Source organism: Colletotrichum fioriniae (assembly GCF_027942845.1).
Source record: "Colletotrichum fioriniae strain IMI 355084 chromosome Unknown scaffold_13, whole genome shotgun sequence".
In the NCBI taxonomy this organism is placed as follows: Eukaryota; Fungi; Ascomycota; class Sordariomycetes; order Glomerellales; family Glomerellaceae; genus Colletotrichum; species Colletotrichum fioriniae.
Window position 1 is genome coordinate 1,121,062 of NW_027076849.1, and position 137,984 is coordinate 1,259,045.

Here is a 137,984-nt window from a genome sequence, read left to right on the forward strand (position 1 = left end):
TGTGTTTCTGCATATAACGGAAGCCTTGAGTCGGAGAGATCAGGCAGCATTGTTCCAATTAGAGGCGACATAGAATCTCGGTGAGGCGCAGTGCCTTCCAGCTGAGGTGATTTGGGGGTTATCACTGGATGCCTGGCTTTTAGCGCTTATTTCGGTTTCAGAATCAGAGCTTTGCATACGCAAATGGCTTGAAAAGAGTGCAGGCTTGGCAGTGTAGCGGGCTGGGGCTATTTCCATTCCTTGATTTTCAGCCCGTCTTCAGATTTCCTGAGTTGGCATTTTCCAAGAAACATCCACACGAATTCACCGCCAAGAAAAGATGGCTGTTCAAATAGTTTCAATATCCCTAGAGCACGCCCTCGAAAAGCGCTTCAAGGGAGATACGAATGCAAGATCGTTTGAATTTTTTGACGTACTCGGAACAACAGGATGCTTGCTACAATGCGCCATTTTCAACTCCCAGAGCACACTATCCCGAGCAGACGCTGAAAAGTTGAGAGCAGAAAAAGACAAACTCTCCAAGAACCAGAAGAAAAAAGCTGCCCGAGGAAAGTCTTTCACGTACGATGACTTGAATCTCTCAGCCCGGAATGGTTGTGGGAGCTGTAAGACTCTGGAGACTGTCTTGAACAGCGCGCTTACCAACAATATCGGAGCCATTGCTTCATCTACAACATTCCGGTGGATTGGAAAATTCACTGGCATTCTAGAAATGGATGTTTCCGATGGCAAAGTGTATTATGTCAGACTCTTCAACGTGGCAGGGACCAACAGTTTGTTCCGCCGAATACAAACCACCAACGGCGTGGCTGGGGATACTTCTTCTGATTTAAGTTTCCAGAGAATCCGGACTTGGATCAATGAGTGCGAGCTACACGACAAATGTGGCACAGGAAAAGAACTGAAATTGCCCACCAGACTCGTCGATGTTACTCGGCCTGGAGACAGGCTTGGAGTCCGTCTAGTAGATACGTCTGGAAAAACAGGGACATACATGTGTCTGAGTCACTGCTGGGGAAAGATCAAGATCGAGTGCAAAACGGAAACCGAAAATCTGAAAGAGCAATTCAAGTTAATATCTTGGGATTCACTTCCGCCCAGCTTCCAACAAGCAGTCGAGATCACGAGAAAACTTGGGGTCCGCTATCTCTGGATCGACTCGCTTTGTATCATACAAAATGACAAGAAAGATTGGGATAAGGAGGCAGCTCAGATGGTTAACGTGTACCGCAACTCATACGCGACTATTGCCGTAAGCTGGTCTCACGACTCTAAAGGAGGCTGCTACTCGAAGACAATTCCAAGTCAGTTCTTTCAGATCACGACTGAAGGTGGTAACGAATTCAGACTGGCCTTGATAATAGGCGAGAAGCGGGACGAGATGTCAGAATACGCTAGGATACAAGAGTATTTTCCCCTTCTCAATAGGGCTTGGTGTCTCCAAGAACGTCTCCTATCGCGGCGGATTATCCATTGCAATTATGGAGAAATGGCATTCGACTGTGGTATCGGGTACTTCTGCGAATGCGGAGGCAGGCAACACTACAACTGGCACAATTTGATACGGGATTCTGGCACATACATACCACTGCGATCTCGATCGAAGTATCTTGCACTGCGGAACAACCCGAGGACAACATCAAGTACCACCATCCCCACAAAATATGGGAACCCCGATCACTACGAGAGATGGCATCGCGTTATCAGCGAGTACACCTGCCTCAACCTAACGTTCGCCGGGGACATGCTCCCGGCACTGTCAGGTCTTGCTCACGAAACTAATGAAGTGATAGAGGACACATATTTAGCTGGTATGTGGAAGAACAATCTTGAAGAAGACCTCATGTGGCGTGTTGTTACCGTAGCGGATTGGAAGGAGCAACGCCCAAAAATACTGAAAAGAGGATGGATCGCACCGACTTGGTCTTGGGCTTCCACAGGAAGTGGCTGCAAAGTAGAGTATCGTACACTTCTAGATGCCGAGTTGTTGGATGATGAGACTCCCGGGATCAAGGATACAGTCCAGATAAGCTGTTCACCAGCTGGAGCTGATCTCTATGGATCGGTGTCCTTTGGCTTCCTAACGGTGTTAGCAGCGCGTCTGCCTATCATGATACAGAGACCGTGCACGCAATGGGATTGGAAGCGACGTGGGACAGATTGGATATACGGCAGGTATTTACTTTATGCCCGGGAAGACGAGCGAGAGTTTCGGGAAGAGTGTGCGCCAGTGACTGGCGAGACACCGCTGGAGTTTGGGTCCGCGGAATCGGAGGTATGGGTTGACCCTTCAGTGGAACGAATGAACCGCTGCTTCATACGCAATAGTCGGCCTGAGAAATTCCCGGAATTGTGTAGGCATTGCACTTTTCTTCCTGCTGAGTTGATCTACATCAAAGGATATGGGTTCATGTTGGGTAGCAGAAAAGCGCGAACAAAAGGCACACGGGATTCTTTTCTGATTGTTGCCCAAGATGCGACGAGTTCTTACATTAGAGTAGGGCTGTTGGAGGTTATTTGCAATGATTGGTCTGAAAGGCAGGTCTGGTATCGAAACGTATGGGCAGCTGCAAAGCCCAAGACATCGATCACAATCTACTGATTGAGTATTGAAAAATATTACCTGCTTGTCATTTAATTACAAGTTCAAAATGCGGATGATATTACAAACCAGATGAGATCATAAAACAAGATGAAGTACCAGCAATGTTCCTTTTTCAGTAATACCTTGGGCACTGCTTGGCCCAGATCTCTTCGCGAAGTATTGAGTGCCAGCATGAGAGGAGAGCGTTTAGATAGCTACACAATTTTGAAAATCTTACGCCCTGACTCTTCGAAACAATCTTTGAGACGCCGCAGATTTGATACCTTCGATTCCCGCGTATAATTTCCTTTGATGTACTCCCGGTAACTTATCAACCAATCTTCAACGCTGGGTTCTAGAGTTGGATACTTATTCGCGATGACCGGCGTTTGTGAGAATCCTTGTTCTACAAATCGGACGTAACCTAGACGTTCATACTCAATTTGCACACCTGTAATTGCGGTTTGTTTCGATCGGATAACCAGACAGGCCATTTCAGGAGGGTTGCCTGTGTTGATACCGAAATCCGTTATGCGAATAATGCGAACGGGAATCGACCACCCGTCATTCGCACCAATGATCGGGGCGTCCAACTGCAAGCCCCTGGTATGGCTGTCGCCCTGGCTGATCCACAAGTCCCCGACAACGAGCCAGACGGGGCTGACCCCGTATTCAACGAGCACACCAGGCCACTTCACTAGGGTTCCGGAGATCGCAAAAGTTGAGAGCAGGAGATGGGCAGAACTGAGTTCTCCGGTCGGATCAATGCCAGCTGGAACGCAGACTGCCTCAATGATATCTGCAACAGGGGCGTAATCGTCGCTTCCCGTCTTGCCCAACGAGAACCAACTGCCTTTACCTGAGTTCCTACAATCTGAGTCAGAGTCGAAGCGTATGAACTCATCGTTGTGGTACTCGAGAGACGCCCAAGACCACGTCGGGGCCCTCCATGCATCGGGGCGCTTTTCGGGCTTGTAGACGAGCCACAAGAGGTCCAGATGCAACGAGTCCGTCCAAAGTCCTGCTCGATAGACCTTCTCGTACTGTGGGTTCCAAACTTTTGCAATGCCAGCCAGAGCCGGAAATATATCCTTTGAAAATGTCAAGTTGAGAGCACAGTAGGACTGTACTGTCTGTCGCCACGTTTTGACGCTTTTGGTCCACCTGGGCGAATGGAGTAGTGCCGGGGTAAACTTGCTGTAGTCTAGATTTTCGTCTTGACCATTTGATTGAGTCGAAGGCGGCTGTTCTGCTGTCATCGAACTGTACTGCCCGCTTAACTCGGCCAAACTACCTGAGAACTGGATCTTCTCAGGCAAAGAGGTGGAGGTCGAGATCTCACCACACTCGCACGTCCTCGTTGAGCGACATTCCCAATTCAATTCGGAACCCGCAAAGTGCACAACTCTACCGGATAGCAGACGTTCCTGAAAAACCCATGCCCGCTTCGTGATAGGGAAGTAGGACCAGAAACTATCAATATGTAGCAGTTCCGAATACGCGTGTAGTTTGAGATCCGAATCATCTACATCATTCATGAGCGATAGCTGGTGCGCTCGATGTCTAGGATCCAAGGAAGAAGTATAAAGCCCACGGCTGGAGTCAACTGCTTTGGAAGCAGCGAGTGTAATGTAGGCATTCTGATAAATGTCGGCCATTTTTGCGGCCTCCGTCTGCCAGTCGAGAGGATCATCCTGAATAATGCACAGGGAGTCGATCCAGATATATTTGAGACCAAGTCGGTGGGTAAAGTCGATGGCATCTCTGAAAGTTGAAGGCAGATCTGACCACTGAATATGGTTGGCGAACTGGGAGAAATTCTCCTTCAGTGTTCGCAGCAACGGCCGCTTGCCCCAGGGGTGACTCAAGCAGGCGTATCTGCCAATGGAACCGTTCGTGCTTAGCAAACGTACTTCAGACTCCTTTGTGCCAATACAGATAACTCTACTTGGCAGCTTGACTTTATCATCCTTACTGCATAGCGGGTGGTCTGTTGTACAGTCAAGAAGCCATTCCTTCACTATCTGTAGAGTCGCTTCGGAGGCGGTATTGCGGGAAATAGGCCTATACTCAGACAGATGTCGGGTGCCGAAACCCAAAGTCGGGAATGGGCGTAGACGCTCAGTCAACTCAGTATCTAGCTCAAATAATTAGCCGTGCAATCTCCCAGGTATTTAGTTTCAATCTGTTCCTGGCAAGTCCCTGCGATGATGTCAACGGCTGGAGTTGCTTACGTTCAGATACACAGAATCGAAGTGGGTTTCCCCCATCATCACGTATAGCCTCCAGAGCACGCGGGAATGAAGTCCATCCGAGTGACCTGCCAGCAGAAAGGTAGTCGCCATACAACTTTGAGACTGCTTCGTCGAGAAGTGTACAGAATGGGCACCCGTCCTTCATCTCCTGTCTCCGCAGGCTCGCATCTTCGAGGCTTCTCTTGCACCTTTGCAGAGCTTCGCGGTCACTCCTCACCCGATCACACCACTCAAGAAGCGCACTCAGAAGAACAGGCGTAGATTCAGGCTCAGACTCCATGATATTGTGATGATTTTGGGACTGCAGTACGAAGTTCATCGCACGCTCGGTTTTGTCCTTTGGCTGAAGCTCGAGGCTGTCTTGTTGATGTTTGAGCTAGGTAGTCACGGTTGAGGCAATAAATATGCAGAATTGAGGGGAGAATCACGTGCTGACTTGGCTTCTACGGCTGAGTGAGACTTAGCTGCTCCCTTACAGCCGGAAGGTCTCTAAGTGACACGACCTCTCTACAAAAAGCTGTGTAGAGCCCAACATGCGACCGGACTAATAGGCTCAACAATGGCCTTCTATGACTTATTTCCCTTTTTTGGTCCCTTCCTATGCTTCACCCTGCGCTCTCTCGACGTTTCGCTCGTAATCATGTGGGTAAAGGCATGCCACCTAATGCCTCTGAGGCTGTATTGATCATACTTATGTCGTACAGCTCTTGCGTTGCTCTTCCGGTGCAATCTGAGCTTCTAGTGCTGCTGAGTTGATTCGAATCCGGGCTCTTGTAGTAGGTCCATCATCGCCGTATTAGTGTAAAAGAAATCTTCTAATTGAGCGGCGTTGGTCATCCACATCATCGGGTTCCCAGGCCTCAAGCTCTCGTCCATGGCGTCCACTCCGACACCCGCGATTCCAGACGTGGGGACTACGTCCGGAGCGGTGCTTGTGATTTGAGCGAACGCGGTCGGTTGCTGTTGCTGCGGATGTTGACCTCCCTCAGCCCCCTTTGGTGGGAATCCCAAGGCCGCTAGGTAAGCGTCCATCTCGGCGCTAGCTTGCGTCTGTCGCGATTGAGGAGTTGACGCGCGGAATTCAACGAAGCGGAGAGCGACGCTGTATAAGACTTGGAAAAGGCGGCACATCTTGGCTGCTGCGTCAGACATTTTTGATGTCTCTTGCAAGAACACAACGAAAGAATGCAGTCGTGCCAAGTCTTCCTTGTCTTGGGTCTCGATTACTTGACAGAAAAGAACGATGAAGGGAATGAATGGTGCAAAAAGCACGGTCCTGCGCGGGGAAAAGTTCATGTTAAAACGTGGTACATCATGTAAGTGTTCGTTTGACTAACCAGTGAATGTAGGTTGCGAAGTAAACATCGTGGGACTTGCGCATGATAGCAACGCATTCTTGATGCTTTTCCAGTGCTGCTCGTGCAGCCTTGATGCATTCAGGGCTGAATGTTGTTGGCGAACCTTCAACTCTCGGGGCAGCCCGGTACACCAGGGTAAGAAGTGAAAGCCGAAGAACGTAGTCTGAAGACAGGTAAAACTCGGCAAAGTGCTCTTCCACTCCGTCTTTGGCAAATGCCTGATAATTGGCCTGTCTTCCGTAAGTCCAACTATCCAGGTTTGAAGCTACTATTGGACTTACAGTGGTTTCTTGCGTTTTCTGATCGATGTCGTGGAGAAGGGAGACTAGTTCATGAACCCGGGTCTGACGAACATGGTACGGTTGAATCATCGAGTCGGGGCTGTACAGCAGCTCATAGATCTGACCCTGACACTTCGCTGTTCGAATCCACAATACCAAGTATGGTAGTATCGGACTTGCGACCGGCTCTTTCAGTGATGGGAGAGGCATGGTAATGTGCCAGTCTGGAATAGTTGATGCTCTGCCCAGGCGAAGTGACAGACTCTTGTCGATGTAATAAACATTCCAGAAGAGGAACTGATGCCAGTGCATCCCATGGACTGTGGGCTTGCCATCATCTTTAGTGTTCTTCAGAGACTCTGCTCGATGGTATCCAAGAGTCTGACATAGTTCTGATGCTTTAGAGGACAGTGTCCAAGCAAGCGTAGGTTTTGAGATTTCAACGGCATGGAAAGTCTGCCAGAGTTAGCTCCCAGCAATTGCTCGCTGATGTAGAAAACGAGACTTACTCCGAATAGAAGCGCGACAATCACATCAGAAGATGCCGGTAGATGGAGCGGAAGATTCGCTAAACACGTTTCCAGATTCACACGACAAATCCTGCAAATAGTTAGATGTCCAAATTCAGACATAGTTCTCATCAGGTGTACTTACTTGGCATAATCAAAGTACTCTTTTTGTTCATCAACTGATACTTGCGCAGCGTAGTCTGTGAACAGCGAATAGAGGCCTCCGTTCACAGTGATGTAATCATATTCCGAGTAGTTGTCCGAAAAGTAGACATTGAGACAGAGATCCGGGAACCGACGGGATGGCAAAAAGTCGTATATCCAAGCCATGCCCGTGAGACGTTGACCTGAGAGATCAACCCGCGGTTAGTGCGGGAAGCCCATATTTAAAAGGTATTTTCCACCGTGCTTACTTTTTGCGATTCTGATAGTGTGCACCGCCTTTTCTATAGGCGGTAACTCAATGCCCTGGGCACGAACCCGAGTAAACGGCTTCGCGTGAGGATATGTCATCTCCCCCGCGGCAGTCGGTTGCTTCAAGGCATTGACGATTTGTGACAACGCATCAAGCGTCTCGCCGAGATCTAGACTTGAGTCCTGCAGCGACTCTGTGCTCACAACCTTTTGCAAAAACTCGGTAGCAAATACAGAATGCGCTGCAAGAGAAGAGTCCCCCTCGACAATGCCGCCTTCACCTTCGTCTGATTGCATGGTCTGACTTGCCGTGGTGGCAGGAGTTGAAGTAGATGAGACGCGTTGAGCTGAGCATGGCGGGCCTTCGACCTGAGGTGTGGCAGCTGTGGTCAATGCGAAATTGAGTAGCTCGGCTCGACTTGTATTACTCTTAGAAGATGGATTGACTTTCATGTCTTGCAGGAGGCGGATGACCGTCTCGAGTCGACGGTCAATCTGATCAATTTTGCGTTCACTAAGGTAAGTCAAACATGTTAGCTGAGACTGCACAACAACCTATTTGGAACTTCGGCCTAGTGTAACGACAATACATCGTGATGGGCTGATACAAAGGCGAACACTGTGTTCGGTGCTATGCCTGCTTACTATTGTGGGGTGATGAGAATTCTGGTCCGTTTCTCCTTGGGCTTATTGTCGGCATGTGTACACTCTATTTTGGCGTGCGTGCAATATGAACAAGGTGATTCTCTATTGCAGCGGATCTATATCCAGGTCAGTGTCTGCTTTGTTCCAAAAACAAACGTTGTGCCAAGGTTGAATAGTTGCGAAGCCCCATCGTTGTCAACCCTTGGCGGTGGGTACAAGTAAATGGTCGGTGTAAATGGCTCTCAACAAGCAAACTCACTCACCTTGCGAGCACGACAAGCGTCACACTAATTATTCAGTCAGTTGGAATCTTCAGAGCTCATCTGAGTCACTTACAGCCCTGCGAATAGCAATCTGAGGATTCGCCGAGGACGGCTCAGGCGCTTCTTCTGGCGCATCGTCAGGCCCATCCTCATGGCCGCTGGCGTCCAGCTGGCTGTCGTCCATGTCTCTCCCTCTGCTAAGCGATAGGCCTGTAGCAAGGGTCCTTTGGGGGCTACTGCTCGTCGATCTCGTAGGCGAGTTCTCGGTGTGCAAGCGGACGACGCGGGAGCCGATGAGTGTACAACAAAGATTGTAAGAACTTGAACGGCAGAGGCGAGGTCGGGTCCCGAAATATGAGAAACTTGCTGACAATGCGCCTTCACCCAACTAGGAAGCATTTGCACATGTTTCGTTTTTTATCGTTATTTCTTTTCTCGCGCGCTGTTTCGGGGGCCGCGCGACCCGGCCAAGTCCGCTGATGTCGGCTGGATACAATACCCCAAAGTGGTAAGTAATGGGTCCGAAGTCTATTTATACGCTGTCAATAGCCACTCTGAACCTTACGTCCAAGCAACTAGTTCAAATTCTTCAGTTCTTTAGTCAAAGCTCCGCTACATAGGCTTTCGCTGCCTAGTGCGCTGTATTTCGCGGCCGGTCAATGATGGGCGGTTACACCCGGGCAATGCGATCTTAGTACCGTGCTGTCGAGTAAATCCAGAATCGGACTTTGCGTGAGGGCATTGTGGTCAATCGTAGGAGCAAGATGTTCAGCGGGCGTTGACTCGACCTGAAGGCAATTCACTTATCGAATCTTATAGTATACCAACATGAAAGCACTGCTTTGGTATCCCGGTCGAACAAGTTTCTTCCCCAATACCTCGGGAAATGACTCACTGAGTAACGCATTATTACGTTGCTCGCCGACTGATTGATTTCAAGCCTGCGTTCGATTAATTCTTTAAGCATTCAACGTCTAAAAGTAATTTCTTAAAGTAGTGGAGCTGTCCTAAGGATTGAGCGGTGGATCTATCCTACAGTAATGTCGATCTCCCGACGGACCTAATAGTCTTTATAAATCGGTAGTGACTGGAACCCATATTCTTCCACCGGGATGTTGTTCGCCGGTGGTCCAGCGAATCTCGCGAAAAAGGAAAATAGCCCTGACCAGTAGAGAACAAACATGATCGCGTTCAACAGCCAAACTCCCCAGACCGTCTCGGGATGGAGCGAGTGAGGCATACCAGGTGCCAGCTTTTGCGCGCGAACAACAGTAGGACGCATCTTCTCTTCATAGTCGCTGAAAGCAGCCTCAAGATTATTTGGGTGCCGTAAAATCGCGCCCGCTAGGTTATAAGCGCCGCTCATTGCCAAAGTCGTTCCCATCCCAGATAGAGGAGAAGCGCAATACCCGGCATCACCCAGGAGAACAACCCTTCCTTTGCTCCATTTGTCCATCTTGATCTGACAGACAGTGTCGTAGTAGAAGTCGTCTGTGGCGATCATCTCCTTGATGACACGATCAGTTTCCCAGCCGAGCCCCTGGAAATACTCTTGAAGAATGGCTTTTTGAGCATCCGTATTTCCGCCTTTTCGCTCCCCAGCAGCCCGTAATCGGCTATCTTTTTCGTTGACAACAGCCATGAAGACCGTTGTTCTATCTTCCACGCCAGATGGACGGATCATGATGCCACGTCGACCGGGCGCGTGGAACCAGCGACGCCATGTCGAGTCAGTCGGACCACGAGGCATACTGAAGAAGCCTCCGTACATCCCGAGCCTTCTTCTCCTGTCTTCCTCGCCAGCCTCACCCCAAGTCAGAATGCGTGTTCGACTTTGCACACCATCTGCTCCAACTACCAGATCGAAGGTTCGTCTTTCGCCGCTCTTGGCGAAGTGGACGTGTACCTTGTCTCCATCCTGCTCTAGGTCATCAAGAGAATCGCCAAAGATGTACTCGATTCCGGCGCCGTCATCAGCCTGAACTTCATCATTGACTTTCTGGCTCTGTTCTAGTAGCAACTGTGCCAACCGTCCTCTCAGGATCTCGATATCACTTGTCGGTGTTTGCGTCTTTCCGCTCTTGTCCGCTCCAAAAGCTGCCCAAACTCGATTCTCCTTGTCGACCAACTGCACTCCTTCTTCGCCAGTGGTAGCTGACCGAATAGCTGATTCGAGTCCAAGCTTGCGGATGATGGTTACCCCAGCGCCTCGAACGTCGATGTTTTGGCCTTGAGGGCGAAAGATAGACGCTCTCTCCAAAATGGTGATGCACGGCTTCTCAGATGCAGGCACCGGCGACATCAGCAAGAATGTGGCTAGTGTTGGCCCGGCAATACTGCAGCCTACGATCAAGATATTTAGAGGCGCCATAATGAGATGATTAATGAGAATCCGACTACTACTCCTACAATCCCTGATGCCAAGCCTGGGGTTGCCAAGGCCTTTAAAGGGATGATAGGTGATGGCGTCTTAGATCTGTCTAAGTGACAGAGGGGATACGTTGTAAATATACTACGTCATTTGGCTGTTATCGAGATCCTACCGGCATTCTTCTTCCGTGGGCTGACACTGAGTGCATTCCAGACATGACCTTTGTACGGTGGCTGGCCTAAGCACTAGCTGCATGTGGCAGGGCTCGTGAGAGGTGAACAAAGTTTAAGCAAACCACTACGGGCACCTCAATATTCGTTGACACGCCTGAACAAGTTCGTGTTCGGTATCTGCTTCCCTAAAGTACGTTCAATCTGACGTCTTCCGGTATATCCGGCAGCCTTCTATCTGCTTAGATACATAGGAAAATGAAGTAGAGACTCAAGCAAGTAGACGTGACCTGTCGTAAAGTAAATGTGAATACTATTACTCGACCTTGATCACAATCTTCCCAACAAATCCTTGGGCAAGCATGGCTTTATAAGCCAGTTTGGCATCTTTCCACTCATAAGCCTCTGCAATGATTGGTCTGATCTTGTGTTTCTCAATAAAGGCACTGAGATCCTGAAGCATGCCTAGGCTGCCGTACATCAAGCCTCGGACTGAAAAAGAATGTCAGACACGAAAGCTAGGGGTTAGAGATTATCTTACTTGTCTTGGCACCAAAAATGAGCTCTGGAATTAGATCGTGCTTCTCAGAGGCAGACATGAACCCAATGGCCGTTACCAGACCATCCTGTCGTACCGCACGTACCGACTCTGCCACGGTCGAAGCACCAACAACGTCAAGGACTTGGTCAGCACCACGGCCACCAGTCAAGTCGAGAACCTCTCGGCTCCAGTTGGTCGTGTTTTTGTAACCGATGGCATGCTTAGCACCAAGTTTTCGAAGGAGATCGAGTTTCTCCTCTGATGTTGAGAAGGCGATAACATCAGCCCCGGCAGCGACGGCGATCTAATGATCGTAAGCCCAAGTTGAAATTCTGTTGCATAGCACATCTTACCTGTAGCCCGGCAACACTCACCCCACCAGTACCCTGAATTACCACAGTGTCTCCCTTCTTCAGTTGTTGAGGGCCTCCGAACAGCGCATTCCAAGCCGACACATACGGGCCGCTTAGAGCTGCAGCTTCCTCAAAGGACAAGTGAGAGGGCAGAGGAGCCAGTGCATCATCGTCGAAGACAGCATATTGCTGCAAAACTCCGTTGATGTTCTTTCCACCCAGACCGAGTTTAATGTCAAAGGCGGCCTGAGTTTGGCCGGCTTTCCAAGATGAGTTGGTAGCATTGATGACCCTGTCGCCGATTTTCCATCTCGATGTTGTCGAATTGACTTCGACGACAACACCAGCGCCATCGCCGAGTGGAATTATGCCATCATCAGGATCTCCGCCGAGGTATACGGGGTCCGAAGTCAAAACCAGGAGGTCTCGGTAGTTAAGAGAGGTAGCGTGGATTCGGACAAGAACCTGGCCTTCCTTCGGGCTGGGTTTAGGCACTTCCTCGAGCGAGAGGTTTTGGTCGATGCCCTCATTGGTGCAAACTCCTTGGGCGTGATTCCTGATTCGCCAGGCTTGGGACTGATCTTGCAACATTCTTTTGAGATAGGTGTTTGTCTTTCCAATTTTCGTGTCGTTGTTAAGTTTAATGGAGAGAAGATGTTGGGGTTTAGTAATGGAACATGAAATCGTGCTCGAAGTGACGGTTATTGGTAACTGATTGCTATGCTTCTGTTTTATATATGTTCTGTTTCCATTGATCTTGCTTCAAGCTCAGTTCAAGTTCTTAGCCGTTGTTTGTAGCTCTACCGACTTATACCGTGGTGTGTTTTCTACGACTATGAGAAAGGGAGGTTCTCATAATCCGGAGTTCCACGGGATAGTAAGCAGCACGTAGCTTTTCTGCCATGCACAAGTACTTGATGTCAGCAGTCACACCATCATGGCCATCCGTGGCGTTTGCAGTCGGTTTTAATTGTGATGCTTTCTGGAATGGAAGACGTACCTTGGTAATCAATCAGCTAGGTACCAATCCACGGGGAAATTATCAAGCCAGCGTCAACAGCGTCGTCATCCCAATAACGTTATAGTCCCGGGCCCCGCTAAGAGACTTTGAATGATTCAAGGTAACTGCAGGCATCCATTCACGACTCGCAATTTCATGAGCTCGAGATCATAAGGCCATTTGTAGTAAGTGTATGTTCGTGCTAGGCACATATGGCGAAGCAGTGGCGAAGGTGTCAACCACATCATTTTGCTGATGCGCGTTAGTACCAGCAACTCATTCAAAAAAAAATGCACTGACCTCGACATGCAAACTATCTGAGAAGTGAGAGTCTATGTACACTCACAAATAACGTCCAGCCATGGTCGCTGGCTGGTACGACGGGCCCTCAGTAGATCGAGTTCATGGAAGTCCAATCCGAACCGCGATTCAACTAGTTGCTAAGGTTATCCCGAGAGTTGCGAACATAACGAATCTCAACTGAGCAGCAGAGGGCCAAAGATCCCACTTTCTCACGTAGCCCAATAGGATAGGTCAAATCTCTGCGCCGCCAGACTCGCATACATTCCAAAATACCCCTGCTATACGGATACCTGCAGATAGGCTTGCTTCGAGTTGACCCACGAGCAAAGGCATTGGCCAATAATCTGGGTTTTATGAGAGTAAATTGCAAAGACTCGGCTGCCTAAGTACATGCTGTTCGCGGCAATGTTTTTGCAGGATTTCCTGCTGCTTCAGCGGACGAACAAGGAGCCGTGGATGGTACAGATCAGCCACGTAGAGAATCTGTTGTGGTCAGCTTCATTCAAATGGCAGTGCTTTATCACTTACTCTGTGAAATACAGAAAGAATCCTCCATAATGGTATGGTGTTCGCCTAGACGAAAATTCAAATACGGTCACAGGAGTCAGGCAGCAGGCTACGATCTCAACACAAGCAAGGGACTCAGGTCAGTCCTCTGATGTTCTTCCCCTTTCTTCCGATCAAGCAGTATGTACACTCGGAAAACGATGGTCTCATGGCTCAGGACAGTAGTTTCTACTTCACGGATCATGACTACCATGGCATGCTCGCTTACTATGATGGACTAACGTTGATTTTTGTGCATCCGGTGACCCCGAGATAATCCTGTGCGATCAGGCTGCAGCTGAATGAAACATTAGTATTTCGTAGGGATTTGTAGGTTCTTGATTTATGGCCTGCATTTCGCCTACGGACATAAGTCCATCTTGGGCCATTGCCGCTGCGGCTGACCTCGTGTCGTAGCACCTTGACCGGGGTGGGAACATTACTTCTCAACTACAATCCCTTGCGCGCCTGCACCACACATGCAGGCAGATAAGTAGCTCATAGGGGTTTTCTGAAGGTATGCATGGCAGAGTACCAATTTGTTCCTTCCCTCTGACCAAGTTTACAGAAAGACCAAATTCTGGACACAGGTCAGTTATAGTCGACATTATCGTTGTTAGGAACTAAGGTAGCTAATGAATTCCGGCACCGTTTTATCGGGGGTACTTTTGGTCGAACGGTTGCCTTTTGCATGGTGTACCATTAATACTGGACTTACAGGTTCTACTGGGTTCGAAAGCGATCCCCTTGCCTTGTTCCAACGCTGGTCATCATCAACATGCAGCCACCGATACACTCTTTCGACTGATTCGGGTGGGAGCTAAGCAGGTAAACAGCTCCTTAATTGGTACATGCTGCAGGCGACCGACCTCCATGTCTTCGATCTGACCACCCCATTGACCAATGCGGATAGGTGATTGAAATGGCTGCGACATAACCGCGAGCCTCGTTTTGGCCCCCATCTCCGTTGAGCCCCTTAGACCAACAGTGCTTGCACTGGCCGTGAAGCGAGGGGGCATCGATAAATTAGCTGCAGTGCTTGGCTACCTATAAACCACCTTCATCCCAAGAAAACCGCTTGAGTGAAACCATTTTTGAGGCTCATTCCGTTCTACAACCTCTCTTCCCCTACCTAGAAAAGCTAGTATGGGAGATCATGCCAGCTCTCCAACATGCCTATCAGCAGAGCCTCACGGCCCAGCTGAAGGGAGCCACGGAACTATTCGAGATCACGCTGCTCACTATTTTGGTTGCATCGAAATCGCCGATCGAGTCAACTATCTGAGCCGAGAGAAAAACTGGGAGCTCTGGGACCACGAGATCCAAATCGAGGCTGAGAGGCTGCAGCAACGAAAGCCTACCACCAGTGAAGAAGAACGGCTAAAGACTGCGACAGAAAAGGTGGAAGCTAGAATCAAGAGTCTCGCTGTGAGCATCGAAGCACAATACAAACGAACAGACATCCTTCGAAAAGCACTATCGGAAGTGAAATGTCCCCATTGCAAAGATCAACCTCGAAACAAGCACGCAGAGGATCAAGCGAATAAACACCCTCCCTGCGACTTGGTTAATCTTGTATCTCACAGTCACGAGGAATGGAAGAATTCAAACAGCTACAAGAAGGGAATCGAGATTATTCGAGACTGGAAACGACGCAAAACATCATCGGCACAGAGTAGCGATGTTGAGGACGAGCATCTCACAAATAGTCCGAGCTTATCAAGCAACGGCCGGCGCAGAATGGTACCTGAGAGGGAAGAGGCTCGCAAGATCATCCGGGACGGCCACGCCGATGTCGATTATGCTTTTGGAGAAGATGAAGACACACCTTCATACGAGCTAGAACGAGATATGAACGGCTACCTCATTCAGTGGAAGATTTTGAGACCGGGAGAGTCGCGCAAGAAGCTCGATCCGACCACACCAATCAATATCTCGCCAACGTCTATCAATCCACCACAGCTTCCGTCTCTTCCCCCTTCACCTCTTCAGGCTCTTCGAACTCGGCCAGCTAGAGCGCCGAGCGAAGCTACAGTTCAATTCGAAGCTACAGACCATAAACAAAAGAGACGTCCGACCGGACCCAGTCGCATGCGCTCTGGGACAACGCAATCCACATCCTACTTCGAGCCTTACACAGAACAGGAGAAATATCTGGAGCCGTTGAGCGAAGATATAGACGATTACCGTTTCAAAGGAAAGTTTCCTGATCAGAGACTGACATTACAAAACCTTCTCTACCCTGCACCGGAGAGGCCAGAGTCTCGGGACGTAATCCTATCTCGAGATCGTCCGAATAAGGATGGAAGTCCGAATAAGGATGAAAGAGTGCGGTACTTCCATATACCGCATAACAATATGCAGGTGAGGGGAATCATCTTGTTGACATGAAGTTCCATGCTGATGTGATTTTGTAGTGGCTAGAGGTACATTGTGATCCAAGCTCCCCATCTTGCTCACTGGGCTCACTCCGTTGCAGGAGGCCATCGCACATTACTTCAATGAAGAATGTCCACTGTACGACGGAATCTACCGAAACCCGTTGAAAACGCACAGCCGTATGGTCTTACGTCCTGAATACTGGAGAGGTCAACAGCATGGCGGCAGACGCACATTGGTACATGCTAGACATATGCGTGCTATTTGCGAGCGTATTTCGTCGAGTAAGCCACTTGCTTTTGCGATCTCAGACTACTACATCGCGTTTAATTGCCTTTAGAATCATACTGATGATTTGAAATAGGGATCTGGGAGGTGGAAGACAACCCTGATAACCTTGTGCTGTTTGTGAGTTACATGCTCGTGAAGTCAAGAGACATTCAATGGAGGATCTATTTCCTGGACTAATCGACGTCACATTCTGATAGATGCCCTACTTGCACTGGGAGGAAGATCGTAAGCGCGACAAGATGGCTAAAATTATCGACAAGGATTCGGAGAGAAACCGAGAGGAACTTGAGAAGCAGCGCAATGCAGCCCGGGCCCGGAGAGTAAGCGAACGTACTTTCAAGCCAACCCCTACCAACAACAAGCAAGTACGAAACCTGCTCGAGCCCGACCTTTGCCGTATCAGGCACCACGACAAAGTTTCTCCGATTCATAAGGAAAGCATCATCAAAGCTTGGAAGAAGAACGCAGGCGGAAAACCGAACGGCAAGCAAGAGAAGACTATGGTCGACGTTGCTAGTGGACTAGCAACAGGGGGTGCGGTTGAACATGAGCACGGCAGTGATGGCGACAACCTGTGGTCTGTCCCCAAGCTGGAATGCTCCGATCATGGGAGGCTGCGGATTGAGAACAAGCTAGGGCAGTTTCTTTTGGATTCCGCAAGGCTGTATGAGGCAATGTCCATGTATAGAGATCAGTGTCTGGTTGAGAAGTACCTTCACCACGATCCACCTCTACATCCCCGACGCACCCTCGACCAGTCTTACTACTGGACTCTAAAGACAACAAAAGCGAGAGACAGAGACCAAGTTGTCTATCGTGGCACAACTATGGATGAGAGAAACATCCATAGATTTCGAGAACGCCGTGGAGACCCTGCACAGTCTTGTAAAGAGAAGAAACCGTTTCGGCGCTTCTCTTCTCCCTCAACCACTGAGCAAAACACTGGCTGTGATGTTCAGGCCTCATCCGAAAGCAATTTCGGCCGCTATAAATGGGATGGCCACTGGACGAAGACCGACGAGGACGGCTGCGACCACTGTAGAGACGAGATACGCAAAGTGTCCAGGATTGTCATGGTTGACCAGCTGTGGATGTGGATCTTGGACAAGCGGACGATCATCACCAGTTTCCCGAAAAGATACGGCGCCAACAAGTCAGATCCCTCGGGAGTTCACAAGTCGATACGCACCCGTATCAAGCACGCTCGCAAGAACCAAATTCGATCTGTCTTTGATGTAGCGCTCATCATTCTCGATGAGTGCTCGAACACATTCTTCGACAGGACCAAAACACCAGTGAGTAATGCAATGACCTCTTGTATCTCTTGCAGAGTCCTCTAAAAACGGTTCAGGATCGACATCCGCAGGTCATGGACATATTCGCCGAGTCCATCGGCACTCTGGTAGGCTAACTCGCTGGCTGAAATATCGTCACCTGGAACTGACTGCTACATAGCAAAACAAACAAACGGTCTCTTTCCAGCATCTATGGCACTGGACTGAGCAAGCCTCCAAGGTGTACCATTCCAAGTCAGCGTTTGAGGACACATCCCATCTTCACGTCCCGCTTCTTAATATCAACCCCGAGGGCAAGCTGCAGCGAGAGATAAAAGATATTATCGATGAGCTAGACATCATGATACATGTCAATGGGAAACAGAGGGAGGTCATCAAACGGTTTGTAAAGCACGTTGAAAACATCTACGACCCGAGTGGTAAGTGGCGGGACGAGACACTCAGCCCGGATGGCAACCGGGACTACTTTCGTTCCCGGTCAATGTCGCGAAGTGGCGAAGAGGTCAGATCTACGGAAGAGGCTAGGAAACAAGAGGAACGCGAGAAGGATGAGTTTACTTCGTTCCGCAAACAGGCATACGATCTCATATCGGATGTGGACGACCGAATGAACGAGCTCGAAAGCCTGCGCAAAAGCGCCGAAACTACATCGCAAGGCGTGGGTTCTTTTACCAATACCTGGGTTGACCCACCCGCTAACTGACAATATCCAGATCAAAGACCTTCTCGACCTGAAACAGCAGCAGGCTAGCATTCTGCAGGCATGGCAGTCAGTCAGACAGGCAGACGAGAGCGTTCGCCAAGGAAGATCTGTCATGATCTTTACGATTGTTACCATCATATTTGTACGTTAAATCTCTTGATTGCCTTCCATTGCCCCCTAATTTCTCCATCTCCCCTTTCTGCGCTGGGATTCCGCAGGCTAACATTGATGCCAAGCTACCACTGTCGTTCATGTCTAGTGTGTTCGGCATGAACAATAGAGATATCGGCGACACCAACATGTCTTTTGGAGACCAGGCGAGTTGGATGTGTAAGTAGTCGAAATCCCGGCCACTTCTGTCCACTCCTTGCAGTGCACTGACAGACATCTCTAGTCCCAATATCCGCCAGTGTGATTTTCATTTCCATTGTATTCGCCTTTTGGACTTACCCGCGCACGCTTTTCTGGTCTGCATACAAGCTGTCAGAGACATGGGTTCTTGTTACTTTCGGCTTCTATACACTCTATCTTAAGATTGGAGAGTGGAAGAAAGACTGGACGACGAGCGATAAGATGCTGAAAAGACTTGAAAAGAAGGTGGAGGGCATGAGGAGCCAAGTCAAAGACCAACGCCGTACCGAGCGCGAAAGGGCAGATGCCGAAGTATTGGAAAAAAGCGTAGGAGACGCCAAAGTCTGAGTATTGCTTAACTATCGGGAAAGGAAGTTTATGTTTGAACCTTCTCTGTACTTCGGAAGTCACGATGTCATGGCAGAGCTGTACTGATCATGTGGACAAGGCTCTTGGAACACCGTCCTGACTCATTGAGAAGTAATTCCATAGAAATGAACTCCCGTTTCTGGAATCTTCCTCACAGCATTCGTCGCTCGAACGCGCATAATGTAAATAGCTATTCATGTAGTATACTAGACAGGACTGGGCTAGTTTCGAAGAGTTCCTAGACATAGCCCGTACACTAAAAGACCTGGCCCTTGGTTTGGTGCACCTTTGCCACATTGACATTCTTCCACAAAAACACACAAGCAAGCGCCAAAGGCATGAAAGCCGCACCGCAAATGACCATATGCCGCTGAACATCGCCGTAGGCGTGCACAATACCAGCGCGAGCGGGAGTTCCCCAAGCATACGAAAGTTGCACCTTGATGTCCCCGTAAATCGTAGCAGCATCACCCTTGTTGTCCTCGGGGAGGTACTTGATGAGGAAGTCGAGAAATTCATTGGTCCAGATGGCGCCCGAGATGGCGCGGCCGATGGAGCGACCGACCGAGGTGGCCAAGCCGATGAGGGCCAGCATCACGCTGACTTCGTTGTGCTTGACGACGGACATGACGGCGAGTTGCTCGCAGATGATGATCGTGCCGGCGGACACAGCCTTGAGGATCTGGCACATGATGATATAGCCGATGTAGGTGTCGGGGGTGCGGAAGTGGATGAGGAGGCCGGTGGAGAGGCAGGCGACGGGGATGGCGGCGCAGGCGATCCACTTGTAGTGGTTGGTCTGACGGATGAGACTAGGTATTTATGTTAGCATTGAAGCCAACCAGGGGCAGTCTGTCATGGTATGGCTTACAGTCCTACGATAGGTCCCCAAGTGCAGGAGGCAATCGTATAGATGTTGCCGATGAAACCAGCTTGGCTGATGCTCTGGCGGTGAACGACTTGCAGGTACGATGAGAAGAAGGAGTCCCACGAGCTAGTTGTAGATGTCAGTGATTGTTCGTGACCTTCGACGGGAAGATATTTACCTGAAGCTCAAACCGATGACACCAGCCACGGCAGCCGATCCAAGGATAGTCCGGTCCTTGAGGTTGATCCATGGCACAAGAGGCGTAGTTGCGTACTTCTTTTCCCAGAAGCCGAAAAGGACGAGACAAAAGATACCCAGGATAATCATAGCAATGATGTGGCCGGCAGCCCACTTCTTGGCGGTGTAGGAGACCAAGCTGAACGGTAGCAGGAAGAGAGAGAATCCGAACATGATGAGAAACATGCCGACAACTGGGTTTCCCTTAGCTTTCGTCGCCCATTGATATTCGTTGGTTGTTAAACTCACCATCAAACTCCGTGCAGTAAAAGAAGAAGGACTCCTTCAGAGACCGACCACTCTCCTTTAGCTCCGGTCCTTGACCCAGCTTGTACGCCTTCCGGAGGTTCCACCACAACATGATCGTAATCATGGAACCAAAGGCGGGGAAGATGATAGCAAAGGATCCAAACGCCCATCGGAAGCTACTGTGGTCGTTGAACAGCTGCGCAACAATAGGTCCGGCGAACGCATTGGCAATGTACGCCGTCGAGTTGAGCGTGTAGATAATCATTCGGTTCCGGATAGACGTGGTGTCAGAGATGAGGACGGTGTGAATGTAACCAATACCACCACTTCCAACAGCCCAGAATACCTAGTTTGACTAAGTAAGTATCAACAAGCTGGGTAACGAGGAAGCTTTTCACGAACCTGTGCAGCGGCGTAGGTCTCGACGTTGCGGCAGACGGCCATCAAAATTAGACCGAAGCAGCAGAGGAGATGGGCCAGCATGTAACCTTCCATGCGACCAAAGATATTGAGGATCTTGGCGAGGGGCAACTGCGAGACACCGCTAGCCAGGCCTGAGACGATACCAGTCGTAGCAGTGAGGCCATGACGACGGAACGATGAAGTAACGTAGGGTCCGAGATTGCTGTTCATCTGCTGTTGCATTGAATGGGTGTAAGACGTCACCCAGATCCTAAAAAGATCATCTGTGTCAGTGAGGGGACCATTTGAGCCCTGCCGTCTTGGATCACACTTACAAGATGTAGGTAAAGATGAGGGCTCTCCAGGTCCAAGCCGTGGTAATGGCCTGGATCTTCTTGACACCATTCTGGGCCTCCTCCTTCTCGCCCTCGACATCGTTATCGGTGCTGATCTCCGTCGTTGTCTTGCCTGGTGTCTTTTCGTCGAGGCTCTGAGTCTGACTCTCGGCTGCGGCCTGCTGGACGAAAGGGGAGCTCATGATGGGCAACTCTTGTCACGGGACGCCTGACTTGGGATTGGGGGTGTGCCTTGAGACGAAAGTAACGCAGACTCAACAACGAGGGTGTCAGTGAGGACCCCAGGGTTATGTAGTCGACTTGTCATGCGGAACAAAGTACGGAATAGGAAACGATTTTCCATGAAAAGAAGCTTAACACGAAAGGACGAGCAGAAATGTTACGTAAATCCACTCTGTCCAAACCACGGTTACCACCTGCAGCGGAACTGACAGACCGGACAAGACCATCTTTCCAGGGGTCCTTTCGTTCGACATGACTGTCATGTCCGACAACATCCCGGCATCGGATGAGATCGTACGGCACAGCGAGTGCAAAAATTTCATATTGACCATGGCCGGGCGTCTTGGTGTCCCTCTCGAAGAGCGTGTCCAGTCCCCGAGTTTGCACGAACTCGATCCACACGTCACGACTTGGCACTGGGCAGTATCTTTTCGTTGGCTGGTCGTTGGTTCACCGGGCGAATATCTCGCCGCGAATGGGTGTCCTAAAGCGGTAGTTACGAGCCTGCTTCTTCAGTTGTGGTCCGCCAAGTGGGACACAAGACGTCGTATTAAAGACTTTTTGCGCTGCCATCTGCACTAGAAGCGACATCGCGTAGCTTAGAGGCCCCGGACTCCTAGAGCGGTTCCCGCGCTGGCCAACGAGCGGGCGGGATATTGGGTCCCTCCAAGGTCGTATCGCGCCGGCTTGGCGCGTGTACGGTTGGCAACGGATCAGATAAAAAAAACTTTGATGCTTGGCCCGCATGCAAGAGCGGATCTGATAAGATGAAAACGGGTCACCATCGGTGGCATCCCGGGATCTGGGTGGCCCCAAATTCTAACCGAGGGCATCCTTGGGATCCATTCTTGAAAGGCTCATGGGGCGACGATGTGACATTTCCTGCAACGTTGTTCTGCGGTTGGCTTCATCATCTATTGGTCATGGAAGTAAGCTTATACCATGGTGGGTTTAGGCGAAAAAGTTTCGAAGTGCTAAGACAACCTGACTCTACCTTCACACATCCCTCGATGATGCGACAGAGTATTTCATAAGTTGCCTTGGCATGAAACTCAGGAGAGAGTCCCTCTGGCAGGCGGTCGAACTTGACCAAAGCTCTGCCATGATTCTGGGGATACGCCCTTGTGGGTATTCCATGAAGATATGTAGCTCACGAACCAGGCACTTCGGACCCCTCGATGTTGGTATGGGGCAGAAAGGCATTGACTCCACTCTATTCCGTAGACTGATAGGCAGCGATAGCGTAAGGCGAGGTTACGGGCAGACTATTCCATATGGCATACCTTCGTCTTTTCGGAATTATAATCGAAGCGCCCCCCAAACTCGGCCGAGTTGAGTCTGGATCTCATAACAACGTGTGTGGGTTGGTTGGTTTATTGCCACAAATATGAGAGTTGAGGAAGGTATTTCCGTGAAGCTGGTCCTCGAGGCTGCGGCGTCGGAATCCCAATCCCGGAAACGGTCTCTCCGAGTCTTGTCTGCTCGTCGTGTCCGCTACTTTTCGCGATATCTGTTGCGGGAGTGAAAGCATTCAAATCCATTCATGAGTTCCTCTCACTCTTTCTCATCATGACTCTGTCCGCAAAAGCTCACCATACTAAGTATGGATGAGGCCAGTGTCACGCAGGTAATTCCGGGCACATACGACTGCAAAGACATCAGAAAGTCAATATTTGAGCTCGGCCATCAATATACACCTGGTTTTCTAGATTTGGCTTCGCAAAAGTATTATCGATTACCACGGTGGAGGCTTCACATAGCTTGAAGGATCGTTGTCCAAGGGACTTGGGTGGCGGTGGTCGCAACAAAGTTCACTTTGCCGATGGATGCGCTAAGCCACTTTCGGGACCCTGAAAATCCCAGGCAACGACGAGTGGAGCCCCTTTTTGTTACTTTCAACCTTTCGTCTTACCTCTCACCCATCCCCGTCTGATCAAGCTCGATAGTCAAAGTCAGAGGCCAAGGTGAGCAAGCGAGCGAATTTCTAATCAACATGAACGTATCAATACTGACAATCAGATAGAAATCTTGGCGCGAATTGAGCTGAGGCGCTGAGCCTGTCGTTGGACCCCAGCAACCCATCAGTACCCTCGCGTAGATCCGCAACGCTCACAGCACCAAAGTGGTGCAACCAGCCATGGCCAACATCTTCCGCCAAGCCATCTCATGGCTCTACACCACCCTCGCCGTCTCCATCCTCGGATCATGGACCCTCCTCATCCTCGGCGGCGTCGGCCTCACAGCCGTAGACTCGAACCCAGGCCTCCTCCAGCTCATCGCCTTTCCCTCCCTCCTCACCTTTCTCGTCGCAAAGCTCATCGTCGCCGCCTCGCCCTCAACAGCACTCCAGCAGTCACAAGCAAACGCCCGAAATGCCATCGCCGCGGCGCCGGCCGGCGGTGGTAACTTAGCAACCTGGCTCGCAACAGCAGACTACGGCTCCCCGCACGGCGCCCTCGTCCTCTTCCTCTTCTCCGTAACCTGGCTCCTGCACCTCGCGCGCGTAGTCTTTGCCCTCTTTCTGGTGGTTCTAATGGGTGCTTTCTTCGTCTTTGCGTCCTCGCTCGACGCAGCCGATAAAGAAGACAAAGAAGCCGGCGGCGAGGGTCTCTTCTCCGACGACGACGGCGCGCGCAAGAATTTCACCACCGCGCTCGCCGAGTTTGAGGAGCAGGCGGGGATCGGGCTGGGCGATTACCTTGTTGATAACCCTTGGGTTGTCTTCCAGGTGTTTGTGGCGCTTTGGGGCATGATGAATCTGTTGCTCATGTATCTTACCGTGTATGCTTTTGGGGCGTTGAAGAAGGTTCTGACGACACCTCTCGAGGCTTGGGCGAGGGGCGGTCAGGAGGCGGCGGCAGCGCCTGCTCTTGCGGCTGGGGGATCTCCGGCAGCAGAGACAAGGGCCCCGGTTGTCGTCGTTGAGAAGGAGAGGGTGGTTGTGCCGGCAGAGGCGCAACCTGCAAATTAAGTGTTTGGCGGAGGCAAGGAAGAGGAAGGGGTATCGGTTACATGAGCAAGGAAAAGAGGCAAACGGAGGGCCAATTCATTACTGGATCTGTAGCCTCCCGTCGCCAAGCCGGGGCGGTGAACAAGCTCGGGCCGGGACTGGGTGCGTGGAGACTTCGGACTCAGCTCCGGGTGGGTCTCTCCGGCACCTGCCCGGGCGTTCAACTTCCTCCGCCCCCGGGTGAGGCAAACGGGACAGGACAGGGAAGGAAGTAAACCACACGTACCTGCCAGGCTACCATCAATGGAATACAATGGAACACTACGCCCCGTGACCCCCCCAAACAGACCCGCGTCCGTCCAAGAGCTGCCTGCCCTCTGCCCTCAGTATCTCTCAATCAACCAAGGCAACCGTGGTGCAGTGGTTTAGCATTCCAGCCTCCCATTCAGGGAATCCAGCTGGGGACCTGGGTTCGAACCCCGGCGGTTGCAATCATTCCTTTTTGAATCGTCGTGATAGTTCTGATATGATACCTTGGCTTCTTTCTTTTGCTCCGGGACCGCAAGACCGCGGCTGCTCACTCACTCCTTGCTATAACGAGCCACGTCCTACTTATTCCTTGCGAGCACTTATGAAATGAAAGAAGAAAATGGGAAGGAAAAAAAATAGTTTACCACCGGTGTGGCTACATCTCTGGCGCTCATGCTGGGATTACAACTCGGGTACTCGCTAAGTCTGTCGTCGAGTAGGCTGGTTGGCGCATAGAATGTTAGCCTTGAACCACTCCACCACCCAGCCAGTTTGACCTGACCCGTCGAACTAGATTGGCGCCTGCTGGCTGGTGACAGAGATGGGATTGATGGGGGTTACATACCCTTTGCGCTGGAATATGAGTCGCCTGGCAAGATAGCTTCCCTCAAAGCCTTCCACACTATCCCGAGAATTTCTACCAGTGTCGGCATTCGTAGACTTGAGCAAGGTCTTGAGCAGTGTATTCAGATCAACCAAGAGATGTTCTCGTTGCCCAGCCGCATAAAGATGCCGAGATATCCCATCCAGTCATGCTTTCCGGTCATCGTCAGTGCTCAGGCATCACTCGACCAAGGTAGGTAAACGGAGTGGCCTTGCCGTATGACGGTCCTACGGACAAGCTTCATTCGGTCATGTGCGTCAGCCTCAGTCTTTGGCCGAATGTTATGAAAACGTTCAACCTTGATTAACATTAGATCAACATGCTCTATCTACCTCTACTTCTTCCCCTTGCTCTATTTGTTCCATGTGCCAAAGGCCCTTCCAGGCAAGTCAACCCAATCCACGCCATGCATCGCAAAGCACACACACCAATCATTCTACTTCCCACCTCATATAGTGACTCCCTCCAGAATCCGACAAGCCTCGTTCATCTTCTCCGTGATCCCATCACAATTCGTCCAAGCAAACATATCAAAATGGCTTCCCTCTGTCAGCAGCACTTCCTCCACAAACCCAGGACAATACCCATCCCACCCAAGCTTCTCATCCCCACGATACACGTCCACAGAACTGATCCCCTCGACCGGCATAGGAACATGTTCCTTGGCCTTGACAAGCACAGCCCTGGGCGGCCTCTCCCACATGACCTCGGCCGTCTCCTTCTCCTCTTTAGAGACGTAAAAGTCCTTCTCTACCTCGTCGCCGCCGCCGGCGCTCTCACTCTCCACCGTGGTCCTCTCGTCGACATCACCGTACCCGGCAGCCTTGGGCACCTCCACATCCGTCTCACTCGCAGCCCCGCACCGAGGCATCTTCCACACCCTCACCACCTGCCCGGCCATCTTCATCGCCCTCTTCGCCAGCCTCACATTCTTCGGCTCCTCCGTTTCCAGCTTCTCATCTTCCACAAACCTCCCAATCTTGACCTCCGAACCTTTAGGCCAGACGGGGTACACGCTATCCACCAAGAGCAACCCCACAATCTCGATATCACGATCCTCCTCCCCGACCAACCTTGCAATCTCCAACGAAAGCAACCCGCCCAGGCTCCACCCTCCCAACAAGATCCTCCTCCTCTTCAATCTCCCTCCATCAGCGGTGGTAACATATGAATACGGCGCCTGGGCGGGATACTCCCTTCCCTTGGTAACGGTATTCCGAATCATTTGCAGGTACGCCGCCGCCATCTCGGGGACGCCGCCTTCCCAGGGCACACCGGAGTGGAAGCGCGGGTTCGCGATGCCGAAGACGGCACGGCCTGCGAGCTGGGAGAGACAGTGGTAGGCGAACGTTGTGCCGCCGCCGTCGTGGATAAGGATTAGGGGCGTGAGGCTTTGGCCGCGCGGGGTGGCCGGTTGGATGACTTCGCATTCTGTTGGGGCTGGGTGGGTGCGCATTTTTAGGGGGTTTGTGAGGGTTTTGATCCCTCGGGTGTGTTTGTGTGTGTTGAGTTTGTGAGTGAGGGATTTGCAGACAGTGATGGTTGAGTGGAAAATGGCTGGGTGAGTGAGATTACGGTATCGCGGGCCGATCTTGAAGTCGCGATCGGAGAAGTGCTGACAATGATGCGGGGATTCCAGATCCGAACTACCTCGCTCACTCTCTCTTTCGGTTCACTTGGCAGAAGACGTTTTGGAGGAGGTTGAAAATATGAGAGGGTGAGAGATATTTGAAAAGAGAAGAAGAATGTCCGCAGTGTAATATGAACGGGGAGAGACAACGTTCAGTGAGATTGGAGGATGACTGAGGCGATGATGAGAAAAGGAAAGAAAAAAAAGATGAGATGAGATTTGCGCACGTCGCAGAGTCACTACTGCGCCCACCTTTGCAGTTACAGCTTTCCAACAGGTTCTCGAGCACATGCAAGACGGACTTCGAAGGATACAGCTGCGCCCAATCGCAAGTAGCAGCTCACTCATCACCCCCCCCAGTTCCTCCAGTTCTTCCAGTTCTAGGCCACAGAGCAGTCTGCAGCGGGGCGCGGGGGGTTCTGTTCCCTTCCGCATCGGCGTTCGGCGGTCCTGTCTTCGGAGGGGGGGGATGGGACCCACCGGTTCGGGGGTTTTTTCAATTCATGTGCTGCATTTATGTCGCCGAGTCGGGGGCCGAACATTACTCTTTGTCACTTTTGATCAAGAGACATTATTCTGGCGTTCCACTTCATAAAAGACTGATCTTATCACCATCCAAAGGAACCATTGATTTCACATATCTTCACTCACAGCAATAAACCCGAATCATAACTGTCTGAAGATGGACCCAACGCACAAGTCAAACCCCCCTGTACTTGGAACAAGACACTGATTAGATTGTCACTGCAAAGTAAATTCCCAATATACCTCTTTTCCATCATTTCTCCATGAACGTGATTCCATTCGATGCAATCTAGTGTAGATCTACTCACATCATACACTCAAGGAACCTCCTCTCCTACGCCCTGAGTGAATACTTCAAAAACATCTTCTCCCTTGGCTTGGACGCAGAGTGCTTGTTCCGATCCACCGAGTCCTCGGGCACCCTCGCCATCTTGTTCCCCTTGGCGTCCACTAGGTGGTAGTCGAACCTTGCGACGAAGAGCGCCGTCGTGACAGCCATTTCCATTTTCGCAAACTGTAGCAAGAATATTAGCATGTGTGACTATACGGAGGGGCCGAATCACCAAAAACACCAAAACTATTCAACTTGAAGGACCCCAGAGGAGCAAGTCAAGTAGGTCAGGGGATGCAACACCAAAAAGAAAAAAGACTCACCCTCATCCCAAGACACGGATGCCTCCCAGCACCCCACCCAATAAACGCATGCGGATCCTTCTTATCCTCCTCCCGCCCAGGCAAATACCTTGCCGGATCCCACCGCAACGGCTCCGGGAAGAAGCCCGGATCCATGTGCGTGGTATCAAAATGATACACCACATACGAATCGTTCGGCACAACCTCACCGCTCCCACCAATAGCAACATCCTTCCCGCTCCCGTTATACCGGAACCCGCACCCCGTAATCGTATGCCGAATCGTCTCCTTCAACCCCAAATCAATCATCGGAAACTCGGCCTCCCACGTCTCCATATCAAGCCTCCCCAGGATCTGTTCCGCCGTCTCCTCCTCGGACCGTCTGTGTCGCGCAATCACACCGTCCACCTCCTTCTGCACCTCCCCATACCACCTCGCCTCCGTCGCCATGAAACACAAGAGATACGCGGCGTTGATCCCGCTGTTGATCAACCCCGCAAACAGCGCGCCCACGATAAACGCAACCATCTCGACCGTGCTGTCCCCGTTCTCCATGAGATACTGCAGCGCATCGCTCCCGGGCACCCCGCGATCGTTCCGCTCCTTGATGATCTTTTCCAGAATCATGTACATCTGCGCACCGCTATACACCCGCCTCAGGTGCCCCACCGTCGGCATCCAGGGGAACATGACTTTCGTCGCCGTGCTCGCGCCGTCGATCCCCTCGAATATCCGCAGCACGCGCTGCAAGAGGTCCTCGTCCTCGGCGATCTCGTCGCAGCCGACCATGCGCATCGTGAGCTTGAAGACGAGGCGGTACATATCCTCGAACGGATCGCTGATGCCCTCCGTCTTTGAACTGGCGATGTTCGTGATGGTCGAAGTCTTGCCGATGCGGGCGGCGAGTTCGTCCATCGTGTCGCGCGTGTCCTTGATCAGCAGCGGGAGGCGCGTGTCGAGGAGCTCTTTGCGGAGGAGCTTGACGAGGTTGCGGTTGAATTTGGCGCCGAAGCTGTCTTCTTCGGCCTGCGTACCGTTTTTAGCAACGTCGATGCGCGGGGTCGCGTTGAAGAGGGCGCCGTATCTGGTGATGAAACGGTGTTAGTTGAATCCCAATAACCCCCAAATCCATCGCATCGCCAACGCCAACCACATCCCAGTCCCACTCCTCCCCAGCGCCCACGACACAAAGAGACAAAAATGTGAACTCACCCCTTTGTAAAATCCAAATCGCGACTCTCAAAAAACACATGCCGCCCGGCGTCCCCAGACAACCCCACAATCCTCATTTTCCCGAAATAAAAACTCCAGTTCCCGAACCGCCCGGACCGCGCCCCTTCGGCCAGGAAATTCCCCCGGTCCGTGAAGAAGCGCGGCGTGCCGAGGACGGGCCACCCGCGCACCACCTTGGGCGCATTGCGCGGGAACGAAGGGCGGTAGGCGAGGAAGCCGACGGCGTAGGCGAGTCCCGTGAGGAGGAGGACCCAGATGGACGTCGGCCAGCGTTGGGGGTGGAGGAGGGTTTGGGTTGCTGCTGTTGCGAGGGACATTGCGGCGACGTTTGCCCCTTTTTTGCAAATTGTTGATCCTGCGCGTTGGCCTAGTTCTTGGTCGTGGGGAGACCCTTTTCTTGAAGATCGTCCTTCTTATCTGGCAATGTCTCCTTTTCCAAAAGGGAGCCCGACGAGCTCACGAGCAAGATGAGATGAAAGCTCCGAGAGAACAACTTCAACAAAAGAGAGTTGCAGACGCGGGAGAACAGAGAAAGTAAGAAGAAAAAAAAAAAGGTAGGAACGATATCAGTCTGCGTAATAAGAGAGCAGATGGAAGTTGGGTGTGGCTCCAGCTGAGACGAGTCCGTTCGAAACGCTCGGGTAAAGAGGAGCGAGGGGAAGGAAGATGGGACTAACAAACCAAATGACCACCACAATTAAAGTATCGACTAGCTGATACCTATATCCTTGTCATTGAAAACTCACAAGACATCAGCACCTTTTCCCTAGTACGGATACTGACTTGGGGGGGCCCGCGCTAAGGTAAAGCCAGAGCAAGCGTGGCAAAGCTGCCGGAGGAACTTTGGAACTTTGGGAACCTTTGTTCCTCTTTCTTTCCTTGCCGTCACTTGGAACCCCCTCATCTCAGTCTCAAGCAAAATAATCGGGTAGATCCCTACTACGTCGACGCACCAACCTAGAATGGGGTACACGCGCAACCTTCTTGAATTCCCGCCTGGCCGCACCAGGTCCCTAGATTCCCTGAGGAATCCCTGAGAAGCCAGAGAGTTTCTCCAAGAAAGATGTCGTGCGGCGTGGCAAAAAAAAAAGCCAAACCATTTCGTCAAGGGTAAGAGCTCCGGCGGCGGGAGAATAGAACGATACCCGCGCCCCCGCCCTCTTCCTCCTCTTGACGGGTTCTTCTGGCTGGTGGGGTGTACGTGATGGTAAATGATGCTCTCGAGGACTTGGGGATCCATAGAAATGCTCACGAATACGGAGCTCTCAATTGGGTAAACGTCCCGCCCCAAGGGTTCACAGGTCCGCGATCTGCTTTCCCCCTTCCTCGACGACCTACATTGCACTTGCAGGGCCCCTAGCTCGAGTAGCTGCATTCCCTTGCCATTCAACAGTGTAAGTGAATAGACACCTAGCTGCAGAAGCATGCAGAGCAAGCAGCGGGGAGGCATATACCTCTTCGCCTCGGCGGTTGACTCTTGACTCTTTGAGTGCTGTACCAACCCAAAGGCCGGGAAATACCAAGACATCTCTCAAAAGACCCCCGGCCAGATCAGCCGCTAGTGGCAGACGGCGCACGGCAGATGCCTTAGCCGAAGGCGAAACTTTCCAAACGTCGAGAGGGGCAGGCAGGGGGACCGGGGTTGTCATTGGGAGTTGGTGCTGTAGACGTGCATATCCGTTGCCGTTTGGAGATGCGCCATCCCTGGGCACAGCTAAAGCATTTCCCTGCGTATTCGCACTTTGTAAACGAGTTTGGCGAGGCGAGACGAGGCGGGGCGCGTATACCGTACCTACGGATACATCCTCCACGAGTCGGTTCACCGCCCTTGACATAGGGTACCTAGAAGCATTGTTGATGCATCGGTTGGAAATACTCGGACATGGAGCTTCTTGGGATCAGGCTTTCCACTCTATCATCTGATCTACGGAAGACTCTTCACTCGTACGGATACACGGGTCAATGGACAAGTTGACCAAACAACAATTCAATAAAACGAACGCCTCGCTCGTAGACCACGGTTGTCTCGCACAACTCATCTCTGGGGGGGCTTCATTCTCCGCGTTCTGGAAACTTTGGAATTCCCTTTCCTTAGTTCCTTACATCCCACCCGTCCCTACCGGTACTATAGAAAAAGAGACTTTACACCTGCGCCGGGATTTGAACCAACAACCCAAACGGTTTCCCTCTCATATCTTCTTCATCTCCTCTCCTGAAATAGACTTCAACTTGCATTTACCCAGACAGCCGCAATACCACCCGTTCATACAAAGTCACCAACCCACCAACCCATCAAACCAATGAACCATCTCTTCTCGTTCATCTACTGCGTCGGTATGCTCCCGCGCGTCGCGTGGCTAAAGTTCCCGATTGGCAGAACCACAATCATTCATCACCAGTCACCAGTCACTAGTTTCCTTGAGCCTTACTGCCAGTCTCCAAGTTAATCTTGCTCAGAGTAGTGGCTCGTCATCAAATGCGAGATACCAAAGTCATCATCATCATCATAGACTTGTGCCCGAGGAGAGAGAAAAAAAAAGAGACCAAGTCAAGGATTCAAGCTCTTGAAATCGTATACTTCTAATAAACCTAATGGAAAAGGGGTATCGTCTAACAATGCATGCTATGCCACCACTCGGATCCTCACAAGACCCTCAACAATCCGGTCCAATGTCTCCCGTCAAACCTATGATCTAACAAAGTCGAGGAGCAGCACGTTTCCTCTCCATCACGAGACCAACACCAACATCCACAACATCGCGTCCAACAAGAACCATGCGACCCAAGAACCGTCAGCTCACTAAACAGCCTCCCAATCCATAGCCTCAACCATGAAATCAAACTCATCCTCCTCCATCTCCACAACCCCTCCACCTACGCCACCACCGCCAGCACCACCACCACCACCGGCCCCCATCTCCGCCTGCACCCACTGCTCCGCAACCGCATACCCAGCATCGAACCCAGCAAAGATGTACCTAAAAATCCTGTCCAGGTCATAGCTCTCCAACGGCGCCGTCCCAGCCCTCTCCCTCGCCGCCATGCTGCTCCTCGCACCCCTCACAGCACCTCTCCCCGCATTCCCGTTCCCGTTGCCGCTGTCGTCCGGGTCGGCCGGGTCCTCGGCATACTTCCACCGATTCCGCAGCTCCTTGGCCCTCAACAGCTGAAACACAACCTCTCCGCTCCCCAACGCCTCGTGGAGCGGATTATCCTCCTTCTCCAGCGCAGCAATCACGTTCTGATGATACGTATGCGTCGCCTGTTGCGTCCCGCTCCCCTGCCTCATCGTCGTCGTCGTCGTTGTAGTAACCCACCCGTCCCGCGAAATGGTAATCCCAAACACCCCCATCAAATGCACCAACGCCCGCTCCAGCAACATGTAGTACTCGTAAAAGTCGAGCTTGAACATGAGCTCCGCCTCCTCGGCGTCCGTCTCGCCCCCGTACAGCTGGGATCCAGGCCGTGCTATGGCGTGGTGGTATCCGTGGCTCAGGTACGGCAGCTTCCACTTCAGTCTACGGACGATTTGGATGTACCGCTTGAACTCCTGCTGCGCCGAGGGCCCTCCGCTCGGTCGAGGTGTGTGAGAGGGGGTTGTATTTGTGTTTGTGTCCCCGTTGCCGTTGCCGTTGCCGTTGGGCGTAGCTGTCCCAGGCGTAGGAGCAGTCGTGGCGGGTCGGTAGGCGCCGCTCTTGATCGGGGAAGGCGGTCTCGGTGCGGCGGGCGTGATGACAGAGGAATGGTACTGGTTTGACTGGTATTTGTACGAGGGTTGGGCTTTGCCTCGGGCGGCCCAGATGGAGTCGCCCAGGCCCTTCTTGGTTTTCGAGATGCCGTTCATTTCGAATCTGGAGGTATCGGCCGGCTGGGCGTGGACAGAAGCGTTCCGTTTCGTTGCTTCTCTCTCTGTCTCTCGTCTTCGGGATCGCTTGCAGTCGCTTATGTTGTGGACGGGCTTTCTTCACAGATAGTCGATAGTCGATCTTGCGTATGAACAGACAACGTAGGCAATTGTGTTCGAATCCCAAGAAATCGGACGATGGCTCACGACGAAAGCTGGATCTTTGGATGGCTGGCAGGTTACTTTGGTGGCTTTGGACGGATGAAGACAAATAATAGATTGTAGAGACTGATGGTTGGAAAGAATGTCTGCGAGAAACAACATTGCCTGCAACAGGCGACAAAGTAATCGAACAATGGACAACGGGCGTCGGCAGCCCCTTTCGTGTCTCACGTCGTTGTTGGTTCGGCCGGCGTCTATCGACCTTTGGAAAAGGGAATGGAAGCCGGGAAGTTATCGGGTCAGCCTTTGGGGTAATGGATGGTGGGGTTGGAGCATGAGGGTGGGCACAGGCAGTGGTAGTTCCAGGCAGGTGCAGCGGGGAGACGCGCCTGACGCGTGCCAAGGGAAGCTCCCAATCCCTGGAAGGAGGGGGAACCCTCAGGTCATGATGCCTTACCTCAGCGCCCAAGTTCCCTACGACTGACAATTAATTAGGTTCCATCACAATCCATCCAGGATGCCATCTCCAATTTCCTCACATCATCAATCTCATACTCCGACTTGAGTGTGTACAAAGTGCCCTCAGGCTTGTATTGTATGTCGAAATCGTACTCGCACGTATTTCTAGGATATACAGCTTCAACAATGCCCCGTCAACCACGCAATAAATCCTCCAACGCCGGGCCCGGTTACCGTGACTCTGATCCAAGAACGCCTTCATCAGCCATCCGGCCGGTCTACTACGCCTTCTTCGTAGCCTTGGCTGTGCCAATATGGGTATTATGAACCTGCTTCGCATTAGCATCGGGTTTGTTACACTAGATCCTTGATGAGAACTCACTTTGGTAGCAAAACGCAAACTCGTCACCGTCTCCTTCAGATGCGCCTCCAACGGGCTGACCATCACAAACATGAGCGTCTTGCTGTTACCCCCAAGAGAGTACTGAAGCAAATGCGTCAACTTGGAGTTGCGATATGGAATGTGCCCGCTCTTCTTGCCGAGCGCCTCAATCACATCGCCGAGACACGACAGAGACTTGTTGATGTTCTGTGTCTCCCTCATCCTGGCGCCCTCGGCCTGCGAGTGTTTGAGCCGCTCAGAGCCCGCGAGGTCCACCAGGTTCAGTGTACCCTCGCACCGCTCTCCCGTTGCCGAATTGTAGCCAGACAGCTTGAGGATGAAGACGCTGTGCGAACGCGACGACCGCTCGTTGGCCTTGGTAGCCGCCACCGATCGGTTGTTCTGCGCCTCAGCGAGCATCACCTCCACCGTATCGGCCGAATCAAGTGACACGGTCTTGCAGTTGAGCACTGCCGTCTGCTTGCGAGCATCGTCGTGCCGGATCTCGAGTTTGCGCACCTTGCCGTCTGATTCGCGGCTGTTGGGCGTCAACAAGTCGTTGAGCTCCTCATTGTACACCTCAATAAAGGAGCCCTCCATCTTGTAGGTCCACTGCTTCTCCTTCAACTTGGTAACCGTGTCGTAAATCATGTGAGTCGCGCGAGGAATCATGCCGTCTGCAGAAGACATGGTGTGTGTCTTGCCAGACCCCGTCTGGCCGTAGCAAAAGATGCACACGTTGTAGCCGTCGAGTGCGCTTTGCACGAGCTGTGAAATCTCGTCAAAAACATCTTGATTCTGGGCTGATGGGTCAAACACCCTGTCAAATTCAAAGTTGATGTTCTTGTTCGAGACATCGCCAAAGCTGTTGACTTCCTGCGTCTGCAATGCGATCTCGGCGGATGTCTTCTCGTCGGGAAAGGTGACCTTGGCCGGCGCACCCTCTGACGAACTCAGTACAGGACGGACTCTGCACATGACACGAATATTGCCCTTGAGCTCTTGGTACTTGTTGAAGAGGACGCGGCGTTCCGTCTCCTCCTTGATGAGCTTCTCCTCGGCCACTTGGGCCGCCTTGAGCGCTTCTTGCAGTCTGGCTTCCATGTTGGAGAAGGAGTCCGATTGAGCCTTACTGTCTGACTCGAGAAACTCGACATGAGACTTGAGCGAGTTGATCTTGGCCTCGAGGGTGACGTTGGAGGCAGAGAGTTCCGAAATGCTGGCCTCAAGACCCTTCTTGAGACTTTGCTCGCGGTCCAAATCTCCCTTGAGTGTCTCTACCACGCCTCTCATTTCCGATACCTCTCTGTCCTTCTTCTGAAGGATGGCGTTGAGATCTTGCTGCTCATGACCAAGCCGTGTTCGTAAATCTTGCACCTCCCTCGACTTCTGGCGACGCTCTTCCTCAATTTCGGCCTTGAAATGTCGCTCAAGAGCATCCAAAGCCTCGCGGTGACTCGCCTCCGCTCGCTGCGTCTCATCCTTGAGCTCGCGCCGAAGTTCGTCGAGCTCATGACGATGTTTGCGAGCCTCGTCCTCGAGCTCATACTTGTGACTGCGTTTTTCCGTCTCCGACTCAATTGTCAGTTTTTGCATCTGGTCGCGCATGTTGTTGATTTCATTTTGGAAATTCCCATTGCGGTCTTCGAGTTTGTCTCGTTCCGCCTCGAGTTCAGATACTGCCAGCCGATTAGTTCAGTCCGCGCTAAGGTAGCTAGCTCATCGTCCGAACTACTACTACTCACTTCTCTTCTTGTACATCTCCACTCGCTCGTCCATCAACTCCTTGTCAGAGAGCATGACAGTCATTGACTCCTTCACCTGTTTAAACTGCGAGTCAAGCTCGGCAACCCTGCCCTCGACATCCCAGCCTACGAATTGAGTCAAGTTAGAATCTTTTGTGAGAAAGTGAAGTCTAGAAGGAGAAGGGGATCTAGCTGGGGATCTCGAGTCCTTGATGGCTATGATTGTTTCTTCGAGTCTTTCCATCATGGCCCTCGATCGCTTAGAATCTGGCGAAGGCGTGACAGGATCGGTCATGCGACTGGCCTGCCTCTTCTTGGGCGACAGATCTGGCGGTTTCATGAGGGCCCTGCGTGATGACGCGCGCATGGTGACATTGTCCACTTGCGCGATACTCGCCATAGTCGAGATGGAACTGACGCTGGTGTCTCCTCCATGTTGGCTGAAAACCACTTGATCTTCATCTTGTGCTGAGCTTGTCGTACTGGCGTCGTCCTTGATGGATAGTGCGCCAAACCGACTGCTAAGAGAAACTTCTCTGTGCGAATGCATTTGTGACGTGTGACTGGCATGTCTAGCCTTGCTAGGCTGAAATTCAAGGGGTCGCAGAAAGTTCAGTCGCTGGGAATGCAGAGCCGTACCATGCTGTTGTTCTATTGGTCCATCAAACTCTTCCTCTGATCGATGACCGTATGCCGTGCGCGGTCTCGTATGCGGATTGGCGTTTCGGGTCCGGGGCTGTCCGTGTACCGACTTTGAGTGAGCAAGGGAGGATTTTGCACGTTCATGGCCTCGGGGGCCGACGCTCGCGCTCGCGGAGAAGCTGCTGCTCTGATTGTATCGTGATGTCGTCGTTCCATTTCGAGGTCTGATATTATCTGGGTTTTTGAGCTGCTACGAGTCAGCAAGCAAACTACATGTGGTTGTAGTGAGCGAGCATTGGGCGGTACACAACGCAGCTCATCCCTGTCGTCCGTTTCGTCGTCGCATTCCATGGCCCGGTAGCATTCGGGGGTTTGGACCTCGGCGTCTAGTAGGGAGTCGAATGCCGCTACGTGTGGTGTCACCGTCGCTTTGTGATCCCAGCCACAATTGGAGTCTCCCGGAGATGCTGCGCATATACGTTGGCGTAGGTACTGAAGAACCGTTTCGAGGACGAGAGCGTGGTCGACTGAGGGTATTCTGATCCCAGGGAAATGGAAAGGACGCAAGCAGCTTTTGCCAGAGGAACAGTCGAGGAATGGACTGGAAGACAGCCCGCCAGATATGCCGTATAGAGTGGAACAGGTGCACCGCTATCCAAAGGATCATCCGAAGACCGTCAAGCCGGAGAACGATGCTGGAGGTCGTAGTCGACTCGGGGGCCATGTCCAAGGAGATGATGCTTCGACGTCGGTGATTCGGGATGAGGATGCGAGGTGGAGGGATTCACGGACACAACGCAAGACAACGAAACTGGAGGGGGGGGGGGGCCTACCTCTGCCAATGTCGACCCGGGCACCCGCCTGACAGAAGGGGCCCTGGCGATACCAGAAGCACCCGCGCCTGCCGCCGCCGAGGATGGCTTCGCCGGGTATTCGCCTGCCCTCTCGGCGAGGGTCTTGTGGTGCTTGGTAGCCGAATGCTCAGCTGTAGAAGGCACGGTCAGCAGCCGCAACCAGTCATGCCAGCGCAAGCCGGGAGGGTAGTAAGACCAACCTGGCTTGGGGACCTCCCTCTTCAGGTTCATGGCGCTGTTGAGGGAGCCAATCTTGGATGCGCCCGGCGGCGGTATCATGGACGGGTGCGCGCGCGCGCGTTGCTTTGCGCTTCGTTCATTTCGGAGAGGCCAGAGGCGAAGGCGCCTGGTCGTGGGAGGTTGCTGTGAGGGCGCATGACGGAGGATCGGAAGTGGTGCTGCTGCGAAGGGAGATGTTTGTTAGCTGCGTATGGTTCGTCGTGGCTTTGCTATATGTTGCTTCCACTTTGCGACATTCCCAAAGCTTTCCTGTCCCGCATGTGAAAGAGAAACATACCGTATTCTCCGCAGTGTCCATGTTGAGGATGCTGTCTACGCGACGAGCGACAACGGGTATGATGATGTGGGACACGAGGAGCAGCGCTCCAGTTCTGGACGCGGTAGGAGAAGACGTTGTGAAGTTGGAGCAGGCATGCGGCAAGGAGCAGCAACGGCGGGAATGGCTCAAAAGAAGAGAGAGCCCACAGCTATGATTGCAGTATGGGGAGGGGTGTGGGTTGTCAATCGTGACTGGTGGAGAGGTGCATCACCAGGGTCTGAGTGTTTACTGTGAATTGTGTACACAGTGGAGGCGCTGCCACAATCGCACACAACTGCAGCGGCCGGGGGGTGGGGATGGCTGCCCGGGGCAACGGGATTTGTGCAACGCTGACATAAGACAGACAAGAGACGCTGACATAAGGCACAGTGCCTTAGGTAATCATCCTCGCTGCATCTGGACTGTCACTGTCCGCCTTCCTGCCTGAGGCAAAGAAACCATACATATCTTCCGAGGTCTTGCCGGGAAACTACTTACCTCAGCAGAAACAGATGCAGCTGTCCTGATATGGTAAGCGGTCGCGCTGCAGCTCCTCTTCTTATCACTGCGTGCCACTGCATCCCCGTCCCGCAGCCACCTCTGGCGCAACGCAACGTGGTGGTTCCTTTTTTTATTTTATTTCTTTTTTTTTTTTTACCTACTCTTTAGATTTCACATGTCACTGCTGGCCGTCCGCCGCACCATGACGTTGGGAAGCTCATTCGCCAGCTCACGTCGCATCTGAGATTTTCGTTGTCTCGTTGTTCCTTCCCAACGGACCAGGAATTCGGTGCTGGGGGAAGAACCACAGCGACCACGAAAGTTGCGTGACACGAGAGCAGTAGCAGCAATTGCCGAGTCTCACTCCATTTTCTGTTTCTCCAGCCTTGCCCCTCCTTCTCTGGTCTGTCTGTTCTTCTCAACGTCCTTGCGTCGATCCGCCCTTGGTACGCCAAGTTCTCGACTAAACAAAAACACCACGACCGTTGCGATCCGGAGCCTCATGTCGCGGTGATTCGCCCGCCTCTGCCTTACTTCTCCGCCGTCCCCGTCAGCTTGGACTTATACGACCATTCCATCTCACTGTCACACCTCCCACACCACCTCGCCCACAATGGAGAAGTTTAGCCAGTTCCGCGACAAAGGTAAAGACAAACCAACCCAACCCACCCATCACGATACCCTCAAGACGCCAAACTAACACCCAACAGGATCGGGCATCTCGCCCTTCATCCCCGTCAAAACAGCCCTCTCCCCCCTCTCCTCAATCTTCCACACCTTCCTCTTCTTCATCCGCCTCCCCTCTTCCTAACCTACGCAGCAACCTACTTCCTCTTCCTCCAACACCTATGCCCCTTCCTCCCCGTCGCCGTCCGCAAAGTCCTCCTCTGGGGCATGATGGGCATCCCCGGCATCTGGTGGGTCGACCTCCAGCTCGACGGCGTCCGCCGCGGCACCCTCGCCGACCAACCCCCGCAGCGCTTCCCCACCCGGGCTCCGTCATCGCCGCAAACTTCACATCCCCCATCGACGCCGTCTACCTCGCCGCAATCTTTGACCCCATCTTTACCATATCCTACCCAAACACCAGATCCGTCGAGCAAATCTCCCTCCTCCGCGCCGTCTTCTACGCCCTCGCCCCCGTCCGCTTCGCCCCTCCGCCTTCCTCGTCTCGAAAACTCACCGACCTCGCCGCCCTCGTCGCCCGCTACCCGGACCGCGTCGTCGTCGTCTTCCCCGAAGGAGGCACCACAAACAGCAAAGGCGTCCTCCCCTTCACACCCTCCCTCCTGGCCGTCAGCCCCGAAGTCCGCATCTTCCCCGTCAGCATCCGCTACACCCCCGCCGACGTAACGACCCCGATCCCGGGCCGCTGGGCCAAATTTCTCTGGGACCTGCTCTCCCGCCCGACCACCTGCATCCGCGTCCGCGTCGCTGAGAGTATCCTCAACTCCTCCGCCGCCCAGACCAACGGCGTATCGTCTTCGGTGGCCGGCGATACCGCGCAACGAAGAATCGGGGCTGGGGGCGGCGATGCGCCGGCGCTCTCGATCGAGGAACAACGCGTGCTGGATAAAGTTGGGGAGGCGCTGGCCAGGCTGTGTCGGAATAAGCGCGTCGGGTTGACGTTGCGTGATAAATCTGCCTTTATCGAGGCGTGGAACGGACGGAAGTGAGCAGCAACCCAACCCGGAGCCTCTCACTATCAACCCCCCAACAAAAGCGGAGGAGGGGGAAAGGGAACGGTAGTTTGGCAAGCTTGGCGGTCCGTCGTGCTTTTACGTTTGTTGTTCTTTATGCCGCGAGGTATGATGTGTTATTGCATAGCTAGGAGCTTCGGAGGCGCTTGTCGTGCCAATGCTTTTCCCGGAATCGTTTGGAAAGGTGAAGAGAAGCAAGGGAAGAACGAACAAAAAGCAGTATGGGCGAGCTTCCGTTAAAGAAAGCCGTTGTGTAAACGTAATCCAGGTGTGGACGTTTTGTAGTGTGTTTTCTGGAAACTACGCAGTATACCACGAGTATTGACATTCACATTCAACAATCTTTTGCCTCCTTCTTTTTCATATCAACACGTGTTTGTCAAATCTATTGGTACGAAACCACCTCTTCATACGATTTGGTGAACCACGTAAACAAAACTCCGATTTTGGGGACTACCTTTTCCGAAGCCGTACAAGAAGATGGTATAACAGTGTAGAAAGAAACCTCTAGTAGAAAGAAAAAAAATTGAGGAAACAAACCCCGCCGCTCCCTTTTTTGAATTCCGCCAAAAAGAAAATTGACCAAATTAAGGGGGACCCCGACTCCCCTTCTCTCCCTCTCTCCTTTTCCTCGCTGCTCTCTATCCCACAGACAAAAGGCCTTAGATCTTGCCGTCCGTGACACATCCAGAGCTGGCATCGCTCACAAGAGCAGAGTACTTCTTGAGCGTACCCTTGGTATACTTGGGCGGCGGCGCCGTCCACTTGGCCTTCCGCTCCGCCATCACAGCGTCCGACACGTTGGTATCGATCACCCTCTTCTCCGCGTCAATCGTAATCTCGTCGCCGTCCTGCACCAACCCAATCGGTCCGCCCTCCATCGCCTCCGGCACAATATGTCCAATCAGGAACCCGTGGGAGCCGCCAGAGAACCGTCCGTCCGTCAACAGCGCCACATCCTTACCCAGACCGGCGCCCATGATGGCGGAACTGGGCTTCAGCATCTCCGGCATACCGGGGCCGCCCTTGGGGCCCTCGTAGCGGATGATGACGACCGTCTTCTCGCCCTGCTTGATCTCGCCTCGTTCCAGTGCGGCGATGAAGCCGTCCTCCTCGTCAAAGACGCGCGCCTTACCCGTGAAGACGAGGCCCTCCTTGCCGGTGATCTTACCCACGGAGCCACCCGGCGCGAGCTGGCCGCGCAGGATCTGGATGTGGCCCGTCGGCTTGATGGGGTTGCTAAAGGGGCGGATGATGGGCTGGTCCTCGGGGAAGTCGGGCGTGCTGGCGACGTTCTCCTTCATCGTCTTACCGGTGACGGTGATGCCGGAGCCGTCGATGAGACCCTCCTTCAAAAGGAACTTGAGCAGGCCGGGGGTGCCGCCGATGCGGTGCATGTCGGCCATGACGTACTTTCCAGAGGGCTTCAGGTCAGCCAGGAAGGGCGTGCGGTCCGAGACGGCCTGGAAGTCGTCGACGGTCAGCTTGATGCCGACGGAGTCGGCGATGGCGAGCAGGTGAAGGACGGCGTTGGTGCTGCCTCCGAGGATGTTGACGACGACCATGGCGTTCTCAAAGGCCTGGCGGGTCATGATGTCGCGCGGGCGGATGTCCTCCTTCAGGAGGTTCTTGATGGCGGAGCCAATGTTTTCGCACTCTGCCTTCTTGGCGGGATCCTCGGCGGGGCTGCTGGAGCTGTGCGGCATCGTCAGGCCGAGCGTCTCGATGGCGGTGGCCATTGTGTTGGCTGTGTACATGCCGCCGCAGGCGCCGGAGCCGGGGCACGCGTTGCGGATGATGTCGAAGCGTTCTTCCTCTGTGATCTCGCCGGTGATGTACTGGCCGTAGGCCTGGAAAGCCGAAACGATGTCAATGGACTCGCCGCTCTTGCTGCAGCCGGGCTTGATGGTGCCGCCGTAGACCATGATACTGGGGCGGTTGACACGGCCCATGGCGATGGCGACGCCGGGCATGTTCTTGTCGCAGCCGGGCAGGGAGATGTTTCCGTCGTACCACTGGCCGTTCATGACGGTCTCGATGGAGTCGGCGATGATCTCGCGGGACTGGAGGGAGTAGCGCATGCCCTTTGTGCCCATGGAGATGCCGTCCGAGACACCAATGGTGTTGAACTGGTAGGGGATGAGGCCGGCGTCCTTGACGGACTTGCGGACGAGGTTGGAGAGGTCGAGCAGGTGCATGTTGCAAGGGTTGCCCTCGTACCAGACGGACGAGATGCCGACCTGGGCCTTGTTCATGTCGTCCTCGGAGAGGCCGGTGGCGTACAGCATGGCCTGGGAGGCGCCCTGGGATTTGGGCTGGGTGATGTTGGCCGAGACCTTGTTCAGCTTCTCGTCGGCGCGTCGGGGCGCAGTGGAGGAGAGGAGACGTCTGTAGAGGAATTGAGGTTTAGCTAATTGCCATTGATGGTCCATGGGGGCTCAATTGGGGGTTTCTTACGCATGGTTGGCAAAGGTAGGACGCCTCGTCGCAGCTCTAAGAGCTTGTGACTGACGGGCGATGGACCGGGAGAGCATTTCGTCGAGGGTATCACCGGGAAGCCCCAGGAGACGACACAGCGGAAGGGGGAGGAAAAGGGAAGGTGAGGTGTGTAAGAAGAGTGTTGTTGAATAGTTCAATTGAGTTCCCAATTGACCTCCTTTTTCGAATCCGTTTTCTCGATTCTTTTCCCCTTTTATATTGATGCCAGGTGAGTCACGAAGAACAGGAAAAAAGAGGTGCGGTGGAAGAAAGACCCGAGATCACAGGGACAGTCACAGGGACACGGCGAGCAAGAGACGTTGCGAGCGATGGTTTTTTTGGAGCAGCCGCTAGCAGCAGAGCGCCAGAGCCACAGGGGGGGGAAACAATTTAGGGCGATGTCGGCTCCTAAAAATTCTGGAGCTCCCCGCCGAGTGCTCCCCGCATTGAAATACCTTGTCGCTCATTGGCTGTAGCTGTGGTTCCGACTCTCCGTTCCCCCCCAGGTTTGGTGCCATTTGGCTGCGTTTTGCTGCGTAGCTTCGAGGTGAGCCACCGGCGTCGGGTGCAAGGTCAGCAAGGTCAGCCACGGTGTGCGACTGTAACCACACCACCACCAAAAGGTCGAGTGTAGCACATATTGGTGCATGGCATCTTCAATTGAGCTTTCGTAGAGTCTCTTCTCTATTTTCTGCTAATAAAGATATTCCAAGCTCTGAGAAGCAACAAGGTGTTGTGACATTGTTTCCAGCTTTACCTCATCAGATTACCTCACACTTATTTCCGATAAGCCCGGAATGCTTCCGGTCCCGGAAGAGCCCCGTTTTTCTACACCGATCCCGCCGGAAGTGGGTCGCGGCTACCCGGCAACGCGTGTGCTGCCTCCATATTCCTCTCCTACAATCGCAGCTCAGCTCCGTTACCTTAGTACCTTAGCTTCACTACGGAGACCGAGTAGCAATGGTGTTACAAATCAACACTCCTGGATATCAATTGACCACAATCGTCATAGACTCAGGGCTTCGTCTTATGCTCCTCGGTCGAATCCTTCTCCTTGAGGTCCTTCTCCTCCCTCCGCGTCAAAATCTCGTCAATCACGCCCATGCTCTTGGCCTCCTCCGCCGACAGGTAGTTATCACGCTCCATCAAGTCGTGGATCTCCTCCAAGCTGTACTTGTCGTGCCCAAACGACTTGTTGATGTGGCGCTTCATGATCTCGTTGATCTGCTTGCGGATGCGCTGGATCTGGTTCGCGTAGATGAGAATGTCCGACGCCTGGCCCTGCGTCCCGCCCAGCGGCTGGTGGATCATGACGGAGCTGTGCGGCAGCGCGTACCTCTTGCCGGCCTCGCCTCCCGTCAGGAGCAGCGCTGCCATGGAGGAGGCGGCGCCGAGGCAGACTGTTGATACTGGTGACTTGATGTATGTCATTGTGTCGTAGATGGCCAGCCCTTTCATGTATTTCGTCAGTGATTTATTTTCCATATTGCGCCATCCGTCTGCGAATGGAGTTGTCTGTCGAACCTGATGATACGGAGCCTCCTGGAGAGTTGATGTACATCGTAATCGCCTTGTCGGGGCTATCGGACTCGAGCCACAAGAGCTGTGCCACTATCGATGCGGAAACGGTATCGTCGATCGCGCCATTAAGGCAGACAATGCGCTCCTATATGTGCGTCAGCTTGATGCGCGCGACAACCTTTTTAAGTGTCTATGGGATCGTACTTGGAGCAGCTTGGAAAAGATGTCGTCTATCTGCGTGGTCAGCGAGGAGGGAAACGCCAAATTGCAGAAGCGGTCGCGGTGTACTAACATGTTCTCCAACCATTGGACTAATCAATTAGCTTTTCGCGACCTAGGTATATTCAAGTGGTCATGGGTGGACGAACCGAAACCTCGGTGATGTAGGGTAGAGGGATGTTTCCGACGGGTGGGCTGCTGCTACCGCCTCCTGCGAAGGGAGGGAAGCCTGGCACTGGGAAGTTTGAAAAGGCCCTGATGTGCTGCCGCCGCGGGACGGCTCTCAGGGCTCGGAATAACGTCCTTTGACAGTTCATGGCTGCGGGTCGCGTAGAAAAGTCGCGTGTGTGGTGTTGCAGTGTCAAGTCAAAGTAGAGAAGAATGCGAAAAAGCGGCAATCGACGGCAACAAGCGCTGGTGGGAGAGGTGTGACGTCCTTTGGGAAAGCTCTTTGGCGCTGCAACCCCCGAAATGCCCCCCTGTGCGCTCCCCGAGCTCCGAGCTTCCCCCACGCGTCCTCGTCTAAAAATTGCCCCGAGGCGCGTAAAGCTCTTTTTTGTCCGCGCCGTGTTCCAGAGCTGGGCCGCCACTCTGGGGAATCCCCTCCGAATCTTGAAATTTCCCAGCCGTTATTCGACGTGCTCTCCAATCGCATACCTATTGTGTTCCAGTAGAAACTCCCTCTTTTTCGAGACCGATCGAGCAATCGACTATACTGGCGACACTTTGCACGTATTGCTTCCTCCTTCGGGGGGCTCCCCCCTCGACCGCGATGAAGCCATTCCCAGGCATTCGCCGAGTGCCCAGAACGTCAGCTAGGAGCTATGGCACAATCTCCGATGCCAGAGGAGCGGGGCCCGAATTCCTCTCAAAGAAGTCAATAAGGGAGAAAGAGGCCAAGGCAGCGAAAAGGGCGCCGCCACTATCGAGAAAAGAGGCAAAAGCACAAGAGATACAAGATGCGCCAAAGCGCAAGGCAGAGGAAAGGCAGGCGCAATTCACCAGGAGGATTCAGGAGGTCTTGGGCCACGACGGAATCGCAAAAGATGTACGAATCGACAAGGAGAACAAGAAGGTCAGGACGTCGGCGGGCGACCTGCCCATCTCGCCCGTCATGGACCCGGGGTGGATGGATGTGCGTACGAGGTACCGGATGCCGAAGCCCAGACCGAAATCCAAGAGGCCACCTTCATTATCTTCGTCAGGGGAGGCACCGGCAAAACACAAGTACAAGATTAGAATGGGCTGGGACGAGAGGACGCAGAGCAAATCAAAGTTCATTGTCAAGAATAAGTTGCCCAACGGGGGCAGGTTCCGCGTCAAATTGGAACAGAACCCGTACGGTCAGTAGCGGGACACTCCCCGCCCATTTGTACGAGGATACTGGGGAGCACAATGCTGATATGACGGACCTCTTGCAGTACATGCTCTCGCCTCGCCTATCCGATTCTGCCCCGTCACGGGGACGTCTCTGCCGAAATACTTTCTTCAAAACTTCAAGGCCGTTACGAACCCGGACACCAAGGGGCACTGGTTCATACCGGGCGACGTTGAAGTATCGTGGACACATAAAGAGGCCATGGAAGAGGAGCTCAGACAGCTTGATAATCTGGGGAATAGGTCAGAAGAGCTTGATGATGTGGAAAACGCGCCTATGAAACCGGAGGGAGATGGATCTAAAGAGCTCGACGGTGTCAAGGACGAACCCGGGAAACCTTTCAAAGAGGAGGGCGAGCTCGAGAAGTCTGACGGTGCGGAGGACGAGTTCAACAAAAGTGTCAAAGAGACGACCGGGTCCACGAAACCCGAAGAAAAAATAGTCGAACCCAAAAAGCAAAACGAAAATAAGCCTCACAATCACAATTCCGACACAGCAGCAGACGACTTTGAGAAGCATTTCGAAAACGTACTCGGATCCGAGAAGAACGGCAAAAAGGAGAAGAGCCACCGTGTCACAGCCGCATCAAATCGGACGACCCCCCCAAAAGAACTCCCCGAGGACCCCCTCGCAAAACAAAAAGAAACAGACCAGCTCCTCATCAAATCCCCCTCCGCCTACGTCGTCTCCCGGAAACCCATCATCGACTCCATGGCAGGCAAGCGCGGCAAGACGCCCTTTGGCGACGGGTGGAGGATGCTCCTCGGCAGGAACCAAAAAGTCATGAACTCGGATATCCCCAAACGCCTCGTCTGGCGCGAGGACATGGGCGATTTCGTCCTCGAGAACCTGCGCAAGAATATCATGAAGTATATCGACTACTACGTCGAGACGGACGAAGGGCACAGGTTGTCCATCCAGCCTCTCGAGACCTGGGAAGATGTCCACGACGCGGAGAAGCGGAGCTGTCTGCTGTGGTATGACGATGCCAACATCACCGCGGGGGAGAGTCGGTGGGATGAGTGGATGAAGGAGGGGAAAGTGAAGCCGTTTGCGACCTACGACGTCCCGGACGCAAAGTACGAAAAGAGTCTGCCCATCTACGATATCGGACGGCTCATGGGGCCAAAATACCTCGCGAAGCTGCGGGCGATACCCATGTTCCGCGAACACTCGCTCTTCGTCGTCAGGAGGAAGCGGTCGATCCCGCTGCACCTCTACCTGTGGAAGCTGCAGGCGTACATGGCCGAGTATCCCTCTGCAGAAAAGATCGCCGAGCAATCTGCGGAGAAGCGAATGCTCGATAAGAAGAAGAGGGAGGAGGAGCGCCAGGAGGAGCGCCAGGAGGAGCTCGTTCAGGAGCAATACAGGCTGGAAGAAGAAGCGAGGGAGGAATATATACGGGCCAAGGCCGAGCGGGCGAGGATCATCCAGGAGAGAATCGAGCGGGAGATGCGCGGGTTCGATGAGCGCAAGGATATGACGCCAGAGGTTGCGGCAGAGCGCGGAGTCGGATTTGAGGCCGGCAGCACAGCTATATCGAGGGGTACAGCCGCCGCGCCCATGACCTCAGCCGACCTCGCCGCCCAGCTCACGGCGACACCTCGAGCCGCGTCTTCACCCAGTGCTTGGAGCAGCGCCGCCATTAAACCCGTACCTACCATCAAAGGCGACAGGAAGGCTGAAGTCCCTCAGCGGCCCACGCCCAAAACCAGAGCGGAATCTACGGCGAAGCGCTCGGCCAAAGCTCCTACGGCCGCTCCCATGACCGCGGCTGACTTCACTGCCCAGCTCATGGCGACACCTGAAGTCGGTTCCAGATCTGACTCTTGGGCCAGTTCCGCCGTCAAGTCGGTAGCCCCCGCCAAGGCCATCAACAAGGCCGGTTTGACTTCACATCCCTCGACCAAAGTTGATGGTGAATCTACACCTCAGCGTGCCGGTACCACAGCCGAGACTACAGCCAAGGCCGATGTCAAAGGAACATCGGAACCTAAAGCAGGAGCTACGAAGCCAAAGGTGAAGCCAGTCAAGCCACGCTGGTAGACCTGAACAGAGCAATTTTCTGTCCCCATCCAGGCAAAGGGTAAGTTACCTTGGGTAAAGAAGGAAGGAGCGATGGTTATTTCAGCATAGATGTATACTGCAGGAGCGAGGAGAAAGGATGCGTCGTTTCCATGTAAGAAGGTGCGACGAGAGTTGAAGAACTGGAGATGGAGCCATATACCCACGAAGGGAGACGCTTCGATATCGTCTCGAAGGAAAGGCAATACCCCAATCAGCATTATAATCAAACATATTCATCAGTCAGGTGATGACATACCGATATCCGAGTCCTTGAAGCGGGTTCCTTGGAACGAGTGACCTTGAGGACAGTCTGATATCAAGTCAACCTGACATAGAAGCAATCTTAGTAGCTGCTAGGTTCAAATACTACCAGGTTTAGACTCTTTCCCACTCATCCTCATGCCTCCAGCGAAAGCTCACCTTTCATCAGCAAACATTTCCCACCATCACCTTCTCCAAGAAATCCAAAAGCAAAGGGGAGCTGCCTCTCCGGCCCTCCTGCCTCAACATCAATCAATTCGGTCTTGCCTTCCCACTCTGTCTTGTGCCAGATCCTCACGAATGCCTCCTTCCTGCCTTCTTTCCGTCCTCCTTCTCACTGATGCCAACCCCATCTTGGCCCTATAAAAACCTCTCTTCTTCCTCCCACGACTTCAACCTTACATCTCCAACCTTTCCTTCTTCCACAATTTCCATATGTCAACACCTTGAATTCCTTCCAAACTTCATTGCTTCCGATCTTTCTTGATTCTAACCTTCATTACTTTTAGCTTTCATTGCTTCTAGTCTTCGAAGCTTCTGGCCTCCTTCCCATCTGGCCTTCATCACATCCAGCCTTACAGCCATTACCTCTTGCCCTCATTGCCTTCAACCCTTTCTTCTTCTTCAAACTTTCATGACAATCTGCTTCCAACCTTTTTCACAACTTCAAACGCAATCAACATCAAACCTGTTTCCCAAATTCGTTGACTGCTTCCTCTTGCCACAGATTTCTCACTGAAGCTTTCTAGTCCCTCTCCAAATCAGCTTTCTTAGCTGGAGTATTTCACTGCAAGGTCGACAGGCATCTTGCTTGAAAAGCCAGAATGGCTGATGCGTCAATTCTCACTAACATTGGGGACCGAGTTAGGGTGAAGGAGAAGGCTCGTGAGTTCGGTCTTGGTATATTGCAGGAAATACCCAAGATTCTCCGACACATCTCCAACAGCAGTCACAAGCAAGATGTGAGAGACTGGGAAATCAACCTTCGTAAGTCTGTATTTTATCATCTTTTGGGGTTTGCTAACTTTCTCCTTAGTAAATTTGAAGCGTACATCTCTGTCTCGGGAAATTCTTGTCGGCGTCCAAGGCGAAACAGGTCTAGGGAAAAGCTCCCTACTCAATGAGCTTCTCCGAAGCGAAATTGTTCCAACGTCACAGGTGGAGGCGTGCACAGCAGCCGTTTGTATCTACGGATACAACCACGAGGTTGGAGAAAACAAGCCCTACAGGGCCAAGATCACGTTAAGAGCTGGGCGACTGTCGAAGCTGAGCTCACTGGCCTCAAGGAAGAGATTGCTGAATCAGACAATCAACATGAAGCTCAAGATGACGACGATGCAGACCACAGCGAAAGTTGTAGCTACTACAGTAAACGGAACATCGACATGGTTTGCGCTTGGTCTGGTCTGAAGGAGGAAGACATCCGAAATCTATCGCCGATTGAGATCATGCAAAGGGGCAATTTCAATAATATTCGCAATCGAGGACTCCGGCTACCTACCGACGAGAAAACTTGCAGCAGAATCTATTCAGCCCCCAATGCGAACAAGTTCAAGAAAATTCTCAGGCCTTTCGCGGAGAGCATGGACCTGAACTCACACCGAACTCAGTACTGGCCGTTAGTCGAGCAGATCGAGGTATACCTGAAGGCTCCGATTCTCCGTCATGGAATCAAACTCGTTGATCTTCCCGGCACGCAAGATGCTCTGTCATTCCGGGCAGAGATTGCTGAGACGTTCCAAGATCGACTGGCGAAACAGATTGTCGTTTCTCCGGCGTCCCGAGCAGGAGACAACAAGGCAGCCGCAGACCTCATCTTCACGGAGAACGATTTAATGAAGTTCCATTTAGACAACAAGTTCAAAGATGATTCTCTCTGCGTCGCGATCACAAAGATCGACGACATCCAGACTGCGAATGCCGCGGAGGAGTTCCCGACCAGAGAGATCATAGAGCTACATCATCGTCTGAGAGGTGCACCGTCAGAAGAGTCTGAAGATGACGAGTTCAACTCTGAGGCCGAAGACTATACACGAGTGTCTGTGAAGAAGAAGGGCGGCAGCAACAAACGCAGACATGCCTCTGGTGCTTCGAGAGATGGCAAGAGACAGAAAGTTGACTCCTATGAAGACGACGAGTCCATGACGACGCAGCTAGTTGAGGCCCAATTAGAAGAGGACCAGGCGATGGAAGAGGGCGAGTCTCGATTGAAGTATCTCTGCATTCAAGAACGGAACCGCAAAATGGTACGGAACGTCGTCGAAAGCCTGCTGAAAGCAGCAAAAAGCCACGCGTCATCGCAAGCAATTGCATCGTCCTTACCCGCGGTCGTTCCTCTAAGCAGTCACGCTTACAACGAGATGAAGAAAGGCAAGAATGCGACAGGTTTCCCGACCCTCGAGTCGACTGGCATCCCGGCCTTGGGCAATTGGCTTACCGATACGTCTCTTCCCATCAGGGAAGCATGGGTTGACAGCGACCTGCACCATATTCAGGTGCTCTTCGACGCAGTTCATGGATGGACCCAGGATGAGTTCAATACTTTGCCCTTTCTCACCAAAGATGAGAAGAAGAAAGTTCGACAAGCAGTCCGCGAGGTCAATGATGACTTAAAGGTACTTAGGTTGACATCTATCACGAGAAGGGAACGGCCATGCTGATCTGTCATAGGAAATCATAAAGAAGGTGAGGATCAAGATCCAGCGCCAGTTAATCACCATGAAACCATTGCGGAAGAAGAATCTGGTAAAAACCTACGTCAAGATCCACGAGAACGGGGAAAATCAATTGGAAAGATCATTCAACAATCTCAAGCTTGCCGTCAAGGCGTGGGAAAGAAAAAACCCAAGAGGCCATGCGTCTTCTGCAGGTAAACATGAGAAGGTGCATTGGGGTACCTACAAGGCTTCTATTAGGAGACACGGCGGTCTTTATAGAACTGTTCCCAAAAAGGGCGCAGCCCGACGCACTTTCAACTGGATGGCCGACGTGTAAGTGCCACCCAAACATTCCCACCGACTTCCTTTGAGAGCTCAACTTACTAGGAAACAGGCACACATCATTCTGGCGAGGCCACCACGAGAAGTGGCAAACTGCATTCTCGCGGAACTTCCCCACACTCAAAGACAAGGTCAGGGGAACTGTCCACCTCGCGTTCGATCAATGGATCAGAATCTTACTAGGCAATGAGGAGCTTCCGACCTTATTCCGGGACATGGTCAGGAAGAACTCTTACAAAATGGAGAACGTCTTCCTGTTCTTCATAGACAAGATTGTGGCTAGCATGGACAACCTTCGCGGGAAGGCTTTGCGGATGTCAAAGGTTGACGTTCTCAATACTCTGACCAAGGAGATGAAGCCGGGTTTCGAGGCCGCGCTCAGCAAGAAGGGTATGTTATGTGGTCCAATGAACCTCGCACGGAAACACAATGACTAACTTTCAAGCAGGCCCAAGTATCATGAAGAAGCAGTCCGCGGAGATATCTGAGCACGTGGAGAACATTGGTTTCGGCATGTTCGAAATGGTCCGCGATGACCTCGAGGTAAAACTCCGAGACGAGGTTCATCAGTTAATGCTTGCAACCCGGCGTTACTGGCAAGATTCCAAGGAGGGTTGTGGAGTGATGATGCACAAGGAATTTAAGCGCATTTCTACCCGTCTTTGCGCCAACGGAGCCAAGAAGAATGATGAAGGGACGGGCATCGACGAAGCGACGGAGAAGACACTCGTCGATATCATTGACGTGTGGCGAAAGGAGTGGCAGCAAGTTGAAGCGCAGCTTCCTCAGGCTGCGCCCTTGGTCGCATTCGATGACAACGACGATGACGATGATGCGGGCAATGAGTTTGCCAAGGAGGACGAGATTGCTCTTAAGATGGAGCCTGGTGTTGGCGAGGATTAATTTGCGACGGGGGCATTTGGAGGAGATGTTTCCATGGCAGACATGGCTTGCTTTCGTTTTCTTCTTCTATTTCGCGGGTTGATTTTGCTTTGCTTTGCTTTACCTTACATTTACGGGATGGTAGGGGCAAGTTTGGAAGAGAGGCAGGTCGATTTCTTATCTGGAGGCCAAAGCCGCTCATCAGGTTCTTGCCCCGCCTCTCCAAGGGCATGATTTTCGTTTGCATTGGGCTTTAGATAGGCATAGATTTCCTCAAAGTCGAGGCAGCATTGCAATTTACATAATTGAAGATAAGGTCCCAGCTCCTTGCAGTCAGTGAGCTTACGAGTATATAAGTTGAAAGTGCCTACTTACATAGGAACAGGACTTTGTGGGCGCTTGGCCACGCACACCAGAACATCTCCCGATGATACAGCTAGTTCTTCCCGATAGACATTATGCACGGAAGACTCAGACATTATAAAGACATCGAATTCGTGCAAGTGGCCCTGAGGAAGCTTAACTCTCTTACTCCCATCATATCCCCCCACTTGCATAACCTCTCGAAGCCAGCACCAAACCACCACAAGAACTTCCCAAAGCAACCAGCGAAACACATTTCCAAGACCTAAGAACTGACAATCTCAATACCACATTTTCCCAACCCTTGCCATTCCCAAATCCCTAGCCCCACCACAGACCCCATTTCTGCCCCTCCACCCAACTGTACCTGCCCCGCGCCCCGCACCTCAAAAAATCCATCACGAAAACCCTCATCCTCCACAACAGCTCCCCCCACGCAGCAATCAAACAAGAGTCCTCTCCTTCGCTCTCGTCCCCAACCAGAGCTGCTTCAAGCAATTCTCAATCATCCAGCGTCGATGGTTTAGTGGTAAAATTCTCCGTTGCCATCCAAGCAGCGTCGGGGAGCCGGGGGTTCGATTCCCCCTCGACGCAATTCTTTTGTTTTTTTGGGGGTTGTGAGTGCTGCTATGTGATGAGTGAGTTGTTTTTGATGAAGATAAATATTGGAACCTTGATTTGACCCAATTTGAGTAGTTGAGACAAGCTTGTGGGATTGTGGTTTACGTCTTGAGAGATATGCTGTATGTCGATCCATATGAGCAAGAGCTTGGTTTGCCGAGGGTTTGCTGGCCCGTCTTTGAGGGCTCTGGCATCAGCTTGTGAGACAACCTGTAGAATCAGATATTTGAGATTTCATCAGCTGTGTCCGAATGTTCAGAGTCTGTGTCGGCATTTCAGGGGGGCGGAAATGCGCAGTTCTAGGATTCGCGTTCCGATGTTAGACGCAGCAGTCCTCAAAAGCGCAACGTTCATAGAAGACGAGGGATGCGATTAGCACGGGATTACACTTCCTTTAGTCTTCCTTTCTTAATACGAATAAGGCAGCTGTATTAAAGTTATTTATTGTATGAATTAACCGACACCGTGTGCGTTTGCCTGCCGTCTCTCCAGTATGAATAGTGCCTTGACCTGCGGGCGAGGAGGGGATGTTGATTCCGGTCTGCAGACTCCGGAAGGCCTGAGAGGCTTGATGGAATGTATATATAAAGACAATGCTTGCTACTTGGATGAAAGAATAGCAGATAGAAAAAAAGAGAAAAAAAAAAGTAAGCGCAGTATAGCGCGCCTGACAAACCATCAAGCGCGACAAATATCGCATCTTTGACGTAACGAAATGCCACCGATACGAGCAGCCAGTAAGTCAATATCACAAAGTTACAACCCACCAACATCCCGCTGGGTCCAAAACCCCCCTCGATGGGACTACATTTTGTAACATCACTCGAAAATTCCGGGCTAGAACTCTTCGTCAATCCAAACAAGCATCAGGTACAGAGCTCTATGCCCCGAAGCCCCGCGCGTCGCGCGCAACCCGTCGTAAAACCCATAGACGTGATCAACAATGTAGATCACCAAAACCCAAACCACCCCCATGGGTCCCTCACGCGAGGATGTATCTCAAGCCCTCCCCGCCGATCTCACAACCCAAGATGATCAACCCAGCCCGACTTAAGAACCGAGCTCGACCTTACCGGTAGGTACTCCTCTCAGCCCTAGCAGACGCCAAGCTCAACACAAGCTCAGCCTCAAGTCCTCCCATCCCATCTTCATCCTCACTCCGCCAATGATAGCTTCTATGATGACACCAATCTACAAGCCGCGCCCACTAATAACGGAAAGATCCGAGAGAAAGACAAGCCGGTTCCCGATCCAAGGGCATCTCGCGCGACCACATGCAGAAACGGGGTGGGAATGCTGAGTGCTAGTTGCTGACGTAGTGACCTAGGAACGACCAGTCCAGTCTAGGTACTCTACTCCCCAGTACCACCATCATGACTCTATGAAACCACAAGAGGGAATCACGCGGATGCTGCTCGACGACCTTAACGCAAACCACGTGCGGCTCCGCATCCCAGCCCACTCCGCCAGCTTCCATCTCAGGATGAGGTCTCGAGAGCCGTATCCGGAAAACTCGACTTCCCCGCCGGACCGAAACGAGAAAACTATCCCAAAGTACGGATACTTTATCGGAACCCCCCGTCTATACTCTCGTGGCCCCGAAAGATAAGCACGGCGGTGTAAAGTTCCATAGCTTTGAAGGCTATCGCGCGACAGGGCAGAAAAAGCATGGCTAACACAATAATCAAAAGAGACTTCATAGATATCATGATAAATAAATAAATAAATAAAATCATACTCCATAAGAGCCGCCGAAAAAGCTTCATCAAGCGCACCAACCATCCCGCAAGCTCGTCATCCCACGCGCGCATAACGCCCAACCCTGAACCCGCCCTGACGGGTATCCATACCTCCAAACACACACCTTCGCGCAGACGCCAAAAGATGAGATGAAATAAGGTCACTATCCGCCAAACGGGATGGCCCCTGCATCCTTCCAGCACGTAATCCGCAAGTCTTGGCTTCGAAATCAAGCAATTCATTCCGTATCCCAAACGTAAAATTCAAGCCTATCCAACGATTAACACCATGGCTGTCAGAGTCAGGTGCGAATTGGTGTGGTCCGTGACCTGTCTGTCTGTCTGTTTGTCTGTCTAGCAAGCACTCAAGCATGCAAGCAAACATGGGAACCAATTCTCGTCCTCGGAGAACCCAACAAACAAACCACCTTCATCACTCCAAATCCAACAAAGGAAAAAGAAATTTCCTAAGAAAATAACAGCGGGAAAACAAGGAAACAACTCAAGCTCCGTAATCGACAAACAAAATCTAATCCGCGAAAAAGGCAAAGAGACATGCGACGACCACCCCAAAAAAAAGCGATGGACAAGCACATGTCAAGCCAACCATCGCGGCAATCCCTCCAAAATCTCCAAAGCCCGAATCGCACTGCCTAGCACCTAGCACCTGCATCAACGAACCCCCGGGTCCTGGTCGGGATCTGGGGCCGGACCACGGCCTTTCCTTCGTCGGTCGCTCTTTTCTCCCTCCCATGCGGATACTTATTGAATAACCCATTCTGCGGATTGCGGATTTTTAGTGTACCAGGACTCGCACACACACTCTTTACACACGCACTGTCAGATTTGAACAGGTCTAGTTTCCATTATTTGTTTGTTTAGTGGAGGCTATCTACCCAAATCTGGGCCCCTCTCTCCCCCTCCTCCTCCACCCTCGTCCCGACTCCCAGCCCTCGACACGGACGAAGCTCTGGTGGGTGTGGGACAGTGGACAGTGTGGGTTCGAGGAAACGGACCTGAAGGCGTCCCCTGTTCTGGGCCCTATTGATTAGGTACTACTACACTATGCAGATGCTGACAGCTGGGAGAGATCCGTCCAGGGCAAGGGGGCAGTACTCCGTAGACATTGGACGGAAATCCCGGCTTGGCAAAGAAACAAACGGAAAAAGAGCCATTTGGTCCCCGCAGGATCACAGCACCGGCAATGTCGGTCTTTATGACTATGCTTCGCCGATAACTATCATGACTCTCGTCACTCTCGTGAAAGGCTGACCGACGACAAGCTTGCCTAGTATTCCAATGAACCTCTCGAATGCGTGGCACCATCGTTCCGGGTCAAAGTGGCTTTGATACGGGAGAACCAGTGCCGAAAGCCCATCAACCCTCCCGACCGAAGCGGCTCCTTGTGTCCTCAGTCCTCCCGCCGTCCGGAGGATACCGAAACCGACCTGACAGCCAAGCGGCCAAGAGCCAGGCGAAAGAAGCACGTATTGCTGGGCATGCGACTCTCGATTCAGGTTCAATAGGAAACTACTCCATCCATCTGCAGAGCCCATGGCCATGCAGCTGCATGTCCTCCGGGAGTGGGAACTCTCTTACAGCTGAAATGATGAGGGTGTCGGTGATGGGAATCCGCAAATGGGCGAAAGTGGGAATTCTCTTATCGCGTCATGCCCGCTTGCCCCAGGGCCTCGGAAACGTTCGCGGCTGCCCCTCCTCCTCTTCGAACTCGGCTCCGTACCCGTGCCTGAAAGTTCGTGTAGATCAGCCCGTTCAGGGCACTCGGTTCGGCTGGATGGTTTCTCATCCCCTCCGTTTCGGTTTGGCGCGCCGCTCATCTCCCCACACTTGCTCCGTCCCTTCATCTCACAGCTTCAACCACGTCCACAACACCTCCGGGCCATCCTATTCGGGGGAATCATCATCAATCGTCGTCGTCTTTCTCGGGGAAAATATCCCTCTTGCTTTTGAAATCGTTTCATCTTTCGTCTTTCCATTCGTCTCTGGACTACTAATCTCCGCTTCTTCTCGCGTCTCATTGGTATCGGGATTCATCCTCTGCGCCTTTCTCCGTGCGTCAAATGCTATTGTACAATTGTGTCATTCCGTAAAAACGTCTGCTCGCTGTGTGTTGGAATCGGAAAGCCCCCTCCCAGACGCCGGCCATGACATATCATCCATGGCGTTATGCCCTGACCCAAAAATACTCCGAATAATTATTCAAAAATCCCTGCTCTGTGTTTGGCCTCTGAGGTATCATTGATCCCAATCCTGACAACCCGGGGTAAATCGCCTTCGTTTGCCTGCTCGAAGGGGCTTTTTTTCTGCGGCCGTCGCATCGTAGCGTCCTCTTCTCGAATCACTAAATAAGGAAAATATTAAGAAAAGTAAGGAATGCCACTTGTCCGTGGCTCGTCTGATGGTGAAGGTCGATACAACATTACGACCATGGTGTTGGGTTTCGCCAAAGAAGTTGACAGGTCGATCAAAGTCTCTGCCACGCAGTACGTTGTAGTCCCGCTCGTTTAGATGAGCGAGAACTTGGATTGGGGCATGTGGCCCAAGGCTGCTGCCAAGGCCGAATGCGAGTCGGGGGCATGCTCGGTGTAATGCATGTCTTCTTCGAAATAGGGCAGCACTTTGATGCCGCAGTGTTGCTGGAAGAATTGGGTCCCAATATCATATCGCTCCCTGCATCGCCTTTCCCACGGATCGATCTTGAGGGGGCTGTGGTAGCAAAAGGTGTTGTGCTCTGCGCCCCGCACTGGGAAGACGAGGCCGCCATCCTTCATCGCAGTCCACAGTTCCAGAGCCTCCATCCTTGTATTATCGGCGTTGGGCCAGGCTGCTTGCATCAGCTGAACAACGGCGTATCGCAAGGCTAGATCCTCTGCACTGCCCTGTCCATGACGACCTGCAATCTGCCTTCGTAGCGGCTGGAGTTCGGAGAGCAGTTTCTCGAGTCTCTCGGGGTTGGCGTGGTTGTAAAAGATGGCCAGGTCGATCCACGTCCTGGCTACGTAAGGGTGACGCCGCCCGTAAATAGCTTCGAGTTCTTCGGCGATGGTGGGAATGCAGCCCCACACGAGCTCCGATAGTGTGATCGGCCCATGCTTCTGTTGCACCTCGTATAGTGTGGAAAACGTCTGTCGTAGGGGATGAGAGCGTTCAAAGTTCGTCGAAGAATATGCCGCCAGGTACTTGCACAGGGCAGTCATCATGCCCGCGTCGCGATGCACCATTCCCAGCAAAAGTTCCTTGATGCCTTGCGGTGACAGTTGTTTGAGATCCATCTCCAGTCGTTTGAATGCCTTCATTAGCTGATGACCACCCGCGTCGTGTTCACCCATTTCGAATTTCTTGTTCGCATCAGCAAACATGTCGCTTGACCCCGCACCCCATAACATAATCGATGTCCATCCGACCTGCTTGTCAATTTCGACCTCGAATTGGCGGCAATGCAAGAATGCTTTCCGCATATTCCCAACAATCGTCTCCTGCGCTCGGAGCAGGTCTGGTGATCGCAGATAGCCCGGAGCGGGCGGCGGTGTCGGGGTACGACATCGCACGTATGACGGGAGCTGAGCTGGCGTTTCAAAGTCGACAAGATCGTACTCCGTCACTCCCTTCCTCTTGAGATACGTGCCCAGATTGACAACTCTGCCGTTGCGAACGAATTCAGACACTTTACCCTCGGCATCGCGTTGGAACTTCATAGAGAGAAGTCTCTTCACTTCGTCCTCGGTGTTGTTCTTCACGAAACCCCACTGAGAGAACCTGGTCTTGTACATCTTCGGCCTACGACAGTGAGATGAGATGAAGGAGAGTGCATCTGGAATGGAAACTTACGTTGCTTGGAAGCCATACTGGTCCGCCATGATCTGCATGACCTCTTTCAGGGGACGGCGTTCTTCCAGATACAGATGCTTGATGGTCCCCTTGAAAGACTCCCATGCCTCGGCAGGGACCTGCTCCCGCGATGGCCGACTACCTGTCGCAGGCTTTGGCGTGGGTGCAATACTAGGTGCTCGAGCATGACCCTGCAACATGATTAGATGGAATACTTTATTACGACAAGAAGAGAACGTACTGGGAATGAAGTGGTAGGCGGAGGGCCAAAAGGCGTTTGCATCACACCCGGGGTGCCGGGCATGAGGCTCGGGGCCGGTGTCGGTGCTGGGCTGAACGTTGACGTTGCCGGGCTGAAGGGTGTGGGAGCAGGACTAAAGGCGGTAGTAGGTGGCGGACTGAAGGCGTTGGCATTCGGCGGCGGGCTGAAGGTGTTCGAGGTAGGTAGAGAGCTGAAGGCATTTGCAGGGGAGCTGAAAGCGTTGGCAGCACTGAATGTTGTTGCTGACTGACCAAAGGCATTAGGTTGGGAAGCGAAGGGTTTGGACACTGCGCTGAATGCGTTTGGTTGAGGACTGAAGTTGCTTGCTTGGTTTGCAAAGTGCTTAGTCGTAGTATTGTTGAAGTCATTCGTCGTCGGAAAGTTGAAGGCGTTGGCTTGTGACTGGAAACCCTTGTTCGACGTGTTGAGGAAAGGATCCAGCTGACTGAAGTCGGCAGTTTGATGTTGTTGCTGATGTTGCTGCTGCTGATGTTGCTGCTGATGTTGCTGCTGTGGCTGTTGGTGGTGCTGGTGTTGCTGTTGCTGTGATTGTTGTTGGTGTTGTTGCGGTTGATACTGCTGAGGCTGATGGTGGTGCACTTGAGGAGGAGGCGCGGGGTTCGAGGGACCAGCAGCAGTAGTCATACGACTGTTTCCATCTCCAAATCGTGAGTCCGGCGTGAACATGGGAATGTTAGAGGGTGCGCGATCCAATACTGGCTTCGTATGTCTGGGCACTGGGGGACGATATGATTCCGGAGCACGGAAGAAAGTGGGCGTGGCCGGGCTGTGAGTGACTGGACTTGTGATTCTACTCATTCCTGAAGAGCTCATGTTTGCTGTGCTGCCGTGCATGCTGCCAAAATGTGCCGACGACGGACTCGCTATTGATGGACTTGCGACTGAACTGGCTGGGCTCATGATCCTATTACTGCTTGGTGGTGCGGCGCGAATCCCCTCAAAGCGCGCAATCAGGTTGGACACTCCGGCAGGGGGACTGAACTCATCGAGTTCCATTCCTTCGTCTTGCTGTGGCGCGTTGTTCATCGAAGACCCAACGTCGAAGCGCGCATTCTGCTGCGCGACTGGTGAAGTCCAGTCCATAGATGAGTCGAAGTCCCTCCGGACGGAATCTTGTTGCGGCGGCGGACATGTCGAGGGACCGCCAAAGTTGAGCGGAACACCGAACCTAGAATACGGTTGACCAGATGTGTTGAGAGCGAGGCGGCCATGTTGACTGCCTCCATATTCTGATCCAGAGGGAACACCGCGGGGTGGTTTGTCCCCAGAATGATTGAACATCTCGGCCGCGTCCCGCGTCCCCCGTGGAGCAGAGGTTCGGACCGCTGGCTAGAAAGATGTCAAGACTCGGGACGAGTCAAAGCTCCTCGGTAGGACAGGTGCCTCGTGTCGTCGTCGAATGCGATTCATCCAAGAAGCCCAGCGCGCTGCCCTGGTGGCAAGCATCAATTGCCCGTCAAAATGGAGGGGGTGCCACTGGGCCTTCAAATGAAAGACGAGAGCGTGGGAGGAGACCAGACAAAAGTGCCCATGATCGTCGCCACATAAAAGAGAAGGTCTCGGTCACTCTGGCTGCCAAGTTAAAAATAGAGCGGCAGAGGAGAAAGCGTCATGGCCCAGTATGGGTAACGAGAGGGTTCGAAAAGATTAAAGACTGACTGAAGGGCCCCCCGACAGTTGACACAGGTCGAGATCAGGACGGGTCAGGAACAGACAGGTCGGATTAGGATAGGACGGGAAGCCAGAGCTGGAACTGAACGGGCGGAACGACAAGCAATGTTGTCTTGTGCACCAGAGAGAGATATGGGGGTGAGATGGGGGGGACAATGGACGGGGGAGCCGTTGCTCCAGGCCAGTTCGTCCGTTCAATTTGGGCTGGTAATGGTGAAGTGAGTGGTAGGGCTCCCACTCGCTCTCAGTCTGTCTCTCTCTCTCTCTGTCTCTCTGTCTCTCGTTTCTTTCGCGGCCTGTCTGTCTCTCTCTCTTGGTCGAGAAAGACGAAGACCACTTTCCGGTGTTGAACTGGCATTGGTCGGCGGTCGCCAAGTTCCTCCGTGTGGTGAAAGCTGCAGGCAAAAGTTCCTTCGCGTAATTTCCTCAACAAGGAAAGCGAGCGTGGCACATGGGTAGAACAAGCCCGTATCCCGTCCCTTCGGGGCTCTCTTTTTCAGTGATAAGAGGGCCTCCCAGCAGCCAGAACCATAGCTGGGTCCGTGGAGCTGCGCGAAGGGAGGGGCTAAAGAAGCGTTACATGGCCAATGGCTGTTCAGACGGTCTGGCAGTCCGGGCGTTTGCTAAACGAATGGGGAACCATTCACAACGCCTTTTGCTGGTCGGAGCGGGCGCTGGCTACCAATTCGACCGAGAGAAGCAAGACGAGTTGGGGGGAACCCTCGACGGCGGATGGGGGGCCTGCCTTTGCTATCGAAGCTGGGGGCAAGGCGGTTCGTCCTTTGGTTGACTGTGGGTACATGCGCACTCCCTCCCTCACGCTCGCCCTACTGCGTGTGTATGTATATGTGTGTGTGCCTCTCTCCAGCCTCCGCGTCCAGGAGAGCCCTGGGATTTCGTCCAATGTGCCCGACATGTCGACATTGCTACCATGGGCCTGTGCGAAAGTGCTCGATGGGTAGGCGACCAATTCCAATTTCCAGGGTGGCCAGGAGGCGGGGAATAGGTACAATGGTGCCACCACTGTTCTAGATTAAGAAGGTGAAAGAGCGTCCTGGTCGGCCTAAAAGACGCCAACGACCGAGTCCTGACTCAGACCACCAATCATCGTGCCTGTCTGTAAGTATCCTATCAACTAGGCCCTCCCCCTTTTCGGAAAGGCCGTGGTGTGAGAGGCAGAAAGACTGAGAGACAGCGGCGCGAACTGTCACCAACCAAGCATCAGGTTCCAACCGGGCAGCCTTCCGACATCTCCCTCGGTCTAGGTCCACATCGCTGATGATATTCAAAGAGCGCCGCTGTCCGCCGTCAATCATCATGGAGGATGGATGGGTTGCTGCTCGCTTTTGGCCCTCCCCTCGTTAGCCAAGCAACCAAGCCATCGGCCTGGGAGGGAAAAGCTGGGGGAGCTGCCGCGGGCGGTGGACTAACGCCGTAGAAGCATGGTGCATGTTCCAACGGCCTTCCACCAAGCCAACCTGGCACTCCTGGTTCCATCCGATAAGCCATTTGGTGAGCACGGCCAATGGTCAAGGTGCTGTCAGAGACACATCCGAACAGCGCCGCTCCAAACTAACCCGTCTGGTCTTTGGAAGGCCGCAATCGCGGGGTTTCCATTTCAGCTACCTTCAATGGGCCGGCGGCGGGACTGGACCAAGAAACGGACTGGGGGCGAGTTTCCGCGGAATGGCCGCAAGACAAAGCAGATCTCTGTCTAAGGACGCCACGATTCATACTCGAGTACCATCTTTTAGTTGGAAATTGGCATGGCATTGGGCGGCTCCTGTGGGCACTGCCGAGCGACGGTCAACATGCTTTCGGCCGGTTGCACCGCAGGCTCGTCCGTGCTGTCCTGTCAAAGCCGAGGCGTGGCCAATGGCTGACTTTGATGGCTGTTCTCGTTCTCGTCCATCATGGGGCAGAGCGTTAGGCGTCTTCAGCCTCTTTGCAGGCCACAGGAAATCCGCCGAAAGCAGCGGGAGAAGTGCAGCGTACCAGATGGTAAGTGAACGGTGAGTGGCTGACAGCCCCCGAGATATGAACCGCAAGTTGCGAGATGCCGAAAAACATTTTCCAACGGAACATGAGATAATAGGTACCGGCTAATGTTCTCGAATTTTCGACCCCAATATCCGCGGAGCCAAGGAGATCCCTGCAGTGCGTCTCACTAGCAGGAACAGCCGGCGACGGGCTCCTTGCTGACCTAAAATGAAGGTGACCTGACATGAAATGTCAGTCAATACACACTAAGTAGCAGTTTGCTGTCCGAGCTGCGGCTTTGGCTACAGCGAAATGTGCTTGGTCTCGGACCTGGGCTAGCCAAAGGTGGTGTTTAGCATAACGCTCATCGGGCAGCTCATGAGAGAGAAAGTCGTCAAGAGCTGACGCTAAGCGGCATGCTCCCTCTTTACGTGGGTCCCGACGGCAAGGCGAACAGACGCCGACGGGTCCACGCATGGGAATACTCCATCAAGTAGGCCCGAGGAGTCGGCAATGTTAATGTAAAGTGACGCGAGCCAAAGCACGACTTCTGGAGTCCAAAGTCGTGCTTCAAGTCGTGCTCCAGCAAAGATCTACCCTGGAATCGTTGATGGCTGGGTCCATGGCCCGGGGCACGCGAGCCGAGTGGCTCTGAGGATTCGTGATCGCCATCGGAGTCATCCACTCCTCGGAAGAGACCGATTGTTTTTTCGAAAAGCATAAACATCAGATTGGGACGCAATTGTAGTATCTGGATGGGACAATGAAGATGTTCCCTGAGATGTCGATGACGCGCTTCGGATCGATTCGAATGCGCAAGTTGGGATGTGGGCGACAGGTGTGGCAGCCATCAGGTGACAAAGCAACTTCTTGGGTTATCTTTCGATGCCATCGAATCAGCTCAGCTCACACTGCGGACTGGCGGGCTGCTGAGTGACAGACTTGCTGTGCCATGATAAGTCGGGGTATTTGGAAATGCGAACCTTTTTTTCCAAATACTTGGGTCCTGGTCGTTTGGTCGATAAGGAACTACAAAGTTCCACCATGTTTACTTTGGGAAGGTCGAACAGGGTACTTCGGTCAGGTATCCGTAACTGTTGGTTCTCAAGACCTATGCTAACCGATCGGGCGGTCTTTTTCTGCTGTGCACTTCTCACTCACCGAGATTGCCGGCAATATCGACGTAAGTTGATGCGGCATTTCATCTAGCTCGAGAACGGTTGTTCGTAGCAGCGAAGAGCCTGGAGATAACTCTAAACTTGTCGTCTAGGTCGGTAGGAGGAAAACAGGCTTTCTTGGACGAGTAAGCCGAGCCGCAGGGCGGATGTAAGCAGTCAATAGAAGGACGCGAGACGGCACGATGCAAAGCAACCCCAGGCTTACTCCGCGCCAACGAACCACGAGAGCATCCGTATTCGCATGGACCTGAACGGCGCTGTAGACGAAGACTTTACGTGGATTACGTTGCGATTGTCGATGTTCTCCGTCTGCTGCAGCTGAAGTATAGGATCTGGGTTCTTGGTCAGCTCATAGCTTGGTGATACTTTCTAGCCGACGCAGACGCCTAATGCATGGTATTGCTCATAGTCCAATGTGTCAAAAAGAGGAGCAACATGATGTTGGTGTCAGTTGACACAGATAAGAACAGGGCAACGCACTTGACCTTACCTGATATCCCAGAGATGCCAAGATGTTCAGCGAGACAGCGGTGTATTCTAGGTCGAGACTTCCAGATTCGCAAAGTGGAACTTCTTCTGTTGCTATTCAGGCTTGGTCAAGCCAAGCTTGTTACAGCCGAGATCATCGTCTACTCCTGACAATGCTGGATGAAATGGACAAGAATCTTGCATCGTCTGCAAATCTCTATACCAAAGGAGAATGGCTGGTGTCTGGGGACAAACGATATGCCTGGTGTAGTCAATATTGGCAAACAGTCATTGGTTCGGGAGAGCCTCGATGACTCCAGATTGGGTTCATTGCTCCGCGATGGCGTGGCACGCGTGGCTACTGACGAACGAGAGGCCGTGAGAGGCGTTCGAAACGTCGTCTGGCGGCACATGGTAAGCGCAGGGCCAAAAGTTCCGGGGATAGGCGTTTGGAGTCTCGTTATGGCACAAATGGTCAGCCCATCAGTCCCTTTGCAAGCCAAGGCCAGGCATGTCAGGCGGAAGGACGCCGGGAAGAGGCGAGGGAAACGAGGCGTGGGGGTCGGCGTGTGGTTGACAAAGTGACTGATATTGGATGAAGCTCAACAAGGTAAGGTAGGGGATAAGATGTTGGAGGGTTGACGATGGATGGAGCCTGAATGGCGACGAGGACGTTGAGCAGAATGATACCTGAGGTAACAACTGAAAAGAACGTGAGGCAGGTAGCCTTCGATGGCGTCCCATGATTGTTCTTGGGATGGAAGGAGCGACGAGGGAAAATGTTCCGGGGAAGGTACCTTGCCTCCACAATGAAATGGCGGAAAGAGGAAGGAAGTAATGGCAAGTGGATATAGGTAGCTCCCTCAATTATGCTCTTGCCCATGAATACGTGATAGATCAGCCCTTGGCATGTACTTTGCTTCACTTCGTGTCTTCGGTAGTTCATCTTCGCTCTGAAATATCATCTATTATCATTTGTGAACGTGGAATACTCATGCCCAGCCAAGAGGCCAGGGCTTTCTATCATCTCAGAGTGTACAGTCTACAGAGCAAACGTCTCGTCAAGGTAGACACCTAGGCCGAACTCTACCTAGGACTACCGTCTGCACTCGTCCCCATGCCATCCAAAGGCATCTTTTTGGTCACTATTTTTCCTTATTTGGAAAAGCCGTCACGGATATCAACAAATCGCAAGTATCTATCCTTGGCCCACCGGCGCGACCTCTTGCCGAACATAATCATCGGCAGGCTCAACCCCATGATGACAAAACTGAGGACGCCAAGGGCAATGAAGCAGTTCTCCATGCCCGAGTCCAGCCAGTAGCTCGCCACAAAGGTGAAGAGCATAGCAATCGTGTTGTTGATGACGGCCACGCCCACCATACCTTCCAATACCATTTCACTGCCATGTCGTGTTAGCTTATACTCTTCCCATCATACTGCCAACTCTAAGAAGAGATCAAAACTTACGGGAAGGAATCGGCAAGATAAGCCAAGCTCAAGTCTCCGGCACAACCGTACCCGAAACCGATGAAGCCCAACCCAACATACGGAACAGGCCAGTCCCAGCCTCGCGCGCTCCCGATGCCGAAAAGCCACATGCCCGTCGGGAAGATCACCGTGCAGAGGGCCATCAGATACAGCCGGAACTCGGACTCCATGACGCCCTTGTTCCGCTTGATCATCCACAACATGAACTGGTCACTTCCGTAACCGCCATAGATACATCCGATCAAACTTCCAATCAGCGTCGGCAGGTTCATGTTGCCCACGGCAGCCGCAGAGTAGTTCCACGGCGGGCCGTACCACCAGTCCTCCTGGACCGTCAGGTAGAACGTCAAACAGATGTTTTGCAGACCCCACTGGAGTCCTGCGTACCATACCGCCGGGAAAGTGAAGACTCGGAGGGTGTGCCATAGGCGGAAGAGATACTGCTTGAATCCCGTGCCCTGGAGATTCGGCGCCGGCGTGATGATGCGGATGCGGTCCCAGTACGTCTTGCGGCGGGAGTAAGAAAAGGCCATGCGGTCACGCGCGGTGGTCGAGACCATGGATCCGTGGTCGGTGCCCGTAGTCGTCTCGGCGAGGTGTGGCGTCTGCTGCTTCTCGGTGACGGAAGCGTCCTGGCCCGCAGCCGGGTCTCTTTCAATGCTGACGGAATTCCTGGCTGATGCCTGTGCCGAGGTCTTCTCTGGCACCACGGCGGCGGTGGTTCGGTTACCGTCGTCTACGGGGTAGCGTTCGCCGTTGCCGGTAAGATAGCGATCCCGGTTGAATTCCGTCTCTTCGAGGCCAAAGTAGATGACGATCAGACTGATGCCGCAGATGATGGTGCCCACGTAGCCGATCCATCGCCAGCCGAGGCCACTGGACACGTATGCGCCGATGAGAGGCCTACTTGCGTTTAGCAATCACATGTCCTGGTATTATACTCGCCAGTTAGAGGACAAACTCACCCAAGGTAGGTTCCAATGGCAGTTGCAAAGGTGTAAATACCAAGCACACTGCCCGTCTGGTGTTCAAACCAGATATCGAGAAGCGACAACTGCACAGTCGCCTCACCGACAGACTCAGCAGCACCAACAAACAATTGCGACCAGACCACGCCGCCAACATTGGTGATGCGAGCATACCAGATGAGACCACCGATGTTGACAACCATGGATATCAGATATCCCAGCCGACGGCCGTACAAGTGAACCAGCGGCGAACTCAACAGGGTCCAGTACCCAATCGCAATGAACAACACCCCGGCGCCAGTGTTGAAGGCGTCGTAACTGATTCCGTACTCCTCGTTCACGCCATCGGCGCCGGAGCCCGCATTGTTGGAAGTGGCGGCTGTGAGGCCGACAATATAGAGCACAAGGCACGAGTGCCAGATCTTGCGGGCCAGTGACCATCGCAGGGGATCATTGGGGCTCTCAGTGGGTTGAGGCACGAGGACGATATCGCCGTGCTTCAGGAGCGAGGCGTCGCCCGGTAAATTGTTGCCGTTCTCATCGTAAAGGCGTCGCGTGCCCGGAATAACTTCGGGTGCTGACGTTGGTGTTGTAGTTTGTGGAGCGGCCATCGGGCAGTTGAGAATAAACACAACTGACGTTGCTTATCGCCTATAGTGTAAGTTTTTTGGTCGTGTGCGGTGCGGTTTGGGTCGCGTGTGCGGCGGGGACTTCAGCCCTTGGGATAACTGGGTATTCGGTATGTGTGTAAAATCACTTCTTCTTGTGAAGTTCGACGCCTCCAGCGTCGTTATTGCTAGCAGGGAAGCATTCCGTCTATGAACAGTTGTAAAAGGGGGAAGAGGAGAAAGATCTCTGAGCGCGTCGCATTGAAAAGAGATGGAGAGAGACCGAATCAATAACAGATAAAACTCTTATCTCTAGCAGCAAAAAAAGATCGCCTGAGTGCAAGTTTTGACCTGAGATGGGGCGGGCCGACGGGACGTCATAATCCTTGGAACCAATTGAAATTGGTGCCCGATCATCAAATGGGGGGCCATCGAGATGTTCGCGTACTCCGTAAGGCAAGGTACCCGTAACGTTGTAATGTAGTAGCGGCATCCGCGACTGTCTTGTTGCCGTCCCATTTCCGATGTATCATATCAGCGCGGTCTATTCCTTGTCCTGGCAGTCCTGCTAGTAATGGCTTCGGCGGTTGACGCAGTTTTGGTGACTTTACATTACATGGCTCCAGACTTGGGGTGTAGAACGCTTGTGGTCAAAGACCGTTTTGAGGCTCTTTTAGGCTCGAGAGTCAATGTTGCTGAAAATTCTGACATGCCAAGCCCAGAAGACGGGGCCTATACCGCTTTGTTCACATCCCGCCGGTTTGTGGTGTAAAGAGGTTCGGCCTCTTCTCGGTTTGTGTGGCACTAAGCACATAGGTAGCTAACATCAGAGTAAGGTAACTTGTAAGCTTTCAAACAGCAGACAGCAGAGCACCAGACTCAACGTCAAGCAAAACGACTGTTTGTGGGTGAAACTAGACTGCTTTGCTCATCCAAACCTAACATTGCCAATTCGGTTCATTGGCAAGACGGCAAGCGCAAAAGTCATGCTTAGCTCAGCCAGCTACTTTCTAGTGCATATATTAGGTCTAGCCTGTGACGCTGTCAATAGTTGGTAGTTGAATGACGGGAGACGGCACATAGCAAACGTTCCATCAGCCAGAAGTGCCAGAATGCCGTGATAAGGTGACGGTAGAAGTGTGGTGGTGCTAGAAGGTGGCTGTGGTGGCGTAAGCTGCAGCCACACTTGGGCATACCATAAGGTACACAGTAAGATAGGTGGTGATCTGCAATGGCTTTCGTCTTCTTGAGCGAATGGAAGTGACACGACAAGGCAACGAGATACCTAAGTCGAGGTAATATGATTTACGCGGAGACACATTGCATTGCATCTTCTCGGCTGTGCAGGTCCAAGCCTCGTAAGGCGTTGATTTGCAAGCCGGGATGCCAATCGAGCTTCCTCAGTCACTGGCTAGTTGCGCCAGCGATCGGCCACCGGAGCCGGGGCTTCTCCAGATCCCAACGGGGCCAAGTGATCTTGGGAGGCCAGCCGATGTAACAATGGTTCGCGGCCTCGGCCACGTCTGTTGTCTGTCTGGGCTTTTGGAGGTTGCATGGAGTGACGTTGGCATCCGTCTTGGGGAGGGCTATCGAAAGCAAACCGCGGGGCAATCGCAAAGAAGCGGCGGACGGGCGGGAACTCGGACGTTCCACCCCCTTGCCAAGATCCGCCCGGGGGAGCTCTTTCTCCGGGAAATTTTGGAGGAGCTCAGACAGAATGGAGCAATCACGAGCTGTAATTGGGTTAATCAGAGCTTGCCCCCACCTCGGCCCGTGACCCCCATTCGTCACGTGGGAGTTGACGTAAGTCACAGCCCCCAATTCCTGAGGTGAGTGTCCTCTTTCTGTCACTACACTAAGGTACCTTATGTCACTCTCGGGCACTTGGGGAAAGTGTTGACTGAGGTGCAGTTGCCTGCAGAGAAACAGTCTGGAAAGAACAGGGTGACGCAGACCCAGTGAGGCAGGAGTGGCAGGTCGGCGCCGCATTGAACTGTGTTGGTGGGTACGTACCTCTTAAAGTGGCCGAGGTGCCCCATGCCCCATGCCCCAACGGCCACCCGCGTCAACCTTGGAATGCCGTAAGTGCACTTTACTGTGTACGGAGTACCTTACGCAGTATTTTGGAGTGGAGGAAGTGGCACTGGCACTCGCACTCGTGGACTCGTAGGACCATCTAGAGCTCCTTGCTCATCGCTTCAAAACGCGGCCCCGTCGCCTCTCACCCCATAAACCAACCCATTCGTCTCCGGAGCTGCTTACTTCGTACCAAGTCCCGAATTCGCATCCCAAATACGCGGACACTACCCGAAATTCGAGAAATGGCGACCCCTGATCTGCGACCCTGAATACCACTTCCTTATCCCACTTCGAGGCGTTCTTTAAAATAAACTTCCCGCTGCCCCGTCTGATCCGGATGCGATCCCGTTGAACACAGTCGCCGCTTGCATCCCGCAGCTACATCCTATCCGCATCGCGCGGCGATTGCTCCTGCGAAGACCACCGCTCACCACCGAATGCGCACCACTGAACCCACAGATTGATATCTCATCTGGCAATCAGCAAGATCGACACATACTCCTTCCATCTCTACGAACCCCCCGAGATCATGGCATCTACAGCTGCCTCCCCCAACGGCGGGGCTCACGACCACGTCCTGCGGCCGAGGCCGAGGAAGCCACAACATTCCCAGTTGACGAGAACACAGAGCAACACTTCTGTTGGCGAGATGAATGGCTTGACACCTCTATCAGAGACTGGCCAGACGAGCGGCACTACTAGGTAGATACACCTCTTCCCCACACAAGCTCATCACTTTCGTCACGCACCAGCGCTAACGTCAATGTCGCTACAGTGGCCGCTCAACACCAGTCCCTCACGATGCCCTCCCCTCCGTCAAGAGCATGTCCTCGGCGAAAAAGCAAGCCCGTGCTGAACAACGACGCCGTATCTTCCCCACAATCGAGTTCGCGAGCCGCGTTTCCCACTTCGATCCCAACTCCGACTACCGCGACTTCCATGGCTTCTTCAACCTCTTTTGGATCGGCCTCGCCATCATGGCCATCACCACCATGCTGCGCAACATCAAGGATACCGGATACCCCATGAGAGTCCAGATCTGGACCCTCTTTACCATCAAAATTTGGCATTTGGCCATTGCAGACTTCCTCATGGTGGCGAGCACCCTGGTGTCACTACCCCTCCATCGCCTGTGGCGCTCTGCCCCCGCCAACGGAGCTCTGACATGGAAGAATGGGGGCATGGCTGTTCAGAGCATCTATCAAGTCGTATGGCTTGCCTTCTGGATTGCCATTCCCTTCGTGCTCGACTGGACATGGACCGCGCAGGTCTTCCTGCTGCTACACACCATGGTTCTGCTGATGAAGACGCATAGCTGGGCCTTTTACAATGGTCACCTCAGTGAGACGGAGAAACGGCTCTACGCTCTCGACAACCCCTCGACCGCGTCGAAAGACCCAGTCTACCTATACCCAACACCCGACAACCCGATGGGTACCGTCAGCAGCCCCAAGACACGCGATTTTAAGGCCAAGTCAGAGGCCACAGGCACATCAGACACGGATTCGACCTCGGACGAGATCGAGCAGCTCCGCGAGGATCTGGCCCAGGAGCTCACCTCACCTATGGGAAATCTTGCATATCCTCGCAATTTGACATGGTCCAACTATTTCGACTACCTCCTGTGCCCCACTCTATGCTACGAGCTCGAGTATCCTCGAACAGCCCGCATCGACTGGCAGAACCTCATCTCCAAGATCATCGCTGTCTTTGGCTGCATTTCCCTCCTCACAGTTATCTCTGAGGAATTTATCCTGCCCATTCTCAGCGACGCCTCCGTCCGCTTGAGCACAGTTCCGAAGCCGCCCGTCTCCGAGGCCCTCCTCATCCTAGCAGAGAGCGTCTCCTGGCTCCTCTTCCCTTTCATGCTGACCTTCCTTCTTGTCTTCCTTGTCATCTTCGAGTACGCCCTCGGCGCCTTTGCCGAAATCACGCACTTTGCGGATCGCCACTTCTACTCCGACTGGTGGAACTCAACCGATTGGATGGAGTTCTCTCGCGAGTGGAACATTCCCGTGTACAGCTTCCTGCGCCGTCACGTGTACAGCGCCAGTCGTCCGTACGTCGGTCGCCTTCCGGCCACCGTCATCACTTTCTTGATCTCCGCCATTGGTCACGAGATTGTTATGGCATGTATCACCAAGAAACTTCGCGGCTACGGCTTCATCTGCCAAATGCTGCAGCTGCCCATCGTCGTGCTGCAACGCACAAAGTGGGTGCGCGGCAAGGAGACGCTAAATAACGTGTGCTTTTGGTGTTCTATGGTCATGGGCTTGAGCATGGTAAGTCATCCGACTTCCTTTCGATATGGGGTGATAGCTAATCATCGGCAGATTTGTGCTCTCTACGTCTTGGTCTAAGACTTTGACAAAGCAATTCGCACCACATTTTTCATTTGCGTCACGTGTGGCCACCTCATCTCCCAAACATCGCATTGCCGAAAAGATGGTTTAGATGAGCTTGACTGAAACTCACTGTATTATTATCGAGGCAACTCTGTATCATTATTCTGGATCATACACGGGGACGGCGTCCTCCAACACAGACACACAATCATTTCCCTGGCGTTTTACTAGATAGGTCTTATACCCCCTTATTTACATGCCCAACGGGCAAAGATTACACCATACCTCGTGTTGCAAATGTGCCAGCAAAGTATCAACTCATTGGAATCAACAAGATGGCAAAGCCGGTGTGGTTTATGGTCTTGAAGCTATCGATCTGTTTGTTCTGCTCGTAGGAGCCTGCCCTCCCTTCTTCCGCGGTAGAAACCCACCATCCATCCATCAAATCTCAACCAGAGGCCTTCCAAACAGCGTTTCAATCTAATCCCACATCATAACATTTCACGTTCCGAAGACCGTCCTCCCAAAAGTCCCATCCATCCTCTCTACCAAACACACGACCGAATCAATAATCCCATCTCTCTCGCTGAAAAGCCAATACGTCTCATTCAGGAGGATGTCTCAACAACGCATCCTCCCTAGCAATCTCATCCTTGTTACCCAGAAATTCAAAGTTCTCGTCGTCCAAGACGCCAATGGTGTAGTGCCGCGTCTGCGTACTCTCCCGCCAAAACCAACCCATTCGGAAGCGGAGGCCGGAGAGCTTTTCGTGGAGTTCCTTCTTGGACATGTGCTCGGCGCCTTCGGGGAGGTGGTCCATTGCGTTTGAGTCTTTGAGGAGGGCGGTCATGGCGGCTATGCTGTTGAAGCCGTCTGGAGCTAGGCCCTTCACATTCATGTTAAAGAGCCGTGACTTTCTGAGAGGTTTGAAGACACTGGATACCAACATCAGGATTTGAGATATTGCTGTTAAAGAGAGTATGGCTACGATGATGTAGGTCACTGTTGGGTCTTGCATGAGGCGCCGATGACTGAGGTTGGTGATGGTTGCTTTCAGATTGGGAAGAGACGGCGCAGGCCCATCTCTTGAACTCTCTGAGATCTTAAGTCGGTTTTCGACATTGGCAAGCTGGGCGACGAGGAATCCGTAAAGATGATGTACGTCTTTGAGAATCTCTTCCTCAAAGCTTGGGTCCCCGAACGCATCTGCAGGAAATCGCCCAAATGGTTGAATTAAGGTTTTAAACCACGGATCCAAATTCGTCGTGTTAGGGCTGAGTAGAATCGGAATTGCCATTCTATCTCTCAACCCAGATTGGAATTGGATATCGACGTTTGGTATCGCGAATGCTGTGTCCCAGGGTTCTGCTGCAAGCATGTTTGGGCGTGGTGGAACCTCCTGATCAATCGAGTATTCTCCATCCTTAAATATGAGACTAACCTCCGTGGGTACTTGAACCCAGGTATATTTACATCTTCTCATTGAAAAATGTTCAAAGTTCGTTCTCGCTGGGGAGTATTTACCGGAAGCGTACGTCTGGAATCGGGTTGGAGCAAATGAAGCAGCGGTCTTTCGTAGCCATAGGTTGCAAGACTCATTTGCATGGCCTGGGTTTTCTGGGGATTCCAACCTTCTAGCGAAGTACTTTTGGTCGGAATTGTAAGGCTTGATTCGCACACCTAGGTTCTGTATCAACTCTGATTGAAGCCCGTTAGGGCAGGTAAAGGTTTCGGTAATGTCCAGAAACTCTCTGTCAGGTGAGATTGAGATATTGAAAACGGTCGAAGGTACTTTCCAGCAGGTAGGGTTGAGTTTGGCTGCTGTAAGATTGACCTTGACTGATGGATTTTGTGCCAATTGTGACTGGTCGATAGCACCGAGAATTGGGAAAACAAGATCATCATATGTGTTCTTAGGGTATGTTAGATTCCGCTCGCCCCGACGAATGACTAGGCTACCGAGGACGCTTCTTCTGTAAGCGCGTCCTTCGTCGTTGAAATCGAAACTCTGAATTTCAGGATCCCCAAACCAGGTCAGTGGTTGCAATAGTAACTCGCTCGGCTGCGGAACAGTCTCAACAGTAAATATGACTGAAATCAGTGTTGTGAGGAACCCGCAGCAGATGGCAAGAAACTGCGTTAAAGTAATCAGGCCGATCTGAGCTCGAAGCGAGTGATAAAGCACTTTCAGCCCCAGCATGTCGGAAAATGATATGTCGAGCTCTGTAGCCTTACGGCATCTTGCGGAAAGTGCGGAAAAAATAGCCAGACCTCGGTATGCCGAGTCGCAAGAATTGATGTACAAGGCTACGCTTAGCATTGTGAATGCCGGGAAAGAAGTCCATAGCATATGCAAGTAACCTGTTTCGGAATGGATTGTCGCAATTCCTCGTGATGCCGTCGACAACATCAGGGTATAGCAGAGGCTCGTCATTATGGCCAGTACCAAAACAACGGCCGTAACTCGTGCCCAAACCCTTAGTACCAAGGGGGTAAAGTTGGATGTACTCCATTCACTTTTGATTTCTTTGAGTCGGGTGGAGGAGTACTTTGATCTTCGTTCGGGATATCTCCTCCAGTCACGGAGAAAAATCATGTTTCCCATGACTGTCGCAAGATCTCTATACCAAATCTTCGTCTTATTTCTGGAGGAAAAAAGTACAGAAGTGAGCGTTGCCATGATTAGTACAAAGACTACCGTCATAAATAAACAAGTCAGCTTGTTGACCATCAATTTGCCGATAGTCACGGGCCTGGTGCCAGTCGTATACAGTGGTTGATTGATCTTTTGTCGAAGGCGATAATGTCCGATCCATGGGCCGAGAATGCGAGACATGTTCATGGCTGATTGGTAAAGTAGCTCAGTCGTATACAATGAAGCGTGCACTGGGTCGATGTAAGTACCAACGTTCTCTGGGTCTAAATGCAGACCTGGAAGGTTGCCGAAAAAGAAATAGGCTGTCGCAAGGGGCCCCAGCACCAAGTTGACTCCTGATATGTTCCAACTAGTCCAAGGTGCTGAGTTCCCAATGAAATCCCACAGATTTGTATCAACTAAGTGTCCAGCTTCGTCTGAAAGTACGACAGCAGTAGGACTTTTGCCATCATCGATGACTTTGACTCTCTTGACCCAAGAGCCAGAGAAACAGAGCACTGCTGCAACGTCTAGCAAGATGGGCGGCGAGGAATTCTTGGACGGTCTGCCAAAACGAGCGGCGTAATACAGGGACCGACTACCCTTTTCAGGCAGTCCTTTGCATTGAATATGACTGGCTATGTCGGAAAAGCTTGCCCAGTGAGTGATGGTTTTGTTCTTTTTCCAAGTAGACTCCTGACGCATTCTTCCTACGCTACTGGCGAGAAGGTCTTTACGTATTGGTAATGGCTGCTCGCAACCATTGAAATTGAACATGAGGTCTCGGACAGAAAATATGGAGAAGTTGCTGTTAAACGGTTCTATGTCTGAGTAAGAGTGGTTTTCTAGCTTCAGGCACTGCGTTGTCGTAAGATAGCCGGCGACATTGGTTTCGATAGGCGAGTCGGTTGTGCCTCGAGAGCCCCTTTTATTTGTAAATGTCTGATACGACAGTTGCTCATTGATACCAAAGGGATAGTCTATGTCGAAGTTCTGAGTTGCTTGCGCCATATAAAACGGACTCAAATCCGCCGACAGAGACCACGGTACAGTGGTGTTGAAAGTGTCCAAAATCTCGATGTCGACTGTTTCCGTAACATTGACCATTTCGAAGCTGTACAAGCCAGGGGCAAGAACGATTTGGATTTTGAGAAGAGCAGAAATTGTAGCAACCAAGAATACAAGATAGTGTTTCCGTTTGAACGATTGAATCAAAACTTTGGGCGATATTATAGCTGTGTAGTCGAGTTCGTAATCGTCGTAACATCTCTCTGGCGAGTGTTCGTAGCGATGAGCAATCCATGGCATGTATCGTAGAGCTTGGGTCTCAACCCTCGACCAAAGAATGGAAACCAGCGTGATCACTGATGAATTTAAAGTCAGCATCACAGCCTACGGTAGGCGTACATTGCGGGTAGCCTTACCAGCGGTTGGGCCAAAGCGCCAAAAGTAATGGAGATTTTGTTGGGTTGTGACGAGCCCGCGGTTTTTCGAAGAAATGAAAAACATTGTAGGAAGGCTGATGGCGGAGAAAAAGAAGAAAGTAAAGAGTGCGAGCAGGACGACCGGTTGGAGCCATGCAGGACGCCAGATCCCGCCATTGACGTGCCAATATTGTTCATCATGCTCAGAATCTCCGTCAAGATGGAGACCCGTATTCCTGACCAGTTTTCGATCGAGCTTGAAGACCGCCCCTTTAATGCTGGAAGGGGGTGATGTGGACGAGCATTGTTCGCATGGCCCTTCGTTATTGGCCGACACCATAAGACCTGTTGTGTCCTCCGTAGAATGGTTAGAGGAAGGAGAGTCCGGCATATCTCCCTCACGCTAGTTCAACCCGGGCAATTTCGAGATCTGTTTGAAGTCTTTTACTCTTACTGAATGTGGATGAATGTAAGTCCGTTACTGAAGGTCTAGATAGTCTTGCGCGAGCTTCTAGGATACGACGAGGTACAGCGTAAGTGACTGGACACATCAACGAGTCCTGGGCAAGGGGAAGAGGTCTATTTTCTATGATGGTGGCACAGAGAACACGGGGCCTCCATTGATTATTAAAATGAAACAGTAAAGCTACACGTGATGAGTTTGGCCATGAGAACCTCTTTCAAGCCGAGGTTTGCCCCCATAGTCACACAAGGTACCGCAGCCTGACTGAAAGCATGGTTCTCGATTCAACCTCAGACAACAGCCACGCAAAATCGTGGCTTAGTTGACACTAGAAATCTTGGCTAATTTTTCAGATGCGCCTTGTTTTTCAGATGCGCCTTATTGTGTATTTCATATGGAATCTAGCCTCAGACGTATCAGGAACATGTCGGCGGTGCCGTCAGCTAGGTAGGCCTCGACGCAGCCCGTGGCCAGCGTACAACTTAAGTGTGATGTTGCATCCCAGTTAGAATGACCAACTGGCCCACGACCTATATGAATATCCAGCAGCAAAGTGCAAGGTATCACTCAATTGCTCTCGCCTCAAGGCTATAGTTCATGTGAGACAGGTGGTGAGAGCTAATAACATTGGCGCAAGACAAATCTGACGGTGGGTTTTAGAAAACATCAGTGGTTTGAGAAAAGTTCAGTAGCAGGTCATTTTCGTGATACAAAGGCTGATTCATTCCTTGTTCTGATAGAAAGGCAGCTGGACGGAAGTTCCATTGTCGTCGCTGGAGACGGAGGCAGGATGATCCATATCCGGCACCCCCAATTCTTTAAACGGCCACCGCTTAAACTTTACTTAAGCTCCCAATGGCCGAGTAGCATGCCAAATGGTGTGTAACGCGTCGCTCCATCCCCTTACTTACCCCCCAACTTACTCCCAAACCACTCACGCGCAACCGACCCCCCTGTTTCCTTACTCAAACATTCTCGGCACCACCAACTACCACTATCACCAGCTCACCAACCGAACAAATGTACATCACAGACTCCACCCTCGACGGCCTCGTCGCCAAAGTCCGTGAATTTCAACGCAAAGAAGGCTACGGCGTCATCAAAACCCGCTCCAAGCGCTCCGCAGGCACCAAGGAAATCTACCGCCAAGACCTGAGCTGCGATCGCGGCGGCCGCCCCAAGGCCTCCGTCGCCATGATCCGCAACACAAAATCTAACAAGACGGGCTGCATGTGGCGCGCGCACCTGACCCTCCAGGCCGACTGCTGGGTCTGCATCCCGCACAACATGGAGCACAACCACCCGCCGCTGACCGAGTCCTTTGCCGCGAGCCGGTCCTTTCGCCAGCTGAGCTGGGAGGCGGCCGAGGGCGGCGTGCAGGGGATCAGGAACCGGGTGGATGCGTTGTCAAGGGGTGACCTGCCGACGGGGAAGTTGACGGCGCGCGTGATTGCTGAGAAGATTTCAGAGGAGACGGGGGCGCTGGTGAGGGAGAGCGATGTGAGGAATATTCAGGCGAGTTTACGGCGGGCAAAGGCGCGAAATGCATCTGCCGGGGCTGAAAACGAAGAAGAAGACGAGGAGGAGGGGGAAGAGGATGAGGAATGAAACGTTTCCTCACATGTTGTATGTGCCATCGCCTCCCGCGTCTCGCCCTATTACACATGGCCTGAGAATAAGACGGGAGGCCTAATGTAGGCAGAAAGGGTTCCACCAAGATGCGTCTGTACACCTATCTGCCTCACACCAAATGCCATCAAACCATAAGCAAGGCGGCAAGGTCTGGAAAGTACATAACACAGAATTACTTACAAAAGCCGAGGATGAGCGCGAGGCTTCCCTGTATATCCATTGTTTTTAGCTTTGTTTAGTTTGAGCACCATACACATCGAGAGCCTTGAATGGCTCTCTCTTTTTCTTTTTTTTTTTTTCCCTTGGAACCCAGCATGAATCTATTGAGCTATGTGGAATATTCAAGTATAACACATATAATGGTGAACAAAACGTTCTCCCGCTGTGATGCTGACATCAGGTAGTGGGCTGTAGCAAGATGTGAACGTTACGAACGAACGGCTAGATGTTCTGCCTGTCTCGACAATGCACCATGATCGCCCACTCTGCGCAACACGCGCCGCGTATTTAAATCAACTATAGATATCTATCGCTGACAAACCATGCACTCGCAAGTCACAAGAAAGTAGGAAGAAGGATTCATGTTGTGGCAAGTACACTGAGGGGATAAATTGTGCATTGATTGGGTGGTGCTTAGGCATAAGCGTACAGCTTGAAAGCAAGGCTACAACTGCTTTTGTAATTCGGTGCGGAGCTCCTATATACTACTTAACCTATGGAGGCAACCTTGGCTAGACCGGATTGCGACGTTGGCCAGGGCCCAGATGTGTGAATTCAAAAGTCGGGAACCGCGCAAATCTTGCCCAGTATCCTAGCCTTGTCCCATACCTGTCTTATATAAAGCAACAAACGAGTAGACGCAACCATATTAATAGACACTTTACTCTATATACCCTTGCTTAGTATATGCTCACCACAGAATACGACAGAGCCGACGCCAAAGACCAACGGCTGTTGATAAGTCCGAGTATGATGCATACCTATTAGTGTTACCGCTGGATACCTCATCCTCGCCAACTCCGCCGGTCACATCCTTGCCTGTCAAACCAAAGACTGGCACGCTCCGATACTATTGCCCAGTATTCCTAGCGAGAAGGTTTCAAGTCTCCTTCAGATTGACACTTTTATAGCTCAGATTTGGCAGCCCGAGACCACGAAGGAGACGCCTTTGCCGGATACATCTGCTGCGGAAGTCGATATATGGGATGGGTTCAGACCTCACGAGTTGTCAAGTTAAGAAAAAAATGTGTTTGTGATATGTTTCTCACCTGACGCTCTTCTCATCTTAAATTGATAACTTTCCAACCTAGGGCTCCAAGACTATCCCCATTAAATCGGCCGGTCTTCAAGGTCACTTGACCCTCAAGTTCCGAGCCCTGCTCGCCTGAGAGAACAGTCTCGGGCACTGCTAGGGATATCACGACGTTACAGGTCGACACATGCATCAGCCAACAGACCACGAACGCTTCGTAACTCTTGGAAAACCCAAACCAGTCGACTGCACTCCACAACAGTGCTCCTGCCTGATCCAGGCAACTCGTACCAGCAGCACTGGCACCAGATGTTGAAGCCCAGTCGCAGCGTGGTTCCTAAGGTACTTCATGCCTTTCGTGACCGGCGTAAAAAAACATTCATTGGCCAAAGCGCCCCGCTGCCACACTGTCATCCTTAGGTGAACAAAAATCTTCAGAGGCATCATCGCAACTGGGTAGATTCCTACCGGCACTTGGAGAGCCCATCACGAAGCTGGGACCAGACTCTCACAAAACATACCCCGTCGTCTCTCGTAAGTATATAAATCAGAACCGACAACTCTCCAAATCCGTCCATTTGAAAGGAACACAGAGTGGCAACTGGGTTTTGCTATGTGGGCATCTTGCGATGCTATACATAACAGCGATATAAACCCAGTTCCTGTGGACTTAGTCTATTTCACATCAGCAAGATGCCTTGCTACCAAAAACCGACTCACTACTCACTACTCACTACATATACCCTCCTCTTTCCATATAAACGTAACGATATACCCCGTAGAACCAGACGGCCGATTAGCTCCCATGACCGCAGGTATCTCACAACTAAGTATTACAAGGCCTTTCGCAACAACATTTCGGCCATGAATGAGGAAGAGCTACTCTCCTCTTGCCGTAGAGCCTTCAAAACATGAAGCACCATCATCTCCTTCTATACCCGGGCACCTTACGAAGGCCGGCCGGCCCAGCTCCAGGCGATTGTACCCGGTCGAAGCCTGGCAATCTCCCAGCCACCTTCAGCCTCGTAGACAGCCTGATCAGTATCTGCGTGACACAAAACACTCACCGAAATCCCCGAAACCCAAGAAATTATCTCAGCCGCAATATAGCAAGTGGAAAAAACAACACCTCCTCGCACTTGTTTTTCTCGTCCCACTTCCTCTCCCAAGAATGCATTCGCCGGCGAAGGTCGTAATCACTCGACTACACGCGTCATGTAGGTCTAAACCACCCTAGTCCAGACCACCGTGATCCAGCCTCACAGAATCGCACTTGCACTTTCTTCCACCCTTCACCTCATCTCATCAAACAACGTCACCGAATCGAGAGTCAGCCAGATAGACGTGTCAAGAATGCATTCCATTCGACAGAGAATCTAACTATAGCTGCCCCTCCCTGATCCCAGGACATTCCCTTCATGGTCATCTTCTTTCCCTCGACAGGCACATGCCTACCATCATGGTATAATAGCTCCTCCTCTTTCCAACGTTCCTCCCCTCCCTCGACTCGTGCACAAAATGAGTGTGGTATATCCCCTGCGCTTTCAGACTCCTTGTAGCGAATGACCAAAAAACAATGATTTGACAAGGATGAAAAAATATGTCTTAAGTTCGTTAGAGATCTGGAAAAAATAGCCAGTAAAATGTGTAAAATATATGTCGCCATCCCAATGCATGTATGTGTGTATCGTCAGACTCCAGCGTACAACAACTTCTGTGAGAAACCCAGGACGTTCCAAATGTCCCCGTTGCGAAGACGGGGCCGGCTGCCTGGAGCTGAAACGGGGCTCAGCCTGGCCATGTGGAAGGGGCGAGACGGTAAGGCTTCGTTGTTCGTGAACGCCTCATCACAAGGCACCTGACAAAACTCGAGAAGCTTCCTTCATCCCCACCCGATCGCCACTTTGGCCAGACCCCGTCATCCCAGGCAACCACCACCGCCCAGCACGTCTCGCTCCATAAATGCCAATCAATAGCCGTCTCAAGCGGCCTCAGTCCCTCAAATGCCCCCAGCGCCATTTCGGGCTCATCATCGCAGCCCTCCCAGATTGATATCAAATAAAACAGATCGGTACTCGTTACTGTATGGTTTTCGTCTTTCATATCTTCCCCTTCATACCAGCACGAACCAAAAGAAAGAAAAAACTGGAAATGAAAACATGAAAGCTAACAAAAATAGAAAACGAAAATCAGCCGCGCGTATCAGGACGTGAGGAGGATGAACATCGACGCGTTCCAGCAGAGCGAAGTATCTCTCATCGCAAAGACGGCGGCATGACCTTTATGAGATCGAGACGTTGTTGAGCTGCGCCATACTTTCGCCGCTAAGCGTAGGAGGCTGCGTACTCATCGCGGTAACGATGCGGGATGTTAGAGTACTGAACGTCATCATATCTCGCCGTCTTCACCTTGGAAAAATACGGGTTGGAACTCTGATAGCTTGCCTCCCGAGACGGCATGGGAGGGCGGACACTGTAGTAGTCGGTGTGCTTGGACTTCCTCGGAGGAGAGTCGTCGCGATAGGCGGAGGCGTAGGCAGCCTCAGCAGCGACTGGGACTGCTCTTCCAGCGTTGACGGTGTATCGAGTTCGTTGGCCAGTCTCGTATGGCATCGCCTCGGGAGAGTGCGTTCTGTGTCGATGACTCCTCTGTTGATGACGTTGGTCTTCCTCCGAATCATCAGAGTCCTCGCTCAAAATCTGCTGTGGCTGCAGCCTTGAACGGCCACGGCCCCGAACGTCGGCAGACTCAGCAGGCACGTGAGAAAATGTTTGAGCTCTGACGGGACCAGGAGGAGGACGGTTATACCCATCGTTGAAGGTAGCCGCTCTGCCCAAGTGCTTAGGCGGCGAGGTGGACGCAGGCGAAGATGTCGCGGAAGCGAACTGAGCCATGTGGCGAGTGCTTGGAGAGGCATCGACAACATTGGGTGATGGCGGGACCGGTGCCTCCTTCGTAGGAGATGATTTCTTATGACTCGACTTGTCCCGTGTCTTGGTCTCAGAGGAGCGTCTCGACTTTGATCTGCGACTGGTATCCTCCTCGACAGTAGGAATGGGAGGAGGAGCGAAAGGAATCGCAGCGGGCGGCGTCGGAACCGCGGCAGGCACATGGCGAGGCTCGTACGAGGTCTGGGCACGGCTCAGACCCGGGTGGACTGCCTTGCGTGACTGATCCATGTATGACGCTGCGTACAGCATGGTGTCGGCGTATTTGGAAACTTTGGCATCAGCCTGAATAGTAGGCACCGGCGGCACCGGCGGCTCTTCACGGAGAGGGGCGCCTCCAGGCGGGATCGAGCGAGACCGCTTGTCCTTCTCCTTCTCCTTGGTGCTACTTGATTTCTTCTTCTCAGACTTGGCGAAATAGTTGGACTCATCGTCTTCGATGTAGGCAGGCTTGTGTCTACGCGATTTCTCTTCGGCCTCGCGTTTACGGTCCTTTTCTCTCTCCTTCTCGGCCTTCTCTTGACGCTTGCGTTCTTGACGACGCTCTTCCTTGTCAGCCGCGGCCTTTTCGGCGGCCCTCTTGAGCTGCTTTTCGTAAGCCTTCCGGTCTTGGCGTTCTCGCTCCTTTTCGCGTTCTCTTTCGCGCTCCCTCTCGCGCTCCCTTTCTTTGCGGTCTGCGGCACGGGCGAGGTCCTCGCGTTCTCTGTCCCTCTCTTCCTTACGTCTGCGTTCACGTTCCCGCTCTCGATCTCTTTCGTCATCTTGGCGGGACGGTTTCTCGTAACTTTTCTCGTAACTCGCAGCCCGGCGGGCTCTGGGCTCTTCGAAAATGGAATTTGATCTGCTGTGAATTTCTTCGTCCCAAGATCGAGAATTGTACCCGGTAGAGTACATGGGCTTGCCGCCGGGGGAGGCACGGTATGTCGTCTTGTAGGTATCCGGTCGGGGCTCGGCGGTGCGGACCTCGTAGGATCTGGCGGCAGGCGCTCTGGGAGCCGAGGTGTTGGCGGACATACCCTTGGCCATCTCCTTGCGAAGCTCGGCCAATTTGACATTGTCATCGTATTTGCCTCGCTCGTTTTCGTCGCTCAGGATCTCGTAGGCCTGTTGGACCTTTTGGAACTCATCTTGCTTTTGGGCCTTGAGCGTCGGGTCCTGGACCTTGTCGGGGTGGCATTTGAGGACGAGCTTTCGGTGGGCACTTCGAATTTCTGCGAGTTGTGCATCTTTGGAAACGCCCAAGATCTTGTACGGATCGGGTGGCAAAGCGGACATGATGGAGATATCTGATGGCGGTGTGACGTTGGTTTGGGGGCTCGTGAATCCAGTTCGACGGTGGTCAGAGAGCGACTGATGATCAAATCAAGGCTGTGGTGATGGTCAAAAGACTGCAAGGCGTTGCTTGCGGTCTGGTTCCTGTCGGTCTCTGTGCGGACGACGAGGCTATTGTTGCATTGAGGCGGTGGTGATTATGTACTCGAGGCTGTGTGGATTACCCGTTGCAATTGCAGCAGGCTGTTGGGAGTTGTTGTCAAGTTTTCGGGACCGCGGTACCCGGCGCGAAGCTTGAATCCAGAGCGGAAAGGGGGTTCCTCAAACGGAATGTTGAGGGAGCAGAAAGGTCAAGGAAGTACCGTAGTAAGTAGAAGTAGTAGTAAGGTAGTATGTAGGCTGAAGTGAAGTCGCGACAAGTGATGTACTGTGAGGGAAGAGGCAAAAAGGAGGATCAGGTAAGGCGGAACGGAAGGTTGGGTATCGCTAAGTTGAGGTGATGATGTTATGGTTCAGAGTTGTGAATCGAGTAAGAGAGAGTGTGAGAGGCAAATAGAGGAGAGCAGAGGTAAGAGATGCAGATGCGGATATGGATGGCAAAAGAGGGCGAGAGAGAAGCAGCCGGATGCGTAGGGCGAGGGCGAGGGCCAGAGTCGGACGGGTGGTCGATCGTGGGTCGTGGCTCCTATCTCTGGGCTTTCCCCTCGAGGTGCAGCAGCGCAACCAGTGTCCAGTACGCAAGTGGAGTTGTTTTCGTGGGTTGATGTTCGCAAGTTGCGTTGGACGGGCAGCTCAAGCGAAAGACGAGATGGAGAAGGGGGGGGAAGGCGTGCCAAATAGGTAACGGGAGGATCTCCAGAGGCCCAGGAGGAAACGGAGGCGGATATGGGGACCAGACTCGAGTGACTTTTGACAGCGGTAGACTTCCCAGGCACTGGGATGCTTGCTAGGAGCCGAGACGAGCGATGACTGGAAGAGCGGAGAGACTTTTGGACGCTGAATGACTGAGGATTAGAAAGGCAAAGAGGGAAAAAAGTGACTTTGGGCGCACCATGCGACTTGCGAAGAGAGGGTCCTCAGATGCGTGGGTGGATGGCAACGATGGATGATGGATGGCAGATGGATGGTTGGATTGTGGGTTGTGGATTGACACGGGTGGACGATTGATGAATGGACAGCCGATGGTCCATAGCAAAGATAGGTACGGAGTAAGGTACTTGGGTACATAGGTACGTAAGGTACCTACCTAAGGTACATCAGGGCGTTTCCGTCCTGTCAGTCGAGAGCGAGCCGGTGCGAGCGTGGGACGTGGAAGGCGCGGTGGGTTAAAGTGGGTACAGGTCCGTGGACGGTGGGTCGCAGAGCCTGGGGTCGACGATACGTCCCTCGGTACAAGACGCATGTACCTTCCTCATGTTATTCTCGCTGGAAGATACGGATTGAGGGTCAGATGATACGTACAGGTTTAAGTGCTTTACCTCACCTTACAGATATCCGTGATTCAGTACGGGCAGCTTGAGGTGATCCGGAAGAGGATGAGTACCTAGGTACCTACTCACATACTGTGAGTGAGTCTGTGACGAAATCGGGTGCCCAAACGGTCCAACACCCAAGACAAATGCCCCCATTGCTTGTCATTTTTTTGGTTCTGATTCTGAGGTGGCCAGACCGGGCGAGAGCTGCGAAGATGGAGTCTGGTGTGCTCTGTGTTTCCCGTCCGGCTCGTGTACCTTGACTGCGGTATTCTCGGCGAGTCGGGACCTGGAAAAGGCCATCCAGTGGTACGTATTCGTACTATTCTACTGTAGTAGAGACGAGGATGGCGGACTGAGGACGTGACTTGACAGCACGAGGGGCTGGCCAAGTATTGGAGACCGAGTATTCGCAGGTGCACTTGACTGACGATGAGGTCACGGGCTTTTGGGCGAAAAGGAGGGGGAGAGGCCACCATGACTGGTCAAGACGGCGGTCGATGGCTGGGTCTGGGCCATTGCTGGTTGGACGAAAAGGCCAGCATCTGTAGCGGAACGTCCACCAGTCAAAACGGCTGACAGCCACTAGCGCAAACCGAAGTGCGGATCAGCCTCAGTTTTGTGGCACTCCGTTTCAATCCAGCGAAACGGAGTCTCAGGGAACCTCCCTCTCTGTCATTCTGGCTTTCTTGCTGCTGTTCAGATGCTGCGTGAGAATCTGAACCGACGGTACATGCCTCCCAACCACCACACCCAAATTCCCTTCTGGCTCTGCCGTCACCATCTGATTTGACCAGTCATCTCCCAGTCAGATGGAGGCTTGACTGTGTTAAGGCTATCATTCAACCAGTGTGCCAGTCTTCCCTCTTCAAGAGGTGTGGTTAATCAGTTATAAGCAGACTGCCAGGGCTGTTGCACACAGACGGTAGCCTATCAACAGCTGCAACTACAATTCCACACAAGACGGCAACTGATACGCTTCTCGCATGCGGTACAGCACAAACGGGGGCGAACGGATGGTGCTTGTAGCCAGGTGAGACGGTTCTGGCCTTGGCTGATGATGCTGTCTCTGACTGGAAAGGGATCCCACGTCTTATTCTCCCCCTAGAAGAGGAGGGGGGACTGGGCTTCTGGAGGGGCTGGAGTGGGTGTGATGTGCGGCGTGCCCAGCGGGTAAGGCTTGTTGTGGATGGATGACCACGGTGACTCTACTGCTTGCTCGTCCATCGGTGCCACCACTCTGTCTCTGGTACTCGCTCCGTACCGCATTTGTCGTCGTCGAACCTCAGACATCGTGCTGGTCTTTTGATTTTTCGCCTTTCCACGGACCGCAGCTTGAGTCTGTTCTGTTCAACCGCCTATTCTTAACCCCAGACGGACAAGCGCACAGAGACCTAAAGTCCGAGGTCTGCCAGTCGGGGCACCGTCGTACCCGGCTTGTCATCGGTCTCGTCCTTCTTTGCGTAACCCGCCGCTGAAGTCCGTCCCGCTCCCTGTCTGGAGACTGGTACCGACCGGTGTCCTGTCTGTGTCCTTCTCTCTGCTTCCACGACGGCGGACAGGCCCTGTTTCCCTCTCTGTCCGACCCGCGTCGTCCGTCGCCCAAACGGGCAGAGTACAGCAGCTTGCGGTGGCTTGCTGCAGCTGTGGTAGGCGGCCGCGGGGGCGGATTGGATAGTAAATGACTGAACCCCCCGGCGGAGCTGAGCCATGATACGCAACGCCTGACGTATGCGGAACCCCTGAGACCTGCCCGTATCGGTGGCTTATGGGCCGTCTCGGTTTCTCTCGTGCCTTTTACTGAATAGAGGTCTCGCGTTGTCGGGGAGACTTGTTTAGCTGGCAGGCATGGTGGCATGGTACTGTATGGGCATGGAGCCGCAAGAGGTCGGCCACGAACCGAACCCTTCAGGTGATGAGCGACAGGGACGGCACATGGGCTCCCGCCTTAAAGTCGATCGCTCATGGCGGCCCTGGATACGGTGAAGGAGAGTACCGATGGTGGGGTGGTTGGGGAAGGAAAATCGAACCCAAACGATGGAAGCAACAATGCACTTCGCCTTGCTCTTTGCGGTGTAGGAGATACAGCTTCAGCCCGCCAAGTGCTGTACTGCGTCAGGATATCTTCCGAGATCCAAGGGAGCCATCGCGCAACTTTGACGAAGATGCCGACGACAACTTCCATGCTGCGCCTCGGCTGGAGGAACCAGAGTATGGGGCAAATATGACGATGGATGAGTCAACCTGAATCATTCTAGCCTTCAGCGCCTCTCGGAGGAGACGGGGAGTTTCTTGTCGACGGAAGGGTAAAACGAAATCTCTGTTTCCTCGAGGGGCAAAAATACAGGAGCGCGGGTTTCGCGTACTTCGTCTTTTGTTCGCTGGATCCATGAGAGCCGAGTGTAATGCTGTGGTTGTAACCGCGAGAAGCTGGGAATGCAGTTGGATGGGAATTGATGAATTAGGGATGGCATGGTACCGTAAACGCTTGTTCGCCTTGTCGATTGGGCAGCGGCAACACCAGCACCCAGGAGCACCTGCCTGGTACCAGCATCAGGCCAGGGAGGAAGCATCAAGGCACCGCAATTGCACTGCAAAGTGCAAGCAACAGTGGAGGAAGGAAGGCGAGAAGGATGTGGCAGTGGACAATTGGAAGTAGGCGGTGGCACGTACGTAAAGTCGTGGGTACTTTGCCTCGTGAGGGGTTGAGGGGCGATGTCCACGTACTATGGACAAGAGTACTTCGGACTTTGGTCAACCAAGTACCTTACCTCGCTCCGCCGTTTGTCGCGCACCGTTCGTCTGCTCCTCCCTTTAGTGGTTGAGTGGCAACAGCGCGGCCTGTGAACACAAAGTGGCACCTGGCACCCGTTCAGCCTCCAACGCTGCAGCTGGCCGCCCTTTGAAACGTTCGTCCGTTTTCAAGCAGGAACCTTGGGCGTGCTTGGTTGGAGAGGACGCCAAAACGTCCCGTTTCCCGAGGATAGCGCACCATGAATGACAAACTCAATCAACAACTTAGGGGATGCCCGTTGGTGCTTAACAAAACGGCTCTTTAGGTACACGCTAAGCAATCATCTGTCCGAGTCTAAAGAGACCTTGCTGATAGTGTAATCCATCGTTCTGCGAACTGGAGGCTGTGTTTCCTCTGGTCTGCTCGGCGAACGCGAACCTGAACCTCCAAACCGGAGGCTTTCGGAAAGACAGTTGTGTTGCATCAAATCATTGTCTGACCATCCGGGGGGTTTTCTGAATCTTCTATTTTCTTCCGGGTCATGCTACAGTACGGATACATCAATTGGAAGCTGATAGAGCCACCCGAGCCATATTTGGCAACATGGAAAACACGATTTCAAACGCATCTGTCAGACGTTGCTGAGGTAATGCCCAGGCCCAGTTGCCCAGCAGGGCCTTGGAAGCGAGCTCTTCTACCTACTTTTGCTTGACTCCATCAGCACCGCCCATTCGGCTTGATGACACGCACTGCGGGCGATTGTCCGGGGCCATCTGGCGGTGAACAAACACCTCGTTTGACCACCGTTTGCGATAAAAGCGGGTCTTTCGGGCACTGGTGCCCCGTCCTCCGGTGCCGTGTCTTCCTCCGTCAACTCACGATGGACCTAACTCTCACTCCTTCCAAACTTATGGAAGTTCCCCTCTTACCAGCAAGAAGGTACAACCGCAGAAGTACGTACATCGCTCGCTTACCTAATGGAGGCAGGTACGTTCGGGAGATGCCCAGGGCCTACGAGGACCTTCCCAGCAGCGAACACAACAAGCGCAGCAAAAGTTGAGCTGTCACCGTCTGACCAGAAGCGCACCGTCTCCACGCTAGCCCAACCACCCCTCCCTCCTCCTCCAACTCTCTCCCAACCCAAACCGTTTCCCCATCGATTTTTGGATCATGGCACTCGATCAATTCGATGCCCAACCTCTCATCCGTCATCAGTCTACGGATACAAGCAGCCCATGGAACGAAAGGGAAGAAAAACCAAGGAATGAAGCCCAACGGCGATACAACGATGATGGCGACCAAGTAGTACAGATGACCAACTACCCAAACGTATTTCGTGGCCTGGTCTGGTCTTGCCATGATATCAGACCTACCCGGCCACAGCCAAAGAAACGTCGCCAGCAAAGTCATGGGTGCGCCGTACCCCGGGTCGATATGCCATACGAGGCTAGCCAACTTTTGCCCGTGCCCATCAGCTATTATTCGAGCTTTCCGCCGGGAACGCGCAAAGACTCTGGCAGGCCACTGGCCACACTGGCCGCAGGCCGCAGGCCCCAGAGCAGACGGCGCCACATGGCCGTGATCATCTTGCGAACCCCCAAGGGGACTAGGTAATCAACGACAACCATTCCACCGTGCCCGCTTCGTCTTCTAGCTGCAGAGCCTAGAAAGTGGCAGACGAGACGGGACGACAGCAGACTTGTTCTCAGCCATCACGTCTCCGGCTTCCATCGACTTGGAGCAACGTCATCCTCAAGAACAGCAAGATCGCAACTAGCCTGAACATCGTCAGCCATACCTAGCCCTACGAGGGATCTTTCAGGTCTGGGGAGACTTACACACCCTTTCACAACTGGTGTCGGCTCTGTCTCAAACACTTGCCTCGGAAAGCCCTTTCACAGGCCTTTGGCCGACATTGTTCCAACGTGCTTCGTTTGCAGGTGCATCCACAGCTGTTTATTACGCATTATTACCTCTGCCCTGCATCTTTCGGCAACGATGGCAGTTCATAATCTGACGACTTACTCGCAGTATTCGCATAGTATTCGTCAATGGCCAATGGAGGCCGCCAGGGTTTCGACATTGGCCTGTGGAGTCGTTAAAGTCGCTGGATACTTTGCCCGCTACCAAGGCCGGCATATCTGCAATGTCTCCGAATTCGCCCTCTAGCTCGTCGTGTCATCCAATGTCTACGACTGAGCCAGAGACCGGCGGCCTTTCAGGGTCGCAGTCGACCAGTAACGGCGACCACCGCAAAGTGTGTGCATGACTCCATCCACAGTTCCCAGTCGGGCTCTCTGCATCAACCATCACACAATATCACAAACCATTCGACTTTCAGACCATCCGACTCTCAGGACATGTGTCTTAGCATGCCATCTTCCATCCTCCGCGTTGTTGCATCCCACGTCTTCTCACTCGTGATGAGATCGCCGTCACTACGCGAGGTCGCGTGTCTGTGACCACCAGGAAGGTCGGAAGCAGGTACGAACTCTGAGCATCACAGCTCCCAATCTAGAGACAGAGGCGCCCCCTTCTGGATACTTTGTGGTTGAGGGTCAGAACGGCGACCGACATGTGCAAAAACTCGACTCGCAATTTTTTTTTTTCGTCCCCTTCCACGTGAAATACACCTTGGACTTGCACTTCTACTACATGAGGAGGGGGTCCGGATCCGCTTGTTATTGGTCCAAGAGACCCAGAAAGAAGAACAATTAGACCGTCTCCCGCGAAGAAATCAGACGAAAATTGGAACGCCTTCTCGGCCAGTCAGACAGAGGCTTCATCTGCAGCTAGACAAGTCACGACGAGTAGGAACCCATGGGCGGAAGATTTTCCAGGAGCAGATGCCGCATTGAGGGAGATACGGTGCCCGAATCATGCTGGCCGAGATATCCTGGCCAAGGGCATGAATGTCAACGGACAATGACCTCGAACCGCTCTTTGGCGTTGATATTCGGGGATTATTACAGTGATATCCCAGGCACGAGGGGTAACGAGTGGCTTCTTACCCCTCAGCACCATCACCAAGCTTGACACTTGCTGTTTATCACTGGTTCTTGGCAGTCAGTCGGTGGTGAAGGGGTTTCACGTTTTAGCGGTCAGCACCGTCTGGGCCAATAGTTCGAGAGGAACCGAATCGTCCCGTCTCGTCTTGTCTCGTGCGCGAGCGGGCCTAGGTCCGTCTTCTCCACTGCGGATGATCAGCTGGCTGGTGCCGCACTGGTGTGGATATCCGACCAAGTTTAACAGCTTCTGTTAAGGCATTTCCTTGTGAGGCTTCGGCATGGCAATCCGTTTCTGGAGCACTTGGTCTCTATCTCCAGCAAGGCAGCACCAAAAGCTGCCTTCAGCCTTTGGTCGATCACGACGCTTTCATCCCTCCTTGTTATGGGTTGTAGCTCGATCGGATTGGTGCGGGGCAGCGATCGGCCGTCAGAGATGCAGCAGCCTGCTCGCTCTTCGGGTCAACCTGAGCAGTCGCTGCCAGTCAGACAGACTGTCGCTGAGTGAGTGAGGTGAGACTGAGAAGTGAGCGGCCAACGGCCTTGAGCTACGGAAGATTCCGATACGTGTCTGCGCTGGGTGGCCATTTTCTGAGCAGAAGAGCATCCCGTCCGCTTCGCCATTGCCGAAACTCTTCAGGGAATGGCCTCCAACACTCCCGTGAAAATCTTCAGGAGAAAACCGCTCAAGTTGCGCCACGACAGCCGGGAGTTCCCAGCAAACGTTCTGCCAATACTGTGTACCAGTGACACCTTACTCCAGGGACCCGGCCGATAGCCTATCAACGATAAGATTCGCGAAGTGACTGCCGGGTCAGTTGGAGGGAGGGAATTTTCCCGTCTCTGACCACAAAGCGGATACCGCGCCAACAGATTCCCATTAACGTCTCCAATGACAGCCGCCGGTTACCACCCTCAACTTGGGAAGGGCATGGGATGCCATCCCATCTCTAGGAGAAAAATCCAGGAACTTGTCTGCGGTCGACCACTTTGTCAGTCATCCTGTGGATAAGGTCGATGCATCTTGCAATGCCCAGTTGGCGATCTTTCCAAGGAAACGGTGTTGAGGAAAGAGGCATTTTCGTCGGGAATAGGGCAAAGCTCCTGCATGGACTGAAGCCGGTCTATCGCTAGCTTGCTAGTCTGCGGTTCTCACAGAGCCTGGGCTGTGCTCGAGGTCTATTTTTGCTGGGACATCGCTGCCTTTTGTGGCGGTGAGGTGCTTTCTCGACAACCTTGGCCTGAACAGCTCTCCGATTCCTTACTACAGCTTCCATCCTTGCGATGAGCTGTTCAATTGAGGAAATCTTTGGGCAGCTTTGAGGTCCGAAAGCCTGTCTTTGATGAAAGAGTTTCACAGACGCGTCCAGACCTCATCAATTCAAAATCTCGATGGCAACACCATGATGCCTCCAGGTGACCCTCACGAAGAAACGTAACAGAGTCGAGGGGGGGGTTTGAGGGTCTCATGCGCGGGCAACCCCCACCAAGCGAATCGAACCCCGCGATTTCGATCCCATCACATCACATCATCCCACCTGCGCACAGCCGCCGCATCTGATACTGGGCTTACATTCTCCCGCCCGTAACCCCCCTTCTCTTTCGGTTTCCTCGTCTCCCCCCTCCCTTTCAGAGTGCGTGAGCGCCTCTTGTCTGGGAAAGGTCTCCACCGCTGCGTTTATTGGGCGTTCGACAAGCGCCGAGCTGCACGTCCTCACTCCCTCTCTGGTTCTGCATGTCCATCCCTCCACGCGAGCCCGTCTCCCCGGTCTGAGAGACCGGAACGTCTACCTTATTTCCTTCTTGTTGCCTTATAGCCTGCTTCTACATATGCGTCTCCTCTCCAATGGTTCTCGGGATGGATGATGGACATGTTGCTTCGCGAAGCAGAATTGACCATAGACTGAATAGAAGAACATGACCCCTCCCTTTCCCTTCCGAGCGCGGCGGTTGGCAAGGCTTCCAGCCAACCGGCTGCTCACCGCGAGCTGTATGGCTGACAGTACAGAGAAAGCATATCCGAGGGGTGGTCCTTTTTTACGTAGCATCCGTACAAGTGTACGCTGATCTTCGCCTGGGGGTTGTTACTGGGCCCTGGGCTTTATCCTATCCCCACGACTCAAAGGTTTTCCTTTCCAAAGGGGAGTCCTGCATTAGAGAGAGATAAACGGTATGCGTGACTGGAGAATCCGGCATGTTGTACTGATGAACTTGGGGCCATTGGTCGGCGGCACGGGATGGACATGCGGTATCGGGCATCCGGAGCCGGATAGATGGCCAGACGGGGCGGCCCATCAAAGGCCTTGCTTCCATCTGCTCCCACCATTTGGCTTCACGTTGTGACGGTGGTCTATGGTACTCAAGGGCCGTCTATGGCATTGTCAACCATCTCGTGGTCGCTGGTAGGAATTGGTAATGGTGCAGGCCTGTGTGGTAACACAGCGGCCATCTTGAGGAGGGCCGCGTTCGCGACCTCTCTGCCGCCGAGCCTGATCTGATAAACAAGAACCCCCGTTGTGACGTGTAAGCACACGATGTAGCCCGCAGGGCGGAATGGGAGGGCGGACGGGAAGGAGGGGAGAAGGCACGAAGGTACGAAAGCACAAGGCGAAGCCGCGAAGGGTGGTTTCTCCCGCACCGCAGAGTACAGAATCGAGATGCAGGCCTGGGGCGCGAGCGGCCAGGCCAGAAGGTCAGGCCAGGCCGCTTTCCCCTTCCTCTTCTGCCGTCTTGTTGTTGCCCTGAACTGTCCCAAAGCCTATTTGGTCTCCACTGTTTGTCTTTGATGTTAGGCATCCAGACATGATTATTGAATATCTGGGCCAATGGGAGAGTCAAATTGGGGGATTGGACTCTGGAGTGCATCGATTGGTCGGCGGAAAGAGGATTGCGTCGGGATTGGATGATGGTTGCGTGTGGTGGGCGAGGCGCGTTGGATTAGGGAAGGAAGCTGAGGGAAACATTTTGCATGTTTAAGACTGGTTCTCTGGTTTTGGGATTTCATTTTAGGAAACGTAAAACCTGGGACTGTCGTTGAGCGTGTCAGGGCTGAGAATGCTGAGAGTGAGAGGTGAGGAAGGGTCAGGACTTGTGTGTTTGGGGCCGAGCCCGGCTTGTCTTGCTTGCCTGGTCTTCTCGGTGGCGAGGCTAGGACCGTCTTACATCAGCTTTGGAAGGGGTATTCTGCAGGTAGGTTTTTGAGGGTTGTGCCGTGGGGGAAAGGGTAGAGACGGGCAGATGGATAGATGGATGTGGTTTTCTTACATCAGCGACGAGGGGCTGTCTACCCTATTATTGTTTTGCAGGTGAGAACCGTGGAGTATCGTTGTCGGGCTGGCCGATGATATTGGTGCTGATGCTGTAGTTGAGCTGATACAACTTGGTGTGGTTTCTCGCGATACGAAAGACGGAGGGAGACGGTGTAGTATGTCACCACTAGGGTTTATGCAACAGTTGATGGGAATCTTGAGCAAGGTGGGAAAAGCTACCCAGGTTTTTTTCATAGTCTTGAGACTGTCTTTGCCTTATGGGTACTTTACCCCGTACATGATGCAGCAATGTGCAAGAATCGTGATGGTGTGTGTAGGTCAGGATTCGAGTCCAGCCCAAGTTGCACTTTTCTAGCCCCCGCCTCGTTGGGGAGGGTGGTCAGCGGAGAGGGCGTGTTTGGGCCTGGTGTTTTTCATCGGTGCCTGATTATCAGCGCGTATCGGCGCGTGAAGCAAATGTGCAATTGTGTGAAGGTGTGCAAGGTGTAGGGGGTCAGAGGTGGAAGTGTAGATATGGTAGGTTAGGTGAGGCAGATGAGGCAGATGAGGCAGATGAGACACCCCTTCTATTTTGTGAGCCTCTTTTGTGAGGCTGCTTTCGTATGATTGGGTCATGGTCTTGAGCGAGGAGGATGAGGATGAGAAGGAGAATGAGGCTCTGAGGCTGGCTTGTAGAATGGATCCAGATAGCGGGATGTAGCCTTGGAAGTCAATCTGCCCTTTTGATAGGTCACCCTAACTGGTTGTGCGTTTCCTTTCCTCAAATCTTATGGCTCTGGTTCGCCTTGGTATGGGTACGATAGATGAAGTGGCTGACGGAGGAATCATGAAGGCAGACTCAAGACTTGCCGGACGAGGCAGCGATAGCTATCGAAGAGGTATTGACTCTCAAGGTGCAGCGTGACTGAGTAGAAGAATCTACCCAACTGCGAGTTCTTGTTTCCTGGCCCAACGCGTTGCTTATTCACGTACTTCTTGCCTCCCCAGCGTGACTTTATAAACCCACCCTTTGTCCAAATGAGTAGGGGGGTCATTCTTCTCGTGGCGCATTTGCTCTGTCCATGTGATGCTGGTGAGCCTCTTGGAAGCTCCCTTACTATGTATAGTATGACGAGGGGGTAATGTAAGGAGGTTGGCTAGTTATAAAGTAATGGCTTCATAGAGTCTCTCGGGTCTAGATGGATATTCTGACTCGTATACCAATGTGAGAGTACTTGGAGTTAGGAAACCTCTTTGCTTAAGGGTTTTATTATATATTATTACGAGAGCGCCTCGGTCTTAAGCACTAGCATTATCGATACGTTGCGAAATATAATCTACTCCTGTCCGAATAGGACATTCGCTCTAATTACACGGCGTAGTTTAACTCTCCTAAAGCCCTTTCTAATACCTTTATAAAGCTACTATTCGGTCTAGACTAGGAGGCTAGGTAAATAAGAGTAACATGCTCGTCCTAATAGTCGCCCTACTAATACTAGTCCTTAGTTTTCTATATAACAAATAAGAGGGTTTGTGCTATGGGGACGATATAAGTATATTATAACAACGGAGCTTCTAACTACCTAGGTCCTAAAAAGATAGATATAGCACAGGGAGTCTCTTGGATCTTAGTGTGTATTCGGGCTCGTATACGAGTATGATGATACCTAGGCTTGAGAGACATCCTTTGGAAATCAGCAGTTGTGGTACGTGATAATATAGATATGGATAGGTATCAAGCGTTGCCAGACACCAACGTTGCACATCTGTGGAACACATCTCGCAACATGATCTGCCTGAATGCACAACTGCGGGGCAGAGGGCAAATTCATGCTCAAGCTGGCGAGGCTTCCTATCCGAGGGGTCTGTGGCAGGATATTTATAGTGTTACGGCAAAGACGATTGACGAGGCAAGACCTCTCCGAGCACAGGTAAAGGCCTCCGAGACCAAGAGGCAGTCTGGCGGGACTGAATCGCTCAATATCATATTGATGTCGACATGTGCAAAGTATTCTGGATCTCAGTAGTGATCGTCATTTCTTCACTGGCTTCTGCTTCGAGTGCCTCATTCTTGGCTTTCCATATCCCGCCACGGACGGTCACAACCGGCGATGGTGGGTAACGGTTTCCGGTTACATCTTCTGAATGCGACGAACACGAAGAAAGCTCAGCGTTGACATTCTCTTAGAATCCTATCCCTATCGCGTTGGCGAAGATGAGGAGTACTACATGCGGCTCATCTTCATCCTCGAACGCCTGACGAGGTTTGAAAGTTCCCTGCCCGGTATGAGGCAGTCTTGAGAAGAAGGCAGCCTACACGCGAACCCACAGCACATATGTCGAAAAGAAGGAAAGAGAAGTAACGACAAACTCTGAAATGGCGTTCTTGAACCATAGCCGGGCGATAGAAAGAGGGCGCGTAAACTCAGCAATGTCGAAAAGGCCATCCGTTATGCCACGAATGATGGGCGTCAAGGTCACCGAATAGTCGCATAATGGAGTGTAACCAAGGGCTCGAGGCTACCGAGAGCAGGGAGGCAGATATTCAAAGGGCTAATCTGTTCCAGATGCCTGCTGCAATGCTTGCATCCTCTTTTGGCAGCGGTTCACGCAGGCTACATGGGTCTATGTCGAACAAGAGTGCATACCTTCACCGATATGCAAACACCATGCGGGCGCCTCGTCAACAATCAAAGCTGCCCCGCCGTCTGCCTCATCGCCAATACAACGCTGGCATCACAGCCTCATTGCTTGCCAAACTAGGGTATTTGTCTGCCTCCTTTTTTCATTGAGGCCCTCAATCCGCATACACAACCCGCGGCATACCATCACGACCCCACTCCCACACCGGCAAATCCAGGTCCACGACGATAGGCTTGTTGACCGTCTTGCCTCCGACGTGGGGATAACTCTTCGCCATGATGGCACAATTAACGACGCACGTCTCCCGCCGGCCGAGGCGTCCGGCGAGTGCGGCGACTTCGGTACGGGGTGATGTTGGATCGCCAGCGAGGCCGCGGGTGCCGAGGCCCAGCTCTGCGGCGGTTTCTGACGTCGTTCCGGGGATGGCCGGAGACGGAGATGGACCGAATGCTATCCTCCCCACATCCTTGTCGGATGGACTCCTCTCCGGATGCGAGCCGTCGTTACGGAGAGCGTTCCCCCCCTTCATTGACAAATTCACGAGGGACTGCTTGTTCCCCTGCCCGGGATCACTCCAGCTCTCAACACCTTCCTCTCTAAACGCCGAGCCGCCGCATCCGAGGTCCCAACGCACCCTCTCGACGCCGCGTCCTTCGTGAACGTGTCCGCAGACCGCAAGCCGCGGACGGACTCGCCACAAGGCCCGTCTCAGGGCCTCGCATCCCGCTGCGCGCTGGGCGCGTGATTCGTCGCAGTGGGTGTGCGGCGGGGTATGCGTCACGACGACGTCCGCTTCGAGCGGGATATCGTCCCAGAGCGTGGGTAGATTGCTCGCCGCGGCGCCGAGGCTGCCGTGCTGAGGGGCATCGTAGCCGAATGCCCAGAGGCCGTTGCGCGGCGAGTAGGGTGATGCAAAGACTGTGAAGGAGGTGTGTGGTCCTGAGGGGGAAGAGAGGCGGATTGTTGCTGTCTCGTGGGTGAGGTAGGTTATTGAGGGCGAGCTTGTGAGAAGGGCTTTGCAGTCTTGAGGGGATTGTGGTGTTTGGTTGTGGAAGTTGGATCCGTGTTGGGCGTAGAAGTCTGAGTCTAGGTGATGTCATGGTTCCCTGGGCGGCCGTTTGGTCAGTATTCTGACGTGAAGGGGTGAAGCGTGTATATCTGTCAAGGTGAAGAAGTTTGAGGGGGGGACCAACATTGCGCGTACCTGCAACGACGATTTTGGTCTCAAAGTCTGCTTTCTCGAGCCATTGGACTGCCCTCGATAACTGGCGATGGCGTCAGTTACATGCTCCATCCAGGCACACAAGGTACACCAAGACGTAAGCAGACGCCACTCGGCGAGTCCATATTTTGTTTATCCTGTTGCCACGATGAACCCAGACACTACTGAAGAGTAGCTCATCTCTCCCCGAGCGCCTCCCACATGACTCCCGAACGGGTAAGTACCTGAGTCGACAACTGGGGACTTGCTTCTTCTCTCTTTCTCTCCCCATAGAATTATAAAAAAAAAAAAAAAAAGGGCACGAATGGGGCACGTACCTCGGAATAGCTGCCCTGGTTGGTCAAGTCCCCCGCGTGGATCAGCACGTCGCCCTTTGGCAACTTGACGGTAGTGTTATGGGTGTCGGAGATGCAGACGAACCGGGTCCTCCGCAGGACCGGCTGGCGTTGCGCTCGCGGCTGCGGCTGCGGGTAGCCAGAGGTGCCGGCGTGGTCCATGATCCCGGCTTTGTTGGAGGGGCCAGTCATGGACCGGGGGCCGTGCTTGGGCGGGCTGTGAGAGGTGGGTAGCGGCCGGCAGATGATGGGGCCGATGGAGAGTTCGGACTGCGTGTCGTTGGTATAATTTGATATTCGATAGACGAGGGTGCGGTGGTACCAGGGCAAATTAGGGGGGGAAGGACGGCAATAGGGCTCTGAAGAGGGATAAGGAGTCAATCTGTGCAGATGATGAAGGCCAAGGTATCCGTATGTTTGTGATGTACGGATATTCAAGGACAGTGTGAAGCGAGTATAAACACACGTGAGAGGATAGGAGGCCAAGAAAGACGGTCTGTCTCCATGAATCGGAATGAGGATGTTTGTGCGTAGTGCTTCACTTGAAACAGGCCGGGATAATTCAAGAGCACGAAAAGGCAGCCCGGCACCGGATCGCGCAGGCCGTGCGTTCCGCCTTCCTCCAATCTGTGTTCGTAGCCCGGGATTCCTTCCAGTACCATGGGATTTCTAGAGCTTGAAAGCCGTTGCCTTGTAAATGATGTGCTTCTTAGAGAATTTTTCCTCAGCGAGCCACTTCGTTCGGAAATTATCAGGGAAGGACGATCTGGAAATTCGGGATCCCCTGTAGTTTCAAAGCCAAGGTGCAGAAGAGAAAGCGACGATAGATGAGATCATGAGCCTGGTCGTTCTTCTAGAAGGAAAAAAATAGGGGAGGGTTTTAATGTGTGGAATGGATGAACGTCCGTTCGGTGTGGCCGCTCTGTGTCATTTCATGGATGACGGACCAAAAGTGAGGTGAGATTGATTGATGCCTTCAAATGTTCAAAGGCCAAGGTACGTAGTCGTAGAGTGTGTGTAATTGGCTGGAGAGATGGGAAATCATCGTGTGTGGGGCCGGTGAGATACTTGGGTACTTCCCATCTCCGTCATGCGAGATCCCAGGAGAAACGAAGCGCCGCCATTGGCCATACCGGCGGTGAAGGGATCTCGTTTGACTCGCATCCCTAGTTGCACCCAGTTGGTGACCTTTTTTTTTTTTTTTCGAATTTGTGAGGTGAGGTTGATTGTGAATTCAGAGAGGTAGGCTTGCTGTCGTAGAAGAAGAAAAGGTCAGCGGTCGGTATCATGCGAATGGTCAGATGGAGAGACAAAACGGTCTGCATGCGAGGGCGGAAAAAAGAAAGCAGAGTTTCCAAAATGGGGGTTTGGAGACGGGCACATGCGCAGTCACAGTCTCAGGCACAGATACGAAAAAGAAGAGAAGGCATCAATCAGCCACCTTCTCTCTCTCTCTCTCTCTCTCTCTCGTGATGATATTGGTACCTACCAATTCCAGCGGCGGGAGAAGGACTGAAGAGGCAGATGACTGAGAGATTACGTTCTCACTCCAGATTCCCCAAGGAGAAAATGAGCGAGAACTTGAAGTTGAGAAATTGAGAAGCAAGAGGCACAGCACACAGACCGTTGAGATTCCTGGTTGGCGGTTTCTGGGATTGATTGCCTGGGCCAGGGCCGCCAGGAGGCGCAAATGACCAGTGCCGGGGTGGTCTTTGGCCTCGAGGGTCTAGAATGGTGCCGGCACAGTGCGCTTTCTTCGTAGGTCGACTTACATAAGCAGGGAATCGGGGCACAACTTGTTCTCGCCTGAGGTTTTGGTTTTGTTCACGCATATATCCCCAAACACAATTCCACCTGCTGGGCTGGCATCATCAACGTTGAACAAACTCTTCCTCCAGAATGACGACGACGTTGATGTAAATAAACAAACTCAGCAAAGGTCCGATCTCGCTGACGGCCCGACGGGTACTGCGTATGGGTGACGTTGAATTTGGGTCCTGGTTAGCTGAGCTGATCTGGATGGGATGAGCCTGGATTGACAGATGACGATGTCTGGCTTATCACTTATGCTAAGCATATCCGCCATTCCAAACGATGCAAGTGCCCGCGGCTGGCTGGCATTCCAACGGGACCAAACCCACGTTCCATTCCAAGCATTGCTGTGCAACACACCCCGTTCCCGGCCGTTCGACCCCATCGTTCTTCAACGGTCCCAACTCCACCGCAATTACGAGGAGCTCACTGTGTTGAAAGATGAGGGGTCACCCTCCTTTTCTTTCCATGCATACGGAGTACATTGCTTGCGGCTCCGTTGTGGGAATCGGCCGTCAATATCGATTTTGACGACGGGAATAACCTCAGTATGTTGAACCAAGGGAGAACAGCAAGAGTCTAGTCTAAGAGTAAAGCTGTCCGAGCGCAATTGATGCACTGACAGCACTGCATCCCTTCCATCCACCTGTATGGAGTCTGGGAGCATGCGCCTGCAGCCTGTCTGCCACTCACCTGTCGGTGTTGCAGCACCTTTTGACGGTTTGACCTCCCGTCATGTTTCTCCCAGACACCCAGACTCCTCCCTCTGAATCAACGCCATGCCATTGACACCTTTCTTTGTCTGGTCTGCGGTGCAGCGTCAGTGTCACACGAACAACATGTGGGCCGTTGCACGGTTGCACGGGACCTCTCTACATGTCTGGATAGACGTCTGGCATCCGTCATTGGTCCTCTGGAGGCATAGAGGCGCAGACGTCTTGCATTCGCGCGTCTGTCTGTCGGGAGGAAGAAACACACCGGTGACAAGCGCATCCAGCGGTCGTTGTTGTTCTTTGTCATTGTTCTCCAATGAGGCGCGGCAAAGCAGCAATCGCAATAGGTATCCGTAAGGTAGCTAGCTAGCTACTTTAGGTACCTTATGTATTCGTATGTGAGCCAAGGTACTTTGTGTACATGGATATGTAGGCAGCTGCTCGCCCCCTCTTCCTTCCCCTCATTCACAAACCGTTTATCGAATGACGAGAGTGACATCTTTCTTGCTGACTACCTGATACTTTCCGAACCAGCCTTTCAGTCCGAGCATATCCGTCATTTTCTGCAGAAACATTTGGGGGAACCCAAAGGTAAATGCACAGTTGGGACGAAGATTGCCAGATGCAACTCTACTCCCGGTAGCATATCTTGTTAATCTTATCCGTAATATGATACCAGTTTTTCCCCCTCTCTCCCTCTACTCATTCTTAACAGAAAAAACCCCTCCAATATCTCACGGCCTGCATTGGGCCAGAACTCTTCCCCCCTTTCTTATTCGCTGCCTTCAGCCACTTCTTGTTTTTTTTTTCTTCCTATCAGCGACCGCGGCTCCCCGAAAGAGGGAATCCCACGCCTTGCACTTGTGGGTCTTTCTGCTCCTGGATTGCGCTGGGGTCTGACCAACCAACCTCCACAGACCCAGAAGCGCTAGTCTCTTACTGGACTAGTGTCATCAGCCAGGAAAAATACGTACTGCCGCAATTGGGGAGAACGTCAAAACTCTGGCACTGCCTTGCGCACTGTGCTTTCTGTGTGCGACTGTGCGGCCTTCCTCCACTCCTCTCCTCTCTCTCATCCACTTCATTCACTCCCCCCCGTCTTTGTCCATTGTCTCGCTTTTTGTGTCTCTTTTCCCTCCTGTTGCGTTGCTCTGCACTCTGGCACTGTGGAATCCACGCTGAGAGCGGCCACCAGCAGAGACAGAGAGAGGAGACTGGACGCCATACATACCAAACAGCTCCTGTCAAACCACTACCGCCTCCTCCCACCACCGCACTCGCCGCTGCGAATGGCTTCCCGCTGAAAGGCCCTCTCCTCTATACTATTTCCCCCATTTCGATTCGACAGCCCTTTTACCACGTACCACCTTCGTTGTTCCTTCTCCCGACCCCGTCCTCCGGTCGCTACATCCCGCCTTGACGCTATCTCTACTCGCTTTCCTTTGTTTCGACACACACACACACCAGGCGACCCTGACCCTGATCGTCTTGCCCAGACCTTTTCTTACCGTCGCGCTTCGTGAGCGCCTCCTAATAATCCGCTTTGCCGGAAGAGCTACCACCACGCTAGACGCAAAGCCGGCGACCCAATCCCAATCTCCCGCTCCCGTCCAACAGCACCGCCAGCTCCAGCTTCACTTCTTCACTGCCATTGTTGCAGCATCGCCATCCCATCTCGTCGTTCAAGGCCCGATACACATCACGCACATCACGAGACCTGCCTTGCTGCTGGACCCGACGACGAACTCTTCCCAGCCCACATACACCCAGAGTCTGGAGGTTGCTGGCGCTCCAGCTCTCCAGACCACGCGATGGCCGCCATGTCCGCCGCGTCAGCGACGGCCAACACAATCACGCCCCCGAGCAGCAGCCATGGAAACGGAGGTGCATGGAATAATTACGCAACGGCAGATACAGAGGTAAGATAGCTACGGTCCCGGCGACATGGCATTTTTTCGCAATGATCTATGCAATTGGCCTTGGCCAGGCTGCTTGCGAGTAAATATGCTGACAAGGTCTCGCAGAACCTTCAAAACAAAAGGTCTTTGGATAGAACCGAACAAAACAGCCGGCCACCCCTATCGCAAAACGGCAGCTCGGCGAACACTTACGAATACGGCTTCGAGCCTCTGCCTCCCCCACGAAAGAAGGCCTCCAATGACAACATATCTCTGACAAAAAGCACAAGATCATGGGACAGGACAAACCGGCGTGACCATGACACGTCGAAATCGGGCAACTTTGCGGACGATGTGTTTGGGGGGAAACCTGGGTCTGACGAGAAGCGGTCAACAAACGACATACCCGTCTCTGACGACGACAAGTGGATTCACCGGGACAAGCTGGCTAAGATTGAGAGTCAGGAGCTCCAAGCTGCAGGCATTGTCTTGCCGAGGGCGCGTGCGAGCAGCAAACCACGCAGAGGCCGTAGCGAGGAGAAGCTCAACGGTAGCTCCAGGAGGACCACGTCCGCCCCGCCAGACGACGAAATACCTCTGCCAAGGTCTAGGAAAAGTTCGATTTCGCCAGAGAGCAGAGTCCCAGAAGAGATTTTGCCGGACATGGATTTGCCCTCCTGGGATCTTCGGCGGCCCGAGGAAATCGCTGTCGAAGGAGATGACGCCTACTGGACTTCCATTAGTGACAAGAACAAGAGCGGCTCCAAGATTCCCGTCGCCAAGGCTAGCCCGGCCCCCATCCCCGAGTATTACTTGGAGAGGAATGCGCCGTCTGGACGAAGGCGAAGCGGCGGTAGCGAGCTCGAGACGATAGCCTACCCGAAACCGAGGCCGAGGAGCGGTAGCGCCAACACGCTCGGCGCAACGTCAACGTTAGCACCCGCAAAGCGCAACAACACCGACATCTCTCCCCGAAAAGGCAGCGGCACCTCCAGCACCACCAGGAAGACCTCGACTCAGGTCAAGGGTGGTGGCAAGACCAAGACACGTGGTGGCAAGGATTCTACGAGCAGCATATCTGGGAACAGACCGACGACGCGATCTGGCGACCTGTCCCCCGGCGTCAAGAAACCAGAGGGTGACCCGCCATGGATGGTCGGATCCTACCGTCCTGACCCTCGTCTGCCGCCTGATCAACAACTACTCCCGACGGTCGCCAAGCGTCTGCAGCAGGAGCAATGGGAAAGAGAGGGCAAATATGGCAGCATCTACGACAAGGAATTCCGTCCACTCACGGCAGACGGTCTCCTCAAGCCACCCGAAGCTGGATCAAGCACTACACCCCCCGAGGAAGAGAAGCAGGAGCAAGACGAGTGGCCGCTCAGAGGTGACGCTCCCAAAAGCCCCACGGCGCAGAGCCCCACGTCGCCGAGCATCAAGCAGACCAACTCGTACTCGACCATGCCCAAAATCTCCGATAAACCCCAGACCAGCCCGCTGCCGAGCCCTCGTGGCCCACTGAGTCCGACCATGCAACCCCAGCAGCCCGCCGAGACCCAGACCGTCGTCCGCGTACCTGAACAACCTTCTGCTGCGGCCAACATGTCCATGGGCGGCGAAAAGAAGAAGAAGAGTGGAGGCTGCGGCTGCTGTCTCGTCATGTGAGCGGCCGCTGCCATCTGCCCAGCCCTCACTCGACTTCGCCATCCACTCTCGTATATCCCGTGTCTGCATCACACCAACATACCCCCTTTTCAACCGCGAGGCGAGCCTCCAACGACGTTACGAGTCTCTTAATTCTATTCACAGCATCGGCCGATCAATTAGATGTATTTATCGAAATATTCCCATCAGACAACTGCATTGTCTTTCGGAGACAATGCACTTGAGAGCAGCACCGCGGTCCAAGTTTTTCTTTGTTACCCTACCGAGCGTCCTCCCGCAGTTTCTCGACTCAGCGACAACCGTATCCCCGATCCGACGTGTGCGTCAGTTGATAGTTGTGGAGGTTCTGTGGAAGACGCGCCGAGTGACGGGGATTCGGTGTTTTGGAAGCTGTACTGCGAACCAGAACGGAGAGGAGCTTGTTTATTTGAACATCCAAACATTCCTGGATTGTGTTCCGGCAGAGCCGTGGTTCACATTCAAAAATCGAAAGGCGGTTGAGGAGGCTGGGGTGTCTTATCCTCATCCTCACTCATCAAGACTTGCCCCAATATTATTCCCCCCGGTTATCACAAATGTATAATCGCTAGCGATTGCACCCAGAAAAATTGTCAACTTTTTTGAACATTCACATATACTTTGCTCATGCTGAGCTCCATTTTCATTTTTCCCTTTTTTGCGTAATGTGTTTTCTTCTTCCCATGTCGCCAGGCGTTTTTTGCTGTTGAATTTTCTCCATGCCTGGCGTTTGCTTCTTTTCCAGATCGGGGGAGTTTTGGGCATCCGTGTTTGTTGCTGGTTTGTGTTGAGATTGATCATCTCGCCAAGGGGGAGAGAGAGATGAGGGCGAGTGAGAAGAAGGGGTTTTTTGATGAGGGAGATGGCGATGTCAAGCATGGTTGAGAACGTCGTGTCGCGATGGAGGTGAGGTCTGAAGGAGGGACGGATTCGATGGAGGAAGGGCAAGATGGAGAGAGGGGGTCGGGGGTCAAGAGAGGAGCAGGCATGAGGGGAAGGGAGGCGTAGGCATCGGTGCGGATTTATATATAATTGATACCCCATCCACGTTCCGCCGGTGGCCGAGGCGCGGTTGAGGCCGAGGAGGGGAGAGTTGGAGGAGTGTTTTGCTTCGTTTGAGTTTTGAGCTGGTGGTATTGGACATGGTGTTCCAGAAAAGGAGAGAGGTGCGAAGTAGAGAGATAGGGGGAGCGTACTTGAAGATTAAGCCTTTATCAGCCATGTTTTGGACTCGTGGTATTAGTATCGGCTAGTGGGTTGCTGCTCCTACCGAAAAGTGAAGTATCGGGAATTTTGTGAAGAGAAGGAGGGGGGATGCGGGAGCACGGCGGGAGCACAGCGGGAGAGACGGGGATAGTGGACCTTGGACCTCTCGTCACTGTCCAGACTAGAACAGCGCACCGCTTGATTGATATCAATTTCAACTTTATCAGAGTATCTGGTTTTCCAAGTTCTGACCGGCATGGTTATCCGGGCAGACGCAGCTTCATATTTGATCTATCCTTGACCTTACGGGGCGCCTGCTGCGTTCGTCGGGGAATGGAGACAAGGGTAACAATGTAGCCTTTCCGGGAGGCAAGAGGGACAATGGGAGGTAGAAGGAAGCTCCACATGGGGCTCGCCTTGGGCTCTGAAGTGATTCCTCCGAAGTATAGTATGTATTACATTCATGGTAGACTCTCCTTACCATGGTGGTACCTTCCTCTCTCTCGAAGAGTTACCGCCGAATCCAGTTCTTGATTCAAACCTCGAGGCGTATAAAAGGGACAGCTCTCTGCGCCGGTCTGCTTAGCTCTTTTCCTTGAGCAGGACAACCTGCAGCTTCTGTTGAGGAAGCAACATGATGGAATGACTTAATTGCAGCTTGGAGTGTGCGGCGGATGGTATGTTTCGATCCCATTTCGCGATGAAGCTTCCCTTACGCAGAGACATAGTGGAAAGAAGCGGAGATCATACTGCTGCTCATTCTTGATAGGCTGCCCTTTGAGTGGCTTCATGGAAGAATACATAGAAGGCGGTGAGGCGTGGTGGCTACCCTTGACTGTTTGCTGTTGAGTGGTGCGTAATTGCTTAGGTTCCCGTGATGTGAGGGGGTCTCGACGCCGTCATCGGTAACTGAATGGTCGAGTACCTGCGCAACAATGCTTGGTTCCTTGTGCAAGCACATCACATCGAACCCATGCGCCTGTTGTTCAAGAGGTCTACTTTAGTAGAGTATAAATCAATTTAAAGCGTAGGTAATTCCCTCTCAAGCGGGCCGAGGGAGAAAATAGGGGGCTTTCCTTAAGTCTCGAGCTAGAGAGAAGGTCAACCGGCCACACAGGATAGTTCGTCGGTTAAGATATCTGTTACAAGCTGTTCAACCACTTTGAATCACATCGTTCTTGACAAATGTCTTTCAGAAATAGGATATCCAAATTACACGTCTCCTCATTCGAAATATGGTCCTATAGTGTGCTACCCGTTTGGACGGGGGAAATCAGTCTTGATTACATATCATGCTATCTCTGATTCCGTTCTCTGCATCATAGACTAATAACAATTGTCTCTTGTAAACGAGGATCAAACCTAGCTTTGGGGATCCATCAACCCAAACACCACTCTCGATCATCATAGAAGGAACACCGGCAACTGCTAACCACTCACCCGCGTGGCAGCAAAACTATCCGCGAGCCTCCGTGTAGTCATGCTCCCCATTGAAAAAACGCTGACCATCCTGGCTTCTACCCCTGAGTAAGATCCATCTCCCTGGGGGCATCCTCTACAACGCCGGACACGCCGTATGTAGTCTCGCGTGAGGGAGTTTCATCCGTCTAATCCTCGGCGACCACAATCCGGCTCCCTATGAGCTGAACTTGAACCCCTTTCGCGAGTTCTTGCAAGGCATCCACAGGCTGGAGACCCCCACCCGCCGCAAAGCGGCAGTCTGGACCGAGAGCGACAAGGGTACCCAACGATGAGCTTTTGAGGTCTCTATACTTTGAGTCTGTGCCTCCCGTATAGTAAATGATGGTGATAACAAGAAACAGCGCTGCAGCCGCAATCTCGGCTGCGAGTAATATCACCCAAGGCCATGTTATGTTGACGTATGTGGCCATTGTTGTTGCCCACCCGGGAACATTGAACACGCCTTTCGTCCATTGATCGTAGGGTCGTTTCATTCGGAGTCTACCTCCCAGATCAGCTGCCGCATAATAGAATAAGCAAGCTGGGAGCAATCAGGTCTCGACTTACGAAGCAGATAATAAGGTGGCAGCGTTTTTATAAATATTCTCGAGGCAAAGGCTTCGACGCTCAGTGTTCGGTATGTTGGATCGTGAGAACAACACTGAGGTGTGAAGCGTAGTTATAAATTGAGAACCTTTGGTATAAAGTGGAAGAAATCCGTTGGCAGCTGGAGACATGGTAACAAAACCAAGACCCGCGAAGTAAGTCCTCAATAACTGGGAGATCAGTTCCATCGCGTGGTAACTCGCACTGAAGTCTTCAGTTCCAGTTTGAAGAGGCTTGGCTGGAAGAGTTCCACTTCGTGTCGGGCTTTTGAGGCTAAGGATTTCATTCCATCGGTTCGGCCTAGTCATGCATGCATACGAGTCGTTTCGAACCAATGATGGGCATTCCATATCGATAAACGCTTGGTCATCTTCGTCACCGGGCTCGGTAAACGTGTCGTGAATGAGGGTACGTTCCTTACCTAGCTGAACTGTAGTGGTATAAGATTGCACACACAGAGGGAAGAAAAATTCGACGGCCTCATGCTCAATACTGTGGACGTGAGTCCATGCCTCCTTCCATGTCAAGTTGGGACTTTTGTCTCTAGACCTCCACCAGGTCTTGTCAACCTCGGTCAGTATTGGCGTAGTGTAAATCAGAAAGAATGATGCGATTCTTGCTCGAAGAAGAGCTGGACTGTCCTGGAATGCAAAGGTGTGGTTGCCGTTCAGTATATCTGTGAACAATGCTGCTTTGCTTTGATGGTCGAATTCAAAGCCACCAGGGAGCGAAAGCTTCCAAACGCTGCTATTTGGAAGAATTCTGTCGGCTAATACGGGGGTTTCTGTCATACTTCCGTCTTCGAACTTCTCAACTTTCAGAAAAGATGTTATGTTTGCCATCTTCACACAGACCCCAAGGGATCGATATGAATCGAACGTGCAGTTGCCTGTTGAACAAAATGTTGCGTTAGTGTCGACATCAGCAAAAGGTAACGTTTTCTCAAAGTTCTCATGATCTAGGATGAAAGTTTGGTAGCCACCGAAACGGATTGCTAACTCGAGTTTATCTCTGGGGTACATGAGATCTCGGACGACTCGCGTAGTAGCTTGGCTTTCTGTTGCTTCCTTCGCGACGGGCATTTCTTTCAGTGAGTACTTGATAGACAATTGTGTGACTGGCGATGTCAGAGCACTGATCGCGGTGAGGAGCGCTCCGAGAACCACAAAATGCCGGAATCGGAATCGCCAGAGTAGTATCAAGGAGCCCCAGGCTCCTCGGCTTGCTTGATCTATCACTTCGAAATCATAGAGGGGTCGAGATACACCATTTGCGTTGAACCAGGCCCATTGCGACTGGCTGATGCAGGCACAGACGGGTACCATGAAAGCAGCCTTCGCTAAGGTGGTGAACAATGCGAGAAACGAGTTCAGTGTAGCCTCGAGCGGCCAGTTTGGTTGCACTTGCGAATCATATTTGAGGAGTACGACAATGATGACTTGATATTTCGAAATCAGTAATCGGAACTTCTCATCGGGCATTACATGTACTTACCAGCTAAGAGAAGCGTACTAATTGCGATGCAGGATATCTCGAGAGCCCATACTTTCCAGGTCGGCTTTAAGGTCTCAGAGGCTCTCTTGGTTTCATCGAGCCTTTCGGCACTGGCAGTCATAAGTTGCTGGCTTTCTTCAGGTCCTCCTGGAGTCTGTTGAGCACTAGTACAAGTGGTGACACTGGTGGGGGTTCTTCGGATCCCCGCGCTCGGGACCGAGAGATCTTCATGTTGGTTCGAGTCGGGATTGATGCTGCAAGTTGCTTGAGGCGAGTTCGGGCTTGTCTCGCTCGCCGTGATCTCGGCTTCGGGACTCAACATTGTGAATTCATGAGTTCCGGTGGCAGAGGTTGGGTGAGATACTGAAGGTGGGGTTTGCGGACGAGGCGATGCCGGCCGGTTCACCTCACTTGTGCTCTGCGGAGAACACTGGTTGGAGGAAACCATCGGAACTCGCTGCTGAAAATGAGCGTCCGGAAACGTAGCTTGATATGATTCTTCATTGGCCTCCATAACTGATGAGAAGATACAATGCAGGACTATGAATCGTGCTTCAGGTGGAAGAGGGAATCAGTTTGCGGGCCATCGAATCCTCTGCGAGAATGCAGACTATTTAAGTGTTGAATATTCATTGTGGATTCAACTCTCAAGCCTGAAGAAGATGGGAGGTGTGACACTCAGAATTCCACGTCAGTACATAGATCGCGTCCATAAATATTGAAATGTTCTAGTCAGTAGGTGTAAGTTTGGCTTCTTTGACGTCGTTCGTGCGCTGCTGACACGGCTATTCGGTAACACCAACCTCGGCTTATGGTAGCGCCAGTCTCGGAATGCCTCTATGAAGAGGCGAAAGATCTACCTGGCGTAAAGTCACTGGCAATGGAACTTGGTTACATCTCCAGCTGATTCGTGTTACTACTACATGCAGTGTTCTCTGCAGACTTGCGCACGACTTTGGCTCGCTTCTTTTGACCGTTAACGTCTTGACAACCGGATCAGTGTTCCGTTAAACATGACGCGGTCACGCAAAGGTGCCTAAGCTCACACACATTTTGACGTGGACACTGCGCAAATTATGTGGTGTCAAGGAAGCCAAGGCCGCCTTGTCGTTTTATTCATAGATCAGGATAGTGAGGTCACAGATCATGAGACTTTCATAGATCGCAGTAACAGGACTTCATTAATTACATTGTACGGAAGAGCTGAATAGACTCTTGGAAGCGCGGCAAACTAAAGAGGCATCTGTCATTGAATACAAGACATAGCTAGACACTGGTTTACTAATACAGTACAAGGCTCCAAACAGACCAGCGATCGTTTTTCCAATATTGACTAACTAGACGAGCTTGGCTTCACATTGTAGCTCCTGGCGAACTGAAATAGTTATGAGACCTAGCTTTAGGCAATAAGTCGAAATATTGCAAACATCATTTGGGTGTAATGTTACACCTGATAGATTCCAACAAAAGTCCTCAATAGTTCATTTTTAGTGCAGCAAACTGATATAAAGTATTGCCTGAGTTAGATGTACTATGCAAGCTATTCCACAGGGCCACCGCTGCCTTCAACGAAAGGCGCTACTCCATCTTCTGGCGTCAAAGACAGCTTTTTCTATGAATCCATCGATCTAAAACCCTCGACGAAGATGTAGCCGTGTAAGTCAGCAGTACTGGTCAGATAACCAGATTTCGGCAATCAAGAATAGGGATATCGTATTGTATTAGGTGGCTATCTGTTGGACATACTCCAGCTATCTCAACTTCTTCGCCACTGTCAGCAAGCTCTCTCATTCTGCGGTACTAACATCCTTTTTCGTGAGCTCAGTCAAAAAAGCCAATGCTACCCCGAATTTACAAAAGAAATCCTCCACAAGTAATTGGCTCGTAAACGTGGTCGAATCCTCAGATACAAATTCCAAACTCACTCCTTCTGGTTCAAAACAGAAGCATGCACCACGGTAGGACTTGTCTGAATAAGCGTACCAACAGTAACATGCGGCCAGCTGAGCCCAGCAAAGTCCAGCGTGACATTCTGCGTGTACTGGAGCTGGGTGTACTCCACGCTCACCGTCTTTGCCTGCGGGATCGGGAAGTGGACCTCAAAGACGGGCACCTCATCACCCTCGCGGAGGGGCAGCGGCGAGAAGTGCTTGCACCGCTGGTGCTCCGAGGGTCCCTTCCACGGCTCGAGGTGGATCTTTGTGCGAACGGTGGAGATCCAGTACTGGGCCTCCATGCGGGTGGCGTTTGCGTTGGCGCGGCTGGGAAGTTCGAGGGCTTGTTGGCCGTCGCCGACAAGGAAGCCGATGTTGGAGGTGCCGCCGCCGAGGTTAGTTCCCTCGGGCTTGGTTGTGATCTTGTAGGAAGTGTTCTCAAGGATGTTCTTGCCCTTGTTGGCCAGCTCCAGGACGACGTTGGGGTTGTCGATCATGTCCTGAGTGATTGTATGGGCTTGCGTGAACTTGTGGAGGTCTTGCGGGAGGCGGAAGGTGGCAGGGTCTTTTGCATTTTGGCTGGGAAAGAGGATTCTATCGCCGCCGCCGACCGGGAAGGGCTTGATGTCGACTTTGGGAATGAATGGTGCTCCCACGCTGAAGGATGGCTCCGAGAAGCACTGGGCGTTGATGGTGGTGCCGTGCGGGATGGAAGCCATGCGAGCAAGGGATGTCTTGAGCTTGGGTATACTGGTAGCGGGAACGTGCATCCAGAGGCCGGGCTCGAAGTGAATGACGGGAGGTTTCAGCTCCGGCTCCGTGATATCATGAATGGTCTGGGTGTAAGGAACGCCGTTGAGTTCGATGTCCTCCTGCTTCAGCAGTCCGCGGTTGGGCACATCGCCCAGACCGGGAGCAAAAACTTGGCTCTCGTGCGTGATGTTGAGTTGGAGGATGTTATCCGGGATGAAGGGCGGCTTCAACACGGGAGTGACGTGCAATACAGTAGGAGAGGTGGTGCTGTGAGGGCGGAAGATGGTATTGAAGCCCCTGCCGGTGAAGGTGCGGTTCTCCAGCTTCTTCAGGATTCCCAACGGCGGGGCTGGTGCTGCTGGCGTTGCTTGTTGAATGATGTTGGCATGGGTCGTATCCGGAGTGCCGTTGTTGTGGGCGTTGGCGAGGTACGGGCAGCCGCCACGGCCGTTGGAGTTGTGGTCGCTTTGTGGCTGGAGGACGGTGGCTCCGAAGGAGTTGGCCTCTGGGACGCTAATAGAGGCGGAGGTGGTGATTGGGAGACCCATGACTGCAAATGTGCTTTGGAATGTTTGGTCCTTCAAAGTAACGGATGAAGGTGAGCTGTGTGGTGAGATGGATGAGGGATGATGTTGAGAAGAAGGGATCTTTAAGTAGTTTTTTCCTGATACTATCGATGGCATCTGAATGAAGGTAAATGGAAGCACAAGTTACACGAGCAACAGATAGGCAGAATTCCGCAAGCGCAGATACGGGCTGACTGTTGATGGCTTCAGTTGGGGAGCTGAAGTGTGAATAAGACACGTCGAACGCCACAGCCTGTAAGCTCGAAAGTATCATCTGAGTGGCATCAGCCGCATTCGAAGCTGACAGTGAGGCGTTCTTTACTTCCGCTTCTCTGCTTTTGTAAGTTGTGTGGCACTCCAATCCGCTCGCCGCCTTCATTCCGGCAAATAAAGATGAGACGCTGTAGCCTATCTCTTCACTGTGAGGTCCAGCAGGGATCATACGCCACCTTCTAGGCAGTTGGAGTTCCTAGCGACCCTATCGTGCGAATAATGCATCGATTCTAGAAAAGACGATTGAGAGTTTTCGAGTGTCTCATATCCTGTTCTAGGCCTTAGGAGGTTGCGGCTGAAGCTCAGCGGGCACGCGTCGGTCCGCTTCCGGAACGTTGAAGCCTGCAACCAAGCCGCATCGGCAGTCTGAGAAATGGAAGTCCCTGAATCTCTCGTGATGAAATTCCTGATCTTGCGAAGCCAAGGTCCCTTGGATTCCTCATTGGAGATGCCGGCTGGTGCTCTTGGGTCACAATGGCACATACTTACTTTTGGGGGTACGTTGTAAGGAGTTCTTACGTTCACCGGGGACTGAGGTCACGGGAAAGGGCGAAGGAGTCTTACATGCAGGTACAACTTATAGCCTACTTCAATCTAGCACATGTGCGTTTCCGAGGGGACCCCCCAATCACTTCTCCTCCTCCTCATCAGCTGGAATCCAAATGTCTCTAGCTTTTGGAAATCCTACACATCTGATTGGCCATAGTCCGCATGCTACCTTTCCTATGCCATGTGCTAATCTGACGGCACCTAGAGGAAACGTGGAAATCCCCCACCCGGGTACGACGGTCTAGATACCCTGGTCTTGGACTATGGCATGCAAGCTGTCGGACCGCCTCACGCCAGCCACTGCAACCGGAGGGTTCCGCGGCCTCGCCCAGGGTCATGTCTCAGCCCTTTGCCAAATAGGCTGACTGCCACTCAGCCCGGTGGTGCCGAACGTTCCACCGCACCCGGGAAAAACGATGGCGGGGTGAAATTGCCATGAGTTGCACATGGTGTTCAGTTGCGTTGTGCGGCGGGCAACGGGGCGAGGTTTCGGTGAAGAATGTGTGGCATCAGGGACTTTTCCCGTGGTGCTTTGTGGGTGGAAACGACAGCAGTAGAGCGTTCTTTTACCTTGAATCAGTACGTGTTCTGACTTCCTAATATTTGAGGTATAGTAAACTTGTGTTTAAACTACGTGTGAAAAACGATACATACCTTAGGGCAGGAGGCGTGCCGTTTAGGTGCTCCTTCCCGTCCCCTGCTTTCCTGCCTCAGATAAGGTCTGACAGATTCACTTGGTAGGAATACGTGACAGATGCGTCACTGAATTATCGTAGTATTGGCAGCCACAGGAATTATAGGCAGTCTGTTCCCTTCCCGTTCTAACAAAAAATATCGGGCCTGGTGACCGAATGGTGAAAGCCGTGAAGTGCTGACTATGTGCGTGATTCTCCGTACTCTTCAGGACTCCTGCGTTCAATTCTCGATTGGCTCCTGTTGTTTTTGCCCTTTTATTATTCACTAAATAGTATTTGTTCGTCGCGTGTTGTCTATTGCTCGGTATTGGCAATGCACACATTCGGTCTCGCCGTATAATGCACTCTATAAACAAGATAGTCATAAGCTTCTAACTGCCGCCTTCTAGTCCTCAACCGCAGCTAGGCCTTCTTTGTGATGAAGCGACTTTGACCAAATGTGATTGGCGCCTGGAAATACTTGGTATGGACGTGTCGCGAAGACGCAACGAAAGAACCTCGCTGCACAGGGTGAGGATAGAGCTCAGGGGGATTGATCTGGGCCATGCCGGGGCCCCAGCCCCTGAAGTCCACTAGGTCCCAAAAGCCTTGGAATAACATAATTTCAAGATGAAAACTAATTCTTGCTGAGAAGAGATGTCAATTTGGGTCTTGTCAATATTTTCCGGAAGCCTCACGATCTACTTTGATTCTTGATGGTTGGACTCGCCCAGTGTGTTGAACTCAGCGGATGACCACCAGACTTCCGTTGAAGCCCTTAGTATCAAACAAAACCTGACTAGGGAAGCTTTTCCGATTTTGCTTGCTGAGATGAGATCTAATGAGAGTGGCTGACACCTAGAGGACGCAGGCAACGTAGTACGAAATTGCAATGTCTATATATAAGGACGTCACTCAACTTTCCCACATAGAGCAATATCATCAAGTCAACTGACAGAATTAACTAAAAAGAAAGAGCGCATGATGCTTCCCAACTCAGTGGGACATCCCACAGGCAGCAGAACACAGCAAAAAGCAAAAGACTGCGTCGAGGGGGAATCGAACCCCCGGCTCCCCGACGCTGCTTGATGGCAACGGAGAATTTTACCACTAAACCATCGACGCTGGGTGCTGATGCTTCGAGTTGACGACTCGGATGCTGGTTGGGGACGAGAATGGGACTCAAGTTGGGAAGCGGGTGGGTAGGTGCCGTTGTGTGTGTTCGTGGGTTAAGATTGTGGAGGATGAGGGTTCACGATGTCCACTCATTCCACTTTTACCTTCATAAGACTCAAATGATGCTGGCCCCACCCAAAAAAGAAAAAAAGAAAAAAAGGGCGGGGTTGTTCAAACTCGAGGACCTTTCGAGGTCTTGTGCATTGTAATCATGTGTGGTTTTAGCATCATGCCTCTTCGCTGCGACTACCGAGGCATCAGCGGACGGAAAGGGACACGGTGGAATTCCACCAGCTTGCAACAAGCTCGTTGAAAGTTGAAGAAACTTTGATTGAGCGAATCACTTCATTGCGGAAATCAGGCGCAGTTACAGCGATGACAAGTCATATCGATCCAACAATCGTAGCTGCCCGGTCGTAAACTGTACCGACCTATGAGCACAAGCTTCTAGCGTCTCTGAAGAAGGCGTCTACCACCACAGACAAGGTACTGACAAGTTGGCGTCGCATATTCTTACTACGTCGTAACTCGTGACACCTGTATTGGTGTGCTCTGTGACAATTCTGACTGAAGCAGGGGTTCCGGCAGTACGCCCATTGATTTGAGACAATGAGGCTCAAATTCAACTCAAGCTCGAGATCAGTGGCCAGTACAACGTCATCAACTGGCCCGGCTGACCTTACATGTAGCGATCTCAGCTTGCCGCTTAACTGTGACATCACTGCAGGATGACTTATTGGGTGTCGCGTCGGAGAGGAAACTTCGTGAGAACTCGCTTGTAGATTAACAGCCACCTCATCTTGGCATATTACTCCAGCTAACGGTTGTGGTGATTCGTTGTGTGCGAGTACCATTTGTGTCGCTGGATCTAACATAGTTGTTTGTTTGGAAATACCTGACTAGCCAACTTGAAGGTGCGACTTGCTAGCTCGAAGGTCGTAAGCTGGGACCTGAAGTCCCCACGCAAAGAATGGAATATCATAGTCTTGTAATCATAGGTCGCATAATCTTTTCATCAATAGAACTGTTGTAGGATTACTCACTCTGTAAAGCTAAACTCTCTACAATTGTCTGGGACAGGACCTGAGAAGCTGAGATCAGCAGTCAGCCGTCAGCTGATAGACCCTTCAACCGACAAGGGCTGTCTGAGCTCGATCTCATTTTCGCAGCTTGCATTTTAGAGCTACTTGTTCAAATTTCGAAATCGCTCTTTCGTAAAAGCGATGGTAGTTTATAGCAGTGCGAAGGAATTACTGGAATTCAGAAACGCCGAAGCGACAGAGAAAGGACCAGGTTTGCAAGCCGATCTTTGAGGACAATCTGATATTGGCGCATGATAAATCTTAAATGAAGAGACGGAGAGACCAGTAATTGCCTCGATAGAGGTATGTAGAGAACCATAATGCAGAACTAAAGAAATGATGATAAAGAAACCCTTGAGGGTACCGACACTCCAAGATCTTCATTCTTCATATTGGGAGCGATTCTTCACGTTCCAAGCTCCCTACAAGGCTGGAGCAACGTCAGGGAGACCCTCGCTGAGACCGTTGTGTTGGAGAAGATGACCGCGCAGCATATCAAACAAGTGCTCGGAAGAGTCGTAGATGTAAGAAAAGGGACAATGGCGGTGGCATAGATTGGCGTGACTCGTGTGCTGTGGATAATTAACTGGCTTCAAGGTGAAGCCTCGCTGCCCGCGGGGAACTCAAAATCGACTATTCTTACAGAGTGTGAATGATGTACTTTCAAGGTGAATTTTCAGGCTCCAGCTGAGCCCCTTTCATAATTTCTTATTTTTAGAATTCCTCGCCTTCGAGGACACCTGCCAGTATCTTGAGGCTTGCAGATCAAAACGTTTTCGCAGAAGCTCGCGCCCCTCCCTCAAGCACTCGACCGGCGCGGACCCAAATGTACGCTACGCTCTCGCTGCTCCACGCCTTGATCCTAAGTTCGGTTAGAGGGGAACCCTGAAATCGAGGAAGTGGCGTCGCGGGCCGCGCCAAAGCCGCATTAGACCTTTCCCCGAATACCCCGGCGCCCCGAACGGGGAGCTGAGTCTTGCCAGATTCGGATACGAAGTCGACATCGACGTCATGAACGTGCCTTTCAGAGACGTTGGTCGGGCTCAATTCCCCCGGCGACTCAACCAACGTTACGTTACCTTGTTTTTAGCGTTCAGAGACCGAGAATTGCTTCAACGTACTAACTTTCTTTTCTCCCTTGGAAACAGAAATTAGCCGCGAAGCCGACATAGGCGAGGTCTATCGTGTCACTATGCCATTAGCGATGTCTCATCGCCCATTGCCACGGCCCCTTGACACAAGTGGTGGATCTCGTATAGACCCAGTGGACCAGCGTCCGCAGACTGGCGAGGAAGAGAATCGGTGAAGGTCTCACCGCCACGAGATACTGAGCAGAATAACCTGTTGAGAACCTGTGAATGCAAATGGAAAAGTCTATTAAGCCCAACGGGTTCTAGTCACGATTTATCGGGGCCCCCTTCAAACCAGTTGACAAACGGCAGAACGTTGCGTCTCTTTCGCTTCCCGGCTTCCAGCAGAATTGAAGACGATAAAAACCCTCTCGGACTTGAGGCTCATAATGCTCTTCCGATTTCAAGCTCTGTGAGTTGTCAGTCAGTAAACATAAACAGAGACAACAAATCATAATCTCAAGAGAGTCCACGCTCAGGATTTCAGCGGAGCAACAAGTCATGCATAGAAGGCGACCCCTGCCATCGACATGCCAACGCTTCAAGCTTGGCAGGGAGAGTGGGGTCTGCCAACTGCACGCTGCGCGCAGGGAAATCGGCTTTGGCCCGGTTCATCTGAGCCGCGGGAAGAAGCTTGGCGTGCGTAAGGCTCGCTCAACCTTCTGGGCTGAAAAAGAAGCCTCCGGGGAGCTAGTTTTCTCCGAGGTTGGGGGAGTGATGATCGCGCGACAGGGGTGACTTTGTCTGCAAGTTGCCCAAAATAGATAGATTAAAAGTTGACAATCGTCCCATCATGTGCCTTGAGGCGGGGAAAGTTGTGGGATGGTCCAATCAAAAGGCTATGCGTACGAGCGTTCGTCTAATCATACAACATGAGCTGCCAAACCTAGAGCCCGTCATTAGGGGGGGCTTTTCTGGATCTGTTGTGGACATGCGGTAGTTTAAGGCTGGGGTTCTCTTGAGGTAATTCTAGGTATGCCCGCAATTGAAGTTGGGAAGCCCCTTTCCCATGTTATGCCATGATCAACATTTGCAGTGATTGTTGTATTGGAGATGCTGCATGTTATGGTAAGGAGGCGCGGCCGATGTATTTCATTATGCGCGCTCTCGCCGTCAAAATTTCCTATTTTGCGCATGGCAGGAAACTGTAAATTGGAAAGGGCTATTGTTGAGTGATTGGAGTTGAACTTTTCCGTTGTTTATTTTGCATAATAGACGTCATATAGGGGTTGGAGGCTATGACGTTTCACCTCAAGACTAATTCGGGAGTCGGGTCAAATACGAGTTCGGCAGTACCGGGGTCCACCGATCGCCGTTGGCGATCGTCATTGCCCCGGTGGATAGCCTCCCGACTCCTCGTATTATCCAAGATCCAGTTGCAATCAAACTAATATATAAGGTTGACAACTTCGCAAACTATCATGTTCCCTTCGATCTGTATCACACACAATCAACTCATCTAATCACAACCTCAACCAACTCACAAACAACCCCTTCTTTAATCACCAACCAAACACCAAAAACAACCTTCAAAATGCAGTTCGCCACTCTCCTCGCTTCCGCCTCCGTCGCCGCCGCTGCTGCCATCAGCAAGCGTGACGTTACCTTCAAGGTCTCCAACTTCGGTGCCGACTGCATCCCCCACAGCACCCAGTGCTCGTAAGTCTTTGGAAACAAATCTACAACATCGTCCTACACATACTAACAACGTTCTAGTTACGGATTCACCGTCATCCAGCCCGGCACCATGGAGACCACCGGTGTCAACTGCACCGCCCTCGTCGCCGGCAACACTGACGGCACTCTCCCCGATGTTAAGGAGGGCACCTGCACTCTCTCCTCCCGCACCTTCGACGTCGTCCGCAGTGCCGAGGGTCTCACTCTCACCGTCACCCAGCCGGTTACCCCTAGCAGCAACCAGTCTGGGTCTCACCTTCTCCCCAACTCCGACTTCGAGATCTCCAACCAGCCCAACGCTGTTGTCCAGCACTACACTGGTGCCCGCTCTTTCGATCTCGAGTAAATGTTTCGCCTTGTTCGATTTCATCAAAGGACACGCTAGCGAGGATGGACGTGTCTTACACATAGCATTGGGTGGATGGCAAAAGATTGTACAACACATGTTTCGATAGAGTGAAAAGATACCATCATAGAATTCAACCATATAAAATCATCTACTCAAACCATCTGGGCCTTCGGCCAAGTAACCATCATGCTATCCTTTAATGCCATCACTTTCCCTGAGCTCTACCATGGCAGCCTCTCGACCTGTCCGAAGTCTAGTAATCCTATGTTGAGCTGCGTACCGGTATGTAGAAGAAGGAAGTAGGTCTGCGTAAGCCCAAAAGTTTCCTCCGGTGGTTGTAGTAGATAGAGGCTGTTTGCGCGGCCCATTCCTTTTCTGCCGTGTATACTTCAACACAGTGGAACTTGATCATTTTTTTGGATAATACTTTCGGGTCACTCCTGCCAGCAAGAGACTAGGACGACTCAGGTGCGAACATGGAGCAGACTAGGATGTTTGATGGACTTCAGTCCCATTAAAACGATGTAGATACGGCAATTACAGCACCGGCCTAGCCTCTAATAAGATGGAATGTGCGAACTTACAAGAACGATCTCTACTTGTGCAACTGATGTTTTAGGCATAATTCGTCTCAGTACCCTTTATCAGAACATTGGAGGCCTGCGTGCATTCGCAGCCTAGAACGTTGCTTAGGTCTAGTCAAGTCACCCAGGCACTCAGGGTAAGGGCTGCCTCTCAAAACCGATCGGCTTGTCACAGACGAGGGACTACTGTTGACTAAATTCTTGAGTAGAAAAGATAAGAAAGAGTGCGTCTCCAACAGATGCCAAGAGGGGCTGGGAATGACCTTTTGGCTGCAGCCACAGTCTGACATACCGACGGGCACGTCAGGTGCCCCAAGTGATAGGAGGTCAGCATGCACTTGAAGATGCGACAACCATGAAAAGGAAAGTGATTACTCCGTGTGATAGTCTTATTGGCTGGTTAAAATACATGGCCGACGCTGTGGAACGCTGAACTTGGATTGCAGCTCGTCTCACTCACCTTGTTGCATCCAATTGGCCAGGCATCGTAGCACAAGTGCCTTCAGACCCTGGTGCCTAATCATAGGAACTTTCTTGAGCATGCAAATAAGTGTACCTCTGCCCTTCTTTTGGTAGGCATTGGCTTCTTCTCTCTTAGAAGTTCGTATCGATCAACTCGCGTCTTATCATTGAGGGTCCAGGGATAATCAAGGATGCAGTCTACCAATGCCCCAGTACAGTGAAATCCAAACTTCCATGTGCAGGAGCGACTACTGACGATTTTGCAGACCGATTCTCGGGGATCCACGTGCTTCATGATGATGCAAGCGCCATTGTAGAGTAAACTTAACTTGCAGCTTCCAGTGTATGTAATGTGGCTAATCAAACTGACTCTGTAGCATCGTTGCCGTTCATGGGCTCAACGGAGACTCATTCAGGACATGGACTCACCCGAATGGAAACTTCTGGCTCCATGACTTGCTACCTACAGCGATACCAAACGCTCGCATCATGACATACGGTTATGATGTCGGGCTAATTGGCAAAGCTTCTTCAGAGAGGTCAGCCGAATACGCTAGGAACCTACTGTCTGAGCTTGATGACATGCGACTGGGATCTGCGATAAATGGCCGCTGACCACCCATCGGATGGCTGCGGATGGCTAATTCGAACGTGCAGAAAACAAGACCTCTCATTTTCATTGCTCACAGTTTGGGAGGTATCGTCGTCAAGAAGGTACTGTCGCTTAACCTTTGATCATACAGTGGACCATGAAACTCATCTATTGATAGGCCCTGATTATCGCTCGTGGACGCGAGACAGCATGGACGGACTTACTTGTCAGCGTGAGGCATATCATGTTCTTCGGGACTCCTCACCAAGGCACCTCCTCAGTGATGGGATTTGTGCGCCGCCTTGTTGCCAAACTCCAACGCGCGACCAGCTCAAGCGTGTTGAACGAACTACAACTGTGGAGTCCTTCCCTCTTGGACACTAATCACCTGTTTCCGGACATTGCCAAGAATTTCACAATTACTACATTCTATGAACAAGAAAAGACGCATAGAGTGCAGGTATTTCAAGATCTGTGAAAGCCTCTTTATCGTCTTGGCTAACTCTGTCGCTTCCAACAGGTTGTTGATGAAGGCTCAGCTACTTTAAACCTCGTCGGCGAGAAAGTTGTAGGATTAGATGCTGATCATCTGGAAATTTGCAAGTTTGAGAGTGCAGATGCACACGCTTACAGGGTCGTTTCCAGGCGGCTGGGAGCAGAAGTCTTCAACCTGAGTGACCCTGTGAGTATTCGGAATCGAGAAGCGCAGGTTGCAGCCGCACTACGGTCAGTTCCCGATCTCCAAGGCTGATGAACATTGATTGCACATATGTTTATATATTATCTATCAGGGCAAATTCATCTTACAGTACATGCCTCATGGATATTACATCTTGCCAGTGTGAAATACTTGTCTAAATCATGCATCATGCTACGTACTTTAGACTTCCTCTGGGGCACATCTCAGGACGAAGTGAAAGACCATAGTAAATTACGGCTGCAGCTCTTGCGCAACCTGTATACAGCTGATCGAGATGTTGCGAACCAAGCCTGTAGCTATGAGTCGCATCGAGCTCGGGTACCCAATCGGGTAGACAACACTTGCACTTGGTTCACTGAGCACCCCAAGTTCATTGAATGGCATGAGAAAGACCAACCAAATCTCCTTTGGGTCACTGCAGCCGCTGGATGCGGAAAATCAGTAGCAGCCTCAGCCGTGATCGAGACTCTTGAGGCTACCTTGTCTCGGCAAAAGCCACTGGGAACGGTCTGTTACTTCTTTTTCCGAGATGACAACTACTTCCAAGGCGACGCCTTGCACGCTCTCAGAGCATTGGTTCATCAACTTCTAATACGACGAACAACTTTGCCGAATCATTTATTGGAGGAATGGCAACACAAAGGAGACCGTATTTTCAAGGAATTCAATTCTCTTTGGCGATTATTTCTCTCGACAGTGGCGGAAGAAGATGGGTATACGACCTGTGTCCTAGATGGTATTGACGAGTGCGAAAAAGCTTCACAGATGTCTCTTGTTCCATCAGTCGCCAATTTCTACCACAACCTGAAGCATAATGACCCCGAATTCCGCGGAACCATGCCTAAGATGAAATTGGTTCTCACTACTCGACCACTGAACTCAGTATTGGGACCCCTCCGTAAGTTGGAGGATTGTCATCTCAGAGGCGAAGAAGAATCCGATTCACTTTCCTGGGACACCCAGAGAGTAATTCAGCATGACTTGAACCACCTTGTTCAATAAGAAGTGCTCAACTTGAGAACAAGCACCAAACTCCGAATAGCCTTGGCACAGAATCAGGGTCAAACGTTTCTCTGGCTAGCTCTGATCATGGACAAAATCAAAACTGCAGCGAATGATGGAGCTTCTGAAAATGAGCTGCTCGTTATTTTGGAAGACACCTCGGTCTACGGACTATATGCGAAATTCTTGGACGATGCCGTAGCCCATTCTCGCACCGCCCAAACGACAATGAACCTGCTCCAAATAATCATATCGGCTCGTCGTCCGCTTACACTACTCGAAATCAATCATGCATTGTCGATACAACACGAAATATCTTCTACCCAACAGCTTGATGCATGTCTTCACAATAACATTGAGAGTTATTTGCGTCGCCTCGCTGGGTTTCTTTTGACATTCAGAAACGGACGCGCCTACTTCGTTCACCAAACAGCGAAGGACTTTCTCATAGGAGATGGGCATTGTCAACACGGTGGTCTGGAGCCAAGCCTTATCAGATGGCATCATTCAATAAAAATAAGAGCTGCAAACGAGGTCCTAGCAATTCGGTGTATATGGTATCTTTGGTTAGACGAATTCAACTCAGAGCCTGCGGATGTTGAAGAGGACTATAACACCTTCAACCTAGACCTCGTAAGGTCTGAGCTGATTGGCCGATATCCTCTGCTGAGCTACGCAGCCGCATACTGGTATCACCATGTTAGAGAGAGCGGAATGGACAATCAACATCAATCGGCAAAGAAGGCCGTGTCTCTGTGTGATACCAGAGGCCTTCGGTTTTGGACCTGGTTTGTCGTCAAAAGGCCATTCTGGTTCAGTGAAATGACAGCATCTATCACCGCATCGAATTATCTTGCCATTTCTCATCTCTCAGATCAAGAGGGGCCATCCAACGCGCTTGAAAGCTCAACTTCGAATCGACGTCCTCCCACGCAGCTTTGACCACTTCAGTGGGCCATATCAGAACGAAAGGTCTGGGTGGTGATGATATTGATGCGGCTCAAGAAGCACATACCTTTGGGGCTACCGGGGGTTCAAACACTAGAGTGCATTCATAGTTTGATATTGGATGCTTCGAAAACTTGTGTTCGCTCCACAACAGCCCGGAGAATTTACGATATCCTAGTGCTTGGTGGTGTATCATTTGACCAGTTAAGATTGCTATGGAGCCGAGTGGACGGGTTGAGAAGACTAAACTATTGCTTTACGACTGTTCAAGACGTTCAGCATGCTGGAACAGCAGGTTACGGATATTCTGTCCTCACACTCGCGGTCATGCACTCCAAGATTGACAATATAAGGTTCATCTGCGAGATGAAACATCGAACCCAACCCAGAGACTGGCAAGCTTTGTACAATGTCTCCCTCCCTTCATCTATTGATCAAGTGCCTAATGTATATGTTAGTGTCAATTCAAAGTGTATGGCTTCGCGAAGAAGAGCTCTTGACTACGCAAGACTCATTGGAAATGCGGAAATCATACAATTACTGGTGATGCACGAAGCGAGGCACAGTAAGAATCAAGGCCGGCGATCCGTTTTCTTTGAATCCGAGACCTCCATTACACGCAAATACGAAGCTTCTGCCGTCTGGGATTATTCTCGAACGAAACATGACAGGAGCCTTAGGAAGCCTTTGTCAATTCGGCAAGATATTGAAAAAGAGCTCCAGGCAACGGTGGCGTGCGTAGGAAGCCCCTTAGAGAAAGAAGACGGGGACAACTATTTTCGACTTGTATCTACTCGGGGTTCCGGGAAACCCCACGGTCTGGCCCATCAAGCAAAACCTGGCCAAATCCCTCATTGGATCGAAACATTCGAGATAGTTTGGGGTAGAAGTCCCTTCACGGCCCTGGGTATTACTGGAAGTGTCCCGCTGCAGCTAAGTCTTATTCGGCAGGCTTTCAAGCGCAGAATGCTTTGCATTCAGCAAAAGAGGTTAGGAAATTCTGCTTACCCAACAAAAAGGGAGCTCGTTGACGCTATTTGGGTGTTGCGAGGAATTTTGGATATCACTCACCCAGACGAGCAACAGCTGCATAAGCCCGAGGGTCATACTACTGCGGGAAATGGGGAGCCGGTAGACACTGATCCTGTCACGCCTGATAGGACTCTAAGCTATCCTAGATTCTTTAGTGAATCGGATTCGGATCCTTTTTGCGACTTGCCCAGCGATGAAAATTCGAACCCCACCAGACGTTCTCACTTTGCCGCTGGTCGCTCCAACTATTTTCCCGCCCGGCCGAAGATTCATCTCGAGATACCTTAGAAGAGAGGATGTACCGACATGTCTAGCTGTGAAGATGGACGAAGTGATGCAGAGAATGAGGGGTAGATGAGAGAGAGCATCATGGGAGAGCTGCAGATAGAGAAAAGAACGCAAACCATCCTTCCATCTTTTTAGAAGACCTGTCGGGCCGGGTTTGGACAGGCACTTGTTCAAAATAATTTGTCTGCATACTAGACCACAGGTCGGATCCCCATCCCATTCAACGGCAACAGTCCTCTGAACTTAGCACGTCGCCCAGACGTATCTGATTGAATCTAGGTACCCAAGTGAACCAACAATCCAACGGAAGCAACGAGGCAATCATTCATCACGTCCCAACATGCATTTGCGGGGTAACAAAAAATACTGTGTCAGACCAAGAAGCAAATTAGCAGCGCAGACTTGCCTACAGCCTGATGATTATGCTGACCTACCTTACTCCTGGAATCAGGCTGTCAATCTCCTTCAACTCGGCGCACCAGCTTGAGCCCCTTCCGATTCCACCTCTCGCTTGAGAAGGACCATCGCGGACTCGGAACCATCGAGACAACAGCACGGAAATTTGTCATTGTAGTCAAATCATGGACCCTCTGTCGGTATCCAGTGGCGTTGCCGGTCTGGTTTCGCTCGGACTTACGGTCTGCAAAGGCATCAATACCTTCTGCCAGGATTACAGGTCCCGCGATATTGACATTATCAACCTCAAGAATCATGCACAAAGGCTAGACTCATACCTTCAGCTGGTACAAACTCGATTACAAGCAAGCCATCAAGTCGACTCGGCGCTGTCGGCGTCCTTGAAGAACTGTTTTGGCGCCTGTCAGGGATGCCTTCAGGAATTTGAAAGCCTTGCCAAGAAGCAAACCCGGCCACCAGGGCCGAAAGGGCTCAAGGAATATGGCAAAGATGCCACGAGACATTTGCAGTATCCCTTTCAAAAGGCTAAGTTCGACAGACTGAAGGCAGAAATGCAAGAGTTCTACACCGCAATGACAAACTATTTGCTCCTGCTTAAACAGTATGTCATAAGTTTCTCCACTAGGATACTTTTCAAGTTCTAATGTGGTTGGTTCTCAGTGATCTCACCAATGGGTTACGAGAAGCTGCAGTCTCCGAATCCGTCAAGATGGTTTCTCTTATCATGTCTGAAAATCAGAAGAGAGCAAATAAAATAGCTGCCCTATTGCCTGCTCTGGAAAAAGTGGTCGATGCAAAGCTAGCTGGGCTGGAACGGTCGTCAATCGTGATGTCGAGGCGGCCTAGCCTAGGATCTAAAAGCATTTCGACAACTCCTTCGCTATCCCCGCCCAGAGATGGTGAAGAGAGTCTGAGAATAACTTCGCAGAGCGCCAATGAAAGTGGAAGGGCCATCGCAAGTTGCTTTACAGACAGTTTGGCTCCAGCAACATCTCGCATCATGCCCGAATGCAATCCGCCGAAGCCTTTATCTTCTACAGAAGTACTGTATGGCGACAGTTCTCAGAATTTCGGATGTTCTTGTAGGGCTGGTTCTCTATTCGGACGACGAGACCTCTCTTTGCGTTCTCGGCCGAAGCACGACAGCCATTGCGAACTCTTCTTCATAAATCCCAGTCAACGAACCATCAAGGGGACACTCCAGCTCTTCGGCACTCTATTTTCTTGGAAATTAGAAATTCAATATTCACAACAAATGGTCTATCGAGATTTACAGATTCGACCTGAACTGGTTTCACAGTCCATGGTACCCAATGAAGCACCTGCTTTCTTAGTGGTCAATGAATTAGTTGGCAAAACTCCAGATATAACGGCAGAAGTTTTCCGATCCGAGACTCAGTTAGCTTTGAAGGACTTGCGGTGTCTATTCAGGAGCGGCAGAGCCTGGCCAACTGATATGAACACCTTGGACCAAAACCTTCTTCATGTAGGATAACTCTGTGTGGTTGCACCATTTTCTTCTCTTAAACTTTGCTAACTTGAAAAGAGGGCAATCAATGTGCATGGACACGCCTGGTCTGATAGTAAGTCCGTTATTTGGGCACAATTCGTGAAGGAGCTCGCACTCATGGGCGTGCCACTCAATCAAGCTACCAAGAACCAAGGGTGAGATCAAGTCGCAATTTGAATCGATACCGAAGATACATTTCCTAACTATATGGTGTTAGATCACCTTTGCATTGGCTTCTTGAGCTTCGCAGAAGGCGGCGTGTTGAGTATACAAAGGGGACTTCGAAAGATGTGCTGGCATCGGGCTCATTCGAACTCGCAAAAGATTTACTCGAAATAGGAGCCTTATCCATCGATGCCATACGAAATGGCAGAGAAATGCAAGGCGATTCTTTTACTTCTGAAATCAAGATCCAGACTCTACCTGATATCTACCAGAGTTTCTCGGGTTATCTTCATGGTAAGTATGATCCACATACCACATATTTGCTTTCTCCACCAAGGTATCTGCAAGAAAATAACGCTGAAAGGTTTTGAATATGGTGCCTTGTTCTCTGCACTTCTTCAGAGGTCAGAAACGACTCTTCGAAGGATCCTAATGACAACACCCTCGTCGATTGTTGCTGAGCGATGCCACAATGACCTAACCCTTCTCCACGTGTCTGTATACTGGCCCAGAGAACTCGACATTCTCTTCGAACTGGCCGGTGATGCTTGTCGGCAAATCATTGACTTCGAAGATGCCACACAACTTACCGCAATTCACTCGGCCGTGCTCCTACATAGACAGAATCCGTCAAATTATTACTTGAGCTGGGAGCTAGCATCGACCTTGAGAATAGTGCCACATTCTTTGGTCATCCTCATACTTCCGACGCTTGCTATCAGAGTAAAGAGATGATCCAGGTGTTGTGTGATCAGCTAGCCACTCGCAGGAGGGAAATGTTGCTTTTTGCAAGGAGGCATTTAACGGCAGAAGAACTGTCCAGGTTAGGTACAAGGCAACAAACGATGCTTCAAGCGAACGCTTTCGAAGTTCTTCAGGTACTCAATGTTAACAACATTGATATCCCTTTAATATTTCAGGGAGTTCGCCCTGGATCAATCTACCATTCTCCGGTCATGAATGGTGATTTAGCTGAAGGTCTATACCGCTCTGGCTTCGAGGGGTTTGATTCCGTATTCAATGGATGCACCCCGCTGGCAACCATGAGAATATTGGGTGCCTATTTCGACAAGTATCCTAACAATCTCTTAGATTCAATTGCCTGGTTTGAAGATCACGGGCTTAACACGAAGCATGCCATGCCTGTCTTCCACCATGGGTTGAACAAGACCATCACCTTCACTTCTTCGTCTCCCACTACTCTTCATCGATTGGCTATGGCGCTTGGCCAAAAAAGCACTGTTATGTGGGACGTCCGTTCGCGACAGCTTGGCGTCCACCGCACCCGAAACCGGTCCCTTCTTTGCAAAATTCTTTCAGACACGTCCAGAGATAGTTGCAACTGCTATTGCTCACCCGAAGGATGCAGTCCAGCCTCTACATACGCTGCAGCTTGGCGAAGGGACGACGGTCACGTCCGACACATCTGGATGATGAGTAACATGTGGCATATGATTTCCACAACTCTGGATGCCTCGTATCGAGAAAATCGGCAAGCCTTGCTGGACTTTGTACGCGTAATCACTTTTGACGATCTTGGAATGAGCCATACTTGCTGCAAGTACAAATGTGACAACAGGAAAAGAGCCAGCGTCATCACGAATGTGTATGACCAAATATGGATGATGGATCCAAAGGAAGTGGCGGAAATACAGGAAGAAGATCGATACTTGGCGGACACCTTGGAACAAATGATGAACGATTTTTCCATCATATTCAACGGGCCAGACCTTGATCTCGGTAAATTTTGGAGGGACTGGCGTACACGAGTAGAAGAGGTGGAGGAAACAAGAGAGGAGATGTCCTGTGAGGACATTCGTGCGATTCGCGAAATTGGGGTCAACTTAGAATGATGCAGTTCGGCGTAGGCAGTCTCTTGCATCAATTCAGGTTTCTCTCTATTGGATGTAAATAATCTAAACAAATCACTGCCTCCTGGATGTCGGCAAGAAACCTCAAGGCTTCGGGGATTGCGTGTAATTTCCGGATATGGTATTAAATCCCCGGACTTCAAAAAGCGGATTGTGACAGGCCACAACACCATCCCCGAACTTGTGCAACCGATTATGCTGCATTCTCGAAGGTGTTGACTATATACTCCCCAATGTTGAATGCGCATGAAAGCATTTGAGCTATCGATGTCTTTCGAAAAATTTACTTGAATCACACTATTAGCTTCAAGATAAATCGCACACTTTATTTATCTATCAGCCCTACGTGACTTGCCCACGGGAATGTGGATTAGTGTTCTCTCATCAATCAAGTAGCCAGGCTCGACAAACCGGCGATTATGTTACTCTCCGGGCCCGACGGGTTCGTTAGCCCTAACACAAAAATGCAAGTCACTGGATGTTCTTATGGTGCCTTCAAAATAGGAGAGAGCGCTAGTTTCCTAATTTAAGATGTCGTGAAAGGTAAGCTACGATTAATCTAGAGATTCATCGTCCACTGCCTACCATCCTGGTACCCTCGTTCTCAAAGCCATTGTTTTCTTGAGCCGTCTGAATGACCGCCTTTGCTTTTGCCAACGCACGATTGATCTTGGACGAGAATCATCCAGCCAAATCTTCTAGGGATGAGGGTGACTCGATGGTCTCGATTATCTAACGCTGTTTATTAGGATATACCGGGCAGGAAGGTGTATTCATCAGTGATCAGATAACTCGTTTGTAGACTATTCTGATCGAATTGAGTCAAGGAATGCCAAGTCGGATCGGCTCGACGACAAATTTTTTCATTCCAAACCTTCAGCCCCATCGCAAAAATGAAGTTGCGTAAGCCGTTGCTTATCTCAATAGGCAATGCCCTGCAAGAACATAAATACAGAATCATAATAACTGCACGCGATATATGACTTGGCTCTTACTTGACTGGCCCGCAAGCAACTTGTAAGCATGTTCACTTGCTTGAACGTGCTCATCTACATTTTGAAACTCAAATTCAAAATCGGTCCACAGCAGCGCTGTCACGACTCGCAGTCAAGCCCATGGAAAACTCGAGTAGACGACGATCAACGACAACACAAGTAGACCCAAAAGACTACGAAGTTTGGGTTTACAGCAGGCGGCTTTTACTCGACATGTAAACACTGGAGGATAACTCCAAGGTCCGTCCTTGTCTTCCGTAAAGTCTTGCATTGATGCGAATGCGGCTCGAAATACGGAAGCACCATTGGTGGGGCCGCGAGCGACGATCGTGGAGTGTTTGGTGATGTTAGCTCCCGTATTCTCGGCTTCTCCGTCATCCACATAGTGGCTCGCTTTATTCTTCGCAAAGCTAGATGCCCACACCGAGAGATTGACAAACTTTGGTTATTGACATATCGGACTCTGAAGATTCTGGGAGCTCACAATGGAGCTGCACTGATACAGGTGCGAGTAACAAGACATGCTATTGAATGCGATGTATATAATATGTTCGTTCAGCTCCAGGCAGCCCAAATGAAATCACGAAAACCAGAAAAACTCCTTCAAACAAGACATCAAGCCTTCAACCGCCTTCATTCTGCCTCCTTGCAAGCACATCCATCAACCATAGACATCAAACCCTTTGCTATACCATCCAAAGCAAAATGAAGTTCGTCACTGTGTTCGGTCTTTTGTCATTGGTAACCGCCGTTACCGCAAAGCACTACTGCTTCGGCGGCTGCGTCAAGTGCTACTGCGGCGACATCCAGTACGACGACCACCGATGCTCCATGTGCAGCTGTAACCACAACGCCTACAAGTCCGACGACCCCAACAACAAGCAGGGCAACTGCGATCAGCCTGGCGGATTCCATCTCGGATGCGGTCGCAACTCGGGCGGAAAGTGCAAAAGGTGAAGCCGAGGTGGCTATTGCCATGGAGGATATGTTAGCTCATGGGGATGGCGAGAGCCGTGATGTTTAAAGTCGCTGTGCCAAGTTATCACAGTTGCCGGTCTGTGTGCTGGGATCGAGTGCCGGAACGAGATAGGCCCATGGCCATGAAGATTAAGACGATTTCGATGTAGGAGTGGTGTGCATCTTAGGACATTTGGGGCTTAATTAGGTACAGCCAGCTGAAACAAGACGGCTTTGACACGGAGTAAGATGGACTAATGAGTGGTTCGTTCTACCCCTAATAGATACTCTGTAACCCTATCTTGACGTTATCCTGCGCTCGATAGGATAGATTAACATGGCATCCTTCTTGACCTCTTGTGAATGCGCTTGGAATGAGTCTATCTACCTACGCTGAATAACATCATCGTGATTATAATACGCGATCTAATGCACACTGAGTCACCTGCTAAAGATAACTGTGTAACATGTCACGGGCTGGTCTCCTCGAATCTTAATCGCTTCATAATCTTTACGTGAATGGAGTTGGATAGAATGGCCAATAGAGAGGCTCAAAAAACGGGTTCCGTTCGACTTAACTGGCGGGTAGACTAACGAATGCGGCTACAGACGTAGGATTTGGCTCAGATTGTTATGAGGCTGACATCTTTAGAGTTAAGTGATTTGCGAAGCTTAGTTGAAAGCAAGTCGTAAGCAAAGGTAGAAGCCCTGTTTGACTAGGTTGTGAAGGTCAGATAATACGCGAACTTGAGCTGAAATCTAATTACAAGGAGCGTCCTCAGCTTGAGGTGATTCTTCAGCGGACTTACGGACTCAGTCTATCCAGACAGAAAGTGTTGTTATAATTGCGCGTCAAGACCTTAAAGTTCCAACTTCCCCTGATACCGGTGGGATGCTTTCTGGAGTACGCTGCTGTTGACGTATTAGAGTTTGATTGCCGGTCTCAACGGCATAGGCCAGGCTACCGACGGGATGGAAAGGAGGCAGACCTCAAGAGGACACGACCTCGCTCGCCGCGGACTGTCGCATCTTCTGCTCATCCAAACCTCCGCATCCAAGACGAACGCCCTTCCGGATACGTGCACCAAACGCCAACAATGGTCGCCATCACCCTCCCGCTCCTCGCGGCGCTCGCAGCAACCCCGTCACAGCTAGGCATCGTCTGCGCGCGCTTCAAAGAATCACTCGACCCATGGGCGCCCGTCGCCGCCTCCACCTACCTCTACTCCAAAGGCGGCGTGCCCCAGATGAACGACACCGTTCAACACTCCTCCTTCCGCTCTTACGTAGCCCTTCCCAACATCGGACGAGAAGGCCACACGCACCTGCACCATATTGTAAACAACTACGACACCCTCGACGACATCATGATCTTCACGCAGGCGGATCCGTTTGACCTCATCGCGCCCGCCGTGAACACGACGGAACAGATGGTGCAGAAGGCGATGACTGTAGCTGCAGACGACGTGACACCCTTTAACGACGCGCTGTTCCACGACGTTGCGGATTGGGGCAAAATCGACTGGAACAGCTCGGCACAGAAGCTGTGGATCACGGCTAACCAGATCAAAAGCCTGCAGCTTGCGCCGTACACGCCGGCGCAGTTTTGGACGATGGTGGTGGGCGGGGAGCATCCGCCGGCGATCCGGGCGATGCACGGCGGGACGTTTGCCGTTCGGCGGGAGACGATACGGAAGCTACCCAAGGAGGCGTATCAGAAGGCGCTGAATGAGTTTGAGACGGCTAATTCAACAAACCCGGAGGTTGGCTTCTTCATGGAGCGCATGTGGGCGCCGATGTTCGCGGAGAAGTACCGGCTGCCGAGTGTGCAGAACCCGTGATGTGGTTAGGTGTTCGGTCCGGTCGGAGGTCCACGTTGGGTCACCCCTTGAGAAAACGGAAGCAAAATATGAAGAAAACAAGAGATTGTGAGCAATATAGCAAAAAGGGATAGATATTTGGCCAAAAGTACAAAAAATAACTCCTCGACGGGGAATTGAACCCCGGTCCCCTGCGAATCGTTGAATTGTCAATGACAAGCAGATATCCTCACCACTAGACTATCGGGGATTGGTGGATGTTGGCATCCAGTGATAGTTGGTTGGAAGGGGCGGCGGAGTCAGAGACTAAGTAGGCTTGGGTCTGAGCCCCAAGAGCCGGGCGGTGGGCTCCATGGTGGGGCCGTGTACTTGTGCAAGGCCCCGTCCAGATTTGTGTTGTGTCACGGCAATTGTAAATGCATATTGACATGAAGCCCAAGCGAAGTTGAATCGTCTCCAGCGGTTTCTTAGGCTGGTGTCGTTTGGACCTCTTTGTTGTGGAACCCCACGATCGGCACACGCTGGGACAGGCGTTCAATGAAGATTTTGATACCCGTTGCGATATATTGCGGACGGCACGCTGAGATGTGCACGCTGGCAATTCAAGGGAATTAGATATCTTAGTGTAAAAGACGAGCCCTCTGGTAGAATGCCCCTTGAAAGATGTAATGGATTTGGGTGACAGGTCAAATGGGTGAGATGTCAATTTGATAGGTACAAACAGGTAGATGAAAGAAAGCATCGCCTCAAAGTCAACCAAGACAGCTCCTGAATTGACTCCGATCCCCCCGCAAGCTGTTCAAAGATGTCAATACCAAATACAGGGACAACAGCACATGAACAGAAAAGCTGCGTCCTGGAACCGATGCAAGCAACCTGGCCACCGCCTAGAAGGACGGAGATAGTAGTAAAGGAGCCAGGTAGGTATCCTCAGACTCAAACATTTAAGCTCACAAGAGTTCGCCGCAAAGGCTGACAAACACATGACTTCTCCTTCCATTTCTCAGAATCAGCTCATGCGTTTGGGACAATGAGATCGGTGAAGCCAGCCCCATCACCCTACAACCTGGTCTTCACGGGGAAGGCCACAAGCGATTGTATCCAACCAGCGGGCCACTATCTGTCAAATACGGAGCCTCAAACTCAGAGCGAGAGCAACCATGCATGGATATCGCATCACTTGCTGGAATCTTCTTCGCCCGGAGCAAAAATTCCGGAAGCAGTCCCGCACCCCCACGGCCCCGTAGTACCGGGGCGGGACAGTTGCACGGGACAGTTGCGGCATCGCCAGCTTCGTCACCTCGGACCCTCACAATCACAATCACTGGTGAAAACTGAAATGAAAAGCAAATTATGGCGCTATGGCTGTAAATGACACTCATAAGCTGCATCTTGGCATTTCCAGTAGCTTCTTCTTCGAGAACGGAACACCCATTCCCTTCTTGTCTCTATGGTCCGACGCTTGCTACGCGTGCTACGTAAGGTTGCGTTTGCTTCACCCTGCATAAGGGTTCTGCCGCTTTGCTCTTAGTCTCAGGCTCTCAGCCTGGCTTTTACCGAGAGGCCGAGTCCTAGGTGGTAGCCTCAACGGTGGTGACGCCCTCATATCCTCTGGTCTTTCCGATGGAAAAGAGAGACTAACAACGCTCTTGCATCGGCGCAAACATCGTTGGCATACGTCAAATGGTAACCTGGCGGCACACTGATATCCCTCTCGTCACTACATTATCCGACAGCGCGTACCCTCACACCGACGAACAATCAAAGGTACGAGGTCCAGACTCAAAAATGGCTCTCTTGGCGATGCGCATTCGTCCATCCTCTGCCAACATCCACCCCCTCCCCGAATCGTCATCCCGCTTCCAGAGGGAACACACAGCCGGATTCCAGATTCGCAGGGGTTCAACCAAGGTCACGGATCGAAGGCAAAGGGCTCTCATCTTCCTTCCATCCAATTCCTGGCGGTCAATCATGCACAGCCTGTCATCATTGTACATTGGCGCCGCATGTCATCCCGTCGACGGCGCGTCTAGAACCCGAAGATCCTACTACGACACACCCCCTTCCCTGCTCGGTGAGCGGTGTGTACCCTCTCGGCCGGGAAGAACTAGCGTTCCTCCCGTTTGGGACGTCAAGTCCGATTTGCCGGCGGGAGAGGACATGTGTAGGTTGAAGGGACGACGTTCGTTGCAGCTATCGTGAGATGAAGCGCCGTCCGTCTCTGCCAAGGAGGGGTACGATGGAGAGAGGGCAGAATGGGGCCGAAGTATCGGTATTGCTGTATCGAGAAAGGAAGACACGGCGCGCCTAGCGCTTCAGCCGTGATGCGAACCAGAATGCATAAACTTCTCGACACGCCCCAATCAAAGGAGAACAATATGCCGTTCCAATATCGGTAAGAAAGGGGCCTCGGATCACACCTTGGTATCGTTGCTTCTCGGAGACGGGCACAAGGCCCGCTTGTGTCTCTCGATGTGCCGGCTCTCCATCGGCGCCCGTCATCGGGGTCCTGGGTAGCCGGATTGGTCGCGAGCCGGGCTAGTGAAAGCCCGTGGGTAAGGGGATCGGGAGACACCGGGCTTTCGGACGATGTAAAGAAGACGAGATGACGGGGTGAAATCGTGAGCTAGAGGCTCGCTGACATAGCCAGAATCGGAATTAGAAACACACATCGCTGTCGGGACCATGAACACTGGTTCATGAACACGGGCCGGCGAGTAAGTATGCCGTTGGAAGCATAGACATGGTAACCACTTCACACCATCGAAGGAAGTGCCTTGGCTTGCCCTCTAATTGCACAATAAACAAGCAAAACCACAACAATCATATGGTCGTACTGCCAACAAGTGGTGCCGCCAGACCACCGAATGAATGCCATTTGGCTCCGGTGACAGGTCAACACCCAGCAGCATGGGGAATCAAATGGGCAGAAAAGCCATAGAGCCGCACTGGGGGGAATAAAATCCCAAAACCCTGCTTGTGAAGAAAATGCGGAGAATCTCTGGGGCATCACCTTTCTTCGAAAAGGAAAACCCTAATGATCAGGAATTCGCTCGCAGGCGTTCCCTGTCATCATGTCGAGTTCGACAATGGTCTAGAACCGTGAGGTGGTATTCAGAAATCCGTCTTCTCCATCAGAATGGCTGTCGCAGGCAATTGATCAGCACGGGTGGCCCCAGTGTCAAGTGCTAGGTATCGTCGCCCCGGTAGAAGAGTCTCCTCCCCGAACACCCCTCTCCCTGCGAGATGGATCCTGCGTCGAGCGGGCTGAGAAAGCATATTGGTTGACTGGGACAGTGAACCCCAGAGAAGCAGGTCGATTGAGGCAGGATCGGCGATGTCAGAAAACCGAGACACTTTGACTTGGTTTTTTGACTGGAACCGGAACCAAGGAACTTGGCGCTGGGGCCAGGGCTGGAGTTAAGCTGGTCAACACCCGGGAAAATGGCACCTCGGCTGGACCAGTCGTGGTTTTCGCCGTGCCGGCTCCGAGTAGCAGATGATCTTGGCTAAAGACATGCGCAGTGACGATGAAGAAGAAGGAGAGAGTGGCTCTCCGTCCAGTAGCACTGCAGCAGTCATGGCCGAGAGGAATGGAGCTCGATCACTCGAGATGGATCGAAGATGCACCGTATGGTATAGGTGCAAAAATGCCAGGAAGACAGATGAGTGACGGTTGATCGGGGGGGAAACCTGGAACGGTGAGCCGTTTGACGGTCGGTATTGGGTGAAGATAGCATGACTATGCCGAGGCCATGACCCAATGAAGAAGAATAGTTGTATGATGCCCAGCATTCAGGGACGGATGTGCAACGTTCATCGCGATCGCAGACTAGCCGGATCGACAACAAGGGCACGGGCAGGTGCTGTCTTTAGGTATCGGGGTCTCAGCTTCCTCCAGAGGGATGGTTAAATCGAATTGTGGACGTGAATACGATAGATTCAAATAGGTAAACTAGGTAGAAGGCGCTCGAGCTAGGTCAAAGTGCACCTAACGCAAGGGTGGCCGGCTGGCAGGGAGGGGATTGGGGGATAGGAACAAGCCAGGGAACAGGAAAGTGTCTGGTGGGTAAAAATCAACATGAGATTTTGACATATTTGATCGAGAAATGCCGATACCATCGAAAAAGTGCGGAAAATTGGCAAAATTGGCATTGTATGTCATCGAGATCGAAGAACGATAGAGCGTAAGCGCGGGTAGGGTATCCGCCAGTAGCGCATACGCGAAATAGGAAGTAAAGACACCATTAGCGTTTCGATCGAGTTTCGTTTCGATGGCCGATGCGGAATCATGTGGTTGAAAAACCGCAGAGGGTCGGAGGACTTGCTCCCCCTCTCTAGCATCAAGACCGGCGCACCGCGGGGAACGGGACGGAGAGCGGAATGAAGAAAGCTTCAGACGCTATTGAAGAAGCTAAAACTTACCTGGCAGTCACATCTTGCTTACGCTCTGGATGCGGTTTTGTCGATGGGCAACGGGTGGGAGCCGATCAAACTAACAACTGCCCGATGCCATGTCGTGGGGAAGGTTGTGCTGGGAAGGTTGTGCTGTTGGCAAGGGATTTTGCGCATGCCACAACCGCATTCCCGTCAAGCGGCCGCAAGACGCTTGTCTCGAGACTAGAGACCCTGACCAAACGTCTGTACAACTCTGTGCAAGCCTGAGTGACGGCATTTGACGTGTCTCTCTCTGGTTGGCGACTTGGCTTCGCGAAATAGTCGGACAATGACGCTCGAAGGATAGGTGATCTCTATCAAGCTCAGGATGGTCAATATCAGTGAACGTTGCATATAGAGCGAGACGGATTCTTGGCCTTGTCACTGTGATACTCTACAACCTCTTTTTGCAACGCAAGCGAGGCAGATAAAGTAGAGTCCCAAGGTGAGATTATTGCATTTTGGACTGATCGTTGCCTGTCGATGCGCTGGTTGTGCTGCCCGATGTGCCGATGCGACGCTTCTGTGCGTGCTGCTACTATTGATATTGGCGACGTGCTGCTGTAAATCAACAAAAGTAGTCATCTGCGGATCATCCGTTCCCGCAGATGAAATGGACGATCACTTACAGTATGAGGAAGGCCTTTACCTCGAGGCGCAAGAGCTGTGACCACAAGGCAGAACAATTGGAAGACCAATCTCCACAGTGAAGCTTACCTTGCCGATGGGAACAATAGTGGAGGAGGGGCAAGCCAAAGAATTGGGGATGAGAGACGGGTAAGGCTCGAACACATAATGTCGATCAGCTTCGTGCCATTGGGTGAATTCCCCTTATGGGACCTGATGGAATTGTTCCCTATGGAGGAGACGCGTCCGAGGTGGCGATGAGCGTGGCGAGTAGATTCGTTGGTGTTTTGAGAACCGAGCAACCGAGTTTGCTTGTGTCCGCTCTTATTTCCCCTTGCCCTACATCGCCGATGAATTCTCGCACATCGACGATGCGTTTGAGCTGCAAAGCGGCCTCGTGACAAGCGAGAGGGTGTACGAAACACCAACCCGGCAGTTTTGAGGGTTTACGATGCCAGACTCGTCCAAAAGACCGAGCAAGCGCCAAAAGGACAACCCACAAGCTCACCGAAAAAGAGAGAAAGGTCAGGACAGGGTCTCTTCAGCCACGCTGTGGCAGAAAGAGGTCAATTTGAATATCGCATGCTCATTTGCTTGAGCAATGGGAGAAGGGGGTCCTCGCTGGCAAAGCACGAATGCACGATGGGATTTTTTCTTCGTCCGATCACGATGGCATGGGGAAAAGTTGTCGATACCGCCGTAGCACCCGATGGGCAATATGAGTCTTACAACCCACACACGTCTCTCGCTATGAACGCACTACAATCACTACGCAGTAGCGT

At 52.0% G+C, this 137,984-nt stretch overlaps 26 protein-coding genes and 4 non-coding genes across 30 annotated transcripts; 12 read left to right on the forward strand and 18 right to left on the reverse strand.

Moving 5' to 3' along the window:
* Positions 1 to 5,577: 5,577 nt before the first annotated feature.
* On the reverse strand, positions 5,578 to 7,698 carry N0V96_010045 (uncharacterized protein; the record flags this gene model as incomplete). Its single annotated transcript, XM_053197421.2, has 3 exons — positions 5,578 to 6,115; positions 6,177 to 6,427; positions 7,426 to 7,698. 3 exons carry the CDS (start codon positions 7,696 to 7,698, stop codon positions 5,578 to 5,580), a joined length of 1,062 nt encoding a protein of 353 aa, XP_053045125.2.
* Positions 7,699 to 9,369: 1,671 nt separating this feature from the next.
* N0V96_010046 (uncharacterized protein) lies at positions 9,370 to 10,680 on the reverse strand (the record flags this gene model as incomplete). Its single annotated transcript, XM_065758827.1, has 1 exon — positions 9,370 to 10,680. The coding sequence occupies one exon, from the start codon at positions 10,678 to 10,680 to the stop codon at positions 9,370 to 9,372; it is 1,311 nt and encodes a 436-aa protein (XP_065612594.1).
* A 486-nt stretch (positions 10,681 to 11,166) lies between these two features.
* On the reverse strand, positions 11,167 to 12,335 carry N0V96_010047 (uncharacterized protein; the record flags this gene model as incomplete). Its single annotated transcript, XM_053197423.1, has 3 exons — positions 11,167 to 11,342; positions 11,392 to 11,695; positions 11,745 to 12,335. 3 exons carry the CDS (start codon positions 12,333 to 12,335, stop codon positions 11,167 to 11,169), a joined length of 1,071 nt encoding a protein of 356 aa, XP_053045127.1.
* A 4,125-nt stretch (positions 12,336 to 16,460) lies between these two features.
* N0V96_010048 (uncharacterized protein) lies at positions 16,461 to 18,960 on the forward strand (the record flags this gene model as incomplete). The annotated part of the gene is made up of 6 exons (XM_065758828.1): positions 16,461 to 17,558; positions 17,615 to 17,665; positions 17,746 to 18,216; positions 18,272 to 18,403; positions 18,498 to 18,591; positions 18,656 to 18,960. The coding sequence occupies 6 exons, from the start codon at positions 16,461 to 16,463 to the stop codon at positions 18,958 to 18,960; spliced, it is 2,151 nt and encodes a 716-aa protein (XP_065612595.1).
* Positions 18,961 to 19,237: 277 nt separating this feature from the next.
* N0V96_010049 (uncharacterized protein) lies at positions 19,238 to 21,275 on the reverse strand (the record flags this gene model as incomplete). The annotated part of the gene is made up of 6 exons (XM_053197425.2): positions 19,238 to 19,793; positions 19,853 to 19,975; positions 20,028 to 20,280; positions 20,336 to 20,681; positions 20,738 to 21,008; positions 21,073 to 21,275. 6 exons carry the CDS (start codon positions 21,273 to 21,275, stop codon positions 19,238 to 19,240), a joined length of 1,752 nt encoding a protein of 583 aa, XP_053045129.2.
* A 2,177-nt stretch (positions 21,276 to 23,452) lies between these two features.
* Positions 23,453 to 24,286, forward strand: N0V96_010050 (uncharacterized protein; the record flags this gene model as incomplete). The annotated part of the gene is made up of 1 exon (XM_053197426.1): positions 23,453 to 24,286. The coding sequence occupies one exon, from the start codon at positions 23,453 to 23,455 to the stop codon at positions 24,284 to 24,286; it is 834 nt and encodes a 277-aa protein (XP_053045130.1).
* A 385-nt stretch (positions 24,287 to 24,671) lies between these two features.
* Positions 24,672 to 24,756, forward strand: N0V96_010051. Its single transcript has one exon. It is a non-coding gene; the product is annotated as a tRNA-Gly (tRNA).
* Positions 24,757 to 25,626: 870 nt separating this feature from the next.
* N0V96_010052 (uncharacterized protein) lies at positions 25,627 to 26,634 on the reverse strand (the record flags this gene model as incomplete). Its single annotated transcript, XM_065758829.1, has 1 exon — positions 25,627 to 26,634. One exon carries the CDS (start codon positions 26,632 to 26,634, stop codon positions 25,627 to 25,629), a length of 1,008 nt encoding a protein of 335 aa, XP_065612596.1.
* Positions 26,635 to 27,667: 1,033 nt separating this feature from the next.
* N0V96_010053 (uncharacterized protein) lies at positions 27,668 to 29,516 on the reverse strand (the record flags this gene model as incomplete). Its single annotated transcript, XM_053197428.2, has 3 exons — positions 27,668 to 27,847; positions 27,988 to 29,050; positions 29,287 to 29,516. 3 exons carry the CDS (start codon positions 29,514 to 29,516, stop codon positions 27,668 to 27,670), a joined length of 1,473 nt encoding a protein of 490 aa, XP_053045132.1.
* A 2,483-nt stretch (positions 29,517 to 31,999) lies between these two features.
* N0V96_010054 (uncharacterized protein) lies at positions 32,000 to 33,043 on the reverse strand (the record flags this gene model as incomplete). The annotated part of the gene is made up of 1 exon (XM_053197429.1): positions 32,000 to 33,043. The coding sequence occupies one exon, from the start codon at positions 33,041 to 33,043 to the stop codon at positions 32,000 to 32,002; it is 1,044 nt and encodes a 347-aa protein (XP_053045133.1).
* Positions 33,044 to 33,945: 902 nt separating this feature from the next.
* On the reverse strand, positions 33,946 to 37,566 carry KAR3 (kinesin-like nuclear fusion protein; the record flags this gene model as incomplete). Its single annotated transcript, XM_053197430.2, has 4 exons — positions 33,946 to 33,993; positions 34,047 to 35,725; positions 35,792 to 36,680; positions 37,267 to 37,566. The coding sequence occupies 4 exons, from the start codon at positions 37,564 to 37,566 to the stop codon at positions 33,946 to 33,948; spliced, it is 2,916 nt and encodes a 971-aa protein (XP_053045134.2).
* A 1,373-nt stretch (positions 37,567 to 38,939) lies between these two features.
* vps66 (Lysophosphatidic acid:oleoyl-CoA acyltransferase 1) lies at positions 38,940 to 40,002 on the forward strand (the record flags this gene model as incomplete). The annotated part of the gene is made up of 3 exons (XM_065758830.1): positions 38,940 to 38,970; positions 39,147 to 39,324; positions 39,417 to 40,002. 3 exons carry the CDS (start codon positions 38,940 to 38,942, stop codon positions 40,000 to 40,002), a joined length of 795 nt encoding a protein of 264 aa, XP_065612597.1.
* A 686-nt stretch (positions 40,003 to 40,688) lies between these two features.
* Positions 40,689 to 42,560, reverse strand: ILV3 (dihydroxy-acid dehydratase ilv3; the record flags this gene model as incomplete). Its single annotated transcript, XM_053197433.2, has 2 exons — positions 40,689 to 42,414; positions 42,484 to 42,560. 2 exons carry the CDS (start codon positions 42,558 to 42,560, stop codon positions 40,689 to 40,691), a joined length of 1,803 nt encoding a protein of 600 aa, XP_053045137.1.
* A 958-nt stretch (positions 42,561 to 43,518) lies between these two features.
* On the reverse strand, positions 43,519 to 44,561 carry N0V96_010058 (uncharacterized protein; the record flags this gene model as incomplete). The annotated part of the gene is made up of 5 exons (XM_065758831.1): positions 43,519 to 43,955; positions 44,029 to 44,170; positions 44,230 to 44,255; positions 44,318 to 44,336; positions 44,394 to 44,561. 5 exons carry the CDS (start codon positions 44,559 to 44,561, stop codon positions 43,519 to 43,521), a joined length of 792 nt encoding a protein of 263 aa, XP_065612598.1.
* A 455-nt stretch (positions 44,562 to 45,016) lies between these two features.
* N0V96_010059 (uncharacterized protein) lies at positions 45,017 to 47,668 on the forward strand (the record flags this gene model as incomplete). Its single annotated transcript, XM_053197435.2, has 2 exons — positions 45,017 to 45,587; positions 45,666 to 47,668. 2 exons carry the CDS (start codon positions 45,017 to 45,019, stop codon positions 47,666 to 47,668), a joined length of 2,574 nt encoding a protein of 857 aa, XP_053045139.2.
* Positions 47,669 to 48,774: 1,106 nt separating this feature from the next.
* Positions 48,775 to 51,852, forward strand: N0V96_010060 (uncharacterized protein; the record flags this gene model as incomplete). The annotated part of the gene is made up of 6 exons (XM_065758832.1): positions 48,775 to 48,937; positions 49,172 to 50,565; positions 50,621 to 50,778; positions 50,887 to 50,940; positions 51,002 to 51,339; positions 51,398 to 51,852. 6 exons carry the CDS (start codon positions 48,775 to 48,777, stop codon positions 51,850 to 51,852), a joined length of 2,562 nt encoding a protein of 853 aa, XP_065612599.1.
* An 854-nt stretch (positions 51,853 to 52,706) lies between these two features.
* N0V96_010061 lies at positions 52,707 to 52,788 on the forward strand. Its single transcript has one exon. It is a non-coding gene; the product is annotated as a tRNA-Gly (tRNA).
* A 4,291-nt stretch (positions 52,789 to 57,079) lies between these two features.
* On the reverse strand, positions 57,080 to 59,352 carry N0V96_010062 (uncharacterized protein; the record flags this gene model as incomplete). Its single annotated transcript, XM_053197437.2, has 3 exons — positions 57,080 to 58,352; positions 58,404 to 58,594; positions 58,645 to 59,352. 3 exons carry the CDS (start codon positions 59,350 to 59,352, stop codon positions 57,080 to 57,082), a joined length of 2,172 nt encoding a protein of 723 aa, XP_053045141.2.
* A 5,786-nt stretch (positions 59,353 to 65,138) lies between these two features.
* HOL1 (Major facilitator superfamily transporter) lies at positions 65,139 to 67,053 on the reverse strand (the record flags this gene model as incomplete). The annotated part of the gene is made up of 3 exons (XM_053197438.2): positions 65,139 to 65,385; positions 65,454 to 66,377; positions 66,440 to 67,053. The coding sequence occupies 3 exons, from the start codon at positions 67,051 to 67,053 to the stop codon at positions 65,139 to 65,141; spliced, it is 1,785 nt and encodes a 594-aa protein (XP_053045142.1).
* Positions 67,054 to 69,658: 2,605 nt separating this feature from the next.
* ARE2_2 (Sterol O-acyltransferase 2 (Sterol-ester synthase 2)) lies at positions 69,659 to 71,489 on the forward strand (the record flags this gene model as incomplete). Its single annotated transcript, XM_053197439.1, has 3 exons — positions 69,659 to 69,831; positions 69,905 to 71,411; positions 71,463 to 71,489. 3 exons carry the CDS (start codon positions 69,659 to 69,661, stop codon positions 71,487 to 71,489), a joined length of 1,707 nt encoding a protein of 568 aa, XP_053045143.1.
* Positions 71,490 to 72,078: 589 nt separating this feature from the next.
* N0V96_010065 (uncharacterized protein) lies at positions 72,079 to 72,372 on the reverse strand (the record flags this gene model as incomplete). The annotated part of the gene is made up of 1 exon (XM_065758833.1): positions 72,079 to 72,372. The coding sequence occupies one exon, from the start codon at positions 72,370 to 72,372 to the stop codon at positions 72,079 to 72,081; it is 294 nt and encodes a 97-aa protein (XP_065612600.1).
* A 4,644-nt stretch (positions 72,373 to 77,016) lies between these two features.
* Positions 77,017 to 77,604, forward strand: N0V96_010066 (uncharacterized protein; the record flags this gene model as incomplete). The annotated part of the gene is made up of 1 exon (XM_053197441.2): positions 77,017 to 77,604. The coding sequence occupies one exon, from the start codon at positions 77,017 to 77,019 to the stop codon at positions 77,602 to 77,604; it is 588 nt and encodes a 195-aa protein (XP_053045145.2).
* A 3,600-nt stretch (positions 77,605 to 81,204) lies between these two features.
* N0V96_010067 (uncharacterized protein) lies at positions 81,205 to 83,103 on the reverse strand (the record flags this gene model as incomplete). Its single annotated transcript, XM_053197442.2, has 1 exon — positions 81,205 to 83,103. One exon carries the CDS (start codon positions 83,101 to 83,103, stop codon positions 81,205 to 81,207), a length of 1,899 nt encoding a protein of 632 aa, XP_053045146.1.
* Positions 83,104 to 96,356: 13,253 nt separating this feature from the next.
* N0V96_010068 (uncharacterized protein) lies at positions 96,357 to 97,921 on the reverse strand (the record flags this gene model as incomplete). The annotated part of the gene is made up of 3 exons (XM_065758834.1): positions 96,357 to 97,120; positions 97,407 to 97,467; positions 97,742 to 97,921. The coding sequence occupies 3 exons, from the start codon at positions 97,919 to 97,921 to the stop codon at positions 96,357 to 96,359; spliced, it is 1,005 nt and encodes a 334-aa protein (XP_065612601.1).
* Positions 97,922 to 102,095: 4,174 nt separating this feature from the next.
* Positions 102,096 to 103,847, forward strand: N0V96_010069 (uncharacterized protein; the record flags this gene model as incomplete). The annotated part of the gene is made up of 2 exons (XM_053197444.2): positions 102,096 to 102,203; positions 102,309 to 103,847. 2 exons carry the CDS (start codon positions 102,096 to 102,098, stop codon positions 103,845 to 103,847), a joined length of 1,647 nt encoding a protein of 548 aa, XP_053045148.2.
* A 6,706-nt stretch (positions 103,848 to 110,553) lies between these two features.
* Positions 110,554 to 111,867, reverse strand: N0V96_010070 (uncharacterized protein; the record flags this gene model as incomplete). Its single annotated transcript, XM_053197445.1, has 1 exon — positions 110,554 to 111,867. One exon carries the CDS (start codon positions 111,865 to 111,867, stop codon positions 110,554 to 110,556), a length of 1,314 nt encoding a protein of 437 aa, XP_053045149.1.
* A 2,558-nt stretch (positions 111,868 to 114,425) lies between these two features.
* On the reverse strand, positions 114,426 to 114,506 carry N0V96_010071. Its single transcript has one exon. It is a non-coding gene; the product is annotated as a tRNA-Gly (tRNA).
* Positions 114,507 to 118,303: 3,797 nt separating this feature from the next.
* On the forward strand, positions 118,304 to 118,792 carry N0V96_010072 (uncharacterized protein; the record flags this gene model as incomplete). The annotated part of the gene is made up of 2 exons (XM_053197446.2): positions 118,304 to 118,428; positions 118,486 to 118,792. 2 exons carry the CDS (start codon positions 118,304 to 118,306, stop codon positions 118,790 to 118,792), a joined length of 432 nt encoding a protein of 143 aa, XP_053045150.1.
* An 11,783-nt stretch (positions 118,793 to 130,575) lies between these two features.
* Positions 130,576 to 132,159, forward strand: N0V96_010073 (uncharacterized protein; the record flags this gene model as incomplete). The annotated part of the gene is made up of 2 exons (XM_065758835.1): positions 130,576 to 130,582; positions 131,279 to 132,159. 2 exons carry the CDS (start codon positions 130,576 to 130,578, stop codon positions 132,157 to 132,159), a joined length of 888 nt encoding a protein of 295 aa, XP_065612602.1.
* A 140-nt stretch (positions 132,160 to 132,299) lies between these two features.
* On the reverse strand, positions 132,300 to 132,388 carry N0V96_010074. Its single transcript has one exon. It is a non-coding gene; the product is annotated as a tRNA-Asp (tRNA).
* Positions 132,389 to 137,984: the final 5,596 nt, after the last annotated feature.